At 61.4% G+C, this 118,547-nt stretch overlaps 35 protein-coding genes and 2 pseudogenes across 35 annotated transcripts, besides 3 other annotated features; all 37 read right to left on the minus strand.

Moving 5' to 3' along the window:
• Window positions 1-1,621: 1,621 nt before the first annotated feature.
• LPMP_040560 lies at window positions 1,622-4,426 on the minus strand (annotated as a pseudogene).
• A 1,990-nt stretch (window positions 4,427-6,416) lies between these two features.
• On the minus strand, window positions 6,417-6,911 carry LPMP_040570 (hypothetical protein; the record flags this gene model as incomplete). The annotated part of the gene is made up of 1 exon (XM_010705401.1): window positions 6,417-6,911. The coding sequence occupies one exon, from the start codon at window positions 6,909-6,911 to the stop codon at window positions 6,417-6,419; it is 495 nt and encodes a 164-aa protein (XP_010703703.1).
• A 786-nt stretch (window positions 6,912-7,697) lies between these two features.
• LPMP_040580 (hypothetical protein) lies at window positions 7,698-11,501 on the minus strand (the record flags this gene model as incomplete). Its single annotated transcript, XM_010705402.1, has 1 exon — window positions 7,698-11,501. The coding sequence occupies one exon, from the start codon at window positions 11,499-11,501 to the stop codon at window positions 7,698-7,700; it is 3,804 nt and encodes a 1,267-aa protein (XP_010703704.1).
• A 2,729-nt stretch (window positions 11,502-14,230) lies between these two features.
• On the minus strand, window positions 14,231-15,250 carry LPMP_040590 (hypothetical protein; the record flags this gene model as incomplete). Its single annotated transcript, XM_010705403.1, has 1 exon — window positions 14,231-15,250. One exon carries the CDS (start codon window positions 15,248-15,250, stop codon window positions 14,231-14,233), a length of 1,020 nt encoding a protein of 339 aa, XP_010703705.1.
• A 737-nt stretch (window positions 15,251-15,987) lies between these two features.
• On the minus strand, window positions 15,988-16,590 carry LPMP_040600 (hypothetical protein; the record flags this gene model as incomplete). Its single annotated transcript, XM_010705404.1, has 1 exon — window positions 15,988-16,590. The coding sequence occupies one exon, from the start codon at window positions 16,588-16,590 to the stop codon at window positions 15,988-15,990; it is 603 nt and encodes a 200-aa protein (XP_010703706.1).
• A 485-nt stretch (window positions 16,591-17,075) lies between these two features.
• On the minus strand, window positions 17,076-18,074 carry LPMP_040610 (hypothetical protein; the record flags this gene model as incomplete). Its single annotated transcript, XM_010705405.1, has 1 exon — window positions 17,076-18,074. One exon carries the CDS (start codon window positions 18,072-18,074, stop codon window positions 17,076-17,078), a length of 999 nt encoding a protein of 332 aa, XP_010703707.1.
• A 1,806-nt stretch (window positions 18,075-19,880) lies between these two features.
• LPMP_040620 (serine-threonine protein kinase-like protein) lies at window positions 19,881-23,612 on the minus strand (the record flags this gene model as incomplete). Its single annotated transcript, XM_010705406.1, has 1 exon — window positions 19,881-23,612. The coding sequence occupies one exon, from the start codon at window positions 23,610-23,612 to the stop codon at window positions 19,881-19,883; it is 3,732 nt and encodes a 1,243-aa protein (XP_010703708.1).
• Window positions 23,613-24,759: 1,147 nt separating this feature from the next.
• On the minus strand, window positions 24,760-25,242 carry LPMP_040630 (hypothetical protein; the record flags this gene model as incomplete). The annotated part of the gene is made up of 1 exon (XM_010705407.1): window positions 24,760-25,242. The coding sequence occupies one exon, from the start codon at window positions 25,240-25,242 to the stop codon at window positions 24,760-24,762; it is 483 nt and encodes a 160-aa protein (XP_010703709.1).
• Window positions 25,243-26,315: 1,073 nt separating this feature from the next.
• Window positions 26,316-26,762, minus strand: LPMP_040640 (ubiquitin-conjugating enzyme e2, putative; the record flags this gene model as incomplete). The annotated part of the gene is made up of 1 exon (XM_010705408.1): window positions 26,316-26,762. The coding sequence occupies one exon, from the start codon at window positions 26,760-26,762 to the stop codon at window positions 26,316-26,318; it is 447 nt and encodes a 148-aa protein (XP_010703710.1).
• Window positions 26,763-28,419: 1,657 nt separating this feature from the next.
• LPMP_040650 (hypothetical protein) lies at window positions 28,420-30,633 on the minus strand (the record flags this gene model as incomplete). The annotated part of the gene is made up of 1 exon (XM_010705409.1): window positions 28,420-30,633. The coding sequence occupies one exon, from the start codon at window positions 30,631-30,633 to the stop codon at window positions 28,420-28,422; it is 2,214 nt and encodes a 737-aa protein (XP_010703711.1).
• Window positions 30,634-31,727: 1,094 nt separating this feature from the next.
• Window positions 31,728-34,910, minus strand: LPMP_040660 (hypothetical protein; the record flags this gene model as incomplete). The annotated part of the gene is made up of 1 exon (XM_010705410.1): window positions 31,728-34,910. One exon carries the CDS (start codon window positions 34,908-34,910, stop codon window positions 31,728-31,730), a length of 3,183 nt encoding a protein of 1,060 aa, XP_010703712.1.
• An 861-nt stretch (window positions 34,911-35,771) lies between these two features.
• LPMP_040670 (hypothetical protein) lies at window positions 35,772-38,114 on the minus strand (the record flags this gene model as incomplete). Its single annotated transcript, XM_010705411.1, has 1 exon — window positions 35,772-38,114. The coding sequence occupies one exon, from the start codon at window positions 38,112-38,114 to the stop codon at window positions 35,772-35,774; it is 2,343 nt and encodes a 780-aa protein (XP_010703713.1).
• A 1,620-nt stretch (window positions 38,115-39,734) lies between these two features.
• LPMP_040680 (hypothetical protein) lies at window positions 39,735-41,747 on the minus strand (the record flags this gene model as incomplete). The annotated part of the gene is made up of 1 exon (XM_010705412.1): window positions 39,735-41,747. One exon carries the CDS (start codon window positions 41,745-41,747, stop codon window positions 39,735-39,737), a length of 2,013 nt encoding a protein of 670 aa, XP_010703714.1.
• Window positions 41,748-42,880: 1,133 nt separating this feature from the next.
• Window positions 42,881-44,809, minus strand: LPMP_040690 (hypothetical protein; the record flags this gene model as incomplete). The annotated part of the gene is made up of 1 exon (XM_010705413.1): window positions 42,881-44,809. One exon carries the CDS (start codon window positions 44,807-44,809, stop codon window positions 42,881-42,883), a length of 1,929 nt encoding a protein of 642 aa, XP_010703715.1.
• A 684-nt stretch (window positions 44,810-45,493) lies between these two features.
• LPMP_040700 (hypothetical protein) lies at window positions 45,494-47,944 on the minus strand (the record flags this gene model as incomplete). Its single annotated transcript, XM_010705414.1, has 1 exon — window positions 45,494-47,944. The coding sequence occupies one exon, from the start codon at window positions 47,942-47,944 to the stop codon at window positions 45,494-45,496; it is 2,451 nt and encodes an 816-aa protein (XP_010703716.1).
• An 888-nt stretch (window positions 47,945-48,832) lies between these two features.
• On the minus strand, window positions 48,833-49,474 carry LPMP_040710 (60S ribosomal protein L10, putative; the record flags this gene model as incomplete). Its single annotated transcript, XM_010705415.1, has 1 exon — window positions 48,833-49,474. The coding sequence occupies one exon, from the start codon at window positions 49,472-49,474 to the stop codon at window positions 48,833-48,835; it is 642 nt and encodes a 213-aa protein (XP_010703717.1).
• Window positions 49,475-50,382: 908 nt separating this feature from the next.
• LPMP_040720 (nascent polypeptide associated complex subunit-like protein, copy 1) lies at window positions 50,383-50,907 on the minus strand (the record flags this gene model as incomplete). The annotated part of the gene is made up of 1 exon (XM_010705416.1): window positions 50,383-50,907. One exon carries the CDS (start codon window positions 50,905-50,907, stop codon window positions 50,383-50,385), a length of 525 nt encoding a protein of 174 aa, XP_010703718.1.
• An 818-nt stretch (window positions 50,908-51,725) lies between these two features.
• LPMP_040730 (heat shock protein, putative) lies at window positions 51,726-53,516 on the minus strand (the record flags this gene model as incomplete). Its single annotated transcript, XM_010705417.1, has 1 exon — window positions 51,726-53,516. One exon carries the CDS (start codon window positions 53,514-53,516, stop codon window positions 51,726-51,728), a length of 1,791 nt encoding a protein of 596 aa, XP_010703719.1.
• A 911-nt stretch (window positions 53,517-54,427) lies between these two features.
• On the minus strand, window positions 54,428-58,003 carry LPMP_040740 (hypothetical protein; the record flags this gene model as incomplete). Its single annotated transcript, XM_010705418.1, has 1 exon — window positions 54,428-58,003. One exon carries the CDS (start codon window positions 58,001-58,003, stop codon window positions 54,428-54,430), a length of 3,576 nt encoding a protein of 1,191 aa, XP_010703720.1.
• Window positions 58,004-59,254: 1,251 nt separating this feature from the next.
• Window positions 59,255-60,175, minus strand: LPMP_040750 (hypothetical protein; the record flags this gene model as incomplete). The annotated part of the gene is made up of 1 exon (XM_010705419.1): window positions 59,255-60,175. One exon carries the CDS (start codon window positions 60,173-60,175, stop codon window positions 59,255-59,257), a length of 921 nt encoding a protein of 306 aa, XP_010703721.1.
• Window positions 60,176-61,759: 1,584 nt separating this feature from the next.
• LPMP_040760 (hypothetical protein) lies at window positions 61,760-63,772 on the minus strand (the record flags this gene model as incomplete). The annotated part of the gene is made up of 1 exon (XM_010705420.1): window positions 61,760-63,772. The coding sequence occupies one exon, from the start codon at window positions 63,770-63,772 to the stop codon at window positions 61,760-61,762; it is 2,013 nt and encodes a 670-aa protein (XP_010703722.1).
• Window positions 63,773-64,537: 765 nt separating this feature from the next.
• On the minus strand, window positions 64,538-65,791 carry LPMP_040770 (peptide deformylase, putative; the record flags this gene model as incomplete). The annotated part of the gene is made up of 1 exon (XM_010705421.1): window positions 64,538-65,791. The coding sequence occupies one exon, from the start codon at window positions 65,789-65,791 to the stop codon at window positions 64,538-64,540; it is 1,254 nt and encodes a 417-aa protein (XP_010703723.1).
• Window positions 65,792-66,849: 1,058 nt separating this feature from the next.
• On the minus strand, window positions 66,850-71,025 carry LPMP_040780 (hypothetical protein; the record flags this gene model as incomplete). The annotated part of the gene is made up of 1 exon (XM_010705422.1): window positions 66,850-71,025. The coding sequence occupies one exon, from the start codon at window positions 71,023-71,025 to the stop codon at window positions 66,850-66,852; it is 4,176 nt and encodes a 1,391-aa protein (XP_010703724.1).
• An 872-nt stretch (window positions 71,026-71,897) lies between these two features.
• LPMP_040790 (tyrosine phospatase-like protein) lies at window positions 71,898-74,411 on the minus strand (the record flags this gene model as incomplete). The annotated part of the gene is made up of 1 exon (XM_010705423.1): window positions 71,898-74,411. One exon carries the CDS (start codon window positions 74,409-74,411, stop codon window positions 71,898-71,900), a length of 2,514 nt encoding a protein of 837 aa, XP_010703725.1.
• A 1,375-nt stretch (window positions 74,412-75,786) lies between these two features.
• LPMP_040800 (rhomboid-like protein) lies at window positions 75,787-76,644 on the minus strand (the record flags this gene model as incomplete). The annotated part of the gene is made up of 1 exon (XM_010705424.1): window positions 75,787-76,644. The coding sequence occupies one exon, from the start codon at window positions 76,642-76,644 to the stop codon at window positions 75,787-75,789; it is 858 nt and encodes a 285-aa protein (XP_010703726.1).
• Window positions 76,645-77,759: 1,115 nt separating this feature from the next.
• Window positions 77,760-78,563, minus strand: LPMP_040810 (hypothetical protein; the record flags this gene model as incomplete). Its single annotated transcript, XM_010705425.1, has 1 exon — window positions 77,760-78,563. One exon carries the CDS (start codon window positions 78,561-78,563, stop codon window positions 77,760-77,762), a length of 804 nt encoding a protein of 267 aa, XP_010703727.1.
• Window positions 78,564-79,624: 1,061 nt separating this feature from the next.
• Window positions 79,625-80,165: a repeat region.
• Window positions 80,166-80,552: 387 nt separating this feature from the next.
• Window positions 80,553-82,228: a repeat region.
• Window positions 82,229-82,592: 364 nt separating this feature from the next.
• On the minus strand, window positions 82,593-86,228 carry LPMP_040820 (hypothetical protein; the record flags this gene model as incomplete). The annotated part of the gene is made up of 1 exon (XM_010705426.1): window positions 82,593-86,228. One exon carries the CDS (start codon window positions 86,226-86,228, stop codon window positions 82,593-82,595), a length of 3,636 nt encoding a protein of 1,211 aa, XP_010703728.1.
• Window positions 86,229-88,558: 2,330 nt separating this feature from the next.
• On the minus strand, window positions 88,559-89,332 carry LPMP_040830 (hypothetical protein; the record flags this gene model as incomplete). The annotated part of the gene is made up of 1 exon (XM_010705427.1): window positions 88,559-89,332. The coding sequence occupies one exon, from the start codon at window positions 89,330-89,332 to the stop codon at window positions 88,559-88,561; it is 774 nt and encodes a 257-aa protein (XP_010703729.1).
• Window positions 89,333-90,760: 1,428 nt separating this feature from the next.
• On the minus strand, window positions 90,761-94,138 carry LPMP_040840 (hypothetical protein; the record flags this gene model as incomplete). Its single annotated transcript, XM_010705428.1, has 1 exon — window positions 90,761-94,138. One exon carries the CDS (start codon window positions 94,136-94,138, stop codon window positions 90,761-90,763), a length of 3,378 nt encoding a protein of 1,125 aa, XP_010703730.1.
• Window positions 94,139-94,796: 658 nt separating this feature from the next.
• Window positions 94,797-99,776, minus strand: LPMP_040850 (annotated as a pseudogene).
• Window positions 99,777-101,718: 1,942 nt separating this feature from the next.
• LPMP_040860 (hypothetical protein) lies at window positions 101,719-102,426 on the minus strand (the record flags this gene model as incomplete). Its single annotated transcript, XM_010705429.1, has 1 exon — window positions 101,719-102,426. One exon carries the CDS (start codon window positions 102,424-102,426, stop codon window positions 101,719-101,721), a length of 708 nt encoding a protein of 235 aa, XP_010703731.1.
• Window positions 102,427-103,547: 1,121 nt separating this feature from the next.
• On the minus strand, window positions 103,548-105,338 carry LPMP_040870 (hypothetical protein; the record flags this gene model as incomplete). The annotated part of the gene is made up of 1 exon (XM_010705430.1): window positions 103,548-105,338. One exon carries the CDS (start codon window positions 105,336-105,338, stop codon window positions 103,548-103,550), a length of 1,791 nt encoding a protein of 596 aa, XP_010703732.1.
• A 2,709-nt stretch (window positions 105,339-108,047) lies between these two features.
• Window positions 108,048-108,494, minus strand: LPMP_040880 (hypothetical protein; the record flags this gene model as incomplete). The annotated part of the gene is made up of 1 exon (XM_010705431.1): window positions 108,048-108,494. One exon carries the CDS (start codon window positions 108,492-108,494, stop codon window positions 108,048-108,050), a length of 447 nt encoding a protein of 148 aa, XP_010703733.1.
• A 328-nt stretch (window positions 108,495-108,822) lies between these two features.
• Window positions 108,823-109,405: a repeat region.
• Window positions 109,406-110,313: 908 nt separating this feature from the next.
• LPMP_040890 (chaperone protein DNAj, putative) lies at window positions 110,314-111,729 on the minus strand (the record flags this gene model as incomplete). Its single annotated transcript, XM_010705432.1, has 1 exon — window positions 110,314-111,729. The coding sequence occupies one exon, from the start codon at window positions 111,727-111,729 to the stop codon at window positions 110,314-110,316; it is 1,416 nt and encodes a 471-aa protein (XP_010703734.1).
• A 1,682-nt stretch (window positions 111,730-113,411) lies between these two features.
• LPMP_040900 (60S ribosomal protein L10, putative) lies at window positions 113,412-114,053 on the minus strand (the record flags this gene model as incomplete). Its single annotated transcript, XM_010705433.1, has 1 exon — window positions 113,412-114,053. One exon carries the CDS (start codon window positions 114,051-114,053, stop codon window positions 113,412-113,414), a length of 642 nt encoding a protein of 213 aa, XP_010703735.1.
• An 855-nt stretch (window positions 114,054-114,908) lies between these two features.
• Window positions 114,909-115,535, minus strand: LPMP_040910 (adenylate kinase, putative; the record flags this gene model as incomplete). The annotated part of the gene is made up of 1 exon (XM_010705434.1): window positions 114,909-115,535. One exon carries the CDS (start codon window positions 115,533-115,535, stop codon window positions 114,909-114,911), a length of 627 nt encoding a protein of 208 aa, XP_010703736.1.
• An 850-nt stretch (window positions 115,536-116,385) lies between these two features.
• Window positions 116,386-117,912, minus strand: LPMP_040920 (hypothetical protein; the record flags this gene model as incomplete). The annotated part of the gene is made up of 1 exon (XM_010705435.1): window positions 116,386-117,912. The coding sequence occupies one exon, from the start codon at window positions 117,910-117,912 to the stop codon at window positions 116,386-116,388; it is 1,527 nt and encodes a 508-aa protein (XP_010703737.1).
• Window positions 117,913-118,547: the final 635 nt, after the last annotated feature.

The raw sequence follows: 118,547 nt of genomic DNA on the forward strand, positions 1-118,547 counted from the left end.
TGCTGGTTCGACGAGAGGCGGCGGGTGGGTAGACGGGGAGGGATGGTGTGTGCAAAAGAAAGGGCTCCCCAGTGCCCCTCCCCCCCTCTCTCTCTCTCTCTCGCCCCGCCCACACTCCTCCTGCGTGTCACTGATGTTGCCATGGCGTGCCGAGGCGGTGTGGGAGAGCGAGCGGGAGAGGCCATCGTGTTTCGCCACCACCTCATGAGACGCCTGTGCCCAACAACTTCATCCGCGATGTTCTGCTGTGCGCCTCCACTTTTATGTATCCCACCCCGCGCGTGTTGGCGTTATTCTTGGAGAGCACCGACACGTGCAGCACAAGGAACAGACAACAACAGCAGTAGCGGAGGAGCAAGAGTCAGAGTCCATTAACCGTCCCCATACACTACTCGACCCACCCACGCAGTCAAGCACAGCTGATTGCCATCCTTCTCTCTCTCCTGCCCCTTTCTCGCTTACAGATTGTCTCCGGAGACGATGGAGGCGAGAAAGGGATAGCGCAGCGCTGTCCCTACCCTTGCCGCACGCACCATACTCTCCGCTTTGGTCGGGTTGTGCACCACATGTGTCAGGAACACATCATGCGGCCCCAGCAGCGTGTACACCCGAGCAGCGGTGGCAACATTGGGAGAGGAGGCCGAGGGCAGCACGGTCGCGCCACGCATGCCCTCTGTGACCTCTGTTGGGCTCACACCTTCAGCTCCAACAGTGGTCGAAGCCGCAGGCGTGCGCATCGCGGCTGAGGCTTTCGGGGCCGAGGGCGACACCACATTGGACTGTAGTGGAGTTCCTCGGGTGACGTCGTGCTTGAAAGACCCGGCGGTCATTGTATTCACTGCCACTGCCACCGACATTGGCTCCGTCCGCCATCATTGTGGTCTTGGTAAGCGGCCCTTCACTTGCCAGTAAAACATCGGGCGGGGTCGCCGTGGTGCGTGTAATAACGTTGGCGTCGCTGATGCCCAGTGCCGCTGTCGAGGTAGCGGCCATTAGTGTGAGTTGCTGTGAGGCACCCGGGAGGTATGAGACCGGCACCACCACGGGGGATGGCGTCGGGTGCAGGTTGGTGTTTGCCGGCGGGTCTGCTCTACCAGCAGTGGTACTCACGTTTGTGGCGGTGGGGACAGTGGTTGAGAGCGGTGGGTGAAGCGCGAGCGGCGGCTCTGAATGTGGGGAGCAGGTGCTAGCCGTATCCGCCGCCTCAGACACAGCGTGGAGAGAAGCAGGTACTCCGCACTGCCCGACTTGGCGGCCTGCCGCAGCACCTCCTGCGTTGACGGTGTTAGCTGCGTGTAGTAGCGCTCGCCCAAGGAGGAGACGGCGTTTGTGGTCACAGCGATGGCCGGGGCCGACAGCTGCGCGCGTGGAGAGGTCCACGCGGTCGGCAATGACGACCTCGATGACATGGAATCTGTGGTTGCAGTGACATTCAGTAACCTCTCCTGGCTTGCAGCAGGCTCGGTGCCGGCTGTAACTGAGGTCACCACGTTGCCACCGCCAGTGTGGTGCTCTACCACGGCCGCGGCTGCGATCACCTCTGCAGAGTGCCCCACCAACTGCGCCTCCGTCTGCTCCGAGGCAAAGAGGAGCGTGGCCCCGTAGGCGCAGAGCAGCGGAGTCAGCCCGTGCGTATCGACAGCGTTGAGTTCTGCACTGAGTGTGCACAGCAGCCGCAGCGTGCTCTGCTGTCCGTGTTGGCCACGACAGCCAAGTTTCTCCCCGTAACTTGTGAAAGCCGGCGCGCGCTCGACAGGCTCAGCTGCGTAGGGGCTGTGCATTGCTGTGGCGATGGTGGCCATTGTGGTATGAAGAGAGCTATAGTAGCACAGCGCCGCTGACGCCCGCAGAGGTGTGCAGGCCGCCCTTGTCGCCGCAAGAGCTATCTTTGCCGCTGAGGTTGTTCGTCGACACCGTTGTCACGTCTACGGTGGCCAAGACAGCGGTGATTCTTGCCGACTCGTCATCCCCCTCTGCGCCCGACGCTTGTCCATCGTCCTGGACAGCCGCAGCCACCACCGCTAAGTTCCATGGAGAGCTGCGCGGTGGTGGTGATTCTGCAAGCGCTCAGTTACGATCAGCAGCACCTGCTGCAGGGCGCGACGGGGATTAGCGAAGATCATCTGTGCGCAGGCCTGGTCCACAGCCGCCAGGTTAGCGATGACCGTCTGGACGTCAGCGATGGAGTGGCGCAGCTTCGCCACCGCCGACACGAAGGCACCGGCGCGCTGTTGACAGAGGCGGCAAAGTTGCTCTACCCCTTCTGCCGGCCGGTGCAGCTCTCGGGATGCAACGAGTGCCTCAACGATGCGACTTCGAACGTCTTCGTGGCTGCTGCTGCTGCTGTGGACTTGATGCTGCTGCACCGTTGGTTTGTCCTTTCAGAGCTGCGCTGCACAACGGACTTGCGGACGTTTTTCACATCGACCCCATCACTCTCGCTACATGAAGCTGTGCTCCTCATGGTGGCAATCGACAGCGTCTCTACCACCGACCCCAGAAGGGGGCTCGCGCCTTCGCGCAACAGAGTATTGACGAGCCCAATGGATCCCGGCCTCACGGCCAGGCGCAGCGCCGTCAGCCCCTTGACGGCGTAAAGGTTGAGGGCGGTGAGATGGTAAGCGTCTTCTCAGGCGTAGCTTTTGTCGCCGAGTCGCTCCTGGAGCACACAGGGAGGGTCTCTCTTCTTGTCGCCGTGCACTGCAGCAGCACTGCCCTGTCGCGGTGCTGACGTCGGCCACGTTGTTGCTGCCTGCGGGGGCCATTTCCTGTGGGCCCCCGCAGGCACTGCTGCTGCAGTTTCCCACACCACTGGCGGCGTCGCTGCTTGCCAACTAGGCGGACTGCAGCTCTGCTTGCAACCACTGTTGCTGCTGGCGCCGTCGCCGACACTTCTTCGCCTGCGCGACAGCCTTCACAGCAGTGGCTTCATCGACGGATATAACCTAAAGGCGTGCCGAGCCCCTTGCACGGCTGCGCTCGGCGGCTCGTCCGTGATGTGCGCCGACTGGCAGACTTTGGTGCCGTAGAGCGCCGCGTAGTGCAGTGGCGCGTAGCCGGCCTTGCCCAGCACGTTGGGCTCAGCACCAATGCGGCTGAGAAAGATCGCTCCGTGCATGGTTGCATAGTGCAAGGCACTGCACTCTTTGGTGTCCACCTGTTGTCCATACGTGTTGTCACCCTTGCGCCGCACGCAGTCTCGAAATCGCTCAAACGCTTCCGCGTCGTCGACCTGTGCACGCGCCGGCGAGGGGCTGAAGGAGGAGAGGCTTCCAGTGAAGGACACGCTCGACACCTCCGAAGTGGTGAAGTTTGGCTGCATTACCGACTCGCCATCGCCCTCAGCAGTGTCACTGCTACAGCGCGTCGCAGCGAGGCTGGACACCACCGTTGCCAGGGCTCGCGAAAGCCACCCATCGTGCGTGGCCGACTGCTGATGAGTTTCTCCTGCATTCCCGGCAGCGTCACCGCCGCTGCCGTCACACGGCTGAGGGAGGTGGACAAAGGAGAGGCAGAAGTGACCGTCTCCACCCGAATCCAACGCACCGGGGGCGGTGGTGATAACGATGCGCGTGCCAGTGCCGCTGTCTGCGAGATCATCCTGGGAGACTTCCGCACAATTGCGTGCGCCAGTCCTGTACGAGTGCGCACGTGTCCGACGCCAGCGCGGCGCCGCGGAGGGGCTGTCGGAGAAGGAGTGTTGGGCCCCACAAAGAGGTCGCAACTTATGAGAGGAATGCCGCGCCGCTATGCACATCACAGCGTAGCGCCATTGTGCGTGGCACAACAGGGCAAAGCTGCTGAAGAACGCCGTGACGGCGATGACGTGCAACAGGGGCTTGCCGAGGTAGTAAAGAAGCGCTCTTGTTGACTTAGCCGTTGGTGGATGCCGCACTGGTGGAGTTTCCGTCCATGGACTCAAGAAAGCATCGAGCACCACCTGACCAAGCCGCTTACACACGTCCCACGGCCTCGACTGCGAGGAGGCGCCGCATAAGGAGGCTGCTCTTTCACCGCCTTCTGCATTGCCGCGGCGATGTCGCATCGACCCGGCACTCATGAGGTAGACGAGAAAGCCGCCATAGCACACGCAGTGCAGAGTGCAGTACCGCGGCCGCACCTGTCGGATGCAGTGCAAGCGGCGGAAGCGCACGAGGAGGTACGCACCGGCAAGAGCAGCCAGGACGTAGCCAACGAGAGCGACAGGGCAACACGTGCACCGGATTTTATCATATGTTGCCCTCCCTCTCTCTGTGTAGCGGCGCTGGGCTTTAGGGACTGAACGAGAGAGAGCGCGAGCAGGCAAGAGCAAAGCGTGTGCCGCAGGGGGTGGGGGTGAAAGGAAACAAAGCGAGAGGAGAGACTCGCAACCGAGCAGATGATGGAGGGGACGGCTGGTGGATAAAAAGAGAGGGAGAGAGGGCTCCTAAAGGCGGGATTGACTACCTCAAAGGAGAAGAAGGAGCGGGGAAGGGCCCACACCACAGACATCCCCCACCCGGCGCACATGGCCACATGCGCTGTCGACAGTAGCGAGACGGCGACGGTTTGTGGCCATGTGCGAAGGTGAGGAGGAGGAGGACGAGGAGGGAGGAGGTCGGCTGCACCGAAGTTTATGCGGTGATGCAGCCGGCGAACAGTGAAGGAAATCGGCAGCTAACAGAGGAGAGGCAACGAGAAGACGACGAGAAACGTAATGTGGCGAAGAGGGAAAGAGGGAAGGAGGAAGGAGGGGCGGGAGGGCGGGCGGGGAGAAGCCCACACCCGGTGTATAGATGGCACCTACGGCGTTGACGATGAGGGAGAAGTGCTAGTGTGCACGTGTGTCTGTGAGAGAGAGAGAGAGGGGAGGGGGAGCCACGAGAGGGTCTACTCAGCATGGCTGCAGGTGTGTGTGTGGTGGTGGTGGGAGGCAATAGCACGGAAAAAAAACCCCCAGGAGAGCCACAACACACGCACGCACACACAAAAACAAACAAGCCCAGTGAGACCTGAGAAGAACAATGCTGGGCAGCCACCGCAGCCGCAGCCGCTTGTCTTCTTTGTAAACGATGACGCAGCGAGAGCGTCTCTCTCTCGCTCTCTCTCAGTACGCTTCTGCCTCTCAGTGCCCTTCTCGCTTGTGGTCAGCGCTAAAGCGAACACGCCGTCTTGGCGAGCCGAGGCGATGGAGGGGGGGGGGGGCGGAGACGAGGGCAATGCGATGGGGGAGTGGGGGGAAAGGAGAGGCCAAGACCAAGGAAGAGGCACACAGTGCGCGAGCAAGAAGAACGCATTGCGGCGTGCCTACACAAATGTGTACACCTCGGCGCCTGTGTGTGAATGAGTGCGTGCGTGCGTGTGTTGTGGCTGTGTGGGAGTACCGCTTTTCTTTTCGACTTTAAGGATGCGTCACGGTGCAGTGAGTCTCGCTGGTGTGGGTGAGAGCTGCGTGAGGCGGGTTGGGTGTGGGCGTAATACATACGCGTTGTCGCTCGCTCTCTCTCTCTCTCTCGCTTGTCATGCGGGTGCCCTCCCACTGACCTGCCACCGGCGGCTCATCCACACACACACCCACACACCCACACACAGGCGTGTTGGAGAGAGGGGAGAGGGAGGCGAGCTGCCTGAGTTGCTGGAGGCAACGGCAGCCGTAAAACAAAGAGAGCGACACTACCTACTCGAGCGACCGGAGAGCCGCTGATGTGCAGCACAGTGGGGAGGCAATACTGCTTATGGAGGTGGGCTTGATGGATGAGGTGAGGTGGGGTGGGGCAGGCGGTGGGCGCCTACGTGCGCGTTTGCAGTCGCACACAGCCGAGCCCACATTTATCGAAAGACGCCACCGACCCGGGGGAGGGGGTGGGGGAGCGAGCGAGCGAGGCTTGACGTCGTTGTAGCGGGCGAAGGGAGTAGCTGGAAAACAAAAAGAGGGAGCCGCGAAGAAGCACATGGAAAGGTGTGTGCGTGGCTTCGAGTATTGGCAGCCCCTTTTCAGGCAAGGAGCTCGCCAGCACTGCAAGGGCAACGTGGACGCATAGCCGCACGAATAGGACGAAGCGATGCTGCAGCATTGCCAGCACGTTCGTTCCTCGATTTGTTGTCGTACGCCTCCTTGAGGTGTTACGGCACAAGAGAGACGCCTGCGACACGGTTCGCCGCCAACTGCCGCTTTTTTTGTTTAGTGGATGAGCTCGTCAGGGAGACGGGGAGGGGGGAGGGGTGATGGACGACAGCGCTGCCATCGTCCCAGCTGGTGCGGACACGCACGTCTACATGCAGACAACGCCACATTCACCCGAGCACTCGCCTTCTGTTAGCATATGACAGGGGGCTAGGGGAGGAGGTCAGCCAATGTACGACCGTACACGAACGCACTCGACCCGTTTTACTCTCTCTTGTGTGTGTGTGTGTGTGCGTAACAATCTTTCGCCTCTTCAGTCCTTCTCGCCGTCGCTGTCCGAGTCGCTCGAGGATGGTTTCGACGACGACGACGACGACGATGACGAAGCAGAGTCGTCTGAGTCCAGCCGATTGCGCAGCTCTTCTTCGAGTCGCTGTTTTTTCTTCAGCTTCTTCGCGGCGCGGCGGTTGCGCTTCTTCGCCTGTGAGCTTTCGAGCTTCTTGACCTTCTCCTGATGCGCCTGACGACGCAGCAGCAGATCCGCTGCTGCGGCGGCCGCGGCGCGGAGGTGCTGCTGGCGCACCTCCTCACGCTCCTCTGCAATGCGCGTGATGGTGTTCGTCTTACCGCCTGCGCCTGCAATGGTGGACCGAAGTCGCGGCAGCGAGCGCATCGTCGCGATGCCGCGGATGTACGATTCATGCTCGCGCTGTAGCCGCACATCTCGAGCTGCTTTCTCCTCCGGCGTTAGCGGCGGTGGCGTCGCGCTGCCAACGTGGTTGTTGCCGCTGGAAGAAGAGCTCGGCATGTTTCACCGAGGGGTGATGAAGTGGGGAACGGGGGGGTTGCCCTAGTACAGTTATGAACACGTGAGAGGTGGCGTGCATGTGTGTACACGTGTGTGTGGGTGTGTGTGTGTGGGGTGGGGGGGGTGAAGGGTGCAGGCGGGTGAGTGCGTGAGGAGGGGGGAGGGGGGGGGGAGGGCCGAAGAAGCCCAAGAGGAAACAGGGAGATAAAACATGGGAGGGGCCGTTTAACGAGCGGCGCGATGCCTCATGTTGTTCTTTTTTTCTGGTGCTTCTTCGGGTGCATGTGTCTGCTGATGCGGCGGGTGCGCTCTCTTTCTCTCTCTCTCAAGCTGCACGTGGTGCTCACATCCACGAAAGTGTGCATCACAGCAAGAGCGCTGAGGGCGGAGAGCACATGACGAGGAGCGAGGCGAAGAGAGGAGGGAAAAAGCTCTGCTGGTTTCGATTTGTGCGGAGAAGAAAGAGGACCTACAGCGCTATATAGACGTCGTATGTGCGCTTGAGTTCGTGGGTGAGGGCACTGCTGGAGTACGTGGGTAGAGAGTGTCCATGCGCCCCGCACAGGCACCGCCCAAACTGAGAGAGAGAGACAGACAACCACACCGAGAAGGCAAGTGTTTGAGCAACGCAGCGCCATTAACCTCTCCTCACACACACACACACAGATGCGGCAGAGATTTCAGCAACAGCTCAACCCATTCCCCACACCGCGCTACAGAGAGTGCGGCTGTGCCGTGTTCACACACCTTTCGCAGTTTTTCCCTCTCTGCGTGCTGCTGGTGCCGTTATTCTGTATCTCGCTGCTTCTTCAAGGCCACGAGGGAAGGCGGACGGCGCGCCGCACGTGGCGCATTCTTGTGTGCTCTGCTGCTCGCATTCTTGCGTGGAAGCGGGGGTGCAGTAATGATTGCAGATGATGCCACCCCAACACGAGTGGACTTTCCTTTCGCGGTTTTCTGAGCCTGAGCAGCTGGAGGGGCATCGACAGAGTTCACAGTAACCGTACGCAGCCGCGAAAGCGACGGGCCTGCAAGGGGGGTTGTCATGGTGGTGAATGGCGGAGCGGCGATGGGTGCCGCAGGATCCGCGGTGATGGTACGCGGAAGCGCGAATACATTCGCCGGTGAGGGGCTCGAAATCATCCTCGTGGTGGTTGTCACAACCACGTCCCCTCGCAGACGCTGACGTCCGCGAACGCGATCGTCAGCTCGGTGTCGGTGCTGGACTGGCTGACCGTCACCGCTGCAGTTACCCTTTTCTTTCGTTGTCTGGTTATACACTGGCACACACGACGGCGCCGGCGAGCGTCGAGCACGCGCTGCGTCGCTGCTGTCGTCATTGCCGCCGTGGTTCTCGCGCTGTCGCTTAACACCAGCGTGGCGAGGCGACGGCTGCTGTTGCTGTTGTTGGGGCAGTCGGTCTGTGCGCAGCACTGGCGCGTCATCTACCGCTGTTGCTGCGGCTACTGCCGCAAGTCTCTCGTCACTGCGACTGATGCTGAGGCACGCCCACTCTTCGCTTTTGCCCGAACGGTGTGATGAGGACGCAACTTCCCTCAGCTCTGTCGCGATGCCGCTGCCGTCAGTGCGCGACGCCACTGTTTCAACCCTAGTGGCTTCTGATCTCATCACCAACTTTTCGGAGTAGTTGTACGCTCTGGGTTCCTGTGGCTGAGGCGAGACGCTGTACGATGTCTCTGAGCCTCCGTACAGCTGTGCCCGTCTTGCGCCGTTCCCATCCTGGCTACCTTGGACGCTCCCGCCATCTTGAGAGAGCGGGACGTAGTGCCGAGGGCCGTCGCCTGGGCTGCACTGGTTTGTACTCGGGCTGCGACGCACATCGCTGCCGGCAAGCGTTGCGGTCCTCACTGCCTGCAGCGAGCGTAGCCGCTGCTGTTGCCGACGCAAAACACTATCGGCCTCGTCAGCCCACCGGAAGTCCATGCTGGAGACTGAGCGCCGTGCCGCCGTGACCTCGGGCAGAGAGAGCTGCTGATGACGTTGCTGTGGGTCTTCACTATGCTTTGGTGACCAGAATGATTCGTGGTTCACATGGGGTGGTGAAGGCGAGGTCGAGGAGGGGGAGACAAGGACAGCGTTTGCCGTACGCGCCGCTCTTTCTCCATCGTTGCTCCCCGCCTTCGCTCCGCTTGATGGCCCACACACCGCATGGCCTTCATCATGGACACCTTGCGGCTCTGCGCCGCCGTCGGGCCGCGCGAGAGAAGGCTGCTGGCGCGACACAGAAACCATGGACGCCGGCGTTCCCACACCCCTTTCCTCGCTCTCGTCATCGCCGCGAACACGCTCGTTCATCACTCTAACGGTGACAGATGCCACCAGGCCTCCATCACACCTGGCCCCGTTGTCTTCATCAGCTTCTGCAGAGCAAGGCTCATCCATAGGCAAATCCAGGGCTGTGGCGTCCCACGGCTCAGCGTCGTTTTCCTTCGCCGTAGCCGCCGCCGCCGCCTCTCTTTTGTTGTTTGCGTGAGTCTCCCGCCGTGGCGAATCGCGCATCACGGCAGCGTCTGCTGCGTGGCCCCCAGCGCGGAGCTCGTCTGTGGCACCCGCACCGCTGTCCGCCAAACTAGTCAGAGAGGGGGCTGAGGAGGCAGGCGGTGGCGACTGCGATTCAGGCACTGAAGTGAGGTCGGAGTACTCCATGTCACCCCCTTCACTCAGTTGACGAGGACAACAGCGCTGCAGCTGAAGCCGCATCTGCTGCCGGCGCGGTGGACTGAGGACGAGTCCGTCAAGGTCTGTGACCGGGCTTATCGAGGTCGACACCTTGGTGGCAATCCTGTGGCGCGTCGGCGAGTCGAGCTGGCGTCCATCCTCTTCATTTCTCTTGAGGCTACACAGCAGCGCTGACACGGGGAGAGCGGGCCTTGTGCCCACCAGCATCCCAATCCGCCCTGGCGATGGCGTCGGAAGCTTCGCATAGCTGCCCCCTACAGGACACGAGCGCCGCTGCTCAGGAGCTCCAGTTAATGGAGATGTGGTGAGGGACAGAAACCCTGCATCGTCGTCTTTCTCTTCGCCGCCTCCTGTGTGTTTCGTGCCCTCTTCGTTGTCACGCCTGCACCCTTCTGTGCACGGGTCCGTGTCGTGCGAGCTGCGGTGGTGGCACTGGTGGTGAAGTCGACTGGGTGTGGTAGTGGTGGTGGCAATTTCCCATGCGCCGGAGATCTCCGCTGACTCATCCTGTGGTGCGACTGTATGTGCTTGTTCATCATCAGCGGCGCCGCGGCCCTCCTCGTCACCGCCCCTGAATGCGGAATGCCCCAACGGAGGACTGCAGACTCCATCGCCACCAGGACCGTCGCGCCTGTCTTCCTCGTCCGCTCTCATGGCGTCCACGGGCGTGGATCGCGTGTGCATGTGCTGCGCCGGGGCGGCCGATGCCACTTCCACCAAACATGTGTCGTCACGGGGTTCGACCTCCTCGTTCCCGTCGCCGCAATCATTGCTGTCGTCCCGCTCAAGGCTCATGGGGGCCGCCGTGGCTTTCTTAATTCTGTCCTCCACCGCAGCGGCGTCGGATGCAGGCACCGGCGACGCGGATGGGAACGAGACGACCGATGTAGAGGAGGGTAACACCCAGTCAGGCGGCGAGGCGGCGGGCATGGCACATCCTCGGCAGGGCTGCAACAAAATAGCGCCGCCGCCTTCGCCATGGTCGACACCTCGGCTGCTGTCAGAGGGGCGCTGCACCGATGAGAGCAGAGAGGGCAGAGATGTCGGCGCTGAGACAGTGCCAGGGTGAGATAGGGGGGTGACAGCTCTCCGCGGTATGGAGACCTGTCCGCCACCCACGCCACTGGCCGATTGAGCGTTGGTACAGGTCTGTGCCACGTGCTGCTGTGCCGGCTCCGCAGCCTTCGTTGAGTTCGCTAGCGACTCTTGGTGATGCTGCTCCTTCAGCTGCGGCGGCACCTGGACTAGTGCAGCGGCGTCCGCCTTCCAACCTGGATGTACATCCAACGGCGAGTCGGAGAAGGCGCATGGCGCACGCAGCGCGGTCGGCACTGGCACCTGCTCCACCTCTGCGGAGGCGCCTTGCTCGGTGGGTTTGGCAGCGACGCTCGATGCGCCGTCGGGCATGCTCCCTTTCCGGGCCCGCTGCGGCTCTTCCTCCCTCTCATTTTGGCAGTTTTCATGGGGAGACTCTGCCATCGCCGATGCAGTCGACGGCACCATCGGCACTGATGGAGCGGAGACGTCGGACTGGGCGGCGATTTCTCCGAAGAGCAACCTGGCCCACTGCAGATCATCGGCACAATACTGGCGGCTACGATCCTCGTTGTTCTCGCCGTTGCCCTTCGCGGATAGGCGGAGGTACAAGAGGCGCTCTACGGTGAGGGGGACTCTAGCTGGAGTGTAGAGCTGCTCCCAGAGCGCGTACGTGCTCGCCTGTATCACGTGTTCTTCATCAGCGTGTGGTGCGCCGTAGCAGTGCATGTCGCTGGCATTGTGCTTGCCGTCCACGCGACCGCCGTCGTTTTTCACCTCGGCTTGCCCTGTCCGTGAAGGGGGCTTCGGTGAGGATACGGAAGAGAGCGGACAGAGACGCCGCTGCTGCTGCATCGGTGCGGGGAGGAGGGGGGAGGAAAGAGGGAGAGAGCGAGACTGCTGCTGCTGCTGCTGCTCTCTCTTTATCGGTGTCGCCCAGGAGAGGAAAGAGAATTTTGCGCTTCTTCAAGTGTGTTCGAGCTCAACTGAGGGCGCACAGACACATAATCGAGTGCACGACTAAGAGGGCGAACCAGCAAAGGTGAGGGTGGGAGCAAGGAAGGCAGAGCAGCATCAGCAGATAAACGGGGTGGGGAAGGGGGAAACAGCTGCAACACGATACGAAGGCCCTCGCATGCGTGATCAAAGCACCGTGTCGCCGTACGTGCGTGCGTCTAAGAGGTGGAGGTAAGCAAAGCGCGAAGGCAAAGGAAACCGTCTGCTGGAGTGAGGATGGAATGGAGGGGGGGGGAGGTAGAGGTGTGCTGAAGTGTCCAGTGAGTCTGTCCGTTGTGTGAACAACTGGTTTTCTAGAGAGTGGGAGGCGAGTAGGGGGAAGGGGGTCGAGATGTGGAAGGTGTGGAAGAGGCCGTTGCGACTGTATGGCTCTACACACATCTACAGGAGTATGCGCGCACGTGTGTGGGCGGGTGGGGAGTAGGAGAGAGGGGCGCGAGAGTCTTACGAATGTGCGACGAAACAATTCAGCTGCAAAGTAGCGCGAAAACCGGGAGATAAGTCGCGAAGGCGGGTGGCGGGCAGAGACGTCGAGTCGAAGGGAGGCACACCGGTGAGAGATGACAGAGTGGAGGGGGGTGACAGAGTGGAGCGGAGAAGAAGACGCAGCTGCAGCGGTCGCAGCGATGATGGCGCGCGCGCCTCTCAACAACATGAAGGGAGGAGGAAGTGTGTACAGTCACTGCCCGAAGGAGAACAACCACAACAGCAGGGGCCATCTCCCCGCTTTTGCGGAGTGCAGGCTAGCCAGGCGCTCAGCTAACAGTGGCTGCCGCTTGCTTCTGATTCTGCGTTGTTGTTGTTGTTGTCGTCGTCGTCGTCGTTGTGCGCGCTTGTGTATGCGCTTGCGTGCGGTATTAGGGTGGCCTTCTACTCGCAATCGTTGCAGTCGCGTTGCGGTGGTAGTGCCGCCTAGTGTTGTCATCGCTGCCAGAGGGTCGCTGGCCACGGGTGAAGAGCAAGCAAGCAACCCCACAAACATGTGAGAACACAACCGCGCCGTCGCCCATGAGAGTTAGCGCTCCGTTCACCGGCGGATACGTAACATGTCCAGCCAAACCTACACGCCAGAGGCTGATCCTGTCGTCTTCCGTTCGTGACCAATCACCTCGAGCAAAGAACAACAGGGTACCGCTATGTGTCATTGTGGTCAGCGCAGGAGACCTCAATGGGGTCTCGACCACCAAGGTAGCGAGCGCTGCACAGCTTGTGCCGCTGCTCTCAGTGCCCTGGACATTGAACCCACTGCAGGGGCTCTGTCTGGGCCTCTCCATTATGTCGACAAGGGCTGGCAAGCTGTAAGAGGTGATTTTCCCCTTGCGCGCCGGACAGTAGGTTCTATTCTCTCCTTCATGGAAGGCGAAGACACCTTCTCCAGCGTCAGCTCCGGCGACGCTGCGCAGTCAGGTAGAGGTACTGTGACGGCATCTGCAGCACCTGCGCTGTAGGAGGTAGTGATGATGAATGTCGTTGGCGTTGCTGCTCCGCTTGCGCAGCTTCAGCGAAACACTCACGTGACCGAGAAAAGGGTTTATGGTGTAGTTTACGCTTCTAGCGGTGGGCGGCGTGTTATCCATCTTGTGACGCGATGCCGCATGTTTGCTTCAGTTTACCTCGGTTTCCATGGGGCGTTTCCTTCGAAGAAAACGCCTGCAGCCATTCACATTGCCGCGGGTCGTGTAGAGGGGCTCCGATCGAAGTCCGTGGGGGTCGTTGCCCAAGGAGATGGCAAGCTGGCCTATTTCAGAGGGGCAGAGTTGGGTGAGCGCATCAGATTACCGGTGGTCGTCCTCCCAGTGAACGATAGACTGCAGAAAAACAGCTGCACACTGGGTTGAAGGCCATGCCCATGAAAGAGCCCGTTGTGGTGGTGACCGCTGCAGGGGGGGGGGCAAGGATACGCTGCAGGTCCACACACGCAGGTCCAGTGAAGTTGTAATGAGTAAACCGTGAGAGAGAGAGAGAGGAAGGGAGGGAGGGAGGGAGGGAGGAGATCTACGCGGTGGGGGCATGAAGATCATAGTTGTAACAGAGCTGTTCAACATAACGTCTTCTCGCGAGGAAGGAAACCCAACGAAGAAGGAGCGCTGCCATCTTTTGAGGCATGAGGCGCCCTTCCGCCAGCTTTCAGCCAAGAGAGCCAATCAAACTTTGCTGCTGAACTCGTCTTTCGGCCACAGGGCCTGAATTTGTGGCCATCGCAGGGCGGTTTCTCTCTTTGTATTCATTTTCCACCCCTCCGGGAGTTTGCTGGCGTCGACCAACACCAGCAAGTGCCCCACAATCCAAGAGACAGACACAGAGAGAGAGAGAGAAGCGTAGAAGAGTCGAAGTGGCATACATCGGGGTATAGGAAACCAAACAACGAAACGAGGCAACCATTGTCAACCGACGTGTCTGAGCTTAGCCTGCTCCTAGCCGTGCTGCGACGCAGCCTTTTCCCTTTCGGCACGTAGGTGGGGCCGATGGGATGGGAGAAGTCGCCAACAACAACAACGACAACGACAAGAAGAAGAGATCAGAGACAGTAGCAGAGGAATAAAGCACCAAAACACAGACCTCATCAGTCATATGTGTGGTAGGTGAGGCAGTGGACCTACTGGGCTGCCCGATGTCGAGGTCCGCTGGTTGCCGCTGAGTTGTGTCGTGCGTGCTTTCAAGAAGATGGTCTGCATAACGTACAATGGTGAGTCAGACGGAGCACCCCGAGGCAAATGAGTACCAGGGTTAGGGAGACTGGGCGTCGACACACTGGAAGCGGCAGCATGCTGGGAAGAAACGGTCGAGCTCTTCACAAGATTTTCACCTGGCGCATCGACCGTGGGTGCGAATGCACCTTGTTCACTTTTTTCCCCACTCTCCATACACGAAGCCTTTCCGTTGCTCAACCGTGCATTATTGATCTTGCGAGGTGCAGGGCGTGCTGAGCTTCGCCTACCCAGCACCTTCAGGCTGCCACCAAAGAAAGGACGTCCAACTTCATGCTCATGCCGGTTTATCCGCAGATGAGTGATGAGGCAACGCTGCGACAAGCACCAGAGCTCTACTTTTTCATTTACAAGACACTGCACTTTCAGGTTCCAGTCTGCTAGCCATTCCCGTACTGCCTCGCAGACCAACGCACACGGTGGCACACTCGTCTTGCTCTCGGTTGCAGCTACGCCTACCTGTGTGCTGCAGACTTGCGAGCTGACGGAGACACGCCCGGGAGCACAGAGAGCCGGCTCTGCAGAGGTGATGTGGCGCACGGAATTTCCCTCCTCAGCGCCTCTGAACAGAGCAACCCTTTTCCACATGTCCGCCACTTTCTCAGCTTCGGCAAGCTTTGACCGCAGCACTTGTGTATGTGTATCAAATATGCGCTCGATAGCGGTGTTCGCAAGTCGCTCATGATTGACGCGCAGCGACTGCATGCTCTCTGGGGTGGTCTTAACGTACGCCGGGCTCAGAAATGTAATTGCCTTTTCAAGAGCCTCATCTTTGTACACCAGGTATGTGAGTGCCTCGCCACTGTCCACAAATTTTGGGGTTGCAGTCGCTCTAAGGTCTCGCAGCAGCGCTATCGCTTGTTCTCTTTCATCGCTCATTTCTCTGTGCTGCTACGTATTAGAGGCGGAGAGGTGCCAATAGCTGACCAGCCAACGTGTGTTTCCGCAGCAACAACAAGAACAACGAATGGAGCCTAAATGATGATCGGGCGAGAAAGCGTTGGGGTGAGTAGAAGGGGGAAAAGCGAACAATGATGGCAGAGTCACTACATGAAGTTGAGCGTTATTTACGCAGAAAAGGGATCGCGACGTCCCTGCAAAGAATTGACGCGCTCCTCAGAGGCACGCTGGCTTTCTCCGCCAAGGCTTTATTGTAGGAGAACGCGGCGCGCCGGCCCGGGGCTTCGATGAGGCCCAGAATACGTTGACGGAAGCTTTGCTGGGTGTGGCCCCCCCCCTCCCCCGATCACCGCTCACGGAGGCTTCACGCCTTCCTTAAAGATAACACGAGAGCTCATTTGAGAACACTAAGCCGAGGAGCTAACTAGCTACAACCGAAAAGGAAATCAGGCGAGGACGAACTGTGCTCCACTCGAGGCTCCGGAAAAGACAGAAACAAAGGAGGCACAACGTGCGGACGTCGTGACTTCGAAGTGCGCCCCCCTCCCTCTCCCTCCGTCTTCTGCTTGACTTTGCCCCACAACAGCGAGCAAAGAGAGGGAGAGGGAGGAGTCACATTGGCTATTCGCTTAAATGCTACGATTTCCCACCTAGAAAAGGAAGAGACAAGAGAAGTGAGTGCGTGAGTCTTTGTTTTGATATGACTGTAGTGCCGATTACTTGAACTCCGCGTACTGCGGGGCCTGACCGTAGCGGTACCACCAGACGATGAGGGTCACAACAAACGCTATGAGTGTCGTGAAGAAGGAGGAGTACCAGATGAGGGACATAAATTCCTCATCTGTGCCAGGGCGCGAGTTCTGGTTCGCCGCATTCTCCGTCGCACCGACCAGGTTCGTCGACTCGCACACAAACAACACACGGGTCCACAGTTCCTGCATGTGCTTCTTATAGTCGTTGCTCATCTTCTTGCTGGTCATATAGCTGGTCAGCCGCTTCACCTCGTACTCGTCCTTCGGGATGATGCTGCCCATGTGGTCCAGTTCTACGGTGTTCGTGATGGTTGCAGCATAGCAGCCCTTCTTGAACGTCATCTTGTCTTTCATGTAGCGCTTGACGATCTCGTTGAAGCGGATTTCGGCAGCAGTGCGAACCTTGGTGCGGAACACGTGACGGCGGAGCGGGTAGTACACCTTCCCGACCTCCTTGTACACGAACTTCTTCGCCAGTGGGCTTGTGTAGTTACACATTGGGTTTGACTGACCCCCGAAGGTGGCCATGGCCCCCCCGAGGGTCATATTACCAAAATTCATCGTCATTTTGGCGAAGGAAGCGCAGCTTTGGTATTCTGGTTGGCGTTACGTGTTTTCGCTGAGCTTATCACGGTGTGTGTGTGTGGGGGTGGGTGGGGGTGGGGCGACAGAGGTAGAAGAGGAGAAATGAGCAGCTGACAAGAGGTTATATGGAGCACACCAGAGATGCAGCGACCAGGGCGGTTTCCTGTGGTGCTGACGGGAGCGTTAGGGCGAAGCAGAGATGGTCGGCATCTTTTCGGTTCACAGTCAACCGCTTTTTGGCGAGGTAACGCGACGCCACTTGCTGGATGCCGTCGCCTTGTGTGTTCCCCCTGGGCTCAACACCGTGCGTCGTGTGTGGTGGCGCGTTTGAGTGGATCGCGGTCGTTGTTGGCCCAGCGCCAATTCCAGACGATCACTGCCAAGGCGAGCGGGGGGGGGGAAGGGCAGAGAAATGGCGGGGGCGCTAATGCAAATATGCGCGCACACACTCCTTCCGAGACAGCGGCTTAGGGCTTGAGGTCTTTGAATAGCGCCCTCTGCAGGAGGTGGCCTGTGAGAATGATACTGACCGCTACGAGAAAGAGGTCGTCCGCGTACGTCGCGGCGGTGTACACGACGGCGGTGAAGGCGTGAACGGCACTGGCGTACGCGGCTGCGAAGGCTGACGAGGGCACGCGGGGTTGAGCAGTCTGCTGTGGCGGCTGCTGTGCGACGCCAGTGACCTCAGTCAGACTTGCCGGCAAGAGTATGTAGGTGAACATGGTGACGTGGAGAACGACGATGCGGAGTCCGATAACGATGGGCAGCAGACGCGCGTGCGTCATGACGCGCAGCCGCAGTACACAGCGGTCCAGCAGCGACAGCTTCGTCGTGCCGCAGAAGCCGCCGTTGTATTTCCGCAAGAGCAACACATCATCGACAGAGGGCTTCGAGTCGGCAACGGGTACGGGGCACAGGAGTTCTGCGGGCTGGCGGCACAACGGGCACCGAAGTCGCCGGTACATCCCAGAGCACTGCCATATCCGCACGAGACAGTGGGCGCAGAACTTCTGATGACCGCACGGCAGCAGTTCCACGGGGTGGTCAACGACAGTTGAGAAGCAGATGATGCAGTGCATATTATCTCTAGCTTCGGTTGCTGCTGTGGCTGCAGCAGGCGTAGTATCCTCGGCTGCTTCCTGCGACTGAGCTTGACGCTTTGGCCGCAGGGCGGCCGCCACGGCTTGCACCTCGGCGTAACTCGGCAGTGTTCCCCAGTGGGTCGCGCGGTGCCGCATCTGTTGTGCCTCGAGGCACATGACACCGAACCGCGCCACCCACAAAATGAGCATCACCAACGCTAACACCGGCACTGCCACGCACAGAAAGTTCATCGCGATGGAGCCGCCGCTTGACACGCTTGCGAAAAAGTTGCAGCCGACCGGAAGCGTGGCGGTCGCTGCGTGAGACGTGTTGACGTACCTCGCCTGTGCAAACGTCAGCTCCGGCCGCCGCCGGGGCTCCATCTTGCCCGCCCGCCCGTGTGGCTCTCTCTCTCCCTCTCTGTGGTGTGCTTATGCCTGCTCCCACGTGTGAGTCCACGTAGAGAAGCGAGAGAAGAACCGGGAGCGGCCGAAGCGCAGCGAGAAAAGTGAGTTCAGCTAGAGGGGCACTCGCAGAGACTCACAGCGAGCCTCTTCTCTCTCGCTCGCCAGTGAGGGAGTGAGGGAGAGTCCAGAATGAGCAAGAGGAAGCCGTCGTTGTGTCCGATGTCCACGTCGCCGCCGCCACTGCGGGGGTGCGTGTGCCTGTAGGTATTGATGTATTCACGCTAGCAACTCTCGTTCTCCTGGTTCGTGCGGCTGGGACAGCCTGCCCGGTCACCGCAGCATGCGACAATTGGGGGGGGGTTTGTACGTAGACTTGCAGGCTTCACACTACGAGCACACCGCCATACCCCAAGCGGGGAGGAGGAGGAGGAGGAGGGGGGGGGGGAAGACGCGCCGCTCAGCCCGCAGAGACGCAGACGAACGGCGCAGGAAGAGTGACGGCGACACAGACGCAGACGAGGCAAAGGAGAAGAGGAGGAGCGCGTGGGGCGGGTGCGTGGCCGGCGCAGAGCAGAAAAATATGAAGGTGTGCTGGCGAGGCCCACACACAACACACAACACAACACAGAGAAAGGCAGGCACCGAGGGGTGCGTGGGCAGCAGTGCAGGAGGAGGGGAGAGGGCGCAGTATTCGTGAAGCACAGGCGCGAGTGAACCACAAGAGAAACCAAGCGAGGAGGAATGCACGCACGCGCACATACCCACGGAGCAGAGGTGACGATGACTCTGGCGGCGAACCAAAGATGGGATGGATGCGACGCAAAGTGAGTGGTGGCGATGGTGTTGGTGGTGGCGCGGAGGGGGAGGGGTGAAGGGGGCTGAGAGAGAAACACGCAGAGGAGAAGAATGTTTATACAGGGCCAACGTGGGCTGAGAAAAGGAGAGGGAAACAGAGCGCGGCGCCTTCGCGGATGGGGTGAAAGCTGCGACGACGATGGCAGATATGCGTGCTGTCTCGGAGCGGGAAGGGGTGGTGTGTGTGTATATGGCCGAGGCTGTAATCCGATGGCGGCAGAATTCCAGTCCACTACAGCGAAGAAGCCAGCAAACAACACCAACGACAGAGCGCAGCTGAGTTTCAAACTGGCAGGAGAGAAGAATCCATGCGCATCTGTGCGTGTGGGAGAGTCCGGTGGCAGAGAAGTCTCGGCGCAACAACGGCAACTGTGGGGAGCGGTGGCACACGCGTGCAGCGGTGTTGATGCCCAGTCGTAGAAGCGAGTGGAGAAGAGAGACGGGGATGAACCGCAAAGAGGCGCAGGGAGGGGGGAGTACTGAAGGATAAAAAGAGGTCCGGTGCAGTGGGGGGGGGAGGCAGTGGTGTAGTGCGGTCATGTCGGCTGGGCCCTCGGCGAGGGTGCGTCCGGACGGAAAGGCCCACTCGCACAAAAGTGCGCAAGCGCCCAGGTGCGGGAGAGGGCGCTGCGGCGTCCTCCTGGTGAGCAGCGGCGCCGTGCCTCAGGCCCCATACTGTTTTGCTCCTCGCTTCCTCCGCAGTTTCTTATTTGGGTGACGTTGTAGCGCAGCGTCCGGCACTGGCGCACGACCCCAGCACGGCTGACCCCTTCCCATCCTTCCACTCAAGCCTCAGCGAGGGGACAGTACAGCCGTGCGTTCCGAACATGCCATCAAGAGAATCCGCTCCGCGTGTAGAACGGCCCACTCAGAGATCAACGAAGCCAGCGGATGGTGACGGATTCGCCATATCCATCGCTTCACGTATTACACGCACTCGCGCAACCACGGATGCTGCAGCGCTTCGTAAGCCGTCAGCCGCCGCGACGGGTACTTCTCCAGAAGCCCGCGTAGAAAGGAGGAGCCGAGCGCCGAGACGGGTGGTAGCGACACTTCCGTGATGTGCCCATCAGTCGACACCACATGACCGACGGACGCGTTTGCCGCCTCCACACCAGTTGCGGCGGCGTCTGCAGAGACGTACAGAAGGCGGTCAAGGTCCACCTCCAGCCCGCCCGACGCGCACATGTCGGCGTAAGTGGTGAGTGACGCGCAGAGCTGCTCCACGGTGACGTCAAAGAATGTGTCTGCCGACGCGGCGCTGCTTCTGCCAGCGCTGCTCTCCGCATGGGCGTCCGTCTGCTCCGCACGATAAAGATACGCCGCCACCGCCTCGGCGTGTCGATGCCACTGCTGTGCCTTGGCCGAGGCGGTGGAAGGCGCCGCTGACGTCTCGGCGCGCTCTTGCAGCACGACGCGCACCGACTCTATCACTGACAGCGGAGGTAGGCACGCGACAGCAACAGGGGGGCGGGCAGCCGAACTGGACAGCCGTCGCAATGGCATCGACGCAGCACTGCCTGGGGAACCGGCATCGTCTTGCGGCACTGCTGGACGGCGACGGCGTCGCTCGAAGCACAGGGGGGCGTCATAGTCCACCACAGGTGGCCCGTCTGGCCGCCGCGGGTGTTTTTTCGATGGAAACGGCGCCCTCCCCGTCAGCAGCGCGTACGCGATGACGCCGACGGAGTACATGTCGACTGCTGCACTGTACCCTACCTTGTCCGGACGCAGGGCTGGGTTGGTGACCTCAGGGGCTGCATAGATAGGGGTGCCGCAGCTCGTCGTGGCGTCGTTGCGGGAGTAGATGAGCTTCACCCGCTCAGGCACCGCCTCCGTGGTGGCGACTGTCACTGCAGCAGACCGGCCTTCCGCGTCCGGTGGCGTCTGCGAGGTTGTCCCGGTGAAGCCGTGCGGTGTCCCTGTGGGCTCGAACAGCTGTGTCTGCAGGTGGTCGAGCACACGCGAGAGACCGAAATCCATGACCTTGACGACCGGCCACAAGTGCCGTGGTATGTGCACTGTGTGCAGCACCGACAGCGGATTCGTGAATTCCACCGCCTCGCTGTTCTCTTTGCAAGCGTGGGGAGCGCATGTGGGCGACGTGGACGCGTCGCTTGCATGGCGTTGGTGGGCGTAGGCGCGGAGTTGATGGATCAACATCTGCAGCTGCAGCGCGTTGAGCGCGTAGCGGTCGCAGGGGCGGTGCAGCATGAGATTCTCGAGCTTCAAGTCACGGTGGATGATGCCCATCGTGTGAAGGTACAGCACCGCCTCAATGACTTGAGCGATAATGGTCTTCACCATAAACTCCGGCAGCGGGCCGCCGACTGAGACGAGGTCGTCGTCGTGGTCGAAGTCGCCGCACGTGGCCGAGTCGCTCATACGGGCACCTGCTTGTTCCCTGCGTTCACGTCGTTTGTAGGTCTGTAGCAGGTCCCATACCTCCCCTCCAGTCGCCTGTTCCATCACCAACGCCAGGTGGTCTGGCTGATCAAACGCCTCGTACAGCGCGGTGACGTTGAGGTGACGCACAGCGAGGAGAACGTTAATTTCGCATTGCTGACGGCGGCGGTGCTGCAGCTCTCTTTCATATGTGCGGCGGAGCGCCACGGGGAGGCAGCGGATCAGCTCGCGACGACGCTGCTCACGATCGTGCTGCTGCGGCGATGGTTGTGCATCTCCGCGATCATCTGAGGCGCCGTCGTTTCGTGACGTGTGCTTCGACTTCCGCCATGCGCTGAGCGAGGAAAACGGCGTCAGGGGGGCGGGCATGCTGTCGGCGAGCTGAAGACTGGCGAGTGCACCTGCGGTCCACTCCTCCCGCCTCTGCGCAGCCAGATCGTCGGGCTGCGTCTCCAAGAGCAATAGCTGCTCAATCACAGCGGCCTCTGCGGACGATATCGTCCCCACCACTGTGCCCGCAGAACCAGTCGTGGCGATTGCGGTGCTCTGTACGCACGATACCGGCGCTCCACTTGCACTGCCTTCGCCTTCCTTGGTACGCTGCGGCTGCGGCTGTCGCAGCTGCTGAAGGGCTTCCACCAACATGCGCCGCTTGCGGATGATCTTGACAGCGAACACTTGTGATACCGGGTCCGTCGTGGTTGCTTCCGCCTTCCATGTTGCCGTCAAGGCTGCCGACGCGGACGCGCGCAGCACCGTGGCTGGCGCCTGTTGTTCTTTGCCTCGTATGTAGGCGTCTCGTAGCCGAGCCACCTCTGCCGGGTTCGCCGGCCACTCACTCACGCTGGCGCTGCTGAAGATGTACTCCCAACTCGGGGACCCGCCAGCCGCGATACCACCCCCAGTGGGAAGGAGGGACGCCGACTGCGATGAGGCGGACGCGCTGGTGCGTAAGGTGGCACGGTACACGGCGCCGAATGTTCCCTGGCCCAGTGGATGTGTCCGATCAAGGGAGTAATACTCATCAACGCTGTGGTTGTACATGCGCCGCACCTGCGCCTCGACGTTCCACTGCGCTCTGCAAAGCAGCGCACGCCGTCGTGCGGCCATCTGCAGAGCTTGATGTTGCTGCGGTTCCTTCCTCGCAGCCCTCGCCGTCATGGCAGTGCCTTCATCCGCGCCTTGTGTCGTCGCCACCTCCGGTGGCTGCTGCTGCTGCTGCTGCTCTTTCACCCAACGCACCCACGCGTCCGCGCTGAGGAAGACAAAAGACAAGTTGTAGCCCGCCGTGCGTTGCGGGCCGGCGTTGATGAGCTCCACCGTGTCACCGTCGCACAGACGGGCGGAGCAGCCTTTGCCCACCATCCGACCATTGACAAGGCACCCATTCGTGCTGTAGTCAGAGAGCAGAACATGAGCGTTGACGGACGGTTGCTGCTGCTTCTCGGCGGCGGCGCTGCGGGCGGTTGCACCGCCCCGCGGGTGCGGCGAAGTCGGCGCCTCTGTTGCCGATAGAGGACTGCGGTGAAGACGAGCAACGCCCCTGTCCACGGCAATGGTTGCCTCGTCCGTGGCCCTCAGTGCCTCCTCGTCTTCTGCCGCTACTGCGGCGGCCACCGCAGTAGCGGCACCGCGACGACGATCGCTTCCTGGGTGGTAGGTAATGGTGCAATGCACGCTGCTGACACAGGGGTTTGTGATGAAGCCTATGTCGTTGCTGGCAAGGCGACCGAGGCTGACAGTGCAGTTGTTGCTCCGAGTGCCGCACAGAGGCAAGAGGAGGCGGCGTGGTAGGGGGTGCGACTTGTCTCCTCCGTGCTGCAGCAGGGCTGTCGCACTCATCTCAGAAGGTTCTGGGGAGGATGGTGCGCAGGGGTACTTGTTCTCGCTGTTGGGGCATACTGGAAAGTAGAGCTTTCGCATCGCCGGTGGAACACGCCGCCACAACCAGTCCTCTCCCCAGTCGCGCAGGGACGATGAGTTCATCGACTCCCTCGCTGACCCCTTTCCCGGCGCGTCTGCCTCTGCCGCAGAGCAGCGGCAACGCTGCGCGTATGTCAGAAGCCCATTTTCCCTCGACGGCGGGTTCTGCGAAACGAGGACACCCCAGACCTGCACCCCCTCCGAGTCGTCACGTCCTGAGCGACCTCGACACCACCCCACTCCTTCGTGGCGCGGCCTTTTGGGTGCCGCTTGCGAGTTACGGCTGCTGCATCTGCTGGTGTGATTGCCCGCCGAAGCTGGTGCGTACATCGAGAACTGCTCGCATAGAGAGAGAGAGGCTGCAAGAGTGTTAATGAGTGTGGGTAGCAGGGACGCGTGTCCAGGGGGGAGGGGGCAGGGGGTGCACGACTTCGTATGTGGCTGTGCGACTTTGCGCGTGCGCTTTATGTATGCGATGTGTGGCCTCTTTCCTCTGTGAGAGGGCGGGCGGGGGTGGGTGGGTGTGGGGGAGTGGAGTGGGCCGGAGACAAGACGAGTGATGAGGCGCCAGGAGGCAGACACGACGTCTGTGCGGTAATGGAGGGAAACAAGAGGCGTGATCGTGGAGAGGTGGCCTCTTGTATGCCCTATATATGCTCGGAAGCACGTGTCTGCCAAACGGATGGCCAAGCAGCACTGCACCCCCCAAAAAAAACAGTGGAAAGCGCCGGAGGTGACGATGGCGATCATGTCTGTTGTGTGCCTGCGTCTATTGTCTGAAGAGATTACACACACACACACACACGCAGACACACACCGTTGCTGGGGTTGTTTATCTTTCGTGTAGAACCTAAACAGAGACGTGTGCGTGTTGTTGCTCCCCTTTCCCTACTACCCTCACGCCGGCGTCAGGCCAAGCGAGGGACTGCGGCAGGAAGGAGAAAAAGCCGAGCAAAGAAGCCCAGACACGCACACGCCCACGCGTAGAAACAAGAGCGCAGGTTTACATACACGCGCAAGTGAGAGAGCGAGCGAAAAGGCACAGAACAGACGAGCATCCGCATCTTTCTCTTCATTGTCTTCTCCGTGTCCGCTCGTGCTTAGCTTGATGAGGTGTGTGTGTGTGTGTGTCGGGGGGGGGGGGGTGGGACGGCGAATGGCGAGGGGCGGTGCGCGCCGTTGAGCTGTGCGTGTGCGTGCATCCAAGTCACGTGTGTGGTCCGCATGTTGTCCCCCTTCTCCCCTCTCTAGTCCCGCTGTCCTTTTCCGTTGTTTCATGCGCCACTTCTCTCGGCGATGCGTGCGGCTGGGTCGTTCACGCAGGGAGAGGGAGAGGGGAAAACTCGCCTCGCTTCTTGTACTTTCAAACTTGGTCTACAGGAGGAAAATAAATATACCCATGCGCGCACAGTCCCGTGCACGCATGCCCCCCCTTTGCCCTCGTCGGGATTACTAGCACTGGCCCACTGACAGGGGACTACGCCTGGGGCGGCGGCATCGGGTGTTCGCTCTGGCACTGCGTGAAGTAGTCCCACGCCCACTTGCAGCCGTCGGCGGACTCGGGGTTCGCCTCAAGGCACTTGGAGTAGCCCAGAAGTTGCGGCGTGCAGGCGTACCCCTCCTGCTGCGCAGCCTGCGCCAGCTGCTGCGCCTCTGCAGGCTGCGTCGGAGCCTGGTTGTTGTGGCCGTAGAGGTAGTTGCTGATGCCGTGGCCCAGCACGCTGCCACCGGCGACGGCCGCCATCGTGCCGAGGATGCCACTGCCACCACCGCCGGCCATCGGACGTTGCACATAAATGTTCGTAACGCCGTTCGGCTGCTGCGGGTGTGCCTGCGCCTGCGGGTGGGGTGTCGACTGGTGGAGCGGCGCCGCCGCCTTCGGTGGCGGGTGCGGTGCGGCGGCGGAGGCGTGGCGGCTGCTGCCACCGCTGGTACGAGGAGCTGCACGGGAGCGAGCCATTCGGTTAGTTGTTAGGTGGGTGAAGAGAGAGAGGTTGCGGGACGAGAAGAACCTAGCAAAGTGAGCGCTGATGCGTGAGTGAAGTTGGGCACAAGAGAGATGGGAGGATGAGACGACTGTTCCAACTCAGCAAGACCACCCGTGAAAACGAAAGCCAAGGGGTGGGTGAGTGGTGAATCCCCCCATGGGCGAGTAGCCCGAGAGCGGGGGGAGGAGGAGAGAGGGCGAGAGTGCGGTGAAGAGTGACAGAGATGAGGAGGGCGCAGGCACGGGTGTAGCGAACCGCTCTGCATGCGAGGGGGGACAACGTAGGTTGCGCAAACATTCACGCCTAAAGCGACGTGTCCCCACATATCACGTCAGACAGCGAGGGATTGGGAGTGGAGTGACGAGGAGAGAGACCAAAGACATGCAGCGCCCCAGATGAGGGGGAGGGTGGAGAGGAGTGAAGAAGAGAGATGTTCCGCCTCAACTGTGTGCGTGCCCAGTGCGTTGCGACGCCCATCTGGGGACAGTTGAAAGGCGCCAAACGGCTTGCACCACTTCCCCTCAGCTTATCCCCCCTCTCAATCTGCACACCGACACACCCACACACACGCACACACACCCCTCGAGCGTAGATGCACTACTTTGGTGCTTTCATGTCTGACTTCGATGAGATTCACAAGGAGAGGAAAAAAAAGCTTTGCTCAGTCGTTTTCTTGGCTTTTTATAGCGAACCCACTCATTGCCCCCTCCCCCTCCCCCCGCTCACCATCTGCGTCGGTACCGACAAGTCGATGCACGCGGGGGTGAGTGGGCCCGCCCCGTCATCCAACACCGTCAAGCACATACAGAAATATACCGGCACACGCACACGCACACGCACACACAACACAGAGTTTCATATATGACTGCTCGTGTATTCGCACGCGCAGCTCAACGCCTACAGCAACGGACCTGAAGAGGAAAGAGGGCATGGGGGTGGGGAACTCATCTCTGTTCATCTCTCCATACCTCCTTAGGAGTGACGCAGAGAGAGAGAGAGAGACAGACAGACACACCTACACACAAGGTATCATTGCTGTCATACTTCACGGCTTGGCATACGTGCGAGTCCACTCGCGGGCCGTCTGCATCGCACCGGCCTCGTCATCCTTCCAATGCTCCGCGACGTCGTTCGCCAGCGGGTCGTCTGGGTTAGGGCTCGACATGAGGATCTGAATAGACAGCAGCACCTTGTTGATCAGCAGCGCCGGCGACCACTTGTCCTTGATGATGTCGAGGCAAATGCGACCCACCTTGTCTACGTTCGGGTGATAAATGCGCGTGAGAAAGCGCACTTTTGGCGGCTTCATCGGGTACTCCTCCGGCAGAAAAAGCTCCAGGCGGAAGAGACCGCCCTCATAGCACGACTGTGGCGGTCCCTGGATTGTCACCATGAAGTAGCGCGGGTTCTCACTGGTCGGCGTAGCCGTGATGCCGGGCGGGCATTCCCTCTGGAGTTTCTCCGTCTCCTTGATAATGCGTGTCGTGAGCATGGCTCCCGGCGACGGAGGAGAGGAGGAGGAGGGGGGGGGGTCGGGAAAGGAGGTCACAGACAAGCTGCTGCGTACTGCCAGTGGCAAGTGCCTCGGTCACGAGCGACGCCGATGGTCTGTAGGCACTGATGGACACGCACAGGCGTCGGTTGATGACTGCAAGAGCGAGGGAGGGAAGGGAGGGGGAGTGGTAACGGGACGGACGGAAGTGGAGAGGGGGGGAGGGCGAGTGCGTGCGTGCTTGATGGAGAGGAAAAGAGTGAGTGACTCAAAGCACAATGTGGCTGCCAACAAACGCACCGTTTTGCTTTACACCAGAGGGGAGGAGGAGGGGGGCGGGCGCACGCACGCACGCTTCGTCTCTCTCTCACGCACGCTCGCAAGCACGTACTCTTCCACACACACACACACACACGAGGGAAGGGAGGGGGTGGGAGAGAGAGCGGGATGGATTGACGTTGGAGACGATAGCACACACACATACACACGACGCACGGACTAATAAGGGAGCCAAGGGGCCAATAAAGAGATCGCGGGTTCAGTAAAATATGAGGCGAGGAGAGAGGGGAAAAGCTAATGCGGTGTGCGTACGATGAACGTGCAGGGGGAGAGGGGAGGGAAGGGAGTGGAGTAGAGGAGCGAAGCGATGCACAGAAGTGTGTAGGTGCCATGATGATGACTGTGAAGAGCGCAGCAGAGGCTCGTCGTTGGTAGCGCGCACGCCGAAGCGCTTGGTGTTGGCACATCGATAGGAGGGGCGGAGAGGGAAGAGTACCGCGAATCCTCTGACAAGCGGGTGGCCTCCCAAGGTGGACGTGTGTTGGTATGCGTGTAGCAGCAGAGGAAGTGACACACACACACACGTGCGTACCTGCGTCATCTGAAGCTTGACGCTTTGCCACCACCGTGCAACTCCGCCTCTGCCTTGAAACCCTCTCCGGTATCCACTGGCCCTCGCCGCTTCCGCCTGTCCCGTTCACCTCTCCATCACCACGAAACACTGTGAAGAGAGCAGCGAGGTAGGAATGCGAGTAAGAGACAGAGGGAAACGACTGAGAGGGGCGAGGGTGGGAGAGGTAGCGCGCGAGGTGGCTACATCGGGCAGAGAGAGAGAGAGTAATGATTTCACTTCCACCTGGCATAGGGTACACGCACACGCACACACCCAGACGCAGGACATCGATAGAACTAATGTGGCGGGGGTGTGGCGGATACTGCCGAAGTGAAAGGAGAGGGAATAGAGAACAAGACAAGGAAACTATGAAAGAGGGAGAGAGAGGGCCTGGGGTACGCGTGTGTGTGTGTGTGTGTGCCAAATACTTTACATGAAGATGCGCGCGTGTGTGTGTGGGTGGGGGTCTGTGATGCGGGAGCGCACACGCATGGACTGGAGAGCGGGGTGCGGGCGCGGCGAGAGAACACTGGTGGCGTACATCAACGGAAGAGCGACGCAGCACCCGCAAAGAGGGCCGTGTGGGTGGGGCGGTGCCGGAGAGAGAGAGAGGCGAAGAGAAGGAAAGACCAGGAGGGGTAAACCAAACAGGCAACGCTGGCGGACTTGCGCAGCAGCAGCGTTGCTATCGACGCTACGTGTGTTATGGCAGCTGCGCTGAGTGGATATTCCCGCTTGCCTCCTCTCCCCTTCATCGCACACGGATCACCCTGGCAGGGAGCTACGGCGTGCGGCATCCTGCGCCATCTTCACCCGCTCCGTGTGCGCTGTCAGTCGCTCTTGCAAGCTTGTTTCGAAATTCACTCGCTCGCGACTCACCGCCAGCTCCCGCGCCTTCTGCTCCTCTACCCACATTCTCAGCGCTGCCTTGCGTGCCGTCACGTACGCCAGCCGCGACCGTAGCTCCGCCACTTCGCTCTCGAGGACTTTGCACTGCACTACCGTCGCTTCCCGCACGTCTTGGCCGTCTAGCAGATGCTCTTGCGTGGCTTTGGAGCGTTCGCGAGCGAGGATGGCGCAGGCGTCGATGGAGAGCTGTGCCTCGTCGAGGAGGCGCCGGAGAAGGACGCCGCGCTCTGGAAGATCGACGGTTACCTGCCGGATGAGCTCCTCACCGAGAAGGCTTAGTTGCACTAATGTCCGCTCCTTGTTCAGCTCCACCACATTTAGCGTCGAAAAGACGGTAGCCGAGCCGCCGCCGCTAGCCGACATGGCGGCCGGTTGCGCTGGCAGCGGCTTCAGTGTGCGCGTGCAGACCTGCTTGTCTGGGGTGGCGAGGATGATCGTAGTTGCTGGCGCTTTCTGGCCCTTCGCGGAGGCTGCCTTCATGCTGCTACTGCTGCTGCTGGCGTTCTCCTGTTTGAGCCGTGTGCCCGGAGACAGACCAGATGCTGCCGGGGCCGATGCGGTGTGCCGCTGCTGTTTTGGGGCTGGCTCATGGGCGGTGCTCGTGCGAATGAGCTTCAGTGGACGACCGCAGCATCGCGCCCGCACCATGTCCAGCACCTCGTTCAGTGTCTGCTCCAGCTTCAAGAGGTAATCACGCGGCGCCTGCACGTCACTCGTCCGCTCGAGAATGACCAAGACAACGCCGACCGGTGCCTCCATATACTCGCCGGCGAGCGCCTCACGAAGAGCCTCCATTTCTTCCAGTCCCTTCACGTCGTCCGGGTGCGCCTCCTGGTGACGACGAAGATGGGCTTGGCGATGCTGAGCAGCCTGGCGCCTCTGGTGCACCGCCACGGCTGTCGCATGGTGGACGGAGTAGTAGAGGAAGAGCCGCGGCGGCAGCACTGCATCCAAGGTGGAGCGCAACGTCGTCGTCACCACTGGCACCCGCTCGACGGCAGCTACCGAGCCATCCGCGGTGCGCAATGCCACATTCTTCACCCCACTGGCGACGCCGCTGCTAGCGAGGGAGGCAGCAGCAGGTGCACTTTCCATCGGCGACACGCCGACGAGCAAGTCGCGCACGTACGGTGGCAAGTGTACGACCGCGTCGACTGCGGTCTCATCCGGCTTCGCATCACGCAATGAGTCCTCCAGAGAGACCATCTCACGCAGCAGCTCAACGTACTCAACGGTACCGGAAGGAACTTCGCGCATGCCACTCAGACACGCGGCCACGGTGAAGCTGCGCCGCGCTTCGTCGCGGTCAACGCTGTCCGCACCGTCGGCAGGCGTAGGGGAGGAGAAAAAATACTCTAAAAGCTGCTCTGTCGCCCGCGTGCGGTACAGCTGGTGCTCCGACACGGGTGCCAGGGCTGGCGCGCCTTGCACGGCATCCTCTGCCTCATGGTCGGCCCTCTTCTCTGTTGACGCTGCAGACTGCTGCTGCTGCTGCTGCTGCTCATCGGTGCTCTCTGGCCCGTGTGCTGCTGTGGCTGCGGTGGGGTCTTCCTCATCCTCTTCCGGATGCATCAATGCTGTCTTGCAGCTGCGCGCCTGACCCACCGCAATGGGCAGCAGCCGCACGACCATGTCGGACACGTGCGCGTGTTGGTACGGTGGCGGTGGGTGAGAAGCGGCGTCGACCGTGGGCGGTGCGGGGGACGTGAGTGGGTTGTCCTTGGTGCTAAAGCTGTCCGCATCCACACAAGTCTGATGCGTGGCCTGCCGCTGCCGGAACTGAAGTTGGTGACAGACTGCAGGCAGCACGTCTTTGAAGCGGAGGGGCAGGTGGGCAATGACGCACGGGTCGTCGCGGGCGGTGAGCGTCAGCGGTGCGTCCTGCGCGAACACGACGGCGAGGGGGTCCTCGGGGCACTTGTCCTCCACGCCAACAGTACTGAGGCCCACCTGAAACATAGCGTCATCCAGTGCGTCCCTATCACTGTGTTTACCGGCAACATCGCCATTGCCGTTGACGTCGCGCACAGAGCGAATCGCCCCTGCGCGGCGCGTCTTGACTGCCCTCATGCGTTGTTTTGTCTCGATTTTTCCACGTTTTCCCCCCTTTTCGGTGTTGTGGCGCGTCACACCTTCGCGCGAGGACGTCTTCCCCCCCCCTCGGGTGCTGGCCGGGATGCGGAGGAGCAGAGACGAAAGTACCGCGCGACACACGGACAGCCAGACGGGTAGACGCACGCACGACCAACAAGTGCGAGGCGAGGAGGCGCCTCTCGTTTGCTTCTCCTGTCGGTCCGCTTCGCTGCTGCTGTGCTACGCGCCTGTGCTCTCTCCCGCTCCTTTCACTTTCTTTTCGTTCTCAAGTTAACCTCTCAGCACCTCAGCCGTGCGTGTGAGCACGTCAACCTCCCCAAGACAGGAGGCGCACAGGTGAGGCGCGTCGTTCATGAGTATGGAGGATGGTTAGCAAAGGAGGGAGGAGGAGGAGGAGGAGGAGAGAGTTGTGCGTGGCGAGGGTAGGGAGAGGGAGGAGGAGAACGGGGAGGTGGGCGATGTGTCCCGCAGGGAGTACCGATCTCATTCAGGAACAACACGGAATCCACACGAAAGAGAGGAGAGCGGTGAGCATCCACCCGCTACTACTCACGATACAACGCCTGCGCGCGTGATGTTGCTGCCTTGATATCCACTCTCTCCCTGAGTGGAGGCCATGCAGCGAGCAAGCGAGGGAGAGAGAGAGAAGGGAGGCGGAGGCGGAGGTGTGTGTGTGTGTGGGGTGGGGGGGGTAGCACGAAGTGTGCTGTTCGGGTTTCACATGGATGTTCCTTCTTGGCCCGCTTGTAGTGTGGTTGCGGATGGTTGCACAGAGCGAGGGGGGGGGAGGGGGGAAGACGGAGGCACAGCAGCTGGAGTGTAGCAGGGATGTGGCGCGTACAAGAGACTATAAAGAAGCGAAATACCCGCTAGGCAAGCAAGAGCTGCCTCGTGTTGTTATTGGGCGTGCGTGTGCAGGGGTGGCAAAGGAGAGCGGTGGCGTCTGCTGCGGCGGTGAGGTGTGCGTGCGTGTGTGTGTGTTGGGCATCGTGCCTACTCCCCATCACTTTGCGCGAAATCATGACATCGATAGAGAGAGAGAGAGGACGGGGAAAGACGGTACGGTGTAGTCATGGCCGCCTCTCCGCCTCTCGCAACCACATGTGGAGAAGCTGCACCAGTCGACGTAGCTCTGTCTGTGCTTCAGCGTCTGCGGCGGCCACGTCTGCGACGTGAGCACGCCGCGAATCCACCCCGTCGCCGCTGCGGCTACTGCACTGCGCTGGGAAGGGAGGTGGTGGCACTGCTGCGTGAGAGTGAGCGTTCATGGCGCGCGGTGCCACACATGTCACGGCCCAGTGCAGTGGTACGCCACCGCCGACCACCGCTACGGCGACGCCGAAGAGCGGGTGCCGGGTCATTACCGCAGAGAGCTGTGCCACGGTCGTTGCCGAGACTGGCACTGGCACTTCCACGTTCGCAGCTGAAGCGCCTGTGGCTGCTGCAACAGCAGCTTGGGACTCACGTGAAGGATGCTGCAAGCCGCCACATTCATGAGAAACCTTCGCACCGCGATCTTCCGGCGAACTTTGGCGCCATCTGCGAGTCTGACAAGTTGTTGGAGGCGGCGCCTCGGTCCTCTCCGCTGCCACGCCAGGGGCAAACGCACGGTTGGCAAACACGCAGGGCAGGGTCATGAGACGTATGGCCAGCAGCACGACTTGGTGCACTCGGCTAGAGTGCACACAGGCCCATGTGGCGTCATCATCGCTGCCCGCAGCTCTCAGAGCCGCAGCGTCGCCTTGCTCTTCCTCCGCCATTCGCGCGAGCAACGTGCGGTCTTGGCGAAACTGCTCGATGTAGAGCTGTAGCACTTCCACCGCCACGGCGCACCACAGCGGCAGGTGCGCAATCTGACCCTGCAGCTCTCCATACACGAAGGCCTCCATCATGCACAGCGAGGACGCGACGTTGTCGCTCTCCTCTGCGCTCGCTGTGTGGCGAGGCCTCGGAGGAATGGAGAGCAGACGGACGCGCAGGCGGGCGAGCGCAGCGCGTTCAAATTGCGTCCCACCTGCAGGAACTGGAGGCGCTGTGACGGCGCTGTCATGGGTGGCGTGCAGCAGCATGCCTTCCACAGCGGCGTTGTGCAGCCGCATGGACGCCGCGGCGCGCGCGAGCGGTGACAAAGCGGGGGATTTCGAGAACTGCGAAGTTGGCGACGGCGGTACGAGCCGCCACGTATGCGACGCGGAGGACGGGAGCACCTCCAGCCGCGGGACAAGCAGCACTAAAGAGACGCACTGCTCCAGCTGCTTCCACGCGAGCAGGACGCTCGCCATCACCGCCCACAGCCTCTCCGTCTCATCGCAGAAGTGAGCGTAGTTGCAAAGTGGGTTTGCCTCAGCGTCGTCGTCTCTGCTCTTCCCCGGCTGCGACTGCTGCGTCGTAAATCCTCTCGAGCTACTCTGCGTGCCTGACGGAGCTGGTTGAGGTGGCGCCCCAGTTGAGGTGGCGCCCGGCGGCGAGGCGGACTGGCGCCCACAGCCTCGCCGTGTCGCGCGTAGTCCCCAGCGCCGTCGCTGGCGAGACATCACAGAACTTCGACGCGCGCTGGAGGCCTGCACAAATCCTGAGAGTGTCTGCACCGCCAACAGCGGCAGCAGCGCTGTTGGTGAGGTGCCCTGAACCCGCGGGAGGTGGGGCGGGGGAGGGGTGGCGGAGAGCAAAGGTGCCCGCACTGGTCCTGTGCCAGGAGCGCGCCATTCATCATGGGGAGGAAGAGGGAGGCAGCGTGCCTGTTGAGGCGGCTGCCTCTGGGCATGCGGGCGGCCGAACACCGCTGCCCTCGCCTCCTCAAGCGCGTAGCGCTCGCCACTGTGCTGCGTACTGTTCATCGACGACTCGCCAGCTCGGTAGTCGTCGCCGTCATGCTGCCGCAACGGTGTATAGCGATGATGATGCCGGTAGTACAGGAGATGAAACCTATAAAGGGCGGGGTCGAGCAGCTGTCCTGCAGCCAAGCAGCCACACATGCAGGTAGCGTCGCCCATACTCCTGGCGAGCGACGGTAGAGCTGCTGTTGGCTCGAGCGATGCACTGACCGCAGTCTGCCACGCCTCCTCGCAGGCGTGTACAAACGCACTTATCTCTGTCGCCGTCGTCGCCGCGATATCCTGCAGCACCGCCACAGGCAGCACTGGTGGTGGTGCTGCACGCATGGCATCCAGCGCCGCACAGACGCCGAGACCCAGTGAGAGGCAGGCACTCGCGTCACGTGGGTAGTGCGTCAGGAGGTTCCACAGGTGTTCCTGCTGCCACCGATGCGAGGCGTGACAGCTTGTGGCGCTGCAGCAACGGTGCTCGTCGGCGCCGTGCCTGTTCGTGGTGTGGCTAGCAGACAGCCGCCGTTGGAAAGATGGCGACGGTGCACGCCGCGGCGGGCGAGGAGGGCAGGGAGGCGCAGCGTCCCACGTGCGTTCCTCCGCGAGTGGCCGTCGATGCAGATCTGATTGGGACTGCAGCGCCGTCATCGCCTGGCAACCCCAGCGTACCGAGAGGAAGCGAGTACACACGTTGCCATCTGTGGGAAAAGGCACCCCTGTTGCTGCCGCTACGGGCGATAAGGGCGGTGCCCAGGAGAGGTAGTGGCGGAGAAGATTGGCTAAAGTCGCAGGAATGTCATGCGTATGCGGGCGGGCGCACGCGCGAGGGGTTCGCAGCGGCGGCGGGCGCAGTGAGACAGCCGGTCGCCGTCCTTCGGTTGCCGACCCCAGCCGGTGGCCGATACACTGCCTCCACTTGGCGCTGACGTCATGGTGCAAGGCGCTATTTAGAGGATGAGCTCGTGTGCGAGGATTCCATGACAGCTCGGCTCTGCGCTCCTCGTCGTCATCAGCACTTGCCGCTCTGGAGCTGCCGCTGTTACCATCCTCGACCGTGAGGCTGCTGAGACTGACCCCTGTTGACTGTGTATCTTCGCCAAACACCCCATCTTCGCTCGCCTGTTTGCGCCCGGAGTGCGCACACGCGAGGCGTTGCTGTGGTGGCAAGGAGAATTCTGGCACTGATCCCGAGCGCGGCCGCCGACGATGCCAAGACGCACACTGCAGCAAGCCTCGATGCTTCTGTGGTAGGGCGACGTGGCGCTGCTGTTCAAGAGTCGCTTCTGGCGATGAGGCGCGAGTCGTGGCGCTCACAATGTCGACCTCCTCGATTGAATCCGTAGCGAGTGTGTGACGTGTAAGCGAGCCGGCATTGCCGCTCGCGCACTGCGGGCGACCGTTCAGAAGGTGCGCCACATTCTCTGACATCGGTGTGCATCTCAGTGCATGTGGCTGTGCGAGCGTTTCTCAGCTTCCTACACACCCCCACACACCTAATCGGAAAGCCATCACCAAGTCGCAAGAAGAAGAGTGAGAGGAGCGTGCGGAGTGTAGGGTGATGTGATGACGGGGAAGACGAAGCGAGAGAGAGGGGGATGATGGGTGGGTAGGGAGGAATGAGATGAGAAGACATACAGGCTGTGGGGGGGGGGGGCGGGGCGTTTGTTTGTGCTTAAGATGCTAGTGAACCCCACCACCACCACCACCACCCACGAACACTCAAACACATCCACTTGATGCGGCTTCCCCCCCTCTCTCTCCCTCCCAACAGTCTCTCACAGAGAAGGGCGCTCATCAGCAGTAACGGGGTCGACGCAGATGGCCATCAAACTGTTGCCATTGTCGAGCGTGTTAATCGCAATCGCACTGCATCCTGCATGTGCGCTTTCTTTTCATATTCCCTCATGCATGTTGTATATGTGTGTGTGTGTGTGGACGATTGCCTCCTGGCGCAGCAGAGGCTGCAGCGAGAAGAGCCACTCGCCAACGCAATGCGCCGTCGTGCGCACATGCTGTTCTACGTTTTGAAGAGAATGTGTGTGGTGGTGTACAAGAGCCACTGCAGCTGCACAGATCGAAGGGGGGGGGTGGACGGGGAAATTGGGAGGGGAGAGGCTTGTGCATGTTTGCCACGCGCACCTCTGTCGCCACTGACATCAACGGCGATGCCCAGATGCATTCAGAGAAAGGCACCGACAAGCAGTGGTGATAAAGTGGTGGTGTCCGCTCGCCGACACGTAAGCCTCCACACGCCCCCTTCGAGCACCCAACCATCTCGCCTGTGCTACGCTACAGCGGCCGCGCCGCCTCTACATGCACCGTCACCACCATCGCTACCCCACCACGGTTGATGCGGACCGGCACAAGCATGCCTGGCGCCAGCTGCTCCTCGATGACACGGCGGAAGTCGCCGACGTTGTGTATGCGCACTCCGTTCAGTTCCTCGATGAAGTCGTTTGGCTGCACACCGGCGAGCACCGACGGGCCCGCCGCGTTCACTACGAGGACACCGTCCTCGTAGTGTGTCGGCACCCCATTGATCAGCACAGTGCTGGTCACCTCGAGTCCCAGGACTGGAATGGCACTGCCGTTGGGCGGCGAGGTGTACGGCGCCGCTAGGGGTGTCACCGCTACTGCCGCCGAGCTGGAGGCCTGTGACGGAGATGGGGAGGTTGCCAAGCACCGTGGGCGAGGGCTAACGATGCGAATCGCCGCTGAGCTGGGGCGGTAGGGGCTGTGGGCCAAGGAGGGCGATTGGGAGGATGAGGCGGTAAAGTACCCATGCTGCTGCGGCGGTTGTGGTGCCGCCGCTGGCGGGCTTGGAGGTACAGTATCAATGCCACCGCCCTGGAGGTGGCTCTCCTGTGCCTCCAGGGTCTGCAAGAACTCCGTAAGCTTCGTGCGCCAGTGCTGGAGACAGTGTAAGAACTGTGGTGCCAGCGTTCGCAGCGACCACGGCTGACTCGTCGGCATGTACAGGCTGGCGGACATGAGGATAAAGTCATTACGAATGGAGGAACCAACGCCCCCGCCGCACATCTCGCGTCCGAGCAGAGACGCCTCCAGCAGGAACTCGTACAGCTTCAGCCGACCCTCTGTCGTTGCCTGAACAACCGGCGGCAGTGACGCCAGCAAAGTGGAGTAGAGGTAGAGTCGCTCGGTCACGGTGTCGTACATCACGAGAAGCGTGTACTCACCGTCGATGCTGATGACGCAGGTGTCGCTCTCGTCAAACTGCAGCCCGTCGCGGAGGCCGAGGTCCTCGCCGAGGCGACGCAGATTTTCCTCAGCGTTTTCGCGCGCATCGTAGAAGCTCCCATCCGGCACTGCCGCCACTACCGCAGGCCTTTGGACGGAGTGCGACAGCGGAGGCGATGATGACCCGCGGCTACGCACGAGGCCATCGGTAATGGTATCGAGAGCGCTCGCGGCCGATTTGCCGGTGTGTCCTTTGAGCGCCGTGGCGCTCACCTTCGAGTTGGGGGGATGGCACTGGACGCCAGGCCAGTGGTGGCTGCCCTCACCCACCAGCGCCTCATTCGTTGCCTCCCCATCGCTCTTTCCCTTTTCGGTTAGTAGAAGCGCCGCCGCCTCGCGCTGCAGCGCCCCCGGTGCCTCGATGCCCAGTTGGGCGTAGTAATTCAGTCGTTGCTGCACTGCCAGGCGGCGGTCCATGTCCAGAGCTCGCGCCTCACGAATGCGAGCGAGCCTCAGATGCTCTATATCGATCTCACGTGCCCGCAACTCCAGCTCCCGGGCCTTGGTTGTAGCCTCGAAGTTTTCCTGCTCCCGCTTGGCCCGCTCTCGCTCGGCGTTGAAGAAGGCCTGTTGCTGCGCCAGCAGGGCCTTTTTCTTTTCATTCTCGAGCTTCAGCATCGCCACGGCGCGGGCGGCCTCCTGCTCGGCACGGAGTTGTTCCCGACGCTCCACTAGCTGTGTCGCGCGCTCACTCGCACGCGCCGCCTCTTGCGCCTGCAGCATGGCAAACCGCTCCCGCTCGCGTGCCGCCTCGGCCTCTTTCCCCTTGATGTGCTGTAGTTCTTCATCAGCGCTTTCGCGTTGCCTCTCAAGCTGGCGGCGGCGAAGGTTTGCCTGGTCCATTTCCTCCTCGACGTGGTGCAGTGTGTGCCGCAGCACGTCATTCCGCACAACGGCGTCTTTGTGCAGCATTTCATCCTGCTGCTTGAGTGTCTGAAGCTCCAGCAGCCGGCGCTGATGCGACATCGGTGACGATATCGACAGCGAAGGCGACGCGGCAGCACCGGGTGTGGCAGCGCCGACAGGCGATTGCGCACCCTTCGCACCTCCGTCGCCGCCATCTTCTTCGCTGTTGTACTTGTTCGGTGTATGTCGAGCCTCCAGAGAGAGGGTGGCACCGTTACCGATGCCGAGGCTGGAGCACAGGTCCTTGTCGCTGCTCAGCGGCACTCCGTTGAGGTGCAGCACCATTTTGTTCAGCGGAATGGGGCATGAGCTGACGGCGGCAAGGCACTGCTTCACCTTCCCAACTGTGAGGCGGCTGATCGGGGCACGCACGTTGAGTTTGTACCGCTTTCCCTCATCGGGGTAAATAATGTTCAGGTGCTCGCGGGGTTGCGACCGAGCGGCTGCAGCGGCGTTGGCTGTGCTCATGAAACCCCGGGTGCTTGGCGAACTGGTCGGTGCACTGTCCTGTCAAGGGAGAAGGTTTCTCTGCGCGCTCGACACGCGCTTCGCAATTTTTGCTTAGGATTGAAGTTGCGCGCCAGTAGCGCTTGGTCAGCCACTCTGGTCAGCGTGGCGCGCGAGGCGGCGGTGAGGCTTTCAACACACACCCACACACGCACACAGAGAGAGAATGAAAATACGAGAAGACGGAATGGAAGGGGCAGGGGCGGTGCACGGAGATGGGCGGGTGCGGGGGCAGATGCTGCGCGGGTGCTGCGTGTTGTGTTTCATACGTCTTGGGGATGTCGCACACACCGGTGGTCGACAGCCAACAAACGACAGAGAAAGAGAGAACAACGAACGCACAAGGGTGGAGAGGGGGGCGAAGAGCAGCGCACACGCCCCACGCGCGCAGGATGCCGTCATCGCCAACAACGTGCGGGCATAAAGGGAGTAGACGGAAGAGACATCCCAAAAGACGCACACATACACATCTATAGTAAAGACACGGCGCTGCGGTAGGCACATTCTGAGGTGTGAAGCTCAGAGGGGCCTCTCCCCCCCCCCCACACACACGCCTAGCGAAGAGAAAGACGGAGGAGGGGGAGGGGGAGGGGTGAGTGAAGCGGCACAACACAACGAAGGAGGATGGCCGGCAGACAAACGCAGTGGCAGCAGCGCAGGTGATGTGCCCCCCTCCTCCCGCAGTCTACATTTTTCGCCTTCGTTCTGCCGATTATACGCGGCCCGTGTGCCTAACACAAACGAGGAGAGGACAGAGGAGGGAGAGGGGCGGGGGGAGGGAGGGGGAGGCATCGAGCGCGCCTGCGTGCACACAGTGACCAGGCAAACAGCGAGAAGCATCAAAGAAACCACAAATCAAGTACGTGCCGAGAGAAGGAGAGAGAGCGCGCGCGCTTGAGGCGCATTGCTGAGTCTTCCGGTCTGCTCTGTCGTTTCTGCCGGCATAAGCGGGCAGCACCGCTCATCACCGTCCACCCCCCACGCCTATATATGTATATATATATATATATCAGACTCTGGAAGATTCAGCGTGGTAATGCTGACGACCGAGTCGGCTGCGCTGGAGAAGCGCGTCGGCGGGGAGACAGATCGCGCGTCCTCTGGCGGCAGTCCTTGCGGTGCCACGAACATCGTCGCCCTTGGCGCTGTCACCGAGATCGATGGTGATGGTCATGGTGCAGCAGGCTCCAACCTACCGCTGTTTTTACAGTCAGCAACGCCGACCACGCACAGTCCGTCTGGCCAATGCAGGGGCGCTACGGGGTCGGTTGCGCTGACATTCACAAGAGGCTCCTCGCAAAGGTGCTCGTGCTGCGGCCGAGGTGGTACTGCGGCAGGAGCTGTGACGTCGCTGACGGTGATGTCCACAACAGAGCCTACCGCAGCTCGCTCATCCGATGCACATATTGCCGCGGTACGGTGGAGGCTTCGGCCGATGCTTGATCCCCTGCTTGCCGCGAGGGTTGTGTCAAGTGTGTTGAAGACCATCAGGCGACGTCGACAGCGTGCCGGGGGCGACTTGGACAGCGATGGGTACTCTCCCCACTTGTTGCCGTCCCTGCCACAACCCCCTCGCATCGGTCACCCGGCAATGGAGCTGCTCGCGCAGCTGTAGCAGTAGTTGGTCGTGCTAGTGGGCGTGTCTGCGGTGGGTGAGGTGACCGATGGGGCGTACGAGGAGAACATCCCGAACCACACCACGCCTGCCGTCAGCGACGGATCCGTCTCCCCATAAGAAGACCGCCGACCCGATATACTCCCAGCAGTCACGATGTCACTGAGGCCGGCCGCCGCCGCCGCCGCCGCCTCGGCCGTCGGCGGCTTGACGGCACTCCTGCTATGACTGCTCACGCTTCCGAGTTGGGCTCGGCGGAAGCGCGGCTGCTGGTGGTACGACACACCAAGGCTACTGTACGACTCCCTTGTTGCATAGTCTGAGGTCGGCGCCTGCCTGCCGCACGCAGCAGCTACCGAAGACGACAAATTCGTGGAGGGGATGTCGGTGATGCTGATGCTGCTGAGGATCGTGGCGTTTGTCGCCGTGGCACCGCCGAAGAGCTGCGCCGACGCCGATGATTGTGTGGACGCGCGAGTCGCGACCGAGGAGAGCTGAAGCAGAGGCGGTAGCGGCACGCAAGAGTGGCCTTTTGAAGCCTTTTCGTCAGCTACCTGTGTAGGTTTCTGCACGTCGGCAAGGGCGAAGCGCTTGCCCGCTGAGGTGTCAATGCCCCGCGGAGATGACTGCGCCAGCGAGGCAGGGAAGGCGATGACGGAGGTGGACAAGGCTGGCGGATGAACACGTTGGCGCAGCACTCCAGGGACCTCGTAAAGATGATCAGCGAGTGCTCTGCCGGTGTTACCGCTTGTCGTTGGGAGTGGTGAGCTGTCGGATGCCGGCAGTACGCGAGGCACGGAGTCCGGCTGTGAGCATGACCGGATGGCGAGAAACCGAAAGACGACCGGCAAGGTGACGCCGCTGACGGTGGCAGTGCAGGGCACCGGCTGGTGCGAGCGTTGCAGTCTCATAAGGGAAGCGGTTGAGTCGCAGCGGGCGGTGGAAGCGGCGGCACCACCGCCGCTGCTGATGCCCTGGTACACGCCTGTGATGGTACTGTCGCGACGCTGCAGTGCAGAGGTGCAGAGCTGCCGCAGTTCCCTTGTGCTTTGAGGGTTGACCGACGGTGCGGTCATGCGATGACTACTGCAGTGGCGCTGCTTAGGCAGGGGTGCTGCAAGGAGCCTCGCTGTTTTCATCCCCGCTGTTAGTCTTGGCCGCACATGACCGTTGCCACCACCACCACCACCGACGCTGAAAGTCGTGCCCTCTTCCTCGTCCTCCTCCGCTAAGCCGCTCGAGGGGTCTGAGGGGGCGAGCTTGGTTAGCCCGTAGACCTGTGTGCCACCGCTGCCGCTACTGTTGTGGCTATGGAGGAGAACGTCGCTGTCGTCTCTATTTACTTCCATCGGCGCCGTTGCCGCCTTGCAAGCCGCGGTCGAGTCGAGATCCTGCGAGGGAAGTGCGAACGACTGCCGTGGGGGGGTTGTCTGAGCAACACTTCGTACTGAGTTCACGGAGGAGGTCGACACCAGCGGTGAGAGCCCCGGTTGGGGATCCTGGCGCAGCTGCTCTTGTGGCTGGTGCTGCCGCTGTCTCTGTAGAAATCCTAGGAGGCCTGGCGGCACATCTGCATCGTTCGCTGCTCTCTGCACGAACTCCTCGACGGTGTTGTCCAAGTCGTGCCGCGACGAGGCGAACAGGCGACGTCGATAATGGTCAGGACAGCTCAGCGATGAGAGGGCGGCGCGCCCCGGCGAGGGTGCCTCAACGGCCGCCACCGCTGACGCAGGAGCAGGTTCACTTGTGCCATGGATGGCGAGGCTCGCAGTTGTCTTGTCGGCTGGGTCTTCACCTCTCGGGGACGACAACGGCGTCATGTATTGTGTGCCGTGGTGTGCGTGATCGTTGATGTGATCACCACTGTCAGGCCTCGCAAGGCTGTTGTGAATGGGAGCGTTGTTTAAAAGCTGTTGCTGCTCGTCGACGGTCATGTGGAAGTCCGCCATAGGAGCGGTCGCTGACGCGTGCGAGCCCATGCGCGCGCGCGTGGCTTGCCGGTGATCTGTGACTGGCCCAATGGTGCTCTTAGCGCATTGCCTCCGGCTGCTGCTGCAACGGTGGTGGCGCCAAGAGGGCTGGGGTGGGGGGTCTGCCTCAATCTTGGCGGCAAGCAGCAACTGATGCAGCGACCGCGGTAGAGGTGCCGGTGGCGAGGGGCGGTGGCCGCGATCGTGTAGCCTCTGGCAAAGATGAACGAGAACAACTTGCCCGTGGTGTGCAAGTGCGCGGTGGATTTGATCCGACGACGACACTGGGAGAGGAGGTGCTGCTGCTGCTGCGGGAGTTTCTCAGGGGGGGGGTAGGGGTGATGGGCTGTGGTGCGCGAGACAGCGTTTGCGAACCGATTTCGCGACGAAGCTGCACGAAGGTTGCTCACTACCACCACCACTACGCCAACCCGCACGGAGAGAAGTCGCGGTGATGCCGAGGTGGACAGCGGGTCAGCTGTTGAGGCTCGAATAGGTGAGGAGGAAATCCAAGTCGTGTAAGGGATTGCCGACGTGCCGACACACCATCAGCCGCAACAGAGAGAGGAAGGGAGGGAGAATGAGGAAAGGCGAAGGGGGAGTGAAATGCGTACGTGTGTTTCGCAGTACCACGCCTTTTCCCCAGCTGCAGTTGTGCGTGCTAGGTGAAGTTAAGGGCAATAGCGAGAAGGGGGGAGGGGGAGTGGGTTGAGAGCGAAGACGAGGAGGAGGAGGGGGGAGGGGGCAGCGACCAACACGACGACAACAAGAGTAGACAGGCAAAGCAAAAGAGAGCAACACTCGCCATGCACTGATGGCGTGTATGGGTGATGTGTGTGTGTGTGCCGTGTGTGTGTAGTGGTGTGTCCGGTGTGTGAACAAGGCCGAGGGGCAGCAGAGGAGGTAAGAGGAGCGCAAGGGGGAAGGGACGCAGAAGACGGCTCGGGAGCGAGGAAAGATGACGGTGGTAGTGGTGACCGTTTCTTGTTGGGCACGTGACACATGCTCGGAGAGTCCACTCATGAGTGCATCAGCAAGATGCTTGCTCACATAACCTGCTTGCTAGGGAAAGACGTCATCTTGTTCTTCGTACTTGCCTTCCGCGCGCTGCACGCACATGCGCACACACCCACCGTGTGCCATCAGAGGACCAACGCATTGCACAACAGGTTGGCATCGGCAGCCGGGAGGGCCTTCATGGGTACCGCCGCGATTGCCGGCGCTGTCGCCGCCAGCGTCGCACCATCGTTCGCGTCTTCCTTGTAGCCGCTGCTGCTGGCTGCTCCGCCGAGGGCGGTATCGTGCTTGGCCAAGACGGGCTGCAGCACGGCAGCCTCCGGCGGCGGCCACAGGACGGTCTCCGACATGCGGGCATCCACGAGCTCGATGGCGTCACGCGAGATATTCAGCCACCCTGCCTGCCATGGCAGGAGCGTCAGAGAAAAGGCTAAGCTGCTTGCAGGGCCTAGAAGACCGAGCGGGCGCACGGTCGGTCCTGTGTAGAGCCACTGCGGCGCTAGACGCTCTACGCGAACTTTAACCGCCACGTCGTAGCGCTGCACGTTGCTGTGGTTGAGCACAGTGAAGTGTGCCGTGACTGGCGACCCAGCGAGGAGAGGCGCAGAGGGTGCCCACTCGTACGGCAGGTGGTGGTGACGATCAGCTGCCTCAGCGTCACCGACCTCCGCAGCTGTCGCCTTAGACGACGGTGGTGGTGTCGAAGGGTGGGCCGCTGATTCGGCGGTGACGTGTGTAACGAGCAGCTCCACCTCTGCCTCCGCCAAGAGCTGCTCAACGCGCAGCAGTGCGCTCTGCGCCGCTCCCGTTTCTCCATTCGCGCGGCACCACGCCCACTCGACGTGTCCGAGTGATGCGAGCCGAGGACTCAGCAGACGTGTCATGACGCCGCCGCGGCCGTGCACCACCGTAGGGTGTCGCAGCTCCTCCAGGAGAATGCCAACCTTGAAGAGTAGCGAGTGCGTGTCGCCTGGCATGAGGAGGACCGGCGCGGGTGTATCCGATTTCCCTGCTCTGGCCGATGTAGTGCCGCCGCTGTTTTGCAGCCTCGCGCGTTCCACGCGGCCATCGCTTCCCACCACCTCACAGAAGACAGCCGCGCCGCGGTGATTGGTGAGGCTTGGCAGAACCCATTCAGAGGCGACGAGATGGAGCGGCACGCTGGACATGTTCTTTAGGCCAATGCTCAGCTGATAGTACGCGTACGCACGCGTGAACGTTGACGAGCGCAACTCGGACTCCCTGTAGTCGCCAGCGACGTCTGCTTGGGTGTCTGCCGTCCATATCGGCCGCACATATCGCAGACACCTCGGCTGCACTTCCATGATCGACTGCTCCGCCTTGAACGTGGTGTTCCACGTGAGCTGCCGCTGCCGCCCGCTCGGGTCACAGTAGTCTACGGCCACCGACAGTGCGTAGGTGCTCGCCTCGCTCAGTGGTACAGCTGCAATAACTGTGTAGTTCGATTTGGGCTTCAGCGTCGCCACAGTGCGGCGCATTAAGGGCTGTCGCAGGGATGCCGACGGTTGCCCCACGCCTACATGAAAGTTCGCCTGCTTCAGGCTGTAGTCGGCGGCGTTGTGGAAGCACATGAGGGCGCGGAACACCTCCCTGGCCATCAGCACGCCCATCCTTCGCGGTAACGTCAGCACTGGCTGCATACACAAAGTCGTGGAGAAGCACAGGCTCACCGGCACCGTGACGGCCTCGCGGGCGGGCGGCGACTGCGGCGGTGATGTCGTCGACGTTGATTGGAGGCGACGGCACGGTGACTGGCCGCGCCGCACGCGGCTCCACGGGTCACCGAGAATTGGGAAGAGGATGTCGCCCTCTTCGGTGACGTCGCCAAAATCCTCGCCTAAGGAGGGAAAGAAGGAGGGCTGGGAAAGCACCGTCGACTGCAGTCCGAGCGGCGCCGCCAGCATCACGGTGCCGTCCGCTGCCGTGACGACGTTCGCTGTTGTTGCCCTGCTGGCAGTGTTCTGCTGTGCCGCGGAGGACGCAGAGGGGCCCACTGTCCCAGCCACATAGCCGGTGGCGTTGGCGTCTTGCATTGTCGCCTGCCTGGGGAGGGGCGTGTGGGGTGCGCGACGAGGTCTGCGAGGGCGATGACAGTGGTTGGTGATGGGTTGGGTGGGGAGGGAGGGATAAAGGGGGGTACTCGGTCGCTTCTGGGTCCCTGATGTTATATGTACAGGTGCAGGGCAGAGAGGGGGGGGGAGAGAAGAGGCAAAGAGGAACGGTGGAGTTGATGGAGAGACTGCGGCAGCGAGAGTTGCAGCGAGCTCGCAGGCGTGCATGCGCACTGTCTGCCTCCCCTCCTCCCCCTCACACCCACAGACACATATGCACGCCTGCCCTTCTCCATGAGTTTTTTTTTGCGCTTTTTACCTCGACTTCCGAACCTCCGCGCTCTCTGCATCCCTCGTGCTGCCATCATCCACACGGACACCGAGAGGGAGGAGGGAAACGCCAACACCACCACCAGGAGAGAAACACGCGCAGAGCGATAGGCAGGTGCCACCGTGTACCTCTCACCACCACCACCGCCTCCCTCTTACAGTGGCACACAAGGAAAGGTCCACACCGACGTCGTGTGAGCACACACGCCGGCCGCCTGGGAGGCGGTGGGGTGGTGTGTGGTGTGGTGTGGTGCGTGGGGAAAGACACTACCCTCACCCTCTCTCTTGCGCACATGCGTCAAATTCCATCTTCATCCCCGTTTGCTCGTCACGCCTTCACCAGTCACTTTCGTCGTCGCTAGAGGAGCTGCTGGCCAGCTGCGGCGGTGGTGGCAGTCGTTGCACCGCTGAATTCACCAACCGACCTCGCACAGTAGGATTGGCACGCGGAGACGTCGAAGAGGATAACGAGTCGGGGCTATCCGCCTGCTTCCCGTGAGCAGCGGTGTTCTTGTTGCTGAAACCGCTGTCACTGCCGGTGCTGCTTGAGTCGTCGCCATGCAGGACCCTGCGGCGCTCGCCTAGCATAGAGGTGAGGGCACTGACTGCGGGTTTCTGTGAGGATGGTAGTGGTGGTGGTGGGGGTGGGGGAGGAGGAACACGTTGCACCGGGGGTGAGACTACCGGACGACCGCCATCTGGCTTCACACCAACAGGCAGTTGCGACAAGGTCGGCGGCGGCGGCGGTGGCGCCATCTTGACCTGCGTCACTGGCGGGGGTGGACGACTTCCGACAGCAGACCTCAGCTCCGCTGAAAAGTTCGGCGGCGGTGGTGGTGGCAGGCGCTGAGGTGCGCCCCCACCGCTCCCTAACGGAAACATTGGCGGGTTCGCCTTGCCTTGCAGCAACGCCGCCTGTGGGAGCGGTGGCGGTGGTGGTGCCGTAGTGGAGCGCGTCACCCCTGGTGGCGGTGGTGGTGCCTGCAGTAGAGGCGCAGGAGGCAGAGTGGACGGCGCGGCGGCCGTGGGTTGGGTGCTGGTCTCGCAAGTCTGCTGTTGCTTGGGCCTTGCTCGACCGCTTTCACGTCCTCGGTGTCTGGCACTGGTCACTCCCTCAGCAGTGTCATCACTCCCCTCTGACACAGTGCCGTCGTCGCCGAGGGTGTGGCGACGATGAGCCCGTCTCTGTCGCTGCTGCTGGCTAGGGGCTATGGTCTCGAGGTCGCGCGGGTCTCGACGTGACGTACGGCGTTGCCACCGGGGGCTGCTGTCGTCCTCGTGTTCTTCGACACCTTCGTCCACGTCGTCTTCGGAGCCGGTGCTACCGCCAATGAGAGGCTTCTGATCACCGCCGCCGTGGTCCCAGCGGCGCACTGTGGCCAGATGCTGCAGCGGCAGGTTTCGCGGCATGTCCCGCAACAGCGCCCGCGATGACGCTGCCGCCGCGTCGCCGCCAGGCACGAAGGCGTACTGCTGTGCCTGCAGCGGTGTAGTGAAGTCAAGCTCGATTTCCACCATGCTGGCGCTGTGCAGCCACGCCGTCGTCGTACGTCTCGCGGGGCTGTACGCGTCGCTGTGAAGGAGAGCGCCGTGCTGCACCGACGCAATCGCGCTACCGACATTGCTACTGCAGCTGCTGTTTGCTGCCGCCAGATGCCGGTAAGCCATCTGGTGTGCCGGGAAGCTTACAAGGGCACTGAGTGTGCGAGGCATCTCGCCCGCGTTATGCATGGTCTGCCCGTTTCGCATGACCGGTAGAGAGCGAGGTTGCCAGGCAAGGGCAGAGGAGGAGGAAGCTGGCAGCGATGAGGCTGCGTTCGTCAACATGCTCCGCTCATTCACGTGCCCAGTAGTTGCCTCGCCGCGGCCCCCGTTCCCCACTAACACGGCGTTACTGTCCTCACCTTCCAAGAGAACCGTCTCCAGTGGCATCGACTCTGCCAGTCGCATGGCGGCGACGGGATTCACGGGCGGAAGAGGTCTGCTGAAATCACTGACGCTGTCGCCACGCCGCACTAAAACGTGGTGTGCTGTAGCGGTGGCGCGCTCGGGGGCGGTGAGCGCGGGGACAGCTGGAACAGTGCGCATCGGTGCCTGGTAGGAGGGCGGGTGCGGTTGCTGTGAGGCGTCGTCGCCGGAGTCGTCAGTGGAGGACTCGCTGCAGGAGCTAGGTGCGACTGGTGGCAGCGGGGATGAGCGACGTGGACGTAGGAAGCGATGACTATGAGCCGTGCTGAGTGCTGAGGGGACGCCGCTGAGTATGGCAGCAGCAGCAGCAGCAGCATCATTTGCGTTGCCCTGTGCGTCCCACTTTGACTTGGCCGCCTTCGCTCTCCCTCCGCCTCGGGACTTGAGCGGTACGGGCTGAGGGTAGCGAGGCTTGCTCTCCAGTAGCGTCGCCGTGCGTCGCCCTCGCAAGCGGTCAACGAAGCCGGCACAGGTGCAGATGCGACCTTGAACAGCGTTGAGACGCCGCTGCTGCGATGCTGCTGCCCTGTCCAGCCGATCCAACACAATGCCCACCGTGTCGGCTAACGCTTGTAAAGAGGCAACAGCAGACGCGAGGGCAGCACAGCCACCCTGGGAGGAGGCACTCGTGAGTGGTACGACGAGGCCAGGAATGATGGCGATGGCAGCAGTGTCGTATGCACGCGCAGCTGCTACGGCGCGCGCAGAGTCGACGCTGCTGCTTCGACTGTTGAGGCTTGAGCTGGTTTGGGCATCATCGCTATTGCCACTGTCCATGACCTCGCTCGTGGCCACCACCGCTGCGGCTAGTGTTGCCATGAAAGCGCACGCATGCGCAAGCCCTGCGGTGCGGGCTTATCAATGCGCCCGAAGAGCGAAAACACGATAGGGCACCCACAGACCTCCTGAGACGGTGAGCCGAGCTGCAGACGTGTGGCTTGGTGTGCACGTCGTCGTGATGTCTATGAGCGCGGAGGGGTGGGGGCACGCCTACGCTGAGTGCACAGCGGCGGGAGGGAGAGAGCTCGGGTGTGCGAACACCGTCACGCGCTCAGAGTGGGTCTTCGTTGAGTTGCGCTCTGCTCGGGCGCGAAAGGCAAAGTTCGCTAAAAAGAGAGAAAAGCAGCGCTAACGTGGAGGTGTGAGAGGCATGGCGTACGAGGCAAGAGAGAGAGAGAGAATGAGCGAGGGAGTTCATGCAGACTCAGGCGTGCGCGCACAACCAGCGGGTAGGCATCCGTTGAACACGGTGGGAGAGAGAAGCCGCGACGGAGACAACACTTACACGCCCACACAACAGAACGCGTTGTGTGCACAAGACGACGCCGAAGCGATGAGCCTCATCCAGAGACTGTGCGTGAGAGGGTGGGGGAGAGAGAGAGAGACGAGGGCCGTGAACAACCTCTTGCACACTGGTATGTGTATCCTGCACGTGAGGCGAATGCCAGCTGGGCGGTCCACCTCACGTATTCCCTCGCTTTTGATTTCTTACGGTGGTTTACGTGTCGAGGGCCAAATCAGAAATGAAAAGTGCTCATCACAGAGCGCAACGCACGAATGCAAATAAATCGAGCCTCTCACGCGGATGGAAAGAGAGAGAGAGATGGTGCTCAGGCAAGAGGGACGCTTGTCCGACGCTCATCCTCTGCCGCTGCAGTAGTCCACGCGCACCCGTGTGTCTCCACGTTTCCACGCTGCTGCTCGAGCTTACGCCATCACGTTGCGCATCGTGATCTTGCCCTTGGGGACGATCATCTTGCAGTGGATGCCGCGCTGCTCGAGCTTGCCGGCGTCGCGCAGAGCCTCGTACTCGGTGCGCAGGATGTTGGTGAAGCCCCAGTACTTGGATGTCACAATGATCTGGCGGCCAGGGAACTTCATCTTGGCGCGGCGCAGGGCCTCATAGGCCTGCGGCACGTACGCCTCCTTGGTGCGCATGGACAGCAGGATCTGACCGATGCGGACGCGGGCGCACACGCCGTTGGGCTTACCGAAGGCACCGCGCATGCCGGTCTGCAGACGATCGGCACCGGCGCAGGAGAGCATCTTGTTGATGCGCAGCACGTGGAAGGGGTGGGCGCGGATGCGCATGTGGAACACATCCTTGTTGGCCCGCTTCACCATGTACTTGTTGGCCTGAATGCGGGCCGCCTCCAGCGCCTCGGACGCGATCTGCTCCAGCTCGCGGGACACGACGTGGATGCACACCGGGAACTCATCGACGGTGGCGCGACGGCGGCCAATGTCGAAGTTGCGGATCTTCGGATCCGGCACACCGCGGCAGAAGCGTGACTTCGGGTACGGCTTGTTCTTGCAGAACCGGTAGCAGCGGGATGGACGGCGGGCCATGCTTTCACCAGGATGTGTGGGGGGGGGGGGTGAGGGGGAGGGTCCTCGACGAAGGGCGGAGCGCAGAGGCGGGTGCGAAGGAGAATCTCTCTACGAATGCGTGCGTGGATGCAGGGGTGGGTGTGAGAGAGTGACGGGAAAGACGTGTGGCAGAGGCATGGGGGAGGGGAGGGGCGGAGGGATGGGAGAGCGGTACAGTCCTTCAATCAGGTCTGCGCATCAGCAGTGAGGGAGGGAGGCGTGTCTTTGAGGTGTAGGGGCTCTGAAAGCGGCGCGGTGTATTTGCTGAAGCGCGGGGATGGAGCGCTCCAAACACACCAAGAGAGAGAGTGTGTGTGTGCGCGTGTGTGACTGCCCAACTTAAACTTGCACTGGTCAGTTCAGCGTGCCCTCGCGCTTTGCCTTTGCCTTTTCCTCGTAATGGCCGTTGTGGCTCCCCCCCTTCCAACCTCCTCGAGTGCCGTGGGGATGATGCGGCATCGTATTGCTGAGGATTTCGTTCACTTGACTGTTGGGGAAATGACGTAAAATGAAGGGAAAAGAAACGAGCAAAAGTTAAATCAAGGGAGTACCCGGGAGCACGAGCGCACCCACACGCGCGCGGAGCGACGCGCCCCACACCTCATTACCGCGGCTCCTGCGGCTGCAGGACGAACACCTAAAGGAACGAGGAAGGAGAGCGCATCCGTGCGTGCGGCGGCGCTGAGGAGAGACGCACGCACGCAGACAGTAGCCTTTGTGCTCCCTTCTCAATCCTCTCCCTGTCGCTTCTTTATTGCTACCGCGATGACTGCCGTCAGTGGAGATGGTAACGCGCGCAACATCCTCGTCGACCTGCCGTGAGGCGGTGATGTTTGAGTGGTCACTCAGCGTTGACAGTGTGTGACGACGTGCTTCCTGCTTCCATCCTACATGGTCAGCTCCATGATGGTGTTGACGATGTCGCCGTTGTTGTTCTTCAGCGCCTTGATCGCCTTCTTGCGCGACACATTCGCCTGGCTCATCACCACGTTGATCTCCTTCTCGTCCAGGTCGCCGGCGCCCACGTCGTCGTCGTCGTCGTCGTCGTCTTCTGCGGCGGATACAGATGCAGTGGCGTCCGAGGACGTCGCCGCGGCGCCAGAGACGGCAGCCCGGGCGGCGGCCTCCTGCGCCAACGCGCTTGTGTCCTCCAACTGCGCTTCTCCGAAGATCACGAAGGTGTTGGTGCCGGGGAAGCGGTACACCTCCGGCTGCACCATGGCGAAGGACAGGGAGCCGACCTTGCGGATGTTCACCTTCATTATGTTGAGCTCCGGCTTGAGGCCCATCTTGACCATGGCCTTGGCGTAGCGCTTCGACTGCTTCGCGTTCTGGGGCACCTCAGCTGCCTCTAGCGTCGGCACCTCGTCGTCAGCCATCGCCGCGACGTTCTGGACTTCCTCAGCGGTCATGATGATATGGCGTGTAAAAGAGAGGGGATACTGCGTGAAGGGTAGAGCTGGCGAGTGATGATTTCGCTTCCGTGCGCTTGGGCGAGTGAGAGGGAGCGTTAGAGATGCGGGTGTGTTCTAACAGGCGTTTTCTCCTCTTGTGAGGGAGGCGGGCAACAGACGCGAATCCCGCCGTGGGCGTTGGGGGGGGGGGGGAGAGGGAGTCGTGGGCACAAGGAAAGAGAACGAGGAGGAGAGCGTCGGTGGAGTGAAGCGTGGCAATGGCGAGGCAAGTGGCACCGCTACGGGGAAGCCATCGCTGCCAGAAATGACGTCATGGCGAGCTCACCGTAGCGGACACGACCACACAAGTACCGGCGAGCGTGTGTACATCCTTACTGAAACTGCCATGTGTGCCTATCCTGGGCCCAATCGCCGGAAGCCGCCGCCGCGATTGCTGGCGAAGCAGTACTCGACATACTCTCTACCTTCCCTCTTGCCTCCCCCCATCTCTTCTCTCGCGCTTGCTTACCCCCAGCGCGAGAGAAGAGATGGGGGGGGGGGGAGGCAAGAGGGAAGGTAACGGGAGGGGCAGGCTGAGGCACACGTCCGAAGATGAATAGGAGGAGAGGGGTGGTGGTGGTAGTGTAGCACGGAGGAAAGCGGCAGCGCTATCTACTCGGACTGTGGTCACTGTGCGACACAGGAGCCACCCGCAGACGCACACGCCGGAAACCGAAAAAAGCAACTCGGAGAAGTAACCACGCGTAGCACACGCACACACACAACACGCACACACAAAGGAGGCACATACGCAGAGATGCGTGCCCAGTCACGCTCTAATCGACTTGTTCCACTGTAACATCCTTGGTGTTTCTACCTTGAGAGATCGCCATCCTGTTCACGCCGGTGCCGCCCGCATGCTGGCTAGGTCGTGCATGAGTGTGGCCGCGATCGCCGGTGGCCGTCAACGTCGGCGGCGCGCGAGACGCAGTGCTGCGGTAGCCGCTCTCTCTGCCACTGCTCGTCGCGGCACCGCGCGCACCACCACCACCACCACCATCAGGGGGAGCTGTGCCGCTGCTTCCGAAAAGGTTGGCGCTCGTTGATCGTGCCGTAGCGGGAACAGAGGCGTCTGCCGTGTTCTCCGCGGTGAACGCGGCGGCGCCGATACACATCACTGCACACCCGCCGCAACAGACAAGGAAGGACATGGCCCCAAGAATGACAAGGATAGGGAGGAAAGCGAGGAACGCCGACGGATCGGGGCCGCTGGTGCGCTTATTGTACTCGTATTCCTCCTTTGCCGCCCACAGGCACGCCATGTACAGTCCACACGCCGACGGGAAAGCGCGAATGATGACGTTGGCGACACACTCCCTGCAACCAACGCAGCGACGGCTCTCACCTTGCTGCTGCTGCTGCTGATGCGACGACGACGAGGCCGCCATGTTGGCACTCCTGCCTTCGGTGACTGGCGTCTCCTCTGGAAACGATGGCGTCGTGATCACCGTCGAGCCCATAAAGTAGACCTCTGCCACACTGATGAGCACATGCGCGCCAAAGTACACCAGCAGGGGCGAGAGAATCACCCAGAAGCTCAGCACAGGAGGCACAGGATCGATGCCGCTGATACCTTCGCGTTGTGGCGGCGTACCCCAGCGTCCAAGGCGCGCCTCCTGCTGCATCGCGCGTTGGAACGCCAAGGCGAGGAAGGTGTACACGCACACCGCCTCGAAGAGCACTTCCGCCACTTCGCGCCAGTACCGCGCCGTCTTCCACGGCCGAGAGAAGTCGTTTCCGAGACCGCCTTCAGCGCCACTGCTTCGAGTCGTCTCTGAGTCAGCGACGCTACCAGCCCTATCGTAGCCACCGCCAGGCGGCAGGAACGGGTCCTCGACCCGGGCGTTTGTGCACTGATTACCGCTGCCACCGGCTGCTTCTTCCTCACTGAACGGAGGCGAGTGCGTGCGAGTGTATACTGTTGGCACCAGGATCGCGAGGTCACTCGCCGTCCCCAGGACGTACCAGATCACCCACGGAATGAAGGCGATGAGAGGGGTGATGCGGTGATCGAGCGCGGCCGCCGTTGTCGCCGCGATGACGATGCAGAGAAGAAGACGTACACTGGGGAGCAACAGGATGTACATGCCACGACGCACACTCGCCACCATCACTGTGAGGCTGGCCAGAAGCAGCACCGGTAGGAAGCACCAGACAGGGATGAGCACGACACCCCACGAGGGCCACTCCTCCGGGGCGTCGATCTTGTAGCAACTGATGAGCAGCGAGATAAAGAGCGCCGCTGTCATGAAGCCAAGGAGGAGACATCCTGCGGCGACGTTGCCAACGGCGAGCAGCAGGCTGCCCAGCATTCCACCGCCATAGTCACCGAGTTGCTTCAGGCCTTCGCGGCCGACGGTGTCGTACAGCTGACGCTGCCGCAAATCGCTGAGGACACGGTGGGCCTCCTCAATCCGCTGGAACTGCGCGACAGTTGCGCCTGCATTGCGGTCGGGGTGGTAGCGCAGGGCGAGACGGCGGTACTGCTGCGAAATCTCGGCTGTGGTGCATTGCGCATGAAGCCCCAGCACCTCGTAGAGTTCACCACTGCAGCGACGAGGAAACATCGTACATCGAAGCAAAGGCGAGAAACAACCACGCACGCCACTTTCTCTCTATCTCCACACACACACACACAATATGAAAACCACAGCGGCCCAGTAGCAGAGGGAGGGAGGGAGGAAGACCCCTCAAACCGGGCAAGAGACAGGCGCGCGCTTGTCGGTATGACTTACGATGGCGTGATCAGGGGAGTGAGGGGAGAGGCAAGGAGAGAGAAGAGGTACGGTAGAGGGAGGGGTGAGAGGCGGGTGGGCCGTTGAGCCCTTCGCTGCCTCGTTTCCTGCCCATTAAGTAAGCAGCAGCAGCGACGAAAAACACCGATACGCGAGGAAATGTTGGGCATCCCCAGAACCACCTGTACCGCTACGCGTGTGTGTGTGTGTGTGTGTGTGTGTGTGTGCATCGAATGAGAGGGAGAGCCAAGAGGGAAGGTGCGGATGCGCCTGCCTGCCCAATCACAGCGATACCGCCAGACAAACCTCTACAAGCTGGTGGCACCACGCCAGCACTGATCCGCGCTGTTTCTGCCGCTTCCGTTCTCGGGGAGGGGAGGGGGGGGACTCCTCCAACTTACCGCCCTCCTTTCATTCGCGTGTGTAGTGAGCGGCAACCACGGCCGCCAGCAAGGCAGAAATGGATGGCTCGGATCGTTGCCGCAACGGACACACACACACACACGCACTGAGGCCTCTTTGCTAGAGTTGTATCTTTTCTATAACCGACATGCAAGTAAGCCCTGAGAAGCTCAGGAAGGAGGGAGGGGCCATCTTCAGATTTGGGTGTGCCGCCTGTCCTTCACGCACAATACACAACTGCACAAGCAAGGGTATACATGACCGGCACAAGGCTTCCGTCGACGGCTCCCTGCGCCCACCCTCTCCCTCTCACTCCCATCCACCGCATTGCCGCCGCTAGGTCAGCAGGCTGCCCGTCCGCGGGTGCGCAGCTTCATGTGCACCGGCTCCCTGCCGTGCTCGGTGTACGCCGGTGTGGACACAACCGTGGCAGGCTTCCACAATCCCTGAACTTGCGCTGGCGCCAGAGCGAGGCTCTCATTGCGGCTGGCACTATGTACTGACGGGTCCCACCCCCGTTGGGGGGCCGCGTCGCCACGAAGGGAGTTGGCGATCGCACGCCGCTTCTGATCGTACAGCACCGCCGCCATCTCCTCCGGCTGGGCCCACGGCGCGCGCATTGCAGCCGTGACGCTAGTGGGCCGATGCTTCGTTTGCGGCTGCCAGTTTCTGGCGTGGTACGTATTCTCGTGTTCTTCCACTTCAGAAAAGCGGCGTTGGCGCTGCTTGATGACCTTGCGCAGTTGGCTTGTCACGGTTCCACGCGGCGCGATGTGCGGCGGCAGCGCTGTCGACAGGCGGAATTTGGTGGGGATGGTGGTCATCGGCGCTTCGGTGGATGGCCGGTGGTACTGCAATGCTGGCGAGTCTTGCTCAGCGCTGGGTGTTGTTGCGGCGTCTGCATGAGGTTTCTCATGAGCGCTGCTTGTGTGCGCGCTTGCCGACTCACCGTTGAGGTCCGTCGGCCTCACTGATGAGGTGGCCTCCGCCTCCACCCCTAGCTCTGCTGCTGGCCGCTGCGGCACCGGGGAGGGAGACAGCAGGTCTGAGAGAGAGGGATGCTCCCCACACGTCACCCCGCTCTCCACCTGTAGAGATGGGCTCGGCTGGCGTACCGGGTGCTGCGGCGCGGAGACAGAGTGGCTGCTCTCGCTGTTCAGCCCCGACGAACTTAGCTGCACCGAGCACTTGCGCATCCACTCCCTAGCCCGTGTCTCGGCGGCCGCTGCGGCCTCGTACTGTGCCATCTCCAGCCGCTCCTTGTGAAGATGACGCGGTGAGATGACGCGTCTCTTGATGTCCTCATAGGTGGTTCTGAGCCACCGACGCGCCGATGCCGGGGACGCCCACCGCGAGGCCACCTGGGGTGGGGTCTCGCGACACTTGCGCAGACCAGCTGCCAACATGGCGGTAGGGGCGCGCGCGGAGGAGGCGAAGGGCGGCACCGGCGGGGCGAGGGCTGGGATGCCGTAGTACCGCCGCCGACTACTTGTGCCGAGATCTGGAGAAGTGCCGCGGCCATGGCTCTGCGTGTAGACCTCATCTATCCACAGCTCGTCTTCTGCGCGACCGCTGCTGGGGCTGTGATCACCTCGGGTGCCCCTCTGCCACAAATGGTGCTGTAGGTGGAGGTTGGGACGGTGGTGCTGGTGCAGCGGCAGGTTCTGCAGCTCCACCTCGGCGCCGCCTAGCTCAGCTTTCCCACAGTTCAGCCGTGGCGATCGCGGGGTTGGCATGCGCTGCCGCCGTGTTGTTGACTGCGAGGGCGTCGCTGCTACTGGTGCCTTACTCGCGCCCTCCGACAGCTGGGCCTTCAGCACTTTGTAGGTCCGCTGTAGCACTTCAGTGTCAACGCGGTGCGGAGAGGATGCAGGGGTGCGAGTGTTCAGCACGCCTGGGGATTGGGGTGTCGAGGTCTGCTGCTGTGTTGCGGGTGTCGAGGAGGTTGCGACAGGCGCCTTCACCCGCAACTCGGAGTGAGGGGAGAGGCTGCGCAATATGCGGGCGCTGCGACTCATGACGAGGCCATCTGGCACCTTATCAATCGCTGTCGCGGAGACGTCCACCTTGGTGAGGTCAGACCGCCGGCTGCTTTCGGGTGAGAGTTGACGGGAGCGCACCCGGATACCCGAGGGGCGGTGCCCCGGCTGGGCCTTGCGCAACTCACCGCGTGGCGTGAGAGGCGGCGTCGCTAAGGAGAACACCTGTGACGGGGTGATGGACCTGGAGGGGTTTGATGCGAAGGAGGCCTCTGGAGCTGCGCCATCGCGGCTGTTCCCGAGTTGTCCACTGGAGACTTCGCCGGGCAGGTTTGCATACCCATACGTGTCGTCGTGCTTGCTGCGCGGCGTCTGCAACACGTAGCACTGCGGAGGATTCTTGCCTGGCCAGCGAGTTTGGTTGACTGCAAGAGCGACAGTAGGTGTACCAGTCGGTGTGGCACTGGTCTGTTCGGCAGCAGTGTGCTGCTGCTCCTGCAACAGTGGTGACTGCACGTAGGAATGGGCAGCGTTGTGGTAATTGTCGGTGTCTGCCTGGCTATATTCGGTCGGTGAGACATGAGAGGCACTGCTGCTCCCCTCCGGTGATTGCTGTGGTGGCACCGCGGCAGTGTCGGCAAAAACTGTCGAGGAGGACGAAGCGGACGGCGCTGGACCTGGGGTTGGCGCCGGCATCTCTGACGGTAGAGCGGTGCCGGTGCCCTGTGTGCGCGCTGGCTCGTCTTTAGCGGAGTCACGAATAATCTGCTGAAACATCAGCACCTCAGCATCGCTGTACTGATTGTGGCGCACATCGACAAGATACAGCTCTGGCAGGAGCTGCGAGGTTTGGCGAGGGAACAGGCAGCCCTGCGTGACAGCCCTCATCACCTCCATTGACTTCTGTGCCTTGACGTCGATACCCTGCTGCTGGAGCAGGACGTCGTGCATGGCGTCTTCTGCCAACAGGTTCTCCAGGACCGCCTTGATGCCTTGGAGGGACATGCTGTTGTGCGTGAGCAGGACGTGCTGCAACGATGCCCACATCATATCCGCCTTGACCCCTGGCGAAAAGTACGACATGAACCCGTCTTCGCCGCCGCCAGCCACGCTCGCACGGGCGGAGACGATTGCGTAGGGGCGCGTGCGACGGACGGCGCGCATTATCAGCGACGACGCGAGCCACGGCCCTGTCGTGTCGTCGAGCCCACACGAGCGCGCGTCCAGGTGCAGGATAGCGAGCCGCGGTGGCACACCCTCGGCGGTCCCTACCCCAGGTGCGGCTCTCGCGTAGGAGGGCGTCGACATCGTTGCTGGTGAGGCGTCCGCCTGCGCCCTCTTTGCAGCGCTCTCGAGCGCGATGATGAGATGTGTGAAGAAGAGCTCGCAGTACTCGGCGAAGTCAGCGCGTGTCTCGCTCCTGCTCAGTCGCTCCCCAAGGTACAGCGTCGGGTCAAATTCGATGCCGATAGGGCAGACCGCCCTGCTGCTGCTGCTGCTGCCTCTTTGTGCGTCGGCCGGCGCTGGGCAAACATTTCTGTGCTCCTCGACGTAGGCGAAGATGGCGTTCAGCACTGGCACGTACGTGCTCGAACTGGTGAAGGTATCGGGGGCCGCACAGTCCTCCACTAGCAACACGGGCTGCTCCTCCGCTGATAGTGACGGCGATGGTGGCGGTGACCACATCGCTTCCCGGGTGACGCTGGCTGAGCCGCTGCCGCCTAAAAGCTCGTGCGCTTTGTTGGTCGCCATGACGCGTATCGTTGGGCACCGCTCCACCACGCTGCCTACCGACAGCAACGACGGCTGATTCGGCTCGCTCGCGCCGCCGTCGCCATTGCCGAGGTCTGAGCTGGCGCGCACCTCGTGTTGGGTCGATACGACGATGCTCGGCACCGGCGCGTTGTCCTGAAGCAGCACAGAGACATTGTTCCCCATTATCTGTGTGTCGTTGATGAGGGGGGGAGGAGGAGCAGATTGCCAGCTGGAGGACTATGAAGTTACGTGGTGTGCGTGTGTCTGTGTGTCTTCACCACCAGAGGAGAAGGAGGGGAGAGGGAGCGCGAGCGCGCAGCCCAGACAGTCGAGGCGGGGTACTAGAGAGAGAGACCACCGCTGATGAGTCGCGAATGTCAATGCGCTTGCAGGAATGTCTGTGTGTTTCTGTGGGGCGGAGAGGCGAGAGGGTTGGGAGGGGCGGGGATGGGGAGAGGCCACCACGCTGAAGTCGAGAGAGAGAGAGAGAGTGGGCGGAACAGCGGAGGAGGAAAAGGCGTCGTCATCACTTATGCTTTGTGAGGCCCCCAGGCCGAAGATACGGGACACGGCAGGAGCCAGCGTCGATGGTACTCCACGCAGTGGGGGGGGGCGTGGGGCCACGCACGACAGCGGAAGGGATGGGGGATGCCTGTCCACGTGTCTGTGCATGCTGATGTGCTGCTTATGCTGTTCAGCGGGTAGGAGAAAGTGCTGAAGGGTTCCTTTGGGGGAGAGAGGTGGAGAGGCAGACTCTACGCAGGGTGCATGCGCAGCTGTCGAGACATGCGTTCGCGCGTAGTCCAAGTGGGGGGGGGGGGAGGTCTGACACGCCTCCACACATGCGTCCGTACATAGCAAAGACGCGCGCGCGGGTGCACCGCACGCCTCAGCGGCAGTGGACACCAACCAACACGCACGCACAAGAGAGAGAGAGAGAGGTGGACAGACAGGTAGCTCCACTGAAAACACCATCGAGAAGCAGACGTAATGGACCCTGCCAGAGACACAGGAGCACCCGGCGACCCAAGTGCAGGGGGAGAAGGCGGAAGAAGGAGCCGGCGGCGTGCGGGGCACATGTGACAGGAGGAGGGGGGAGAGAGACGTGTGCGGCTGCAGTAGCATAGGAACGCGCCAACGAACAGCACAAGCGTCAAGGAGGGTGGCCGAAGCGGCGCTGCTATACATGGAAGGACACCCACACAACAGAGGAGAGGGTGCTGGTGGAGGCGATGAGGGAGGGGGGCATCGGGGAGGTGGAGGGAAAGAAGAGCCCCATACCTCAAGTGTGCTGTAACTCAGCAACGGGAGACACACACACACACACACACGCACACACACACGTGCGCTCCAGAACTTATCGCCTCCCCCCTCTACTTCTCTCTCGCCCCCACTTCCTCTCTCAAAGTAGCGCACACTGCGCCCGAAATGTATCTAATAGGCATACTTAAACTCAGTGAAGTGGGAGTGCTTGCCGAAGCGCGACGAGCTCACTGGGTCGACCGGCGTCTTGCCGTGAACCACCATTGTCTTGCCAGTTTTCGGGTTTCCGGTGTAGAGAGTGATGGGCTCGTCGCTGAGGTATTCCTGCGAGAGCTCTTCCACTACGGGCAGCACCGCGTTCTCGTCGCACATAGTCGCGCGGTACTCGGAGATGTTCGGGCCGCTGGAGCGACTCATCCACTTCATGCTCGCCTCGCGCAGCAGCAGCTGCTCCTGGTGCGCCCGCACGTTGGCAGCCTGCATCTCCTTCGCCGCCGCCCTCGTCTGCTCCATCAGCCTCTGGCTGCGCACCCCCAAGTCCGGCCGCCGCAGCGATGCCACATCGCTACTCGTGCTGCTGAAGTCTACACGGTAGGTCGACTTCAGGTCGCGCATGGCCGGATGGCGCGAGTCGCACGTCAGGTACGGCGTGCTCGTGTGGCCGCCCGTGTAGATGCCGTTGGGCTTCTGTGTGATGACTTCCATCGTGGCTGCCGGGCTCCAGCCGGACTTGAGGAATGTTTGCATGTGTTGCACCGGCGCCGAGGACGACGTCAGCGGCTCGCCATCCACGCGGCTCTGTTGAAGCTGCTGCTGGGCCTCCTGGATCGCAAGCAGGTCGCGCTCCAGTGCATCTTCTTCTTGCCAGTTACCGCAGAGCACTCGACACGGGCGACGGTCCGCTGCCGTCAAGCTCTCTGCAGTCCGCAAGGAGGCACCTCTCGCGTCGGTTTCTGTGGCCGCCGTGGCCGCTCCCGTGACGGTGGGCCGCACGTGGTTGTACCGGCGCTCCTCCACCCACGTCCCGCCCGGACTGCAGGTGTCGATAGGGACGTAAGGCTTCCGCGCCTTATCGTAGCTGGGATCGATCATGATGGAAATAGGGGAAGAAGAGCTGTTGAGTGACGCGCGCAATACAGAGCAAGAGGAGGAGGAGGTGGTGGAGCGCAGCTGAGTTGCACGCTGGCACACAGAGAGAGAGAGGCACACACGCGCAGCACGACAACTGCAGAAAAAGGACACTTTGGCGAGGTGTGGCCGGTGGGGGAGGGGGAGGGGGAGGGGGAGGGGCTATTTCGTGAGGGACGACAGCAGCAGCCGACGCGGCAGAGGATGGGAGGACAGAGGGAGGGAGAGGTGCAAAGTTAGTGAGCGAGCGGGTGGAGTAGCGCGTCAGTACTTTGGCGGGAAACCCACAGAGAGGGGTGTGGGAGAGAGAGAGAGAGAGAGGAGAGCACGAGAAGGGCAGCAGTGGCGCGCCTTCAAGGGTGGGGAGGGAGGCGGGTGGAGGAGCAGTCCTCCTCGTTACTTCACTGCAGAAGTGACGGGCGTACAACCCACAAGAGTGACCAGTGCGGGGCCGTCAGAGGCGGAAAGGAGGAGGGGCCTTGTCTGCCTGCCACTCCCCCCTTCTATCCCGCCCCTTCGCGCCCCACTTGCTCAGTTATTCGCACGTCGAGGAATTCGCGGTGGCTCGGCCTCCCTCCCCTCCCCCGGTGGAACTTCGCGTTCGTTTCTATCCGTCTCGGTGTGTTTGATCGCTTATCAGAGGAAAAGGCGTCTTTAGTAGATGCGCACTTAAAGGGCTGATGTTATACAGATGAAGGTCCCCCCCCCACCACACACACGCACCCATACCGCTCCAGAAAGGGGGGGGGGCGAGAGGGAGAGTAGTATGCCTCTCGCAGTGTGTGGACTAGCGGGAGACGCAGGAGGAGAGGGAGAGGGCAGGGCAAGTCCTCTCCCTCTCCTCCGTTCTTTCCACCGACGCTGCCCTGCGTTGCTAAAGGGATAGAAGAGGAGAACGATACAGAATCGAGCGGGAGAGACAAGGCATGTGTGGGACACGCATACACCCACACATGAAACGCGATCATCATGGGCGGCTGTGAAACTCCCCTTTCATGGGTCACGCCTCTCTCTCACTCGCTGGTTTCCCACAGACGCCTTCCTCGCATTTTTGTAAGAGTTTGAGAGGGGCGGGGGAGGCGGACAGACGCGAGCAGGGCGAGAAAGAGAGAGAGAGAGAGGAGCTTCAACGCATGTGGGGTACGTGCTCGGCCGCTCTTCTTTACGTTGTTTCATCTCCTCCGCCGTCACTTTTACACGGAGTAAACAAGAAAGGCAGCGGAAAGGAAGATGGCGCATTGCATCGCAGCACCGAACCGCGGCTGGCCGGCGCACCTGCTCGTCCGTTGATGCCTCAACGAGAGGAGGCGCCGAAAAACGCAGAGCTCAGCTGAAATACAGAAGAGAGAGAGGGGGGGAGGGGGGGGGGCCGACACCCACACTCATGTAGGCGCAGACATGGGGGATGCGTGACGACGGAGGCGAATATCTGGAGCCTATTGAAGAACAAGGGAGAGCGCCGCTGCTTAGGCCTTTCCCGTCCACGCCCACACCCATCCCCCCCTCTGTAGACGTATGTATCTGCAACTCGTGTGTAGTGAGAGAGCTCTACTGAACCCACTTGGGCAGCTTCTTGTATGGGTTGTCGGCCTTCTTCTCCTTGAGCTTCTTGCCCTTCGCTTCCGCCCGCTGCCGCCGCGCCGCTAGCCGCGCGTTGACGAGTCCCTTGCCATCCTCGGTCTTGTGCAGCTTTCCTTCGGCAATGTGCTTCGCCTTCGCCTCCAGGGTCGCGGCCTTCTTTGCCGTGCCCTGAACCACACCGCTGACCATCTTGTAAAAGCGTGCGGCCTTCTTGCGGGCGACCTGCAGCTGCATCTTGCGTGTCACCGCCTCCTGGCGCTTCACGTCGCTCATCTTGCGCTGCAGACGTGCCTCGGGTGTCTCTGACTGGCGCAATTTTTCTTGTGCCTTGCGCAGTGCCTGCCGCCGCCGCGCCACCACCTCGTTCGTCGGCGCGTTCATCAGGTTCATCTCGCGCTGCTTCTTCACCTTAAAGGCCGACAGCTTCGGCCGCTGCACCTCCTCGGTGACCTCCTCCTCCTGCCACCCTGGCTTCTTGCGCGCTTCGGCAAGCTCGTCGCCAGAGAGCGAGACGTCGTCCTCCATGTCCATCTCCGGCACCGCCACGTGCATCTCCTCGTCGCTATACTCGTCCTCCAGCTGCGCCACCTTCCCCTCTGGGTCGACGGGAGAGTAAGACGGGTTGATCAGCTTTCGAATCTCATGCACGCGCGCCGGCACGTAGCCGACAATCCTCGGGTGGTCCTTCTTCACCTGCTCCACCGCCGCGTTGTCCTCGGCGGAGTTCGTGATGGAGACGGAGAAGGGCGACACGTGCGGCGGCAGATCCTCGCCGATGCGGTAGCCCGTCACCGGGAGCATCTGCCGTGCATTCAGGCAGTCAAAGATGTACTGCGGCTGCACATATTCCATCTGGTCGTGCTGTTGCCACCCTGGCGGCAGCGCTGGGCGGTCAACGACGACATGAGTGATGTTCGACGCCACGTAGTCGGTCGCTACGCGGCCGCCGCACGCATTAATGATGAGCGCGAAGTGCTTCGCAGGCACCTCGCGCGAGATGTAGAAGGTCAGCCCGCGGAACAGCTCGCGGACCTTGAGCAGCTCTTCCTCCATCAGCGACCGCTTCGACTCCGCCTCCTTTACCTTGGCCTGCGCCTGGTTAGCCCCCACGTCTAATACAGCCAGCGCCGCACCGCTCGCAAAGTCCTCAGCGTTTGCGCGCGTAAGGCCCTCCTCATCTTCGATTGCCAGTCGGTCCGCCTCATCTCGCGCTAGGTCCGACTCGAGCTTGAACAGGACGAACTTCATCATCTCCAGGTAAAACTCAAGGAAGCTGAGCATTACATACTGCTGGATGCCCGGGGGGAAGCGGTGAGCATACTCGTGCGGGCATAGCCACCGCACCCGCTCACCCTTGATGATTGCTTCGTAGTAATAACCTTTGATGGAGATGAAGCCCTTCGTCAGCACGTGTGCGCGTGCGATGTAGCGGTTCCAACGATGGCACATTTCCTTGGCCTTCTCACTCAGGCCGGAGGTGAGGGAGTGGTGTATCTCGATGGTGCTCTCCGACTTGATCTCCGGGCTAAGGAACGCGTACATGTGGATCATAGACATGGCGTCGTCCACGTCGCGAATGGCGTCGATAAAGTACGGGTAGCGCTCCTTAATCGTCGCCACCAGGCTGTGGCGCGGCTTCACGCGTGAGCTCTGCAGCGCCTTGAGGTCGTCGGCGCGGCCCATCGCCTCCGCCCGCTTCACTTTCTTTTCCCAAGCCCGGTACGTCATCATCTTCTCTGCGATGTGGTCGCGCACCAGCCACTTTATTTCGCGGGCGAGGTAGTACTGCTTCTCGTTGCCGCTTTGCTTTTGCTTGCTGCGGGTGAGGGCGCGGGGGTAGACGCCCTTGAGAATGCACAGGCGCCGGAACTGAATGGACTCCATCTGGAGTAGCCGCGTCGCCTGCATGCGCGTCAGGTACTTCTTCTTGAAGCGCTCCTTCTTCACTCGCTTCGCCCATGCCTGTTTCTTGTGAGCCATTGTGTGTGTGGGGTGGATGGGTGAGTGCCTGTTACTGCGCCCTCAGGCAGGAGAGAGGGAGGAGGAGGTGAAGACGTCCGATCGGGTATCCCCCCAAAACACGAATGCCGGAGCGATGCCGTTCACTGACTGCACGTATGTGTTGTGGATGTCAAAGTGGGTGGAGGAGGGTTGGTGGAGAGAAGCGGCCGGGAGGAGTAAGCACCCAAGAGAGAGAGAGACATAGAAGACCTACGTACGGGAGGTGAGTAAGACGGTATCGCGTGAGACAGGCGTCGGCGTGAATCCACGCACAGGTCCACTCGGTGGGTCTGTGCGTGGATTCCTCTTCTCGCTGCATCGGCGTGCTTGGCCGCTCGTGCTCGGACAACAAAGCAGCTTTGCGCTGATGCAGAACAGTTGGAGGCGAGTCGCTTCTGTGTTTAGGGGGTGGGGAAGGAAGGGAGAGGGAGGGAGGCGTCGAATGACAGGAGTGCCTCCAGCGATGATTGAGGTGCTCTGCAGCAGCTGACGCTCCTTCGCGCACGTTGTATACCAGCGGTTGTATGCACCACCCCCCTCCCCCCTTGCGACTGGTGTGTGAGTTCTCCTCCTCTACCCCATCACGGGGGCATCAGCGACAAGGGCGGAAGAGAGAGAGGGAGAGGGAGAGGGAGGGAAACAAATGCCTCTGACGTATACTAAACCGAAATCCACGCATACACGCGGTGTGTCGTCCTGCCTCCCTCTTTTCTCGCCTTCTCTCTCTCTCTCTTCCCCCCCTTATCATTTCGCCTCAGCGCTACATGTGCGTGCTGACGCAGCTGGTGCATCGGCATCGCTACCGTCCTCTTCTTCTGCTGGCACATCTCCATGGCTGCGCTGCCGGTCGCTCTCTTCCCGCTTCGCCTTTTCCCTTCGCCAGGCATTGCGCTGAATCTCCGCCATCGCCGTTAGCTCGATGCGCTGCTGGCGATCCTGCACACAGCCGGGGTAGATGCCGTCCTCAAACTTGCGGTCCAGTAGGTTACCATCCGGCACAGCGTCGGAAACAAAGTGATAGGGTGGTGTGAAGATGGTATAAAGAAACGTGCTGCGTGCCTCCAGCGAGGGGTAGTCGTCGCTCCAGTCGCTCATAGTCACGAAGCCCTCCATGGGAACGACGTGGTCCGTGTCCACCACGCGCCGCGTGAAGAGCACGCCTTGGAGGTGATCCAGTTCATGTAGCGCCATCCGTGCTCGCATCTTGTCCAGCGTCACAGTGAACGGCTCACCGTGCTCATCCAACGCCTGCACCCGCACTGTTAGCGGGCGCTCAATGTAGTGCAGCAGGAACCCGCTGCTCGCGCACGGCTCCCAGGCAAACCCGGTCAGCCCCCCAACGCGCAGCTCGCGCATCTTCTCTTCCTCAAAGTCGACCCACGACATGCCGCGCTGCGCGGCTTCGGCTCGCCAGGCCTCCTCATCGAGGTTGACTGGGTTGATAAAGATCGAGTCGTCGAAGAGGGTGAACATCTGCACATTCCACCCCGTCTGCGGCGCACTCATCGATGGGTACTGGTAGTAATGTCGCGCCTCCTTCACCTGGGAGATGAGCCCGGCGTACTCGCCCTGAGCCACCTGTCGAGGGTCCAGTGCGTACTGCCGGCACCACAGTGAGCGTGCGGGAAGCTGGATGATCGGGTACGTCTCCTGCACCGCTTGCCCAGGCATATACGGACAACTTCCACTCGCGAAGTTGCTGTTGCTGGAGCTGCCGGCAGTACTGCAGAGTCGGTGCTGCTCGCCCGCAGCTGCACACCCACAGCGACCAACACTCTGAGTGCGGGTGGTAAAAGTAGCGGGCGACGTACCACCGCGCATGAAAGAAGGCAGGGTGAGACCAGAGTGGGGTGAGGGTGCAACAGCAGCGAGATGTGCCGACGCGTGGGCGGCGTGCGATGCCGTACCGACGCCGTCGCCAGCGACACGAGTCGTCGTGTGGAGCGTCCGCAAGTCGACACGTACCGCCGCCACCGCAGCTGCGGCAGAGGCGCGCATGGGGAAGCGAGGCACCGCTTTCGATGGCGAGAGAGATGAGAAGGAGAATGAGGAGCGGCTTCGGCTTGTACCCTTCAAGGTGGTCGCTGCGCAGGGACGCAGAGATGGAGCGCTGTCCTATTCACGCGTTCACGTACGTCAGGGCAGCGAGACAGCAACGGGGGTATTGTGAGGGCACCGCGGGTGCCCTTCCTCTGTTTCTCTTTCTGCTGCTGGCGACCTTGTCGTGACGGCAAAGACGTACGCGTGTACGTGGATGAAGAGAGCGAGAGCGAAAGAGCGGAAAAGAAGTGGGATGAGAGGAGAAGGGTTGGGGGAACGCGTGGGGGGTCGCAATGCGATGCAGATTTGCACGTCGGAGGAAGGCAGTGCCAGCAGGGCACGCACACACACGCCCACACACACCTACACACATTTCACGTATGACAGAGAAGCTGCGCTCGCAACTCTCCCCCTCTTCCCCTACATCGCCACTACCCCAACACGTCTGCGATGTACACGGAAAGTAGGCTAAAAGTGCACCCAGGCAGCCCGAAGGTCCCACAAGGGGCATTGCTCCGATGGTCTGAGCAGAGCGCAAGAGGAGAAGGGGCGGGAGGGGGGGGGGGTTGGGGAGAACAGGTGTGAGCGAGGTGATGGGGGTGTGCCAGCTGCATCGTCAAGCCTTTCCCGTTCTTCGCCATAATTAGCCTTACCGCTTACGTCTTTCAATGCGTGTGTGAGCCTTCATGGACACGCGGTGAGAGAGAGAGAGAGAGAGGGGGGGCAAACCAACGCGCGCACGAACAACCCACCCCTCTCTTTATCACACATGCATATCCGCCTCCATAGAGAGAGGGGCCCACGCATAAGGCAGAGACAAGGCATGGGCCACTACGTTCGACAAGAGAGAAACCACGGAGGGTGGGGGGAGGGAAGGGAAGGGGAGGGGAGGGGCTCTCTAGTACAGCGAATGGAAAAAAAGTAAAGCATCAAACCACCCACACTCACTCACGTAGAGAACAACAGTGCGCTTCGACTCGCATACATGCGCGGACACCGTTACCTTCGCTGACACGCTAGTTTGCCCACCACAGCGCATCTCGCACACCTTTGGAGTTGTTCACTACGTAGCCGCGCCGCTGGCGGGTCGGGGAGATGCCGGTTGAGATGCCAGCAGCGCGCTGATCTCGCTGCATTGGAGGACTTGTGTTTGCTGAGGTGTCCGGCTGCGGACTCGGTAACACCTGCAGCGTAGAGGCAGTGGTGGAGGCGTATGGAACGTAGCTGCCTGCGTCAAGCATCTGCAGTAGCCTCTGTTGGAGCTGCAGCTGCGTGAGTTGCAGACTCATTGCCAGCTGCTCTTGCTGACGCTGTTGGACCTGACGGCCTTGCATGTTGTCCAGCACAAAGACGAACTCCGTCTGCGTGCTGTTATCGGAGACGAGCGGGGCTTCGCGGAAGCCGCCGCGGTGCCCATCGGCAGCGTAGTCAGCGACGCACGGGGACGTGACCGACATAGACATCGACGGCACCAATGACGTCGAGATTGCCGACAGCGCGGACACTCGCTTCGATACCCGCGGACAGCGATCCGGAGTTGCAGATGCCTCTGTCGCCGCCTCCTCCGTGGTGCTGAACTCGCGACCCTGGCTGCCGCTGTGCTGGCGGCAGCTATCGTCATCCTTCGACGTGACTACCCTATCGCTGCTGCGCCGTGCCTGCACAGCAGCATTGCCTTTGGGTGGTGCTGATGGCTTGTCGGGTTCACTGCTGGCTGTTGCTGTCGGCTTGGCTCGTAGCGGTGGGGGCAGGGAAGGTGATGCGTCAGATGAGGAGATGCTCGGCGACGCTGCTGCTGCGGCTGGTGACACCCACATCTCCTGCGTCGACTTGGGCCCCTGCATCACCTGTCTTGCGCGCTGCGGCTGCGACGACGACTCGGACAGCGGGGATATCGGTACGGGACTCGGGTCTACGTGTCGGCGTGCCGTCAGGATCTGCAGCTCAGGTGACCGATCTACGGCGGCCCGCGACGCCGCCGTCTTGGGCGTCGGTGCCGTCGGCTGTGAGGCGGTGGCTGCCAGCGCCTCTGATTCAGCAGGTTGAAGCTGTTCCGCCTGCCGCGGCAGGGAAGCTGACTTCGAGGTTGCTGAGCTTCGGTGCGAGTCCCTTGGTGTCTTCTTCGGCTCTCTGGGAGCACCAGCAGCAACAGGAGCGGCGCTGGGGCCAGCCCTGTCGCTGCTACTCCTGCGATTGGCGGCCTCGTTGGGAGGAGAGGCGATGGCGGCCAAAGATGACGCTGGTGCCTTCTCTGCCCCGTTCTCCGCTCCTTCATGGCCGCGCGCTCGACGGCTTCGCCGCTCCGTCGCCATGGACGTCGCATCGAGCTGCACTGCAGTGCTGGTACTGACGCGCGTCGATGGTGCGACCACGGCCGGTTTCACTGGCATGGAGATGCCTTGGCTGTGACTGCAGTGGTTTCCTGCCCTAGCCGCCAAGGAGGGCTGAAGAACAACCTCCGCTGTCACGGGGAATGTCCGCGCGGGTATCGTGATGGATGTCACCGACTGCACACGGCGGCTGTACTCCTCAACTTTACTCAACACCACTACGTCGTTTCTACGCTGCTGCTGCTGCTGATGCTGATCCTGCAGCGGTACGACTGCGGTCGCCGGGCGCGCTGCTATCGACTGCGCATACTCGTGGTCACTGTTCGAGGTTTGCATGACATTACTCGTATCTGAGGACGGCGTGGGCTGCATGGGGGCAAACGGACTCGGGGTCTGGGAGACGACTACCGCCATCATCACGTCAGGCGACAATAACCTCACCGATGCCGGTGATGCCGTCTCTGGGCCGCCCGGTAAGGGTAGACAGTTGGGCCTGAGTGACTCGCGCCGACTATGGCCGGTGAGTCCCGTGTTGGCCGCCATGTTACGTCGGTACGACGCGGTAATCTCGCTGATGACGCGCCTACGCGGCGGTGTGAGTCCACCACTGCCCTTCGCTGCCGCCTCCTCACCGTACCCGGCAACGAAACTGGAGAGACTGCGGCCGGGGCGAACCACCGCCCCCTCGCCGTTCCTGCCCTCCGGTGCATCAGTTCCGGTAGCCTTCCCGCGCTGGACGCTGGGGGCAGGGGCCATCGGTGGCGGCGACGCAGATTTGTCGCTGGTGTCGTGATCAGCGCTGCTCTTTGGTGACACAGCGCTGGATCGCCGCTTCGGCTGTACGCAGCGCTGACCTTGGATCGGGATCGGCGCGAGGTGCGCGATGACCTCGTTGCCGTCCTCGTCCATTGTCATCAGCGGCTCCGGGTACATCCCAAACAGGTCTGCCTGCTCAGGGATATAAAATTGGCGCCGCCCGGGGCGGCGCAGCAGGAGTGGATCAACAAGATGCGTCTGCCTGTACAGCTCCTTCGCGTCCTCCTCGAAGGTGATGTCCAGGCGCGAGATGCCGGGAGCGGTGTGTACCTGGCGCGGCAAGTTTATTACCCGCTGCAGCTCTTGCGCAGGCACCTCGGCAAGCGGGTTTCGAGATGCGCAGCAAGGCGATGCCGTACGCCGGATTGTGCTGCGGCACTCCGTGCTGAGGCGGAAGGGCTCAACGGCTGTCGTGGCGTGGCTGGTGACGCTCACTTGGTAGTTGCGCCGCTGCAACGGTGATGCGCTGCGGCGCGAGTCATTCAAGGATCGAGGAGTCATAGAGCCACGGGCTCTGCTCGGTGCGGGTGCATCAGCCACGGATGGCGACGATAGCGACGCCACCGCACGAAAGGAGCGTTGACTGGCCTGCTGCCCTGAAGCCTTGAGGGGGGAGGTGGAGGCAACGGATGACGCTGGCGTGAGCGATGCCGAGGCTGGAGACGGCAGACGCGCACCGCTGCCGTGGCGAGGGCGGCTTTGGCTCTCCTGGTACGAGTCACCCCTCGGCAGGAGCTGCTGGTGCACCGAGCTTGCCGCACTCCTTGCCGTGCTAGACGCTTCCCCTCCTTCAGGGCACACTGAGGGGCCGCTCCTGCGCTCTACCCCAACCACCGTGGACGATGTGCGTGAGCGCACAGACGGCGGTTGAGGCGTGGTGACGGCTGCATCTGCCACGACTGACACACCAGCCGACGAGGCTGCGGCAGATGGGTGGAGCGCGGGGGTGATGCCGCCGTCGGCAGCACCTTCCGTGGTCTCGTTGCACGCTTTATCGGCGCCGGACACACTCGGGGCCTCTGACGCCCTCTTCGGTTTCGAGCTCGTCTGCGACGCCGCCTCACTGGCGTGCGTCCGCACCGAGGCGGACGATGAGGACAGCGCCAGATTTGCGACGCCTGCGTGGAGGCGATGGGAGGACGTCAGCCGCGGGGCTGGTGGAGGTGGCGGCCCACTCCGTGCAGTGCTGTGGTCCGAGCGGCCGGCGGAGGTGAGCGATGGCGGCCGGTTCTCTGCCCTCAGGCGGATGCTTTGCTGCCAGGAGTGCACGCTCCTGTCGGGTTGAGCGGTGGAAGCTTCCAGCGACACCAGGGAAGTCGCGGTCGGCGACGAGAGTATGATGACCGCCTCCAGTTGTGATGAGGCTGGTTGGTGTGCTGACGACTGCGAGGCGGAGGCGATGCTGTACACAGCATTACCGCTTTCCACCGCTGGAGGCTCCGCTGAGAAGTTTGACGACGGTGGCGACTGGCGAAACGAGGACGGCGATGGTGCTGGCGCCGTCGCCGCCACTGCGGTGCATCCGGCAGCGTTGCGACTGCTGATCGGTGTTGAGTCCTTCGCCAACACGGCCGCTACGCTGTTCGGCCTCGCTAACTCACTGTTGCTTCGCATCATCTCACTGGCGGTGCTCGAAAGCGGCGTTGCAGCGAATGAACCCTGCCGCTCTCCAGATCCGTCTGTCAATGAAAGCTGCTCATGTCTCCGGGGTGGCAGTCGCGAGCTCTGGGAGCTGGAGAGGCGCCGAGCCGACGTGTCGTCTAGCGAATGGTGCTGTGGCTCCTGTGCCTGTGAACCTCGACGCTCCTTGAGGCTGGAGGTGGCCAAGCTGCTCTCGCTGAGCTCGCGATCGTCCGGTTGTTGATGGCGTTGGTAGCGGTGCTGAGGATGATGACGTCGCGAGCTGCTGGTGCGGTGCTCGGATGACTCAGCGTCACCGCTGCAGCGTGCGTTGGCGCTACTGCAACGATTATGGCGACCACGTGCAGAGGAAGAGTCGGTCCCTGCTGCGGAGCGACGAGTTCTGTCAGAGGCAGTGAAGTTCATGTTTGAAAATTGCAATGCTGATAGCGGGAGAGCAGCGTCTGACTTCCTTTCCACATACAGAAGACCGAGTGAGAGGTGACGGTGGTAAGAGGGGCAGGGAGTAAGGTACGAGTAGCGGCTACAGTAGAGGGCTTGTGCGCACGCGGAGGGGGGGGGGAGTAGGTGGGTGGGCGGAAGGGGTAAAGGAGGGGGGAACGTGGTTGTGCGGTAGTGCCCTGTAGGCGTGTGAGCTACATGCAGGTGTTTCTGTGGAAAAGAGATCGAATGACAGTGACCAGACCAGCGGCAGCGGTAGACACCCTTACTTACACAGCGGAGTCTACATACATGCCTGGAGGCACACTCCCGCCCAGGCACCGCGTGGACGATGGCGAGTGCAGAGGCGGAGGCCAACAGGCCAAAAAAGGGCACGAGGCGCGCACTGCGATGTATGGAGCATTTTTTTTTTTTGCGCTTGTTGTGGATGCAAAATGAACGGAGAGTAGAGGGGGGGGGGGGGCGAGCAGCAGCGGAGGGAGGGAGGGAGGGTAGTTGAAAAATGAGGTGCGCGCCAGTTTGTGGCAGCAGAGCCCGTCGCGGCTGCACGAGACGTACTGGTTGAGCTCTCGTTCGCTCCTCCTCTCACCCTCCCTGCGTCCGTGGTGCCCTACTGTGTCCTCGGGTCTCGATACGGCCGCACAAGAGCCCGCGCGCCCTTTATGCTGCACATCAGTCGCCACGGCGTGTGCGTGTACGGGGGTTTGGGCGCCTCAACGGACACACACCCACACACCCACACCCACACACACACACACCCACACAGAGAGACGCACGTACAACCTCAGCAAAGGGACTTCTAGCAACGCCTAAGGCACTTATGGCCACACTTTGATTTAGCAAGAGTGGCTACGCTTCGGCGCTCGCGCCGCGGACGATGGCGAGGTAGCAGCTGGGCCACTGACTCCCATCATCGCTCCTCCGCCGCTGTTCGCGCTGCTACCAGCAGCCGCAGCACTGCTTCCTCCACTACTACCGGCTGAGCTACCACTCACGCGGCCACCCCCAGGGATACCGCCGCTGCCGCCGACCGCCGCTGACGGGGCTACCGCCCCCGACGTCCAGAGAAGCGCGCTCACGCGACCCTCCAACAGCCCACTGGCGCTAGGGCCCTTGCTCGGTGTGGTGTTGCTGTTGGAGGAGGAGGGCAACCGCCGTTGATGCTGCAGCAGCGCATCCCCAGACGCAGGGCCGGTGCTTGGGATGGATGAGGGCTCCATCAACGAAATCCACATCGGCCCCGCAGCGCCCGGTGGGCTGCCGCTTGCCGCCTGTGCGACAGGAAGACGCTCAACATTGATATAATGTTGCCCGTCTGCAGCCACCAGCTCCGCTTGCGGCACATGCATCCACGGTGCGGCAGCCTGTGGACGGAGATCTCCACTAGTGCCGCGCATTGTTCCCTTCGGGTTGTGGCTCACGGCAGCGCTCGTGGTGCCCAGGGGACTATTCACGGGTGCAGCGCCGACGGCCGATGATGCGCCCCCAGACAGGGACACAGAAACTCGACCAAGGCCAGCACCAGGTGCTGCGTCCACACCTCCCGCTGTGGCTGCGGCTCCGCTGGAGACCGCGGTGGCTAGGCGCAGACGTATCGTTGAAGGCAGGCGCTTCTGCTGGCCAGTGGCAGCGTCATAGAGGGACCCACCCCAGAGCCACGCCGGCAAGTGTGGCGGTACAAGGAGAGGGCCGGTATAGTCGGCAATAAACGCCACCTCATCCTGCACCTCGCGGGTGAAGCGCTGAAACTCGGCGTGGGCGACTTTTGCATCCCACTGCAGCAGCTTGCGCAGCACCATGATGATGAGACCGGTGACGTACCGGCCATCGAGACAGTGGATGTACAGAGGGTGCATTTCCTTGTTAATAATGAGCTGCAGCGCCTCGCTCAGCTCCGACGGCAGCAGCTGCACCTCGCCCTTGGCGCGTTCGGCTTGGATGTGATGCAGCTGGATGTGCTCCGCCTCCGCAAAGCACTTGAGATCGTACGTGGGAGGCTCGGGAATGAGCGACACAATCGTGCGCAGACGCAGCCGCCGGATATATGGAAAGTTGCGCAGGACGGGGTAGGCGCCGCGGTACACACCAGCCTCCACGCGTGCAAAGCGCAGTGGCGGGACAAGGGTAAGAGGCAGGGGCGCAGACAGCGTGCACGAAGCGCCGCCGACACCGGAGAGAAGATCGCTGAGAAGCTGCTGTTGCTGGTGCGAGTATGAGTGAGCTCTTGTCATGGCGGGCACACTACCACCACCAGCGTCTTTCCCCGTTAGGCTGAGTCTAGGGCTCTGCTGGGTGGTATCCTCGTCAGCTGCCCCAAAGACGGTGCTGAAGTGCGCGTGTTCGGGCAGCGCCAGTAGGTTACTGGGGTGCGGCGGCAACGCCAGCATGCCTGCGCCGCTACTGACTGGATTCTGTGGCGTCCTCACGCCGCTGCCGGCCGCCGCTGTTGCCGCCGATCCCCGCCGCCCTCCTACACAGGTTGCAGGGGCGCACGGCGACGTCGTCGGTGAGGCAGCAACGCTGGCGGGCCGACGCAAGCGCAGCCATGGCGCTGCTCCTGCCATCGAGCTCGAGTTATGCCACACGTACACGGGTGCTGCTACCGGCGCAGCAGCAGCAGCAGCGGAGGTGTCACGCGTGGCAGTGGGCGTCACTAGATGCGATCCCCCTTGTGCGCCGCTTCCAACGCCGTTGCCGAGCCCAGTGGGAACGCCGAAGGACTGCGACAGCGCTGACGGAGAGGCTGGGCTATTGTGCCCCGTGCCGCTTTCAATGTTGAGCGGGGCACCGCAGTGAACGACATTCGCAAAGCCTGGCAGCGAGTTGCACCGGGACGACGGGGACGAGCACGCTGAGGATGGCGTCAGTGGGCCCCATGCGTGTGTCGTCTGTGTTGCCACTACCAGATCACTGCCACCACGACTCTGGCGATTCAAGTAGTGCTGGCCCACCGCCGCCTGCCGAGAACCAAGGGGGCGTACGTAGAAGTACGGGGCCGCCGCGGACGACGTCGGGAAGAGGGGGGCCGGCGGCACTAATGGCAGCGACCTGTGACCGCTGCTGGGTAACGAGGCTGTCGTGGCTGTTGTAGCTGCCTGCGGCGACAGGCCTGTGCTGAATGGAGGTTGAGACGTCGAGGCCTCAGCAATGGCACTGCCGTAGCGACCGCCACGTAAGTGCTGCCCGTGCGTCAGCGGTGTCGCCACGGGCGAAGACGCTTGCAAAGCACCCGCGCAGCCCCCTGTCCGCGCTGCATGGCTCATCTCCTCAAAGAGAGCAGCGGCGGGGTCATGTTTGTTGTTCCCTCGGCGCGTCCACATCGAGTGCTGCTGGACTGGCGGAGAGCTCATCCCCGCTCAGAGGAATCGTTTGCAAAAATGAGTGCGTGTGCGCGCGCTTGTGTCAGCTGTGGTGTGACACAGTGTGTGTGTGTGTCCACCCACTCGCGCGATGCTTTCGCTGTGGGTACCTCCCGACTCACTATAGGTAAGCAGTCCAAGGAGCATATGCGAGTCGTAGAGGCCGCACCTGCATACGAAATAAGCTCACACGCTGTTGTGCCTCCCTCGCCTACATGCGGGTGATATGGATAACACTACGAGAGGACCTGCAGGAGACGTACAGCGGCTAACGAACACAAGACGTAAGATAACTAGCGGGGATGCCACCGATTTCACCTGCGAGTGCCGGTGCTGGTGCTGCTACTTACCCCTTTCCATCTGCAGTATGGCTCGGGCGATGAGTGCGATGAGAGGGTGTGCCGCCCAGCCGACCGCGTACCCGCAGAGCACCGCAGCGCGCGCGCCCGCGTGTGTGAGGGAGAAGCGGAAATGTGAGCAGGGGTGAGCGAGAAGAGTGGCTAAAAGGTGGCAGGCTTACGTGGTTGCATCCACAGCGAACGCACGACTTGGCCTCCGTGGCTCAGCGCGTCTGCGAGTGTCGGCCCCGCATCCCCATGCCACATACACACACGGGCGCATGTGTGGGGGTGGGTGGGAGGAGGGGGGCATGTGGCATGGGGATGCGGGGCCGACACTCGCAGACGCGCTGAGCCACAACGCGGAGTGTAGTTGGGCTGTTGCTCGGTTCATTTCTTCTTAGTACGCTTACACCCATTGACCAACGGGAAAGGGGAGGGGGCGAGGTGCAGGGGACACAGCAGCTAAGCTCGTCACCCCACAACGTTGCCTGTCCGCTCTTTTTCATTCGACGACACACACCCACACCCACACCCACACCCACGCATTTATGTTTAGCTTGTTGTTGGCCTGCTTTACTCCCCCTCTCTGGCTCTCTCCCGCCATCATTTTTGCCTTTCCTCCCTCATTTTGTGCCTTTACGCCATCGTTCACGCTACTGTGAAGTACGCGTCGGCTCACCCACACACACACACAGGCGCATGCCAGCCGCACGGGCAACATGTCAAGGGAGACGAAGGGATGGGTGAGTGGGTGGGAGGGAGAGGAGGGGGCAGGAGGTGGGTGAAGTACGAAAAAGCCGCTTGGCGTGATCCTCGACAACCCCTTCCCCCCATTTTCCCCACACTCAACACGATGGCTTCGCTGTCATCATGCTCCGCCTGGCTGGACGGCGCCTATTCGATGTCGGCGCCATTCGGCATATATGCCGCCGTCACCGTTCCTCCTCCTTCCCCCTCGCGCCACCCCCCTCCCTCCCTCTGGTTCTTTCTCTCATTCACCTCTGCCATCGTATGTTCTTCCGGACTCAAAGCGTGGCAGTCAGCTTGTCGAGCCCCAGCATACGAGTCGGCAGGGCCCAGAAGAGGTATGCCATGAGAGCACCGCCGGTGGCAGCGCCGTGCTCCTCCGGCTTAGTTGTAAAGATGCGCCAGACGTCAATCACCATAACGAACGCCGTCAGCACGAGGAAGGGGATCGGGGGCTGCTGGATGAAGTTAAGATGGCGGAAAATGAGGCCCTCAATCGCCACGAGGCCCATGATGAACGGGTTTGGGCCGTAGCAGCGGCCGCGTACCTCCAGCTCGTCCATTCCGTAGTAAAGCTCAAACTGCTGCCGCGCCACGTGGATGGCGCTGCCACCGAGCGTGCAGAGCAGCGCGAAGAAGGTCATGCGCGTGTTGCCGAGGAATCCCAGCATTGTGTCGCCAAACTGCCAGAGCAGCCAGCAGTCAATGAGCAGCTGGAGGATGTTCTCTTGGTAGAAGGCGTTGGTGAAGAGGGGGTAGATGCGCGTCCAGTTTTCGTGTGACAGTGTGAAATGCTCTACCACAAAGTCACGCCAGTCGTCATTGCCGAAGTTCATGATGAGGTAGCACAGCACATTCGCGAGGAAGAGAATCATGACAACGTTGATGGTGTGGAAGGGCGGGGGGAAGGGCAGGTAGCCGGGGCCAGAGCTCCTGTGGAATGGGTCCTCCTGCTCGTTGCCACCCCCACCCTTCTGCTCGTCCTCTTCCTCTCCCTTGTAGCGTTCGAGGTGGTTGACACCCTGCAGCTGACCGCTTCCTTCCTTGCTGTTCTTGGGGGTGCGCGCAGCGCGGGTAGCTCTGGCGACGCCGTAGCAGCGGTGCGCGGCAGAAAGCGATGAGGACGTCTTCGCCATTGACGAGACCGATGCCCCGGAGAAGAAAGAGGCGCGGGCCGGAACGCAAAGGGCGGCGGGGCCACACATTGGGCGAAGGGCTGTCAGGGACATCGGAAACGCCGACAGCCTCTGGTGCGTCAGCTTCGACAGCCCAGGCGGCAGACCCGAATGGAAGGCGCGCCTGGCGGCTGCTGAGGAGTGCGCCGTGAACAGGCTGTTGCTGCTGCTCATGGCGCAGCGCACCACCGTAGACGACGACACCGTTGCCGCAGCTGCTGTCGCCAGCCTCGAAATCTGCGGTGCGCCACGGCCCACGGAAAAGATGTATGACAACTGCATGCTTGGCGAGGGGAGGGCGGCGGAGTTTGTGCGCCTGTAAGAACGAGGAAGCGATGTACCGGTACACCCACCCACACCCCGAGAGAGAGAGAGAGGAAGGGAGATGAAAGGCCAAGAGGAAAGCGGAATGCAAAGTATGTGAGTAGGTGCGACGCAGCAAGTAAAAGCGCGGACAGAGAAGAAGCGAAGCGAGGCACAAAGACACACTCCAGCGACGCACGCTCAAGCACACATGCACGCACAGGAGAAGCGGGAGGACGACACTGTGCACACGTGTAGACCGACAGCGCGAATTGCGTGGAGGAGGAGAATGACAGACAGGGAGAGAGGAGGGGAGGGGGGGGGGAATGCCGGTGGGGCAGCTAGGGGTAGCTGTGCAGAGAGAAGGGAGAGAGTTTAAGAATCAGAGAAGCACTGCGCCGGTCATTGCAGCAGCAGCACAACAAGGGGAACACACGTCCCTTTGAGGGCCCCGAGGCGTGGACTCATCACTGCCACGTCAAGGCGCGATAGCCCGCAGGTCGTGCTTGCTAGCAAGTCGTCCAGCTCAGCGCAAGCAGCGACACTTTGGTCGTAGTTGTTGGTCATTCCGTTTCGTTCTCTCTTCAATGTGGAGAGCACTGCGGACTCCCACACGTGCAGGTACCTACCCAAGCACACACTTACACGTAAACAGCAACGTCCTCGCCCAGGCGGGCGCGCGCTGATCAAAAGGCGCCCATTCATCATCATTATCGCACGGCTCAGCAACACCCCGACCCTCCTCAGCCTAGTGGAAACACAAAAAAGCGACGCTACGCAGTGTTTGCTTCTGCTCCGCCACTTTGCTGCTGCAGTGCGTGACGCTTCTCCTCGAGGAGCCGCTTCTCGAGCTGATCACGGTGCATCACGTCACGCAGTCGCATTCGCCGCAGTCGCATAAAGTTCATCTTGCTGCGCATGTGCGGGTTGGCGACGGAGCCGCCGCGACCGAAAGTTGGTGGGATCTGCGCAGCCAAATCGCGAAACGAAATGTGCTCCGGCACCCCGATGAGCGCCTTTGCTTCATCAAGGTCGAGCTGGTCGATGCGGACGACGTGGCGCACCCGCCACAGTCGCTTCCGCACCTGAGGAATGTCCGGCACGATGGTTGTCTGCCCCATGAACTCCAGGCGGAGCTCGCGCAGCATGCGGTTCACCTCCCATGAAAATTTGAAGGGGTGGTCAACGCATGAAACAATGAACACATTACCGACGCGGCGGTAGGGCCCAGGCGCGATGGCCGTCGTCGACGTGACAGTATTTGCGGGTGCCGCGGCGGAAGTGGATTGCTGCTGCTGCTCCTGCTCCCGCGACGGCGCCGTAGAGGCTAACACGGACGGCGTCAGGTGAATATGACGACGGAGCAATGCAGCAGGGTAGAGACTCGTCGGCACCGAGGATGCGACTACTGTAGCGCCTGGTGTCCCACCAGGTGAGCTGACGGAGCGTCGAAGGAGCCGAAACATGTGGGCGCGTGGCAGCAAAGTAAATCGAAACACACCGGTGTATTTGTTTGCCCACGCACACACGCACTCTCTGCGCGTGGGTGGATTTTGGTGTGGGTGCATTCGCATCATATGGTAGGAAGGCGAACCCCCCAACCCCCCCGAAACAACAAGGCAGTCGTGTTATCACGTGAACGATGATGAAGCCCAGCGAGAGAAAGAGAGAGAGAAAGGGTGGAGGGGGAACGCGCGAGAGAAAGCGAAGACCACCACAAGGAACGCATCAGGGCAGGAGATGAGAGAGAGAGAGGAGAGGGATGTGCACAGTAGAGCGGCATCTGCACGGGTGCGTACCATCGCACGCGAGGATGTAGCGGTGATTGTCGGGGAGCAGGAGCGGCCTGTCGGGACAAGCAGAGGAAGAGGGGAGGAGGTGGGGGTCAGAGGCGGCTTGGAGAGCAGCGCGAGAGGCAAGAACAAGCAAGCGACGGACACCGACCCATGCACTGACGCGGTAGCAGGGAGTTGCGACGCACTTTCCCCTGGATCTTTCTTTCTCAATCTCCCACTGCGTCCCCACTCTTGTCTTATCCCCCCCCAGGAAGGACCTTCACTTGTCTATGACGCCCCTCCTCCTGCTTGCCCAGCGCCCCTGCGTCCGACATCGCAAGAAGGGGAGGAGGCGGACGAGCCACACCTCTTCCACGGCGACGTGCGCTTTCTTACCAGGGAGCGAGTCTCTTCTCATGGTGTTGTTGCTGTCCTTCCTTCCTTCCTCTACTGCTGCTGCTGCTTGGTGCCGACTCGACCACGGTGTGGGCCTCTCTGCACGAGTTTCTCTGTATGGTTGCGTGAGGAGGGGGGAGGGAGAGAGGAGGAGGCATTACCCACCATACACCCACACCCACACCCACACACAGGCACACACACGCACGCACGCACCGGTAGACAGAGGGAAGAGGCGTTGACAATGAACAGGAATGGTAATGGATGACGGCTATGATGTTCTCGAGTGAGTCTACAGCACGGCTGCAGATCTCGATACACAGACGTCGGCGTCTTGATGCGCGCATAACACGCACACATCTCGATGGGGTAGGGGAAGAGTTTGTGAGCTAGTCCTGGAAGCGATGGTGGGCTGGGGAACCATCAAGAGGAGAATGAGTGGATGAGCGAGAAGGTATTTCTTCGCTTCCTCACATCTTCATTCCCTCCGCCACGCAACACATGAGGTCGAGCTCCCCCACTCGGTCACCACCCCCCGCCACGGCCTGTCTCGCAGGGCCCATCGCGCGGTGCGAGCCAGCCGTAGACACACGCGCTACGGCAATGCGCAGACTCAGTCATCGGAGCACGGCTCCTGCGTCAAACTCTACCCCCCCCGCTCCGCAGGTCACCCCACAGACGCTCCCACTGTGCCGGCCACCACCTGGTACATCACTTGGGGAGTGGGGCAGACTCCCCAGACCAGTAGGCAGAGAGGGTCGGGTGGGATGCGCTCGAGTCAGGCTCACGCAGTGTCCATCACACGGATGGCACAGACGCGTTTGCTGTCGCGGGTCGCTCCGACGCAACGTCACCCAGGACCTCACCGCCGACACCCGTAGCGATACATCGCTCTGACCTCCCCTACGTTGTAGGTGCTTGACGCTGTCACGACCAGCAGTGGCTCGGTAGTGGCAAGGCCAGGGGTAGGGGAGTGGGGGAGGCTGGAGCTTCGTTCCACCCACCGGGTTTGGTGTGTGTGTGTGTTGGACCGTGCAGTGTCACCGCGTCCTCAGTGAGCTGGAAGGATGGTCACGTAACACGAGGCGCCGACAAGGGGAGGGCGCGCACAAAAGAAAAGGCGACGACAGGTAGCGGCAACTGGGCGAGCCCCCCGCACGCGATCGAGGCGAGTGTGCGAGGCCAGCGCGTAGCACCCGTTCGCAGGCATCGCTTGGCACATCGGGCAACAGCAGCCGCCGCTGTTTTTCCCCACTCCACGGGCACTGTACCACCACGCGCACCAAATCCCCCTTTTCGTTCTTCGGTTTGCGCTTCACAAAGCGCCCCCACTCCCCCCGCAAACACGCCAGCGGGTGCAGACACATTAGACCACCCCCTTTTTCCCCACATGCCCCTGGGCGTCCCTGCAGCTCAATCCTCGTCGTCCAGGACGAGCCGCCTTGCCGCCGCATCGGACCATGCGTCTAGCGGGGCTCTCCATGCCCCTCTTCCGTCTTTCCTCAGCATCCTCGGGTGCGTGCTACGTCCAGAGTTTTGCTCGAGAGTGGAAGCGATGACGTCTTCCGAGAGGGTAGGAGGAGGTGGTCCGGGCACATGCCGAATGAGCCCAAGGAGGAAGCCGGCCAGCCTTAGGTCGTGACTCTCTGAGTTCCGGTGCTCTGCATGGGTTTCTCGCTTCTCTCTCCGTTAGTTCAAACCGCGGCATTCCACAATGCGATGCGGGGGCGACTCACATCGGAGTCTGGAGGACTCGATGGTTTGATTCGGGGTGTTCTCGCCATGATTACGGCATCTGCGCCTCCTCAGCCCACCCGGTCGGATGTAGGGGATGTCGCATATTTCGCACACACGCACGTTGATGCTGATCAGCCTGAATCTCCTCGCGCCTTTTCCATTAACAGCGTGTGCGCTTCTGACCCCTGGATGTCTTGCGTGGATGCGCCACACCATGCCAGCTGTGTTGTAGACAGCCGCCTGGGTCCAGTGCTCGCGTTATAGTGAATTCCAGGGCCTCTTGCAGGACGGCGTTGTTGTCTGAGCGACTCGCTGCCCCCCTTTTCTACCTCCGCCCATATCACTGGGAAGGGAGGGGGTGTGCCTGGATGGCGTGCCCACATGTGCCACGACACGTAGGACGTTGCCACGCGTCTGTGGGCAGCGGGGGGGGGTATTTCGCCCTCTCCTGAGCCCGCACTCCTCTCACTGTAGTAAGAGGCGTGCCAAGCGGAGGGGGCCTGTACATGCGCGCGTGCCTGCGCCCAAAGGGCTTGTAGTATGCCCTTCTGAAGGGGCGCAGGAGAAGGGGGGAGGGGGCAGCAATGGGCACCCGCCAGGAAAACCCCCCATTCAGCGCCAGTGAGATGTGTGGGATTACATCACTGCGCGGGACGAGCTGCGCGTTGAGTCTCGAGAGATCCGCGAGTCTCGCGCAGCATACCGAGCACCACGTCGGGTAGGCCGCTCTCACGACAGAAGGACGGGGTGGGGTGGGGGGTGTCTGTCGGGGATGACAGCCGCACAACGGCAGCGGAGTAGTTGGGCAGCGCGGTTTGCCGTCGTCTCGTCAGCTCAGGATTCGTTTTCATGGTGATGTGAGGCGGTGGCTGCCGAGGAGCTCTCGTGTGGCATCGCGTGTAGCGCCGTTTAGGGGGGGGGGATGTCGGCCTGGCGTTCGAGGCCGGTAGCCAAGCCCGCAATCCATGCAGCTAACGTCGACACCTCTGACAATGCTCACTGTGCATCCTTGTACACCGTGCCGTTCTGTTCCGGTTCACAGTAATCAAAGACCCACTAGCGTGAGAGGCGCACGCGACGGCCGAGCAGTGCCAGAATTGGTGCCCCCTCCCTCCCTCCCTCCCTCCCTACACACACACACACCGTAATATGCCCTCTTTTAGTGCTTTAGGGCCCGTGCTGAGCGCCATCGTGGGAGGGGGAGCGAGTCGGACAACATCAGCCACGCGCCCCTTTTCGTTGTATCTTCGCTGATCGCGAGTTGTCCTCGCAACAGACTGTGAGGCCCCAGTTCCACTGCTTCACGTTCAGCGCGACAGCTGCAAGCAAAGGAGTGGGGGGAGGGGGACAAACCACAAGAAGCGGCAGACAAAATGGTGGAAGGTGGGGCGTACACCCCACTGGTTCACCTGCACCACCCAAAGTACCGATACATACCTGCACCCACACTCATATACATCTACATACCCACGCACGCAGCAGCCACAGGAGTGCACGAGCTTAAACATCCCCCCTTCTCCCCTTTCCCACCGCAGCGGCGCTCTAGCGAAAAGGAGCGAGAAAGCGACCAGCCCCCTTCTCAGCGCAACATGCTCGGCATGATCATCATTTCTGTTGGTGACGTCTCCCGATTCCCCCCTGAGCGTCGTTGAGGCGGCCTTGGCGTTGCTGTGGCTGCTCCTCGGCTGGTTACGCTACCTAGTCTCTAGTCCACGACTGCTCCTCGGGCTCCTGGTTGCTACCCTCGCGGTACTCACTCTGTTCCTCGTACTCTTCGCACCCGTCCCACTCCCTCACGTCAGTGTGTCCCTCCGGTGCGGACTCCTCGTCCCCAAAGACCAGCACCAAAGGGCCTTTTTTCACCAGGCAGTCGTCCTCGCTGTCGATCATCTCGTCCTCGCTGCGCTCGGACACGGCGATGGGCTGCGTGACCGTGCCACAGGAGCTGGCGCTCTCGGGAGCTTCGTAGTACTCCGCCTCTGAGGTAACGGAGGCCGGCGCCGACGCAGTGGAGAAGGATGCGGCAGCGAATGTGACTGGAGACGGGTTGGGCGGCGGCGTCGCTGAGCCCTGCATGCGGTAATGAGGGCGGGCCTCGTAGTGCGGCTGCCTCATCTCTTCAGTCGGCAGGTTCCCCGTGTGCGCTGCTGCCGTGCACTTTGACGGGCTCTCCTCAGCGTGCGGCTGCGCCGGACCTTGGCACGGAAGTGATGAACCAGTGTCGTTACTCGTCTGTGGTGCTTCCTGCGCGGAGGTGGTACGGTTGTACTGCTGCAGCTGTGAGCGGCGCGCCTCAGTCACGGCGCCGTTCGTATCGGAAGCGGACATCCTGACACTCGGAGCCGGCGTTGCCTCGTTGTGGTTGAAGCTGCCGTGTCTGTGCAGGGTGAGCATGTCAGTAGTGGTGTCCGCCTTGTCAGCAGTATCGCTATCGTACGCGTCGACCGGAGCAGCCCTGTACCCTTCCTCGTCTTCCTCATATTGCACATCCGAATTGTCGCTGTAGGCCGAGGAGAGCTGACGTTGGCAGTGCTGCGCCCGCGGGTTTTCGTAATTCGCGAGCGGGAGTGGAGTGACGCCGGCAGGGGAAGTGCACGCCGTGGACACCCGAGAGGGCGGCGCTTGCGCTGGAGGTGGAGGAGGAGGCGCATCTGACCCGAGGATGGAGTGATGCGGCTTTCCGCTGCCGCTACTGCAGAAGTGCATCACCTCGCTAGCAGCTGGAGGTGCGAAAGCGGCGCCGTTGTACTTACTAAAGCGACCAGAGGTGTACCCAGGCGTGCTACTGCCGCTGCTTAACACCGCCGCTGCACCGTAGTCTGCTATTACGGATGAAGATGGAAACTGCTGCCGTTGTGGGGCGCCGGGGTGGGGGTGGGGAGCGGAGGTGGGGAGGCGAGGTCCTGGGCTACCAGTGGCCGCGGCACCCGTCTCATTCAGTGGTGTCGACACCGGCTGCTGGAGCTGTGGTGCCGAGTCCAGGAGGGGTGTGCGGTATTCATTGCGACTGCTCATCTCGCTGCCGCTTGGCGTCTCACTGCTGTAGCAGGCAATGGGCATGTACGGCTGCGAGGACGACCGCGACGGTGGTGCGGCGCCGGGGTTCACACCAGGACCGCGGCGGAGAGGTCTCGGTTCCGCGGAGGACAGGTGTGGTGGCCTGCGGCGACGCTCGGTGGTCGGTGGCGCCGCTCTTGTTGCTGCCTCTGGTGGCGGGAGAGCCAGGACCCTCAGCGGTGCAGCAGTCGGTGGAATGGTGGTTGGCAGGGCGGTGCGGCGGTTCTGCTGCGTGCGCTTCAATATCTCATCATAAAGACCTTCCATGGTGCCACGCCGCCGATGCTGTGGCTGCGGTGGGAGGACGCGTGCGCTGGGTCGATTCTCGTCGTGTTCTCGGCACCGCCGCATCGTGTGCCGCTTCCCCGTCGAGGGCGGTTGAAAGACAGTGCCCTTGACAAGCTGATTGCCGGTGGCTACCTGCTGAACGTGGCGCTGAAGCAAGTAGCCACCCGCCTCCTTTCCATTGCACGCCTGCACCATACTGCCGCCGGCGGCGACACGTTGGTGGGCGGGGAAGGGCTCGCTGTTTGTGTTGGGGGCCGTGGAATTGTTTGCTACGCTGGTCTTCTGCAGGATGCGCGGGGCAGGCAGCTGCGTTGTCATCGTTCCGGACGGGTCGCGCGTCGTCGCCACGGTAGGCCGGTTCGTTGCGCGCGACCAGCGGTTGCCGTCATCGAGGAGGAACGTCGGGCGCGGCGCACCGTTCTCCAGGCGTTTGCCGGCAGGTTCGGGGCGGCCATGCAGCAGGTCACCGCCCTGCGCACTGGATCGGCGCAGCAGCATTGGGTAGCGACTCGCCACTTCATCTGCGGCGCAGGTGTAGTTGACCGGGTCCAGCAGCGCCGCCTCTTCCTCTGCCGTCAGGCCGCCGGCATCCGACGGGTCTGGCGCGTCGGGGTCAAATGGCTCGTCCGGCAACAGGTACCGCACTTTCTTGGTCGTCTTCGTCAGAGTGGCTGTCGACACCTGCAAGGTGGCGGGCCCGATAGGGAGCGGCTCCCCGGCCTCGCGCACCGCCCCATTGCATGAGGGGCCATGACGCGGTGTGGCGCTGCTATTCGTGGTGGTCAATGCTGTCGCTGACAGTTCAGGGCCGTGACTGCTACGAGGGGCCCCGCATGATGACTGCCGCGACGACCGGGAGTCGTTGTGTGGCGTGGGGGCGACCAGTGACGAGGTCGTCGAGGGTGACATGGAAAAAGGCGCGGCCTGAGCTGACTTGGCCGCAGCTGAGACAGGGGCGCGTGGGCTGGCTCGGTTTTGTGGCCGAATATGTTGTGGTGCCGTGATGGCTGCTATGGAGGGCGGCTGCTGGACAAGAACCGTGCTGACGGAGGCGGAGCTGTGTCGCGGCGGTCTTGGCAGGGGTCGCCGCTGCTGCTGCTGCTGTGGCTGCGATGGCCGCTGACGAAGCTCAGCGGCGGTCAGAGCCTGCGGCACCGCGGTGTCCGCCGCGTCCACTGTCGTGAAGGTTTCACCGATGGAGGCGATGCTTTCTAGCAGCACACGTGCGCTGGCTGAGCCACGCGGTGTGGCAGTGTCTACCTGATTGAAGGATGCCTTGCGTGGGGGCTGTGCTGGTGCCATATGCATTCCCAGCGTACTCCAGCCGTTGCCTGCGTGAGCGGTGGAGTCGCATGACCTTCGCTGTGCCCACTCCTGCGGCCTGCCGTCGCGCGTGACTTTCAGCACCGTGATCGACTGCCTGGTGCCAGGAAGATCAGGGGAGTTGATGACGCCGCCGCCTTGCACCCCGGCGTCGAGTGAGGGGCGTTGCTGTGGCAGCGCCAGAGACGGCGTACCGCTACCTCGCCCGCTGCTGTGGCGAGCCTGGGGTACGTCGTCCTCGGAGAGGCTCCGAGAACCTTCCAGCACAGACTGTGAGAGAGTCTCCAGTGGGTGGTCGGCGCTGTGGTCGTGGCCGCCACTGCGGTGTAACGCGGCGGCAGGGGAGGCAGAGAGGTAAGGCGCTGCTGCAGTGGCACTGATGGACCGCTGCGCTGCCGCGGCCGAGTTCGCGTAGGTGACTGCAGATGCCGGCATATATCCTGCGAGGCTGCCCAGCAGCATTTCATTCGACAGTTCCCCGTCGCGATTTGCATTCGTCAGCCACATCGGCTGCTGAGAGCTGCTGGCAAGGCGTGGCAGAGTGGACACCACGGCAAACGACCCTTGCCGTGGTGGCGACGGCGGCGTGACTGTGTTGCTCGCTGGGAGTCCTATCCCGTTCAAGGCGTGACTCGCGCTACCACATCGCACCCTGTCCGCCGTCATCGCGTTGCTGCTAAGCTCCAGCTTCGTATGTGGACTGTTGCCTAGCAAGATGTAATGCCAGAGAGGAGCCCAAACAAATGGCGACGCCCTTGTCGCTGTCGCCGTAGTTCAGGACGTTCAATATCGAACGACGAGGGGTGGGCTTGTGATGAGCTTGTTGCGTGGTAGTGGGGCGCTCACCAGCGTCGAGTGGGCGATACGTCCTTACCAGCTCTCTACCCATGCACCTCGAGATACTGAGAACAGAGAGAGGAAGCGACACACCCACACACACGCGCACGCACGAGTGGTCTGCAGAGGGGGTGGGGTGATGAGAAGGTGCTAAGGAGAGCTACAGTCACAGGCACGCGCAGGTGGTGGTCGTGGTGGGAGAGGGAGAGGCCAAAGCGAACCATGAGGAGTTAACACGCACACGCACATGTGCACAAGAACCCGAAGGGATCGAGAGAGTAAAAGTAAAGAGAGAACGATGCGTAAGGAAAAGCGCGAAACAAAGAGGAGAGAGGGAAAATGAGGAAGTAACGTATAAACACCGGCAACAATGATGGACGCCACTACTCTGCACTCGCGCACGTAAGGGCAGAGGCTGAAGAGAAGTGGCGAAGGAGTTGGAGAGAGAGAGAGGCGGGGGCGCGGGCTGCTGATGCGCTTTTCTTTGTTTGGCCTCTCGTGTATGGGTAAGCGAGTATGTGTAGGATAGGCACTGCGTCGGAGAAATCGTAAGACAAAGGGGGGAGGGTGAGTGCGGTCTGTGCATGTGTGTGTGTATCCCCCCCCTTGAGAGTCACACGAGGAGTGGGAGTGGAGGGGGCGGGGTCTGAACCCGCGCGCGTGTGCCTTGTCCTAGTTGGAGGAGGAGGAGGAGGAGGAGAGAGGAAGGGAGAGAGCGAGGTGGCTTTGCATTGACACCCCTCTGCGCGTATGTGCCAGACCACCACTTTCCCAAACACGTTGGCGTGCGTGTGTGCGTGCGAGGTAATGCCCTTCCGCTCTTCGAATTGACTTCTCCTGAAGTTTGATTGGGAGGGAGGGAGGGAGGCGGAGAGGACGACGGTTCGCTCCAAGATGAAAGTAGTGAATCCCGGCCGAGGAAAAAGAAATCGCTGTTGCGGCTGCTGCACATGACACCAACGCCATGCGCGGGTTGGCGTTGATGTTCAGGTTGGTCCATGCCAGGTGTGTTTGGGCACGTATGTGAATGTGGACGAAAGGGAGAGGGAGGGAGTCGAGCAGCGAACCCGAGTTGCGGGCGTATGCGTTGCCGTCGTTGGAGGAGAGAGGGTGAGAGGAGTGAAGGACGTGGAAAGAGTATAAGAGAATGAAAGCAAGGAGAGGCTGTCCATGAGCGTGCATCCACGCGCTGTAGCGTGCCTCGTTAGTGCGTCCGGCACCTCCTGGTAGACATTGAATGAGGTAGCAGACTAACACGCTGCTGCGTCATTCGTGTGTGTGTGTGTGTGTTTATCGTTGCGTTTGGTGTCGTGTCAGGCGCTTAATTTGCTTCGACATCGTCGTCGCCCCCCTCTCTCCTGCCGCTGAATTTTGACGCGGTGCGTCGACACCGATCTGACCTCCACGTGAGACTCAACGAGGGGAGGAGAGGGAGAGAGGCGGTCAGTGAGGATGGGCGGTGGAAGTGGCGAACAGCTGAAGACGAAGGAGGCAACCCCGAAGGAGCGACGGATGCAATGGTAATGTCAGGAGAGAACATTCAGGCGTTGCAAGTGGGATGATGGGGAGGGAATAGAGAGAGAGAGAGGGGGGTGCGATGGTGGTCGTGGGCGCGTGGCGCAGGAGGAGCAGCGAGGAAGAAAGAGTGGGTAAGTGAGGGTGATGGGACGCTGTGCGCACAGGGAGAACAACAACGACACGCCGATGGCGCTCATCAGCGCTGGGGTTGACCCTTCCCCTTCCCGCCGCGTGAGCTACCGAGCGTGCCTACCTACCAGTGGACGCACACGGGGGAGGGGGAGACATACACACACACACACACACCCACACACACACACGCCCACAGACAGACATCAATGAGGAAAGAAGAAATCAGCCATTTCCAACGTGACAAGGAAATAAATGAGCGCACAGTGACCGTGTGCGGGTGCGGGTGGGGGTGCCGTGGCGAAAGGGGAGGGGAGGAGGGACGGCTGCCGAACTCTCACTTGCCCCTCTCGCCTCTCCCCCCCTCCATTACACCACCGCTAACTCAGACAGAGTTGCAGACATGGAGAGGCAGACTGCCCAGCAAAACACGCAAGCGACAAGCCATAATAGTATGAGCAGTCCACCGTAGAGAAGGCATGCCGCTTCCACACTAGAGCCCTTTCCTTCGCTCAACACGATGGAGACGGCAGAGAAACTTCGTTGTGCTCCTCTTCCAGGCGCACCTCGCCGTTCTCGCTGTTGTCGTCATCTTCATCGCTCGCCACGAGACGCTCTGTGATAGTGCGCGTCACGGTCGTCGTGCAGATGGTCAGTACGCCGCCGTACTCCGTCTCGTGCGCGCGAGTGGCGGTGGTTGAGTTCTGCACCGTGTACACCACAGATTTGCTCTTCTGTTGAGGATGCGATGGCGGCTGCGTCATTGCCATGGCTGGCGCGGCGGTCGGTGCCAGTTCGGGCATAGGGTGTGAAAGACAGTGGTTCACATCGCTACTATAGGTGGCGTGCTTGCTTGCATGCATCCGCGGCTTTCCGTACCCGGATACCGAGGGGCGTGCGGGGGCCGCCGCTGCCACGGTGTTGTCGTGCCCATCGTCAGCAGACGACGTCTGTCGACTCGGCACAGCATAGGCGTGGGGGTATGTGTTCGTCGTGTCCTGGCGAACCGAGGAGACCGGCTGGTGGAGAGGTGAGTAGCGCGGTCTGGAACGCATGTTGCTAAGTTCCATTAGTTTTTTTCTGTAGGCGTGACGGGGATGGGCAGTCGGTGTGAGGAGAGGCTTGCTGCTGCTGCTGCTGCTGGCGGCGATTACTACGAGGCACAACAACGCCGAGGATGGGCACAGGGGCAATCCCGAGGAGAAAACACAAGCGTAGAGGAGAGGCGCAAGGGAGGAATCAAGGGCAGCACGCACCACGCGAAACATGAAAAGACACGACAACATAACAGTCGCGACAACACACAGCACGCGGGTGTGGCAGGCGAGCACACGACGGCTTCCTTCGCAAGGGAGAGAGGTGGCAGAGGGGCGGGCGGACGGGAGGGGAGGGTGAAGTGGGGAGTGGGGAGGGTGGAGAACGACTGCACACGTACCGATGAATCTTTTGCCTTTCGCTCACATGTGTCGTTTCCTCTCTTTCGTTTCTTTCTCCTGTTGGAAGGAGAAGAGGGGGGTGTGTGGGTGTGTGTGTGGGGGGGGGGATTGATTGGATGGTGGCAGACGGCATCCCGTGGATGTACGTGCAGCGAGGCACGCCGAGCTCAAGGAGGGGACCAGCACGACAAGCAAGAGGAGAAAGGGCAGCCGCCACAACGAGGCAAAAGTGGACACCGCCGCAGTCGGTCCTCGTGGCTCGCCTCATCGTCCCTTTCTCCTTTCACTGACGTTTGCTTCGGTGTTTGGTGCTCCTGCTCGTACAACACAAGTACGCCCACACACACAGAGGATAGAGGGAGGGGGGGGGAGTGGGTGGGCGGACGACACGCACAAACAAAGCACCGAGCGGGCCCAACAGCGCCTCTACACTAACACACTCACGCGCGTTCCACGCAGTCAACCACGGCGACGACAACAGCGGAGCACGAGGAAAGCCGCTCAGAGAAAGTAACAAAGAGAACGTCTTCCCTCAAAGTGACTCACCACCACAGTCATGACCGCCACCACGACCTTAAGACTGATGGCGGAGGTTGTCGTGGTGGCGTGGGTGTGGGTGTAGGTGAGGGAAGGCGCAATGAATGGGGAAGGGGCGAGAGGGGAGGAAGAGCGTAGCGTGTCCGTGGCGGCACAGATCCACCCAGACAAGAGACACGGACGATCAGCATCAACGTCGTTTGCACATCTGCTGAGAGTGAAGAGAAGAGAAGGGGGGATTGGAAGAACCAGCCAGCGAAGCAACCACAACACGGGACACACAGCCACGCACGATGCCGGCAGCAATGACGATAGCGACGAGCGACACACATCAGATCAAGGGAGAGAGAGGGAGAGCACACACACACACACACACACACACACACACACACACACACACAAGAACAACAGCGACAGAATTAGCAACAGCAACATACCTGCAAGAAGAGTCGAGCAAGAAAGAGATTCACACCGAACGAGGAGAGGCATGCGCACAAACATGTCCCCGCTCCACGTAGGGCCCTCGGCGCGCCAAGAGTGCTTCCCATCACTGCCGGTCTACACTCCCCTTTGTCCACTCCCCTAATCACCACTGCCACGGTCGCCTGTCAGTTACAGCTTGGCGGAGGTGATGTAGCGGCACCCCCTGCTGTCGTCGAGTACCACCTCACTGTCCCCGTCATCAGAGTCCGTCTCAGAGACACTTTGTGTCGTCTCTGCTTTGGCCAACGCCTGTGCTGGTCAGCGGGCCGCTGCACCACTGCCGTTCCCTGTCTTCGAAAGTAACTTCTTTGGGGGAGTGGGCCTCCGTGGCTTGTGTGGGCGGTGGGGCACGCTTAGTCGTCGTGCCGGTTTCTGCTTTGATGGCTGCTGCTGCTGCTGGCGTGGGGCGGAGGTGCTGTTGGGCTTGGAGTTGTCGCTCGCTGCGTCTGTCTGCTCCGCTTCCTCCACGTACACCACATGGGTGCTGCTGCTGCTGCTGCTCGAGGCGGAGTCCTCCTCCCAGCTTGCGCTGCTCATGCGTTCGTTTATATTCACACTGCTACTGCTGCTACTCGTGTTCTCGCCGTTGGTGCTGCTGCTCACGACTGACTCTCGCACGTAGGTACGCACGCGCCGCCTCTTGATGATTTTGTAGTCGCGAGTCGTCTTGGTCGTCTGTGGTGCCTGCGCCACGTACGGGTGCACTGAGGGATACGTGTTAGTCGGTGCTGTGGGATACACCGGCATCCCAGAGTGATCGCCGCGGTATCGCGGGTCGTTCGGCTGCATCGGTGCTTTCTGCACCTGTGGTGAGCGGCTGCCGTTATGGACGAGGGGGTGTAGCACAAGTTCGTTGCTCTCAGAGCCCGGCGGCGGCATTGAGGAACTCTGGCTGCTTCGCTCACTCCGACGGCGGTAGCCGAGTGGGGGTAGGAAGACCGGACACCCATTCGACTCCCTCCGGTATGCCGCGTTCGGCACCACCAAGTCCTGGAAGGACTCTCGACGCGACTTGTAGTTCACTGCCCGCACATACAGCGGCGACACCTCCGACGAGGAGGACCGGACGTCAGTGCCACCGATGACTTCGTTACTCTCCCCCACCTGGTGTGGTGCGGTGCCGTCCCTGTAGCCCTCTAGCGGCGCAACGTCGTACTCCTCGTCATTGCTGCCGTTGCTGGACGGCGCCACCAGTGCGCTGTAGTGGTCCCGCATCGGTGGTGCTGGTTGCTGCTGCGGCAGAGCACCACGCTGAGCCGGGCGGCTCAGCTCATCGCCGAAGGCGTTCTCGTCCTCGCGGGAGCTGTACGGGTGCAAGCGCGGCCTCGCTGCCTTTGGCGGCTGCTGCTCCGGCTGATGAACAGTCGAGCGATTAGCACCATTGCCAGGGTTGCGCTGCGTCGCTGATTCACGCCGCTGCAGCAGTGAGGATGTCGCCACAGCTTGTCGAGAGGTCCGCGGCTGCTCTTTCTCTTTCCTTCGCTGCTCCGTTGTCTCCGCCTGTAGACTGGTCTGGGGAGGTGGGCGGCGCGCCTGAGTTGATACAGCGTGACCGTGCGGCTTGACCTGCGTCTGCTCTTGCCGCTGTTGCTGAGGCTCCTTAGGTGCGCGTTCCGCCCACAAGCACTCTCGCTCCTCTTCGTACTTGTCCATTGATGACGCGGATGAGTACGACGCTGCTGCTTGTGGTGGAGGGTGTGCGGGGTAGGTGGTGCCGCGTGACTGCTTCTGCTGCCGCGGTGGGGGTGGTGGTGCACCCCCTCGCAGTGGAGCAGTCGGTTGTCCTTCATCCTCGGAGGACTCGTCGTCCGAGTCATTATCGATGCTGCTGACGACGTCCTCTGTGATGGTCTTGGTGATCGTTGTCGTGCGCACCGTCAGCACATCTCCGTACTCCGTGTGCTGCACGTCGGTGTCTGTCTGGGTGTCTTGGGTGGTGCCCACGACGGTCGCGTTCGGCACCACCGTCGTGAACGTGTCACCGCTTTCGGCGTTCTCTGCTGGGGCGTAGCGCACGAGCACGTCCGCAGGGTAGTGCGGCTCGGCACTGTGCCATTCAGTCTCCCGCACAGGCGCCGTTTGCAGCACCATCGCCGTCTGTTCAGGTACCGTGACGCTGCCTTTGGTGGTTTGTTGCTCGCGGCCTTCGCGGTTGACTCCGAGGCCACCGTACACCCCGTCATCGGCGGCATCGCCAAGCAGCCCATCTGAGGGCATGTCGTCGACAAAGTCCTCGAGGAAGTTGAGGTCCGGTGTCGCGCGGTATTTGCGCGGAATCCACTGGTGCCGCCGCACCGGATGCCCCAGCACGTTCTCCAGCTGCTGCATCGCTTGGTACATCCTCCATGTGGCCTGGATCTTGGTTGCCATGTTGCTGCGCAGCTGCTCCTCCAGCAGCTCCTCAAGCCTGTCGGCACGCTGCATCAGGTAAACCACCCACGGGTGGTCGTAGTCGTACACACTGCACAAAATCCCCACGCAGCGCCGCACGAGCAGCAGCGCGCGGCTGTAGAGCGCGAGCTCCTCGTAAATCTGAGCCAGCGCTATCTGGGCTGGGATGAGCAGCTCCGACTGCGAGTTGTGGCCAATCTGCACCACCTCGCAGCACCGCAGCAGCAGCAGTTCACACGGCGAGGCGACCAGCTCGCGCGTCATGCGGCTGTGCAGCACAAACTCGTCCTCGCGGTTGAGCTTCACGTTCTGGGTTACATGCGGCGCTCGCACCTTCACACGCTGAAAGAATGGGCCAGTCTGCCGCCGCGGCGGGCGTGGCGCCATGGATTTCAGGATGGCTTCGTTCAGGCTGAAGACGCTACCCCCGTCGGACATTAGGCTGCTCTCGAGCGAGCTCATGGACGAGTTTGCGTCTTCCGTAGCGTCGCCACCGTCGACGGCCGGCACCTTGGGGTGCTTGTGATCAACGAAGGTGAAGCCTTTGTGGTCGCGCTCGTGGTCGTACCAAATTCGCGACAGCCCAACCATCGCCAAGACGTAGCGCTTCAACACCATGTACATGTCTGTTTCCTGACGTGCAACGCGCTTCTCTGCCAGCGTGATGGCACGGCTGTACGTACTTTTCGCGTTCTCGATATCCTCCTGCTGGTAGTAGATGTCACCCTCTTTCTGGTAGACGGTGACGGCCAGCTGATCAAACCGGCACTTGGGCACGGTTTCCAGCAGGGGGTAGCACTGCTGAAGCAGCCGCAGCTTCTCGCTTGGGATGTTCTGCGGCACGGCATCGGCCTGCTGGATCAGCCCCAAGACGCGCAGCGAGATCGGGTCGGCGTTGCGGGTGAAGGCCAGGAGAAGGTCCTCCTCATTCCTGGCATGTCCACGAGCAGCCGAGCCGGCGGCACGGCCCGTGCCATTCACTCCCGGGATCTGTTGACGACGCTGCACCGCGGTTATCTGCAGCGACGCTGACTTCGCCTCTGGAGTCTGTGCACGAGCCTGGCGGTACGTGGATGCCGTCGCCATGGAGGCGGGTGAGGGGAAGCTGCTAGCGGATGCTCGCGGAGCGGCGTTGACGAGGATCTTCTTCACCCGTGGCCCCCTCGTCGCTGCCGGATAGGAGGCGCGGGCAGACGACGAAGTCGCGGAGTCCGCCGGGCTCGGGCTCGACACACCGTTTCCCATGCTGAATGACTGCGTTGGAAGAACAAAGGGAGAGTGAGGGGTAGACGGAGCGTGGCTGAGAACAAGCAGTTCAGCAGCTCACTCGCGCACTCACTCCGACACACGGCCAGTAGCTCGAATTCTACAATGCAAACAGCTTATACGCACCAACGCACACGCATACACCCATCCAAGAAGAGGATGGCAATCGAATGAGGGAGAGGAGAGGGAGGGGCTCCCCGTTCTAATAGGGCTCTCCGTGAGAACAACAGCACCACTGCCACCGAGAGCGAGCGCTGGCGGTGGTGGTGGGTGGAGGCGATCGAAAGGAGTGGTGAAAAACAACTAAAATACAAAAGAGAGAGGGGTAAGGTAACGATGTCGATGAAGAGGGTGCGTGCGTGCGCGTGTGGATGACGCAGGGAGCGTGGGGAGAGGCAGGTGTGTCTGCTACTGGGGTGGTGAAGGACTGTGGCGATAACAGTGATGGCGATCTGTGGCCTTTTCCGTCTACAAGAGAAGTACCTGTCCACGCACAGACACCCACGTACACACACCTACAGAGACAGAGAGACAAGTGCTACGGGATCAAGCGAAATAAATGCAGGCAGGGAAAAGGGGGGTACGTGTACGCGTGACTATCCATCCACATGTATGCGTGGGCGGGTGTGGATATGATTCACCTCTGCACGTGGCGATCCAGTGCACGCAAAGCGATTTCCAAGATGAAAAACTGCAAACAACAACGCCGACGCCGACCACAATGACGATAGACGCTTGAAGTCGACGATGATGGCTGACACGCCTTCTCGCTCCAGTTTCGTTCACGCGGTGCGCGTGTGTCCGTCTGTCTCTCTACGGGCTCTAACACAGTACTGAGACATACAATGAAGATGGTAGGAAGTGAGTGGTGTGAGTTGATTTGTATGTACACGCGCGCGCGATTCGGTTGCGTAGCGCTGCGGTAGATATACATGCAGGCGCTCAGGATACGTGATGCGGCCCACACCAACGTCGAGAGAGGGGGGAGGGGTGCGTTCGTGAAGTAAAGGAAGGGGGGACGAGGGAGGGGGAGAGGGGGTTAAGTGGAAGTGCCCCCAGAGCGAGCCAAGCGTGGCGCGGTGGGAGAGGGGGAGGGGGCTGGATGAGAGAGAGGGTACAGACACCCACCCACCCACATGCACATGCTCCCTCTTCACTCATTGGACATGTGGTCTCTGCAGGACGAGAGGTGCGCTGTGCTTCTAAGAGGTTGGCCAGACGGACACACACACACACACACAGAGCGCGAGAGCGAGGGCATAGGGGGAACGGGGTGGGGAAGGGAGGGCGCGAGGTGACGCCTGGGCGTGCTGCTGCTGGTGTCCTCAATGAATACCCACCCACAGCCACATGCGCAAGTATACCCACAGACGCTGCCCCCCCCCTCCCCTCCTTATCGCCCCGCTGCGCTCTCTCAAGAGAAAGGATGTGCGTGCATAGGCGCGTGAATACAGAAGACGCAAACAAAGCAGAAATGGCAACAACAATGAAGGCAGTCCATGCCAAGCGGGGCAGATAGGAGAGCGGCGATGGTTAATGGCGATACCGCGCCGATTCCGTGCCTCCTCGTGCAGCTCCTGCCCGAATGAGCTCCGCGAATGGTGTGACAGTCGTAGGGACGACTCAGCCACCCGTACAGAGCCCTCAGAGCTTCCTTCATCGCACGCCCGAGGCGCCATCCGCGACCACGACGCAGAGTATGCCCACACAATGGCCTAGCACTCGTGGGCAGGCCAACGCCAGCACCTCGGCGCTGACGCAGCGTTCGGTTCCACCACGTATGCCCGAGTTCGTCAGTTCCACGTCGTCATCTCAGCCGTCATGGGGCGGGTCATAGCAACCTGCTGTGGATCGCTGCAGCCAACAGCGTTGCCGCCCCGGTATGCACAGCTCAACGTTGAGGGCGAGCAGATGGCGCAAGTACACCACCTCCACCGTCGACTTCTCCGGGCCACTGCAGCAAAGGGCGATGAGGATGGCCCGCGCGCTCACGCCGCCATTGCGGCTCGTGTTGGAATCAAGCGAGTCCTCGAGAGATGGTTCATCTGCGATTCCGCTGCAACGAACCACGTCCAGTAGCGGCCGTGCTTCTGAAGTGGGGGCCGCGCTTGCTGGCCAGCGCCCTCTGCTGCTGGGCCACCGCAACGAGGTGGTTGAGCCGTTCCGCTACCAAAATGTTGTCGTGCTCCTTCATCGTCTGCTGAATGGCCTTCGCTACGTGTGAGCGCCGCAGCACCTCAACACCAGGCGCGTTTGCTTCTAGTCGGCTGTGGCTGCCTGACACGCGGGCCGTCCAACGTGACGTTCTTGATGAGGTTGTTGAGGGGGTACTGGGCGCTGGGGAAGTACACGACGGCGGGGTCGAGAAGGATCGGCCGCTTCTCCAGAGCAGCTCGCACCGCAGCGGTGTCGAAGCTCTCACTCAATGTGCGATAGCTGTCCGTTGTCCCTGGCTGTATCTCCTCCCGGCGCGCGCTGAGGGCCATGATGCTGTGCCGCATCGCCTTGACCCCCCCCCCCCCGCTCTCCCCACCAGCACCTGGATGATGGACGTGCGGTTCGTGAAGACAACCCCCTCCCGGCGTGACTGCTTCCTCCGATACCGGCAACGCATCCATCGCAACGAGGTTCGTGATGAGTGCGGTGCACGGCTGATGCGTACCGTGCTGCGTCTTGGCAGAGCACCGTGCTACCGAGACTGCCATTGCCACTGGCTCCCTTGTCGACGCACGCCGTTTCAGTGGTGTCGCAGGGCCTTTATCCAACATGAGGTAGGTTGAGAGAGTCGGGCTGGTCTATTTCGAGACCGACGTCGATGGCATCCCGTTGCGCATGCTAGTAACGTCGACGCGCGCCGCTTGTGGGCTGCCTGCTGCCGTTTTTCCGGCACCAGCGCAAGTAGCCCACAAAGACCGCCTCCGGTACTTGCTGACTCAGCATCGGGAGCATTAGCGACTCAAGGTTGCCATTCACGTTACGCATTCGTGCCCCATACATGAAGGCGCACGCCAGCCGTGCGGCCACCATCGCTGTCCTCGCCGCTGCGGCGCTTTCGTCCCCTAGTCGGCCAGCAGCAGCGTTTGCCGGGGCCGCACCCCTTCCAACACGGGGAATGGGGGGGGGCAGGCGGTGTTGCGGGTAGTCTGTAAACCGTGGACGCACCGCCTCGTAGAGGCAGGGATCAGCACAGTCGACACCGGCGCAAGTATCGGAAATAAAATGCTGTCACGTGGACCGACAAGCACACGTCTCGCGCCGCTAGCCGGCTTGCGGGCGAAGGGTGTGCCTCCTCCTTGTCCTCGTTGTTCGTGAAGGTGTCATCGTTGTTTCCCTGGGCTTGCACCGCCGCCAGCAGACTTCGCGCCTCCGCCGCGTTGAAGCGCGATAAGCACACCCTGTAGCGCCGCGGTTTAGGTAGGCGGCCTCCGTCAGTGAGAAGTACGTCAGCGGGTCTACCGATAAGGACGAAGTAGAAGTGGGGGCGACTAGCAGTCATGGTGGCCGCAGAGGCTTTCGCAGGCCCTTCAGCTACAAGGTGGGGCGCAGCATCGACTGCGCGTCGGAGCACTGCCCCTTCGGCACGCAACAGTGCGGAGTCGCGGCGGCTTGACCGCGGCGATGGAGCTCGAAGACGTGCAGGGAATCTTCTATGTTTTCACTCGTCTCTCCGTTCATGCAGACGTGCTGCGTGTGAGGCGTATACAGCAGGAATGCCGCGTCCATACTCCCTTCCTCCAGTGGGTCCGTGTAGCCGCCGCGCTACTTCTTCGGCACACAGGTCGTGCTCCGCGCTGATGCGCAGCGGCTGCCTCCGTTGGTCTCCTCGCTCTCGACCTCCTGCGGCGTCGTGGTGATCCTGGTAACCCTCCAATCAGTCCGGCAGCATTGGGGCTGGCACTGCCGCACTGGAGAGCTGTGCGGAGACGGCCACCGTCCTCCGTGTACGCACTACCGACCAACATGCCTTGGCGTCGTTGCTCGCGGATCAGCTCTTCGGAGTGAAATGAATGGACTGGTAGCGGCCTCGGTGGTGGGGGCTACAAGTTCGCAGTCCCAGTCCGTGGTGGTTGGTGGCGCTTTGGCTGTTGTTGGGCGGGTACCTCGGACTGTGCTGCTGCTGCGCTGCTTCCGCAGGGGCTGATGGTGGCGGGTGGCGTGCAGAGGCAGAAGGCGCGCCTCTTCTTGAGGAAACATTAAAGCGGTTGTGCGGCACCACCGCAGCGTAGGTTCGTATGGCGCCGTACAGACTGCCTACCGGTATGTCACTCCCTGTGAGGGGTGTGCCACGAAAGACTTGACAAGCGCGGGTGCTGCGCGTGCTGCTGGCTTCGCTTGCCCCACTGCCCGTGCCATTTGCCGCCATAGCGGGGTAGATGTCATTTTGCACAGTGCCCCGTGGAGGCGCACCTGCAGGTTGTGCTGTGGACGAGTAGGAACATTGTACCCGCTGCTGCGGCTGTGATGATGATGGAGGTTTTGTGTAAACCGCGGCGCTACTCATGCCTGTCGGCAGCATGGCCGGCGGGGACGAACAGTGCCGCGATGCCACTGCGGTAGCGGAGTTTCTGGTGTTGCCTCTCTTCCACACAGGAAGTGTGACGGGTCGGGAGAGGGTATGCTGATGCAGGGCGGCGTAGAGCTGCAGATGCGGCTGCGATTGTGAGGCTGGCCGTGTGGCAGGAATAGGCAGCATGGACTCCAAGTAAACGGCGGGTTGCTTCGTCTGCGAATTTGGCGCGTGCTGCGATGTCGGTGGAGGTTGCCGCTGTGAACGAGATGAGGTCGCGCGGGCCACAAAGCGGACATGCCCCGACCCCGCTCTCGCGGCGCTAGGAGAGTTCTGGACTTCGTACGGAGTGATTGGTGCGGATGGGCGATTATGGCTGCCGTGCATCAAGGCAGAGACGTCGCTGCTGACGTGCGGCTGCTGTGAAAGTGAGGAGGACGGCACCGCTGCCGACGCTGAGCAGTTCGGTGTGTTCTGCGACGAGGGCGCAGGTGATCCATGCAGTTGGCTCGATGTGCTTTCCCTTCTAAGAAGCGCCATTTTCAATTCAGTGGAACGCCGACCACTGCTGCCGGTGTGTGGCGCGTATGGTGGCGACGGCGACAAGGTCAGCTGACGGTTGCGGCTGGCGAAAGGTGAGGGGGCTTGTGGAGGGGCCGGCTGGAGGTGATGCTGCTGCTGATTTGATTCTGCCGTCTCCGTTCGCGACGAGAGTGACTGCAGCGGAGAGCAGCCACGTTGCGCCGCTGCTGCTGCTATCGGGGGTAGGACGAGCCCCCCCGATGAAGGAGGTACCGTGTGGAAGGGAATTCTGTGATTGTGACTTGCACTTCTGCCCTGCGCTGCGGAGGGAGCAGCTGAAGCGGTGGAGGGCGAATGCCGAGGCGACAGCGCGTGCTGCGATGCCGCTTGCTGCGCAGGTGCTGTTGCCTTCGCCGCAGCTGTAGGGGAATCTTCGCTTGGAGGTCGATAGTGGAAGCTAGCGGTCGCGGGGTCATAGGTGGTGTTCGCTGAGGTGGCGATGGGCCACGCTCGCCTCGTATTAGGCCGAGCCGTTGCCGAAGACACCCGTGTCGTGCGGATCAAGATGCCGGACGTGGATGTGGACATGGCGGCAGTTGAGGGCTAGGTGGGAGGGAAGCAACATCAGACAAGCGAGTCGGTAACGCACCCAACTCAGCGCGGTAACAGGGAAAGGGGAGAATGAGTGAGCGAGACGCGGATGCCTTCAAGAACGGGGAGAGCTAGGGAGGCGGCGACCAATGGGGGCTGGTGTATGGGGGAAGGGAGGGGATGGCGGTATCTATCTATGGCTACGACACAGACGCAGACACACACCCAACGGAGAAGGGGGAGGGAGGGAGGGAGGGAGGGAGGGAGGATGCAACACAAGAGAGGGAAGGAAGGAAAATAAAGAAGCGGAAAGAGGCACCGCTTACCAAGTCACCCCCCCTCCGTACCCACACCTACACCCACCCACCCCCCTCCACACACACACACAGCAGCGAGGAGGGGTGTGGAGGGGGGAGTGGGCCATAAATGAATGTCAGCCGTAAGGAGCGAGAGCATGTGTGTGCGTGGGTGTGCCTCTAAGGGGCCGTGTGGGGTGGCTGTGCAGGGGGATGAGGAGCCCGGCGGGGTGGGGGTGAGAGGGGGGGAGGGTGGAGGTGGAGGTATTTCAGACGACTTAGACAGGCGCAAAAAGGCGGAGAGAAACAGCGCCCGCCCGCACAGACGCGGAATTGGTGAGTACTCAAACGAGCCACGAGGCGATGTCCCCCCTGCGTAAGAACAACGGTGTGACTGGCTGTGTGAAGAGGGCAGAGAAGGGGGGCAACGGGGAGCGATAGGGGGATGGGTGGGTGGGTGGGTGGGAGTTGTGACGATTGTAATCCTGCAGAAACGCTTGCGAGGACCGACCTTGACGCGGCTAAACGCTAAGTCGCCCCTTGCTGAGATGACGCAAGACCGGGGCGGGGGGGGGGAAGGGGGGGGAGACGCACGCGTGTCGTAACGCTCTTTAAGCGACGGAGAGCACAATGCTGTGACCCAATACAACACCGTGGTAAATGCCCGTTACGCCGATGGGCCTCAATTTGGCTCCTTCGCTTGGATCCCTCTACCTCTCACGGATGCTCCCCAGCAAAGTGGAAGAAAAAGCAACAGCAGAGGTCCGCGCTTCCACTGACTGCGCACCCTTGTGTTTGAGCGTACTTGTCTGCCTGCCCGTCTTTTGCTGTTGTTGTGCAATAATGTGGGAGGTGAGTGAGAGGAGGGGACAGGGATGATGATGCGCAAGGGGTGGGCAAGAGCCGCGCAAGCACGTCCTCTGCGCAGATTTCCCCCGCCGCCTCCTCCTCGCTCCGCTTGCCCATTTTCTACAACACGCACGGAGGTGCAGCGCGCACGAGACGGTATACATGCGTTGGCCGCTGAGTGCCAATCCCTAACCCACCTTCCCCCTTAATGCGTATGAATCTGTGCTTCTCGCTCAGTCAGTGCGTAACGCGCTTGAGCCCCCACATCTGCGTAGTTCGCGTTGGCTAGCAGATCAGCTTTTTTCTCCCCCTTCTGTGTGCTCGTGTCTCGTCGTGGCTGTAATGACCTCGCAGGTCGGTAGGTGGATGGGGGATGGCCACTCTATGGTAGCGTGGTGCCTAAGAAGCCGAAAAGAGCACCAAAGTAAAGGGATGCAACACACACCCACACACACACGCCCACGCCCACGCACAGGCAGACCAGTGGTTAGCAGATTGCGGGAAGAGAGGACGACTGTCGGTAAAGCGCGCCCCATTTCTTTCCAGACCTGGGGGAGGGGGTTGTGTGTGCGTGTGCGCTTGCTGATGGTGGAGGGAGTGCGGTAAAGAGGAGGAGAAGAGGCCAGAAGAACGAAAAGGAAAAATGGTGGCGCAGCACCGGTTGACCTTCGCCTGACGCCTGTCGCACAGACACACCGAAGCATCCACACTGACCGAGTCCCCAATAACTCCTTCACCTTTCACTCGCACAGCGATTCCCTCTTTCCCCCTCCTGTTCCCAAGTGACACGGGGTCTAGCAGTTCAGGAAGTCGGCCCCCAGAAGCACCTGCATTGCCACGAGCTGGTCTTGCTCTGAGGTGCGGTCAAGGTCGCCGAAGACATCGGTTTCATGCAGGTAGTGCGGATGACTCGCCAGCGTGGTCTTCACCACGAGAAACTCGGCAACGCGCATCAGCGTGCTCGACTCCAGCGAGCGAATCGGCACGTCCAGCAGCGGCGGCACACATGGCGGCGGCTCAGCTGCGACGTGTGCCGCCGACGGCAGGGACAGAGGCGGGGGCGGTACACACGCCACGTTGCTCGGGAATACAGCGGCGTAGCTTCGATAGACGGCGTCACTTGCCTGGAGGTTGGTGTCGGCCTCTTCGCTGTCGTCCTCGTCTTCAATGACAGGGGTTGAATCTTCCATCTTCACCGCAGCACTGTTAAGCACCTTGCTGGGGACATCGCTGCTGCTGCTGCTGCGGTTGCCACCGCTGGGTTTCGCAGTGTAGAGCTCCCCTTGCCCATGCGTTGGCTGGTCCGCCGGTGAGGTGCACTGGTGCAGCTGCATCACGTACAAGCCTTGAAAAATGCCGTGGAGGACACGTGACCCAGCCGCAGCGGCCACAGGGAGAATAACGCGCTTTTCATCGTGGCTACGCAGCGAGACGTAGCTAAGGGGCCTGACAGCCGCAGTTGAGGCCGCCGCAGCGGCGGTGTTCTCGTGTGAGTTGGCCATCGCTGCAATCAATTATGGGGGGGGGGGAGGAGGGGGATTTTCAGGAAGAGGCGAAGGAGGCGGGGAAGAAGGCGACCCCGGATGAGCACCAGAATAACTGAAGAAGTGGAGAATGGAGGTGAACCCGAGAAGGGGGCGGTGTCATGGAAGTGATGAGATCAAAAACCAAACACCTGCGCTTCACGCAGTGTGTGTGTGTGCGATGGTAGAGAGAGCGAGGAAGGGTTGCATGAGAGCGAAGGGGGTGGCCGATGAGACACACTCGGACGTTAATGGAGTGAGTAGGATATGGCATCAAACACCACCTGAGAGTAAGTGCATGGCGCTAAGTGTCTTCTTGCGGTGAGCGACTGTCGCCGTTGCAGGGGGGGGGGCGGGGGTAAAAGTTGCGCCCTGCTCCGTCACTCGCGCAGCGTGTACCACACGCATCTATGTCTCTCTGTGCGTGTGGACTTCTCACGCCTGCGTTGCTGCGAATCCCCACCAACGCCGTTTACCTGCCGCTGCCCATGTGTGGAAGCACCACCACTCGATCAACGCCATCATTGATGCTGCCGCGCTGTTCGTCGAGAGGCGGGAGGAGGAGGAGGGGGGGGGGCGGAGATTTCTTTGTCGTTTTCTTAGCGCTTGTCGCTTCATCCTTGAGCACGCAGACATCACACACGCACCCACACACGCACACACGCCGACATACACACACCCCCACACACACACACGCACACAGATGCTTGCGGATCTGCACAGCTTTCGCCCGTCGAGCAGCAGCAGTATTTGGAGGAAGGGAGAGAGGAAGGGGAGAGCAATGAGGTTATCAAGGGACTACACACACACACACCCACACACAAGGCTGAGTTAATAGGTCGATCTTGAGGAGATCGCATGAGAGGCGCCCAGAGGTGCACGTGAGGGTGAGGGGAGAGGAAGAGAAGATGATGGCCAAGAGCAGTCAAGCACGTTCACGTGCGTCTGTGTTGGTGTGCGGTGATTGTGCTGGCGCAGCCGGGTGATAGCGGCATCGAGGGGGGAGGGGAGAACATAGAAGAGACGAGCGTTGCGTGTAAGACATGCGACCACACGTCAACCTCTTCTCTCACACACACCCATACACCACCTGCCGGCCTTTATACTTGGAGGAACACTGCAGCCTCCATCAGCCGTGCTGCGCGACTCATCAACGCGGCGCGCTGCTCAGGTGGCAGCAGCCGTACGTGGTAAGGGTTGCCCAGCACATGAGTGCCGAGCTGCAAGTCTGTCGCCTCATCCGGTTGCAGGGAGCTGCGGATGACCATGAAGGCGGCCAGATCGACCAAGTCCTCGCTCTGCAGTTGCGGGAGTGGGTAGTTTGGCATGTTATCCACGCAGTTGCTTGCGAAGCACGTGTAGCGCGACGCGTCTTGCGCTACTTGGTGGTTCGTCATCCGTGTCACTGCCGCATGCTGTGATGCCCCACCGGACTGCCCAGCACCCGTGTCCTCCGTTGACATCCACACTTCTTCTTCTTCCTCTTCTTCCTCCCGGCTGCTCGGCGTCGGTGAGTTGTTATCGTCGGAGCTGTGTCCCTCCTCCAGCCCCATCAGCACCGCCGCCTTCTCCGGCGGTGAGACGGTAGTAGTTGCAGCCGCCGAAGCCGTGCCGGGAGGTAGAGCTGCCGATGCAATGGTTGTTGTCAGTGAGGCACAGTCGGGCGACTCGGCGCCCGCCGCGGAGGTGGTTCCGCCGGTGGAAGTGCCTACTTTGTTGTCTTTGGCCTCAGAGGCCAGAAAGATGCTGACGGGCGGGCGCGATTTGCCTGAGCCATTGCCGCCCGTCATGTGCGACACGCCTTTCGACTCCTTGGGAAGCGTCACTGGGGCCAAGCAGCGCGGTACCGTGGCGGACTGACCTCGCAGCGACTCCAACTCCTCGGCGTCATCTAACTGCGTGTCTGTCACCGGGGAGTCGCTCATGAGTCCATCGCGAGGCACCGGTGTCCTCAGCTGGATGTTCGCGTCCCCGAGGTGCTGCATCACGTAGGAGGTGTACGTGCGCGAGGCGGCCGTCTTCACACGAGTCCTCCACTGGCTGCGAATACCACCGCGAAGCTCCTGAGGCGCATCGCCAGCGCCTCCGCTTTGGACCGCCGCAGCGCCTTTTCCCGCGTCGCCGCCTTCACCACTGGACAGGCGATCCGTACGATCCTCCGTGGTCACCTGTTCCGACGCGACAGAGGAGCTCAGCGAGTGCTCCTCCGCTCCCTCTGGAGAAGCGGAGTGCGCGTGGGAGTGCCGCTCCGAGTCGTCGTCGTCGTCATCGTCGTCCTCATTGTCTGCTTCGTGCGCCTGCGCCTGCTGCTGCCGCTCTGCCAGCGACGAGCTGCGTGACGACTGCAATACCACTCCAGACTCGCCACAACTACGGCCGTCATCTCGTCCAAGAGGTCTCCCGTTGTCGTGACGGCTGCCACCGCCACTGCTACCCGTCACGGCGGACTTGCCCATCATGACGGACTCGCACCCCGGCAAGCAGAGCAGTCCCTGCAGCGTGTTGGCGATGAAGGTCGACTCGAACCCCGCAACCATTGGGATGATGACCCACTTGCGACCTTTAAAGTTGGAGTCCTTCCACCCAACGTTGTGGAGTGCGATGTACGGGATGGCAATCGACGGCACACCGCCGCCGCTGCTGCTGCTGGTCGCGTTCGCAGCGTGGAGGTGAGGCACATCACAGTGTGGACGTCGCAGACCGGTGGTTGGGGCTGTGCACGCATCTTGGATGGTAATCGTCTCCGGCGGAATAGGTTCCTGGTCCATCATCAGAGCAGGGTCGCGGCGGTAGTTGAACCCGGACAGAGGTGGCCGCGGGAGCAGAGCTATTTCGCCGCTTATCGTCAGCGGCGATGGCGAGCTCCACTGCTCTGGTGACGATCGCTCCATCGAGTGTTTATCGGGTTCTTGCGCTCTCTTCAACTTTGCTTCTGCTTCACCGTCTCGCTCTTCCCCTCGTTCAAATTGGAGCTGCCGTTGCAGACGTCAGCAGAGAGACAGAGGGAGACGAGAGGTGCGAGGCAAGGCGGGGGGAGGGAGGGAGAGGGCGGGCAAACTCGTTACACAGCACACCAGCGCAGACACACGCACGCCTACATACAGTAGCAAAAGACTAGGCCAAACGCGCGCACACACGAACGGCGTGCACTATAACGGAGGGAGAGAGAGAGGACGAGCAAGCGAGCCGAGGTACACGTGTGCGTGTGCGACTGTCAGCAAGAGTGAAAATGCGCCGATATGGCGAGAGCGGCAATACGAAACAGAGCGGCAATACAGAGCGCTGGTTTGGAGGGGGGTTGTCGGTTTAGTCCTCGTGTTGGCGCTGACGAACACAAACGCGAGAAACCCCCCCACGGGAGAGCGATGAAGAGGTGAGTGGAGAGAGAGGGGGTGGGCGGGTAAAGTGTCGCCTTAATGCTTTCGGTGGGCTTCCTTAGATGGCGTGTGTGCGTGTGCGTGTGCGTGTGTGTGTCTACGTGTATCGCTGCTCGTATAGTGCGCTTCACACCCCTCCGCCAGTGGATCAACAGGCTGGCGCGCGGTACACGTACGAGGCTGTAGGGGAGTAGAAGAAGAAATCCAAAGAATTGCCTCTCTCTCTCTCTCCCGTTGTGTGCGTGTGTGTGTGTGTGTGTGTGTGTGTGTGCGTGCGTGCGTCGTGAGACGGTCACAGCAGAGGCAGCACAGCCGCCGCGGAAATAAGACCGGCGCTGGGTAACGACTCTACACAGACAGGGAGGGAGAAAGCGAGGCGAGAAGGGGAATTCGATCAGGATAAAAGCGAAGAGAAGCAACAAACAAGCAGAATAAAATGAGCGAAGCGAGTTTACTCTGCGTGAGCAGGAAATGAAGCGAGACTCGCACGCCACAGCCGAGGTAATGAACAGGGCGAGGGTGCGAGTGGAAGAAGAGGGAGCTGGCGGCGGCAGGAGATGGCGGAGATCGAAGGGGATGCGAGGGAGCAGGAGAGAGACACAGGCAGTCTCTCTCTCTCTCTCTCTCTCTAACAAGCACACGAACGCCCGCACGCAGTCCCTCTGTTCCTTCCACTTTTTTTCTCGCTCACACACACACACACACACACACACACACACACACGCACACCGGCCCCCCACTTCACTCCACGCTGAGAATTCAAGCGCGAACGGAGTCAGAGTAGCCCACGACACTCGAGGGGGGGGGGAGGGCGGGGAAATGCACCAGCACTCACCGGGTAACGAGAGTGGGCGTCGAAGGGAAATGAGAGCGAGAACACAACGACAGTGACAACAGTGGCGAGCAACTGCAGTACTGCGGCACACACTCAGCAGACACCGAGTGGAGTGCAAAGGGCTTCTAGGAAAGGACGTGGATAGTGGGGATCGCGGGGTTGCAGGAAGGGGCGAGGGTGTGTGGGACAACAACTGAGAGTCGAAGAGGAAAGAGGGGTGGGGTGGGAGGAGTAAGAGAGAGAGAGGGAGGGAGGAGGAAGGCCACCGTGTTCTCTTTTTGGTTCTGCTGTCTTGCCTATTGCAATTAGGTGCGGTGGATGACTCCTCGGGTGGCGTTGCGTTTTTTTTTTCCGTTCTCTTGGAGGGGAAGTAAACAGAAAAACTAAAAAGTAAGATCAACTCAGCGGAGGGTTTGCTGGCGTGTGCGCGGATGTCAATGTGAGGGGTGTGTGACACCGCAGTGCATGGGGGGTGGGGAGTAGGGTAGAGAAAGGAGGCGGGAAGCAGCGCAAGAGACGGAGGAAGGCGAGAGAGTAGGAGTGGTGTATGCCGTTGAGAAATTTCCATTGCTGTGGTGCTGTCCGAGCATCGTCACGCAAGGTCCAGCCGCATGCTGTTGTCTGCGCTGTACCTTCTCTCCTTCACCATCCACATGTGTGTGCGTGTGAGTCTGTGGTGTTGCGAGAGCGCGGCGGCGCCCTTTGCCGGTCTCGCTATGAAGCGCACGTCTTGAGGGTGAAGAGGTGAGGGTGCCTCTATGCATTGAGCCGCTGGCGATGCGCTCATGGCTGACCTGTCACCTCTCTCGCTCTCGTATCATAATCGTTGACGTTCACAGAGCCACACAGCTGCCTGCGCTCAAATAGAAAAGGGGCAATAGCTGAAGCACAGAGGAGCATCAGAAAACACGATGTCAGAGAAGGGAACCATAGAAGACCGATCCAGCACCTACGAAGGCTGCCATCCTGAAGAGGGGGAGGGGGAGGGGTGTAGGAGCTGGAGAAGGAGTCGCACAGTGGACACCGACACGGCCATAGAAGCACGCAGCTACAGTTCTTCACACTGGCTAGACGACGCGCCTCATGTAGGAGATGCGCATACACGCGCGTGCACACCCCCCTCCCTCCCACTCCCACTCTTCCTCTACATCGGCCCACACCTTCCCGTGCCAACACTCAAGGCGCAGCACCACCACCACCACCACCATTGCCAACATCACCACTACTGCCGTGAACCGACCAACTGCTGCACACGAACAGACTCACCAACGTTGTGACGGAGGGCCCTAACGCCCTGGCGTGCTGACATCAATCAGTACTGCATACCTGACGTCTACAGGCGTCCCCCTCTTCCGCTTCTGCACTTTTCCCGCTTAGCTGGACGCGGCTCACCGGCCGGCCGATGCTAATTTGTTTCTACGCGGAATGTACATGTCAGGGTCCTTGAACACTGTGGGGTTCATAATGTCCACGCCGCCCTCAGCGTCCACCTTCTTGCGCACCGCTGCCACTGCCTCCAGAAGCGGCGGGTGCCCCATCTTCTCGTCGTAGTCACGCAGCCACTTGCGGAACTCAGCCTCGTGGCGGATGGACGTCATCGTTTCTCGCATTACCCACGTCGCCTGCTTGTGACGTACGACGCACTCCCGCATGTCCAGCAAGCGGCTACGGCAGTCGTACAGGACATCCAACTCTTGACTCTCCCGCATGCACGTCATGAGTCGATTCCAGAAGCGGTGGCAGTTACTTTCGTTTCTGTAGTTGCCGCTCATGCCCGTTATGCCCGGCGTCATCATCTCATCCCCGCCATTCTCGCGAGCGCCATAGAGAGACATGCTTGACAACGGGCTTTTTTTTCCTTTCAGTGCGTGTGTGTGTGTGCTGGCACGCCTGATGGTGTGTTTGAGTCCTTCTTGCTGAGTCCAACACCTCCAGTCGAGAGAGCGAGGTGGAGAGAAGCACACACAAAAGGCAGTACGGGGGAGAGGGAGAGGGGGGAGAGGGGAACCAAGGAGGAGTGGAGGAGATGCCCGCTGGCGCCCACTGTATCCGGCGAGCCCGATAGCGTTCTGCAAGGACATATCGGTGCTGCGCAGGACGAGCGCACTTCAACGCTCTACTTCCCATCCCTCCACACATCTTCTTATCCATGCAGCTTGTGCGCCCTCATGAGGAGAGGCACCTCAAGCGCGCGGTACCTCATGCACCAGCACCTCCCCACTCGGTGGGTGGAACGAAGCTCCAGCCTCCCCCACTCCCCTACCCCTGGCCTTGCCACTACCGAGCCACTGCTGGTCGTGACAGCGTCAAGCACCTACAACGTAGGGGAGGTCAGAGCAATGCATCGCTACGGGTGTCGGCGGTGAGGTCCTGGGTGGCGTTGCGTCGGAGCGACCCGAGACAGCAAACGCGTCTGTGCCATCCATGTGATGGACACTGCGTGAGCCTGACTCGAGCGCATCCCACCCGACCCTCTCTGCCTACTGGTCTGGGGAGTCTGCCCCACTCCCCAAGTGATGTACCAGGTGGTGGCCGGCACAGTGGGAGCGTCTGTGGGGGGACCTGCGGAGCGGGGGGGGTAGAGTTTGACGCAGGAGCCGTGCTCCGATGACTGAGTCTGCGCATTGCCGTAGCGCGTGTGTCTATGGCTGGCTCGCACCGCGCGATGGGCCCTGCGAGACAGGCCGTGGCGGGGGGTGGTGATCGAGTGGGGGAGCTCGACCTCATGTGTTGCGTGACAGAAGGGCTGGACTCGTTAGGAGAAAACGACAAGTGCTGCTCGTGCAGAAACACACACACCCACACCCACACACCCACTGAGTCCGTAGCCACGGCTGGGTGGTACACACGCGACTTCCATGAGCGTGTATATGTGTGTCGACCCCGTAGGCGCGACGCCGGCTTCTATCCACTCGGTCAAGTGACTTGGCCCTGTGCGTAGCTGCTCAGGGAAGCCGGAGGGTGTGAGGCAGGGAGGAGGAGGAGGAGTTCGAGGTGCACGTCCGTTACGAGAAAGGCAGCGAGGGTAAAGCGGTGGGTGCGTGTGGCTTGACGAAAATGAGCGGGGGTGGGGTAGGGAAGGGCGCGGGTGAAGAGGAGAGGTCATCCGCACGACGCTCCTCTTCTCTTTTTTGTGCGCGTGGCCCGGGAGAGAAAAACACGCCAAGCCCGATCCCTACACCTCAGCCGCCCTTCCCCCACCTCCCACGCACCCCATCACCACCCCTCCGCGCATACACCAGTGCTTCTCATATCATCTTCGTCTCGCACACTCCCCCCTCATCTATCCTCTTAGCGGCGAAAAAGCCCCTCCGCCTCCGCCGCCCCCCAACGCGCCCGCACATCACATGCTGAGAAGCGTAAAAATGAGAAACAACGCAAGAGACGAAGATAAAGTGATGTGACGAACACTAACGAGCACCCACACACACACCCTCTGTACCCATGGCTGTGCGTGCGTGTGTCTGGGTGTAGGGCAACAGCCTCAAAGGCGACACGGTGCGTCGAGTCAGCCGCCCAGTGGCCGGCTCTGATCCGCTTCTTCTTGAAGCGCTGCCCCCCCCCCCCGTATCAACGCACCCTCTTTCACACACTCACACACACACAGAGCGTAACACAACGACGCCTGCCAGTTGGAGAACAACTCTTCTCCCTTTACGCTGCAAACCAGGAGCGGTAGCGCCCCTTGAGTTCCTGCAGCTGGGCGTCGTTGAGATCGAGAGGCTTTTCATCCTTGGCAAAGTCGGCGACGGCCTTCTTCTGCTCCTCCGTGAGTTCCTTCGGCAACATGACCGCAAAATGGATGTAGAAGTCACCCGTCTTGTTGTGGTTGGGGCGGTGCACGCCGCGGCCGCGCAGCACGAGCTTGTCGCCTTGCTGCGTGCCGACGGGAACCCGTGTCTCGACCTCGCCCGTCAGGGTCGGCACGCGCACCGTGCCACCGAGCACCGCGGTGGAGAGGGTGATGGGGGTGATGACGTGGATGTCGCTGCCCTCGCGGTGGAAGACAGGGTCTTCCTCGACAGAGATTTCAATATAGAGGTTTCCAGGAGGACCGTTGCGCACCCCGGCCTCGCCCTTGCCCGTTACTTTCAGCCGCTCCTTGTTGTCCACACCTTTCGGCACCGGCAGCGTCTGTACACTGCGATCCTTTACGATGCCCTTGCCGCTACACTGCGTGCAGGTCGTTCGACCGAGCTCGCCGGTGCCACCGCAGTGGGTACAGTCCTGCTGCATATGAAAGAATCCCGTGGACATCACCTTCTTGCCGCGGCCGCCGCAGTGTGGACATTTCGTGCGCGACCCCGTGTCCTGGCAGCCGCTGCCAGTACACGCTCCGCAGCGGCGCATCGTGTTGTAGCTAATCTCCTTCTGGCACCCGTTCACGGCGTCGAGAAATCGAAGCACAAGTTTGTAGTGGATGTCCGCCCCAGGCTCCGGGCCTTGCGGCTTGCGGGTCTTGTCCTTGCCGCTGTTGCTCATCTTCTGAAAGATCTCCTCGAAGTCGTTGAAGGAGAAGCCACCCTGACCACCGCCGGAGTGGTTGGCGTTGCCCATGTTCGCGAACGGGTTGCCGCCAGCCGCGAACGGGTTGCCACCGGCGCCGAAGGGGTTGAAGCCGCTGCCCGGCCCGCCGAAGCCACTGGCGGCACTGGCATTACCCGTCATGTCATACATACTGCGCTTCTGCGAATCGGAGAGGGTCTCGTAGGCCTGCTTTGCTTCCGCAAAGTCCTCCGCGGCGGTGGGGCTTGGGTTCACGTCGGGATGCAGTGCCTTGGCCCGCTTCTTGTAAGCAGATTTGATCTGCTCCGGTGTCGCGTTGCGCGCCACGCCCAGCACCGAGTAGAGATCCTTTTTCGACCCCCCGCTGGACTGCCAGCGACGGTGCTGCAGCAGCACCATCGATCCACCCATCGCAGAGTGCGCGGCGCCAAGCGAGCCGGCGGTCGCTGTCATCCGCCGCAGAGCCGCGGTGCGCGGCAGCAGATGCACTGCTCCATAGGTACGGTAGAGGCGCGCCGCCGCGGTCGAGTGAAAGGCGGCCAGCTGATAGGATACAGCGTTCATGAGGAGAAGAGGGGAGCTCTATGGAAACCGCGCGTGCTTACCTGAAGCAGTGACACCCAAGCACACGAGTAAGAGATCCGATGCTGTGCGGGGGCGCGTGCAGAAGATGAACGTGGCGGGAGATGAAGGTGAGGCGAGCGAGGGAGGGACAGACAGCAGACAGCGGTATGCGCGTGACTGACTGCAGCGAGGGAGGGTGTGATGCTCTGTGAAGTGCGAGATCGTCCGAAAGGGAAAAAATCTTGCAGAGCTCAGATAGACTTGTCTCCCTGGCAGCGCTGTGCGTGTGTGGGCGTGGCCGTGACTGAATAGGGGAGGGGTGGTGGGCCGGGGTGGGGAAGAGAACGACGTCTTGTGCCTAGTCGCGTCCGTTCTCCGAGACGAAAGGGGGAGTGAAACGGAGGGGGGCACACAGGCAGACGTCCACGCGTCGGGTTCTGGGAGCGTATCACTCCTTAACGCTTCGCTTCGGTGTTTATTTTTCCCTCACCAGGAACACTTCTTGCAGCTGGGCGAATCGGAGGAAGGGGACGGGGCCGAAAGAGAGCGAGGCAACGTAAGTGCCAAAAAAAGGGGAGGGAGGAGGCATATAGACGAGGCGAAGACCGCAGTGCAGCGAGAGGGAGCGGAAGGCGAAAATTGAGCAACACTTCCCCGTCGAGTGGGTCCAGTGCAAAGACGTGCTGCGACTCCTCACGTCTCTAATGCGCGCGCATCGTCGCAGAGGTGCACTGCGCAGCTCTCAATGGTGCGATCGCTTCCGCCTCATCCCATCATTCCGCTCCTCCCTTACGCACCAGCAGAGAGACGGATACGCCCGCGCGCCTGTTTTCCAAACCACCAGCATATGCGCATGGTGAGCATGCGCGGCCACGTGACCGCAGGAGGGAAAGAGGAGCGAGAGGGAGGGAGGGGGGCGGGAGAAAAGAGGGGCATCCGAGCAAAACGAAGACTGCAGAAGCGGGCAATGAACGGCCAGCGCCCCACTGCCCTCACGCCGCTCTGCTGCCGAGGTGCCTGCGGATGTTTTTCTCTTCTCCCCGTTCGTCTGATTTGATTCGCTGGTTTGCTGGAGTCACAGGAGCCCGCGGAGAGTGATGAGGGCCGACGGGCAATGAACGAAGAGGTCGAGGATGGCGGCGTAGGGTGCTGAGCTAAGAGAACGGGAGGGAGGCGGGGGATAGAGGTAGAGTGTGGCGCTCTCCCCTCGCCGCGATGCACCCACTGTATCCCTCTTCTTGGTGTTCTGCTCTCCTTCCACCATTGCTCCTGCACGTTCATCGTAACCGTCGTCGTCATCCTCGCCCCACAATTCTGACGTACGCCAACGCGCCCATGCCCGTGATGAGCCAGGAGAGAGAGAGAAAGGACAGTGCAAACGAGAAAGTAGCAAACGAGAAGGAGAGAGCCCACACAAACAAATGAAGAGAGTTGCCATGAGGGAGGGGGAGAGGGGAGGGGGGCGCTACTCGGCGCAGTGCATGAGACATTCGCACGTACACCGACATGTCGGGGGGTTCCATCGAACTGCGCAACATTACGCAGAGAAACAGTCGTGTGTACGCGTATGCCGGCGACGCCGCCGGAGCCGCGGCCCCCTCTCCTCCTCATGCCAAAAGGCTGCCGCTGCAGTAGTCCACGCGCACCCGTGTGTCTCCACGTTTCCACGCTGCTGCTCGAGCTTACGCCATCACGTTGCGCATCGTGATCTTGCCCTTGGGGACGATCATCTTGCAGTGGATGCCGCGCTGCTCGAGCTTGCCGGCGTCGCGCAGAGCCTCGTACTCGGTGCGCAGGATGTTGGTGAAGCCCCAGTACTTGGATGTCACAATGATCTGGCGGCCAGGGAACTTCATCTTGGCGCGGCGCAGGGCCTCATAGGCCTGCGGCACGTACGCCTCCTTGGTGCGCATGGACAGCAGGATCTGACCGATGCGGACGCGGGCGCACACGCCGTTGGGCTTACCGAAGGCACCGCGCATGCCGGTCTGCAGACGATCGGCACCGGCGCAGGAGAGCATCTTGTTGATGCGCAGCACGTGGAAGGGGTGGGCGCGGATGCGCATGTGGAACACATCCTTGTTGGCCCGCTTCACCATGTACTTGTTGGCCTGAATGCGGGCCGCCTCCAGCGCCTCGGACGCGATCTGCTCCAGCTCGCGGGACACGACGTGGATGCACACCGGGAACTCATCGACGGTGGCGCGACGGCGGCCAATGTCGAAGTTGCGGATCTTCGGATCCGGCACACCGCGGCAGAAGCGCGACTTCGGGTACGGCTTGTTCTTGCAGAACCGGTAGCAGCGGGATGGACGGCGGGCCATGCTTTCACCAGGATGTGTGTGTGTGGGGGGGTGAGGGGGTGTCCTCGACGAAGGTGTCCTTCAAGGTCGGAACGAACTCCCTTGCTCTGGGTGTATATGTGGGTGGGCAGGGGTGAAAATGATGAAGAGGGAGGGGGAAGGGGGCGAGAGAAGGTGCGAGGATGGAATGGATCGAGCAAGCGAAACCGCAGCGATGACGATGACCCCAGCGAAGAAAAAGCTGAGAGACTCCCGCATGTCGACGCAGGCAATCATCGATTAATCATAGCAGCGCCACCAGAGCTGCCCTCACAGAGAGACAGACTACCACCGTGTCTCGCAGCATCCGCATTATGGCCGACAGCTAGTGGAAGGGGTAGAGACAGCACGGACAAGGGGGTGGACGAACAGAGAGAGGCACGCGGTGCCAACTTACCACTTCTCTTTCTCTCAAGCGCTGAAACAGAGAGTGCAGTGCAGCGAAGCACGCGCATGCGCGGGTACGATCGTGCGTGGAGGCAAAGGAGCGCCAATCTGATTCACCTGAAAGGATCGCCAGTTTAGCATGAATGCTCCATGGGAGGTAGGAGGGGGGGAGGGGGGAGGGTGGCACCACCGCGGCAGCGCACGTACATGCGAGAGAAGAACGGTGAAGAAATGGCGAAGAGAAGTAATAAGCACAAGAAAACCAAAGGAAGAGGAGCGCCCACACCTCGCAGCGGCGCGTGGACGCACTCCCATGCAATCAGCACCGTCAAGAGGGATAGAGCAAGTGAGCGAGAGCCGCACGCGCGTGGGGATGCGTCTCTTCTTCCTCTCGCAGAACATAGCCTGTGCTCCCAGCGTCAGTTCAGCTCGCTCCCTCTCTTCATCCACTTATGCCTTCAAAGGCTTCTCGCCCATCGCGAGGAATACCTTCTCTGTATCGGCGTAGACGGTGTTGCGGTCGCGGTTCGCGTCAATGACGTGGCAGCGGCCATTCGCCTTGTATGCTTCCACGACTGGCATGCACTCCTGCACGTTGACGCGGAAGCGGTGCCGAATCGTCTCTACATCGTCGTCGTCGCGCTTCTCACCAGCGTTGGCGCTGCGCAGGAGCAGGCGGTCCTCCATGGTGGCCTCGCTGCAGTCGTAGTAGACGATACCTGTGGCCTTGACGATGGATTCCTCAAACATGCGCGCCTGATCCTCCTTGCGCGGGAAGCCGTCGATGACGTAGCCAACCGAACTAGGGTGGTCGGCGATGGCCTGTCTAAGGAGCTCTACCGTGATTTCGCTCGGCACGATGTTGCCAGAGTGGATGATCTCACCGATCTTCTTGGCCACATCACTCGTGCCAGAGCGTGCCGCCTCGCGCAGGAGCTCACCGGCGCTAAAGTGGGTGTAGCCAAAGTTCTCCACGAGACGTGCACAGTTCGTGCCTTTGCCAGAGCCGGGTCCACCAAGGATGAAGAACACCTTCAGGGGTGCCGTACCGCTCTGCTGTGGAGCCGCGCCAGACATGATGCATGCAATTCACGTATGAGAGTGATCGTGTTGGAGTATATACTGAGGTGTACGAGAGTGCGGGGTGCGGAGGGGGGGGGTAGATGGAAGGTAATGGAGAAGATGTTCTCGGCGATACTATACGGCGAAGCGAGGCTGCCAAGACGGTAAAGCGAGGGAGACCGGGATTGGTCGCCTGCCCACACCGATGCTGCACAAGGCATCTCGGCTCGCGGTTTGCTTTTGCTTCCTCGCCCTCTCAGTCCACCGGTGCCGGAGGATGAGAATGCCCCGCTCCATTCCTACCAAAGTGACTGCTCCACGAGGAGAAGAAAGAGAGAGGGGGCGCGTGTCGGCTGCCGATGCGGTCACCGTCGCTTTGCCTTGGTGCGCGTGTCGGCGTGTGTCTTTTCAAAGGCGAAGGCACACAGGGCGCCCAGTCATCGAGGGAGAGAAGGAGGGAAAGTTGCCCCCTCCCTTTCCTCCACGCCCCCACGCGGCAGTGGTGGTAGTGGTGGGGGAAAGAGAAGACCGAGCCATAGGGCGTCCTGAAAGCGTCCGAGTAGGGAGAGGGGAGGAGGGAGGCCATACAACGAGAGAAAAAACAGCACAGACGCGGCTCACACGTGCGGTGACAGACCGACAGGCACCCCCCCCTCCCCCCCCCCCCCACACACGCACGCACTGGGGGAGGGAGGGGGCTGCAAACAATCGCTGCACGCACCTCTTGCCTTTTCCCATTCTTCCTCCTCTCCGCCCCGCACCACCCGTGGCCGCAACACCCGTCGTCTAACGTCCACCGTAACACGCATGCAGATCTCGAGTGAAGGCAAAGCAAAGGGAGCTCACCTGGGAGAAAGCGGCTCCATTACTCACTGATGCAGCAACATGACTGCACACACGCTGGCTTCCCTCGCACCAAGCGGTCACCAGGGTGCCGGTACCGCGGATCGATGCCGAGGTCAATGATGGCCTCCTGAGCTGTGGCGCCTACGGCACGCTGGATGGCCGTTTGGCGGTCCCACTCGCGGCCTTTTGGCCATCGTCGTTGCGCCTCGGCCACCCGCAGCGCCTCTGAATCACCGAGGAGCTCATCGGGGAAGGGGCGCACCACCACTGCTATCGCCTCGTTTCCCTCTACAACGCCGCCATCCAGGTCCGCCGCATACGCATCCACTGCTCCCAGAGCAGAAGAGATGCAAATCGGCGAGCTAACGTGCCCGCTGTCCAGCACTGACACCCCGCCAGCCTCCACCACATGCTGATGAGCAACTTCCAGCGGGGCCACGTTCAGGATCATCCGTTCCCACATGCGATTCTCCGTCGCCTGCAGCCGTGCCGCCCGCTCCTCGACGCTGTCATGGAAGGCGTCCATCACCATGACGTTGTAGTTGTGCAGCGACGGGTCAAAGCTGCGGGCGCCTCGAGTGTCAGTCAAGGCGTTTACGACGCCATGGGGCACCACCTCCTGACCTCCGCTGGCCACGCAGCTCACCAGCGCCTCCACAAAGTTCTCACGAGATGCGTGTCGGACCTGCCGTGCATGGAGGCGGTACTCCCGCGCCGCTGGAGGGGTACGATACTCATCCGCCACGCGGATGATTGGGACCGGGCGCCGCCGCCACTGAGCACGATAGGCAGCGTAAGAGGGCCTTAGAGAGTAATGCGGCTTTGTTCGATGATGATATGGAGTGTGGCTAGCAGCTGCCGCTGTGGCTGGGGCGGTGACCGACGTGGAGTTGGGCGGCTGCGCACCGCAGCTTCGTCCACAGCGCCATGTAGGATGGCTCGATGGCAAGCGGCGCACCACCCCTACCGCTGCACTGATGGGTCTCTGTGGTACGCGACAGTCGGTGAAACATGGGGTCGCAGGAGAGCGTGCGGGGTGCAAACCGGTTCTCTGAGCGCTGATGTCGCACTCCTCACCGCTTGCCTGGGCCGATGTGTGTAGTGGCGGTGGTGTCGGTGGCCGGACACCTGCGGGCGACGCCTTTACAGCGCTGTCGTCGTTGGCTGGGGAGGAGCTCAGTGCTGCCTGCGAGGCTTGTCCAGGACGACGTCCGGTGCGCGTCTTCGGCTGTTGCGGCACAACGGGGGCCGATATTCGAGAGGAACTAGCAGCAGTGCCTGTCGTCGCTGCCTGTGCGGTCCCCAATGCCGCGACCGCAGCTGCTGCAGCTGGCGGACGTGGGCCAATGCAGTAGTGCCGCAATGCGCGCTTGCCCCGTTGGTGCTCTGGTGCCGTCGCGGCGTCTGCCGAAGTCAAGGCTGGCAACGGTGCGTTCATGTAAACCCGGACACTGCTTGCCGATCGGGGGTAGGCGTGGATGCGGGGGTGGAAGTCATAGGGGATCTCCCACGAGGCCCGGTAGTCGCGTGACACTACTCCGGGCATGGTGACAATGCCCCAAGCTGTTTTGACTGTGTGTGCGAGTGCGCGCCTCGTCGAATAAATAAAATGTTTTGTCGAACTCGTCAGGCGTGGGTGTGTACTGCCGACTGATGCGACGCAATGCCGCGAGAAAGCGAACGAGTGAGGAGGGGGGTGCAGTGAGAGAGGGGCAGCAGTGCATGCCCAGGGGAAGGGAAGAGAGAGAGTGAGCGGGTGTCGATAGTTTGGCGGTAAGAGGGGTATGTGTGTGCGTGTGTGGGAGGGGGGGGTCACTCCATTACACCTCCATGGCGATACAGACACCAGACTTGTTGCACTTCCTGTAAAGGCCGCAATGTTCCTGCAGACCGTGTGCAGCACAGACAAGGATGCATTGTGCAGCCTACGTCTTGCTTACTGCAAGTGTGTGTGTGTGTGTGGGGGGGGGAGCGTCCATGCGAATACCCCGTAGGGCAAGTCCGGCATGTGAAAAGGGGAAGGTAAAGTGTTGACACTGCGTTGTGTGGTGTGACAGAGATGGCGGTGGGCTGGTGGAGAGGGGGGGGGGGGAAGCGAAGTATTGCGACTGTCTCAAGGGATACAAGTGCACGCACGGAGCCCAAGGAGAGCGAAAGAAAAGCACGGCTGAGGACGAGCAG

This window comes from Leishmania panamensis (genome assembly GCF_000755165.1).
Source record: "Leishmania panamensis strain MHOM/PA/94/PSC-1 chromosome 4 sequence".
NCBI lineage: Eukaryota > Euglenozoa > Kinetoplastea > Trypanosomatida > Trypanosomatidae > Leishmania > Leishmania panamensis.